We start from the raw sequence: 144,179 nt of genomic DNA on the forward strand, positions 1-144,179 counted from the left end.
GCATTTCTTTGAATCCTGTGCTATGAATCGCTGTGAAAGGATCCAGAGCAAGGAAAGAAGGGAAGCATCTAGACTTCCTCCAGAGATGCGCTTCCTTCAGAGCTGTGCCTTAGCCCAGGGAGAGGTGAGCTCTCAGCTTCTGGTCCTTGGACTTGTCTTCTGCTTCTCTGCCCTCTCTTTGCATTCTTGTTCCTAGGGTCTGCTTCCTCTGGCCATCCCTCAAAGGCTGGTTCCTTAGGATTCTGTCATCGCCCTCTTCCTTCATTACGGTGTTACTCTTCCAAGACTCACTCATTTTCTGGACTTAAAATGCCCGTGTTGCTGATGAGACCTGTACATCCTCCTGGTCCCCAAGCATCCCCAAAGGGAACACAAGTGGAAAAACACAAGTGGAAAAGCATGAGTTCACCTGCCCACCACACAACTTGAAATCTAAGCTCTCTGAATGGCACCACCCAGCCTTCCTGTTTTCTGACCTAGAAACCTGAATCCACCTCAGCCTTCTTCTCTCTTAACCTCTAACCGGTGACCAGGTCCTTTCTGAGCCACTTGCCTTCTTCCCGCTGCTGTTTTCTCTCCATGTCAGCTGCTCCTGCCTTGCTTTGTGCTCTCATCATCCCTCAGCTGAGCTCTTTCCCCAGTACTGATTGACCTTGACCTTGCCCCCCCCCCCCCCCCCCCCCCCCACACACGCACACCCGTCCTCTCCACTGGTCAGAGTGAGCTTTGTCAAAAGAAAATCAGATCATGGTCTCCTCTCGCTGTGTCCTTCCTTGGCCCCACAGACAGGATCCTTCATTTCCAACCCCAGGAATGTCTTGCATCTTCCTGTGGCCGTTTCACACCTCTTCGCCTCATCTGCTGCTGCCTCTGCCTGGAGAGCCTGCTCCTTTGTCTGCCTGGTGGGCTGTTATTCATCCCTCAAGATGCAGCTCAAGTTGTACCTCTTCATCCAGCTTCACCGCAGCCCACCCTCTTCTCCACAAGCCACGCTGTGTCTCATTCTTGTCTCCAGCACGTACTGGGGGTCCTCATGTGATGGGACTCAGACAGTGGCTGCGACTGGAACCATCTGAAGACTTGCTCACCCCCATGTCTGGCACGTGGGCTGGAAGGTCTCTAACAGCTGGGGCTCCTCAGGAGGCCTCTCTCTCTTTTTCTGTGTTTCTCCATGGGAAAGTAGTGTGACTTCTTACACGACAGCTCAGAACTCAGAAGGTGTATGGAGAGAGACAGACAGAAAGAGAGAGAGAACCAGGCACAAGCCAGTGAGCCTTTGATGACCCACCCTCAGAAGCCTCACAGCATCACTTCTGCAACATTCCCTTGGTCCAAGCCATCACGAAGACCTGCCCAGGGAAAGGGGAGACGACAGAGGCTCCATCTCTTGATGGGAGGATGGCAAGATTCTGGAAGAGCACATGGCTCTGGAAATACTGTTGTCAGCATTTTTGGAAAGTACCATCTACCACACTCTGTTAACAAGACTTCATCCTACTGCGAGCTCTTCGTGGCCTGAATTCCTTTGAACACCCTAGTCACTAACCCTTCTGCGTATCTATGACTGATGGACTTTGATGCTGGAAAATGCCATCCAGAGTCCCTGTGAGATACCTGAATAACTGCTGAACCACCAGAGCCTGAGATTTTCAGAGTCACCCGTGGATGCTATTCAGTTGCTCACCACTTGGAACTAAAAGAATTAGGGAGGCATTTGGGTTCCCAGTGGATTTTGCCACAAAGCAACTCTATGGCCTTGGGCAGCCCGTGGGTTGTGGATTCCTCATGTAAAAACCGGAGCCTACATCCCGCCCGGAGCCTACATCCCGCCTGGAACCAATCTGTGGTTTGATCGGTATAAACGTGATTCTACCAAGTCCCAGCAGTTACCACAGAGACATTTTCCACTCTTGACCTGGATTGTATATGCCCTTCTTTCCTTGTGGGAACCGAAGGAACCAGAGGCCTGCTAACCATGGATGCCTGGCCTAGGCAGAGACAGGGAGAAACCAACCCAAGGAGAGGAGCCACTGGAGGGAGAGGAAAGATATAGGGAACAGGCAGACTGATGACAAGGTTGTTGAAATTGGCCTTGGCTTCGCATCACCAGGGCAGGTGACCTCAGCTGGTCTCGGTAGCAAGATAAGGAAACTTTAGTAAACATGGCTTCAGCTTGTCTCTCTTTCTTTTTTCCCCCCAAGACAGGTGTTTCCCCCTCTTCTAGGGTATAGTATTTCACATAAATACACAAGGTTTGCCAAGCCAACTTCTCCCATGGAGGGGAACCTCGGGTGGTTGGAATTAAATCAGAATTTTTGTTGCTGACTTGGCTTGAGTTGATATTTGCCACATCTGGTTGAAATGGGAGGCAAATGTTTTCTGTTGTGCAAATGAATAATCATAACAAAAAAGCTGAAGAATCAAAAATCAACTTTGCCTACAAACTTAGGTGGTTCAAAATTCCTGAAGGATTTTAGGAAAACATTAATTTCTATGTTGTCACTTTAAGTAGCATCATGGTGTGTTCGTCAGGTTTTACCTTTTTACTGGACAAATGGCCAGGAAAAGAATTATACAGAGAAAGAATCTAATGAAAATAGTTTTAGAAAAGGAGGAGCAGTCTTCTACCAAGTTGGGTTGATTCATCAAAGTGCTGTTGACAAGCCTGGTGTCCTTATCTCTTCCTGTGGATTATTCATTTCAATCAGCATATTTTAAAAAAAATTCTGTTGGAGTATAGTTGATTTACAATGTTCTGTTAGTTTTAGGTGTACAGCAAAGTGATTCAGTTATACATATACATATATTCATTCTTTTTCAGATTCTTTTCTCATATAGGTCATTATAGAGTATTGAGTAGAGTTCCCTGTGCTATACAGTAGGTCCTTGTTGGTTGTCTATCTTATATGTAGTAGTGTGTGTATGTTGATCCCAAGCTCCTGATTTATCCTCAAACAGCATATTTGAATGCTTTCCAGCAGGCCAAGTACTGGGGATGGAACCACTAATAAAATGTTCTCCCCTCCCAAGTTTATTATGTCCCTTTTATATTATAAAATAACACATGTATATTAAAGAAAATTTGGGAAAAAATCCCCATTCTAATATAATTGCTGTTAGAACGTTGATGTATTTTCTTCCTGGGTACATAAAATATGTATGTGGTTGTAATAATACTGAATATAAAAAATGTCATCCTCCTTTTTCTGAAAAAGACCATTTTATTAACGCTAGCAACTAGGATGCTAAAAGGCAGAGGGAGGAGTTTCTAGGAACATTCCAGAGTCAGGAGCAGGTGGATAAACGAATGCAAATGAGGGCCTTGGGTGTTCTGCGAAATCCCCTTCAGGGTTTTGTTTGTTTGTTATTCTAAGATGTTCGCCACCCCTCTCCCTCATTCTCTGCAACATACACCCAAAGCAATATTGTCCAGGGTGTCCGAACTGAGGAGATGCTAATAATTTAGAGGCTTACACCACCCCTTAGAGACGGTTTCTAAGGACTCAGCCGCCCGGCTAAGCACCCGCACCCTCCTCAGGGGACAGGGGCCCTTGCTGGGTTACAGGCAAAGAGCACCCATCTGTTGGAAGCACTGCCTTCCTCTTCTTTTTCCTTCTTAAGGCTTCTTTAGTGCTGCTCAGGGAGAGCTTGTCCTCGGAGGCACCAGCCCTGCTCCATCATATCTTTCAGGATGACCAGGAGGCAAGCTGCCTCTGCTAAAGAAGCCGTTACCACCTTGTTCAGAATCAATCGTCAATAAGTAAAACAACAAAAGGCTGAAAATAACTTCTTGCTGTTGGGGTGGACGGGACCAAGTCCAGCCCTTAAAACAACACCAGACCCTTTGCGGGAGCGTCCAGAGCCTTCCAGGAGACGGACCCCGATGCCTCCGCCCAGAGTTTGTCTTCCCGTGTATCCTCACCTGAGTTACCCGGTCACCCGCAGTGGACCCAGGTTTGGGCGGCCTGGAGCTTGTGCAGTCTGGGAGCACAAATATGGAAAAGCAAATAGTGAATACTGTAGAATTTGGTGCACGGTTTTGGAAAGATCCCAGGCAAGTGAGAGCCTCGCACTTAATTTCATTAGTTTCACAGTGAACGCATCCCTGGCTGTCACCTCCGCAGCTCTGCCCTGGGGGAGGTGACCTCCTCTTCCCTAATTTGCCCCAAGTGACAGGGAGTCAGGGTGGGGTGGGAGAACATGCCTGGTCCTGGCCCTTAGCCCTGAACACTTCCCCACAGATAGGCTGGTATTTTCAAAATGAACATAAGCAAAAATGCCAGGAAGAGTTAGAGAAAACTAAGATGACGTGAAAATGGTTAGGATTCTAAGTGAAAAGTCTAAATGTACATATGGGAGTTGAAGCATGGAAGGAGTTTAAATATTAGCCCTGAAACCTCTTAAACTACAAAAGCTACATTATGGCCCCAAAGAGCTTATCTAATTTTTAATGTCTTGTCCCCTGGGCTGCCTGAACCCACGTGATGAGTAGCCCCTAACTCCGTGGTCTGAGGGACGAGTTGGCCTGCTGTCTTGTCCTTTCCTGGCATCACTGCAAATTCCTTTTCCTGTTAGAACTCAGAACATCTATGGATTTAAACTTTACAGAGGTTCTGTCCCTTCAGATGAGTTTCTGCTGAGATCCGCAGGTATTAAATGGTCTGGTATAAGTGAGGTGCTTGTAACAGTGCCCAGCACCTAGGAAGTACATGTGTTTGTCATTATTCTTACTAATAGTCCAAGGGTGGCGGGGCTTAGTGATTCATAAAAAGGGCTTTCAATGGATTCCACATTCATCCATCGGTTCTGAGTTTTCTTTCCTACGAAGTGAGAACTATGCTTTTAAATGTCCATCCACGAAGGGTGCAGAGCCCCAGAGGCTGACACCATATATTAACACACAGAACAAACAGTCCAAACAAATGGTCAGGAGTGGAGGTGGTGGTCTTTCAGAGAATCTCTGTTCTTGGCAACACAGCCTAAGGTCTGTTCTATCAAGGCAATTCCTATAGGTCTCACCCAGCCATATAACATTTGAGATTTCCTCTCCGAGACGATCAGGCTTCTTTTAAACCTAGTGCAACACTTTGATTGTAGCATTTACTGAGCTCCTACTACGTGCAGGGCTGTGGGGTAGGGGACAGGTGAGGTATATGAGATCATTGTAACAAGACCTAAATAACATGTATCTATTAAGTACCAGCTCACTATACCATCAGCTAATTTTATGCTCAGAGCAGTCTTCAAGGTAGAAATGATTAACCCCATCATATAAAAGGAGAAACAAAATCAAAGAGGTTAAATAATTTTTCCAAGGTCATATAGTAATGGCTACTGAAGGTAGGATTCAAACCTTTATCCCCTGGTTTAAACTGCACTTTTCTTCTTTTTTAAACCACTATAGATTTCTTCTCTATCCTTAAGGGGGATCATAGCCTTGGAGAAACAATCAATTGCTGTCTTGTTACTTCAACATCCCTATGTGTCCTTAATTTGAAAGGTTTTGAATCAAAATAAGTAACTAGATGGTATTATTTCCTGGATTGAAAAGCAGATGGGATTATAGATATTTCTTTGTTATTTCCAATTGGTTTCTACTGAAGAAGCCATTCATGCTCATTGAAGAAAATCTTTCAAATGCAGAAATTTATTAATACAAAAATAATTAGGTAGCCATAATAGGAGGTAATAATTATTAACATTTTGGTGTATACCTCATCTTATTTACATCCGATAATTTGTGCATTAAGTTGATATCCTATTGCATTTTTTTCTAACTTAACATTGTATCATAAATATTACCCTGATATATCAATAAAGAATAGTTTGAATATTTAAATATTAAAACACCATTTTGATGACTTCCTAATATTCCATCATATGGATAGACCATAATTGATTGATCTGTTCCTTAATTTCTTTACTTCTAGGGCCAAGGCCTTGATAGAGGAGTATACATTTTGGTTTTGCACCAGGGTTTCTGTCTGAGGTTGCGGGAGGCCGGAATCCAGCTAGCCTTCAGCTCCCGAGGGCGTGTACCTGCACAGACTGCAGGGTTGGGTGGAGGAGGGGGAATGAGGCCAGAGAACATCTTTTTTCTTTTTTTAATTAATTAATTAATATTTAAAAAATATCTTTATTGGAGTATAATTGCTTTACAATGGTGTGTTAGTTTCTGCATTTTAACAAAGTGAATCAGTTGCACATATACATATATCCCCATATCTCCTCCCTCTTGCGTCTCCCTCCCTCCCACCCTCCCTATCCCACCCCTCTAGGTGGTCACAAAGCACCGAGCTGATCTCCCTGTGCTATGCAGCTGCTTCCCACTAGCTAGCTATTTTACGTTTGGTAGTGTATATATGTCCGTGCCACTCTCTCACTTTGTCACAGCTTACCCTTCCCCCTCCCCATATCCTCAAGTCCATTCTCTAGTAGGTCTGTGTCTTTATTCCTGTCTTACCCCTGGGTTCTTCATGACCTTTTTTTTTTCTTAGATTCCATATATATGTGTTAGCATATGGTATTTGTCTTTCTCTTTCTGACTTACTTCACTCTGTATGACAGACTCTAGGTCTATCCACCTCACTACAAATAACTCAATTTCGTTTCTTTTTATGGCTGAGTAATATTCCATTGTATATATGTGCCACGTCTTCTTTATCCATTCATCCGATGATGGACACTTAGGTTGCTTCCATCTCCTGGCTATTGTAAATAGAGCTGCAATGAACATTTTGGTACATAGAAAATATGAACAGACCAATCACAAGCACTGAAATTGAAATTGTGATTTAAAATCTTCCAACAAACAGAGAACATCTTTTTCTAATTAGCACAAAGGCTGCAAAAGGCCAGCGGCAGCCTTGATGGTAGATAATACTCTGCTGAATTGAATACAGAAAGTTCTCAAGTATTATCTGCTATTGGCAATTGCTCCCAGCAGAACTTTCTATCACCTGCATGAACATCTGTACCTCTTTTTTCAAATGAAAAAAATTAAAAGTTCATATTACTGCAATTGATTCTTTTACTACTAATTCGATTGCACCATTTTTTTCCCTAGAGCTAGTTACTCAGAATCATGGTTCTGCAGGGAATGAGAGATTTTTTCATTCCCTTTTATTTCCAAAATGCAATGTCATGGGTACTTTAAACGTGATAAAAAATATACCCCCATTAAATATCGTTTTTAGCAATGGCAATTATTATTGACTGAAAGTGTACTAATACAGTATACACAATAATGCCAAATATTCAGGTGTCTGTAATTCCAGGGAATTGATGGGACTTTTGTACCTTTGAGAGATGTGACTGTAATGCTGAACAGTGCAGAACTTTCCCTAAAACTGGTATTGGCAAGGGCAGAGGTCGTTCCAGTTTTAGAGTGTCCTGCTCCATTAGAGATGCTAATGCAGAATTGTAAAGGGGAAAACTAGTGGTGGTTATGATGATTCTTTTTAGATTAAGAATTGAAATGACATTTATTTTGGAAATGTTTCTCTAGCTGCCTTCGCCACGAGAAACTTGTTGGACGATAAATCACCTAATACGTTTTACGTGTCCCTGAGTTTTGGCTAATGTACCAATCTCTTTATTGAAACATCCATTTACATGATATAAATCAGCTCTGAGCACAGCTTGGAGACCAGAGGCCCTGGTGGGGGTTACTGCCGCTGTCCCAGCTGGCATCTGGGAGCGGACCTTGAATCCTCTGCTTGGAGCAGAAAGGCTACAAGCTTGCAGACAAGGGCTTGGTGCTTACCTGGGGTCAGACGCATTTTCAACCAAGAAATGCCGGGGAAATAGAGATGAGTCATGACTTAATGGGAACGTTAAATTATGGACACTTGCCAGTAGACTGTAATGATAGCTACTTCATCTTCCTTTTCCACTAAGGAGTGTGAGTTTCAGACTTTCCTAAAAGTTAAAGAAACCCACGGCAGTAACAATAGTCTGTGAATCAGAATGGCGTCATGTAGTTCGTTGAAGAACTTCAATTTTAATTCAATTTGCACTGCAAGAATAAATGTTGGCCTTCACATAGAAAATTGATGTAAGAGAAGCATGCTGAGTACTGTTCAATTGTTTTAATAGTGAAGTGTGGTGTGTGTGTGTGCGTGCGTGTGTGTGTGTGTGTGTGGTGGGTCAGCCTCACTACAGCTTGTCAAGGGTTATAAGGAGCTTTCTGTATGTTTCTATCTTTGTAAGGTTTACGTGTCTGTGTAGTGAGCAGACCTGTGCCTTGGGTCTATTTTTCAAGCATTTGACAAGGCAGAATGAGGAAGCAGCGGAGTAAAATTTAGTGTCACTTATGAGTCAGGTGACTGTGATGAGTCACGTCAGCTCTTGAATGCAGTTTCTGCATCTCTAAAATAAGGATGCAGGTTATCAAAAGTATTAAAAGGTCAGGGGGCTTCCCTGGTGGCGCAGTGGTTGAGAGTCCGCCTGCTGATGCAGGGGACACGGGTTCGTGCCCCGGTCCGGGAGGACCCCACATGCCGCGGAGCGGCTGGGCCCGTGAGCCATGGCCGCTGAGCCTGCGCGTCCGGAGCCTGTGCTCCACAACAGGAGAGGCCACAGCAGTGAGAGGCCCGCGTCCCGCAAAAAAAAAAAAAAAGGTCAAAGTCCTACAGCAGTGTTGTTCACCACTAAATAGAGACAGGACATATCTCCATAACTTCCACAGGACAAGACTGGGAGTGGGTTCTTGCCCTCACACCCCAGCTCTCGCTGTTGTCACATATCACAGACGTAGAGCCAGGAACCTGGGGCTCTGTCGCTTCGGTACCACCTTAAGACTGAGAAATTCCTAAAACTCCAAGACCTACTGGGGCTCAGCTTTCTCAATAATAAATGAGAGGGAGGGACTTGGCACTGTTCAGGGTCCTTCTGGAGACAAACTTCTATGGGTCTGGAAATCAATGCAATAGCGCTAACAAATGGGATTCTGCTCCCTCACCTCTGGGGATCAGAAGAGATGATGACTTAGCACTTGGCATTTTGGCCAATTCTGCTGGCTTTTCCCCAGCCAGTGTTCTCCTCTCTGGTTTTCCCCTTTTGACTTTGAGCTGTCAGACAGTTGATCAATGATATATACTTTGTATGTTTTATTTTGTCAATAGAAGGTGATTTTAAAAAGCCACTTTTTCTTTTCCTGTAAACAAGCGCTTGCTTATGAGTCCAGAGGGGATTGATAGGAAGTATTGTGTTCTCTCAACATACACCACCCCCGCTCCCCATACCCACACACCAACAGTGATGATGTGAAAGAAGATGAGTTTTATTTATTTCAAAACTGCCACGCAGGCCCTTGGGCAGGGTCACTGGGGCTAACTCCTCAGCCCATGGGGTGCTGTATTCCCCTCTCCTGTATAAGGTTCTGATTCCATTTCAAACTTTCTGCCTTTAATGACATCCAAGGGACCTATGCAAGGTTTCAATAGTGTGACTTTCCCAGTGCTTTGTCCTGGGTGCCTGTGATGGCCTTGTTGTCCTTGCCTGGACTTTCTAGGGGTGGAAGGCAAGTGTTCGAAGTACTGTTTTATTCTTTTAACAGTTAAGGGTGTGTGTGTGTGTGTGTGTGTGTGTGTGTGTGTGTGTGTACCTGTGTGCTTTTCCAATCACAGAAAGTGGAGACTAAGTAACTCACCTTGACTTCCTCCTAAAGTAAAGGTCATTTACTCATGATCAGGAGCAGAAAATTCTTTGTCTATTTCCCTCCTCTGTCCATGGACCATGTTGCCATCTGATAGGACATTTCAGTTGCAATGGTATGTAAATAACTTTTGCTCTGCCCCTGTCCCATCCACGTGGGGATGCAGGAGAGCCAACTCCTATCCCAGAAGAGCCTCCTGGCCCAATGCCCTGCTTTCAGCTTGCCTTTGACCTTGGGAGCCAAGGGCAGTCTGCCTTCTTCCACGCCTCCAGGATCCAAGATGCTACAGTGTTTTCCCATCACCTGCTGCAATGTCGAATGGGAACGTGTTTTTGAAGTGACGGTTTGGAAGAAAATGTTATTTTCTCCAACCCTGAAAAGACCATCTGAGCCTTCCTAAGCAGTTAGAGATAATTGTGTGGATGAATATCAATGTAAATACCACGTCTCCGATCAAGTAAAAAATAAGGGCAGGGGAGTTAAAAGATGAGAACATCTTTCCACATAATAAACATTTAAAAAAACCAAAAACTGTTTGAAAAAAAATGTAAGAAAGCGAGACTCACCTGCCTAGCTTCAAATCCAGGATTTGAGCTGGAAAATCAATGGTAAGTTTTCCTAGCAACCGTAAGTCAGCCTCCTTCATAAAACTCCTTAATTCAAAATGCCCCTTCTGCTCCTGCCTGTACCGTTTACAGTAAGACCTTTTATTACAATTATGAGCATAGGACACGGGAATGTGTCTTATGTTTGGCAAGCAAAACTGTAATACTGTACACAAGAATTCTCTTATTAAAATGCACATGCACTCAGACCTGAGATTTATTGGTCTTTTTTCTGGTTGCATTAAGTCCTTACGCTGATTTTTGATATTACTCCTGTGGCATTTTAAAGCTTTTGTGCTTAAACTGCACATTCTGCTCCAAGCACAGATATTTCAAGATGAAGTAGGCAGTGTTTCATGGAATTTCAAAGAGATAGGGTGGCTAGATGATGAATGAACGTATTTACCATGTAACAGAGGAATGAAATGGACCAAGATTTTTCTCCTGAAACCAGGCTTTTTTACCCTCCAATAATATATTTTAATATTTCCTCTTCTTTGGGACAATGTATATATGGCAGACTGTGCTTTACGCTTTTATTTTTCTTGACTTAGGGTCAGAGGGACAACTCATGAACAGGGTCACCAACCTCGGCTACTTGGCTTTCTGTGCCCTTTCCTGTCTGCTGGCATCTGTGTTACATTACTCCTGGGGACGTTTCAATGGCTTCGTTGAAGTTCTTCCTCTCCTTTTTGTTCAGTTTCCTTCCTTTAGCAGATCACTTGGTAATGGCTTTGAAATCTCTATGTTATTTGTTCTCATCCCTTGACCAGCCTGCAGTGTTTCCGGAGGTTATCTGATGAATTGGCTTGAATAGCTCAATTTGGAGAATAGCTAACAGGCAAGGGAAGTGATGGGTATGAATAACAGAGATGGCGGAGGCCCCTCCTTAAATCAATATATACAGTGAGGGAGGGGCCAGGTGTCAGGAAACACGGGGCCGCTAGGACTAATGTTGCTGGGCATTAAGTGTTGCCATTCTTAGAACTGAGGCAAGAAGAGGGAATGAGAATCCATGTCGCCGTCCCAGGCCGTCTTGTGGGTGGAGAGCTCTCCATTTATTGTTTCACTGTTATTACCCTTGGAAGGAGGAAGTGTTGTCTGTGTTTTGCCTGGTGCTGCAAAATCAAATTAACATTGACCTGAGCCCTGTTACAGGCTACAAGTGAAGTGGAGGTGCATCTAGCGGGGCAAACGAGAACTAGCTCTGGGTAGAAGAGGTTTAGAAGCAATTGGTAACCACAGTGGAATTTCTAACGCAAAGTAGCCTGTGATCAATTATCTGAAAAATGTGACCTTGAACAGGCCTTCTGAGGTCAGTGTCAGCAAGGAGGGGACAGAGCTGGGGCCCCAAGGATGGGAGGACTGAGATGGTGAAGGGGGAACTGAGACATTCTGGGTAAGAGGGTGGCAGCAGCAAAGTAGAAGGAGCCCCAGCCAGGGGTTAGGAGACCTGGCTTTTCACCTGTACTCCACGTCTGTGCTCCAGCGTCCTGTGTGGCATGGGGCAAGCTACAGACCCTTCTGAATTTTTGTCTCCTCAACAGTAAATGGAGTAGTTAGGCGATTCATTCATCCAAGGGATATTTTTTGAGCACCTGCTGTGTATCAGACACCGTGCTAAGCACCAGGGGTACAAGAGTGAGCACCATTGATTCATGCCTGGGGTATGAATGACAAGTCATACCTTCTGGGGTAAAATGACACGTCATCAGGCGCTCAGATTACTGGGAGTTAAGTCCCGTGACTGAGAACATGGGAATACTAGGGAGAGAAGCCTCCCAGAGGAGGAGGCATTAGAGCTGAGATTGAAACGTAGGTAGAGGTTGGGTAGCAAAGGTGAAATGGGGAAGGGTCTTCTGAACCCGGGAGCAACACTCCTGTTTGACAGGGAACATGAAGTTCAAAATGGTAGAAGCACAGAGCTCTGGCGCTCTGGAGTGTGTACAGGATATTGAGTATAGCTCCCTGTGCTATATAGTACGTCCTTGTGGGTAATCTAGTGTGTACAAGATAGTGGACGCTGTGTAATGTTAAGAAGACCCAGCAAGTTCTACCATGAATGGAAGTGCTACTAACTAGCTGTGTGAACTTGAACAACTCTCTCTACCTCGTAAAACCTGGTTTCTTAGTCTGGGATACTAATGGCATGTACCTCATTGGAATATTGTGGATTAAATTAGATGATGTAGGTTAAACTTTTAGCGTAGTGCCTGGAATGTAGCAAAGTTTTATAAATATTCATTGCTGAATTCTCATTGTCTTTATCCCTTCGGAGCTCCAGGGACCCTGTGAGTCACCAGGTTCCTTGCCCCTAGGGCCAGCTCACAACTTTCCCAATCACTGCAGCCCTCTCTGGGGAGTCGAAGTTCCCATAATATCAGCTTAGGAAATTTCCGTGGGATTAATTCGGGAGCAGATGCTTGCACTGGCTTAGCTTTTCCCCCTGTTTCTAGGAGTTACTGATTTAGGTTCATTTTTCCCCAGTATTTTCTCTCGTATTATTGTACCTAGGCATTTCCTATGTGGAATCCAGATAAAATATTGGTATATGTAGTTCTATCCTTATGAATAATATGGGTTTCTATCTCTATTGTTTTGACACAATGACCAATGAATAATTAGAACAACTGGGAAGGCTTGGAAAAATAACGTACTTTCTGCTGTTTAAAATTATTTTTGTCATCACTTTTCTCCTTGGCACTAAGGATAGAGTTATACCTGTATCTGCCTTCCCTCCCCCAAGTACAAATGTTACTTTTAGGTTGTTTGAAAGGTTAATTTGGCCTTTAAAGGTGTTCCTTTAATTTTTTACTTCTACCACAAGTGATTTCTAAGATCGTCCTATCAGAGAAATGCAGCACTCTTAAAACTCTGCTTTATTCTGGATAGACCACTTCCTATGTATTTGTGGAAAATGTGGCACAATTTTTAATCGAGTATGTACATTTTAAGGAACTGCAAACAGGCTGTAAGTGTGAGCAGTTTTGAGAATCGAATTGTATTCAGAACTTAAGGACCCTCAAAGACATATTCAACGCTTTCTGGATTTCCCGGCCCTCCATACTCTGATCTTGAATAGTTCTTCCTTTACAGTTGACCCACGATCCAGCAGCAGCAGATGTATGAAATGTTGCAATAGCAAAAGGGATTTACAATGGTTTGTGCTTTTTTTTTTTTTTAATCAAATACGTGCAGCAACACAGTGAGCTTTACTCTTTAAGGATGGCAGTGTCTTTTTTTTTTTTTTTAAAGGAATTCCTTTGTTTATTTATTTATTTATGGCTGTGTTGGGTCCTTGTTTCTGTGCGAGGGCTTTCTCTAGTTGCGGCAAGCAGGGGCCACTCTTCATCGCAGTGCGCGGGCCTCTCACGACTGCGGCCTCTCTTGTTGCGGAGCACAGGCTCCAGACGCGCAGGCTCAGTAGTTGTGGCTCACGGGCCTAGCTGCTCTGCGGCATGTGGGATCTTCCCAGACCAGGGCTCGAACCCGTGTCCCCTGCATTGGCAGGCAGATTCTCAACCACTGCACCACCAGGGAAACCCTGGTTTGTGCTCTTAATCAGTGACTTGAACAGCATTCATTCATAAGGATACACCAAAATTCAGTAATGCAGATCTGGAGGAAGCAGGAACTGAAACAGGCAGTTTTATCTGAGGCCAGGTGGCTCTGTCTAGAATTTAGACACACACGGGATTTCTTTAAATGTGGCGCACGTGGTTTGATACAATCCTCACTTTCTCCTCCATCCACACCATGGCCTTCTAAATGACTTCGGTTAAGCACAGTCTACTGTTCCTTCAACAAGAAGAAAGGAAAGCAATGGAAAATCTGGCAAGATGAATTGAATATGAGTCAATGCTTGGACTACTGGAAGTGAAAGACATGTCCAGAAATAAAAAAAAAACCCTTTCAGCAAATTGAGAGCATTGATTGAACTTTGCAAGGAAGTGTTTCTTTTGTATTCTTCTTTTTTGATAAATGTCAGAGGTATTGAAATCAAGAGAATAAATTAAAAACATTGAGCAAGGATGATGGTTATGGATGGTGGCATTAAAAGTCTTACTTGGGGCTTCCCTGGTGGCGCGGTGGTTGAGAGTCCGCCTGCTGATGCAGGGGACACGGGTTCGTGCCCCGGTCCGGGAAGATCCCACATGCCGTGGAGTGGCTGGGCCCGTGAGCCATGGCCGCTGAGCCTGCGCGTCCGGAGCCTGTGCTCTGCAACGGGAGAGGCCACAACAGTGAGAGTCCCGCGTACTGCAAAAAAAAAAAAGTCTTACTTGTAACTGAGTGTGGAATAATCAGGGTAGAAGCCTATGGGGGGTGGTTCTCTTAGAATCCATCCTAATGGGAGCTAGGCTGGGGGCACGGGGCTGGGGGCTCTATAGGCACAAAACCACAGAGCTACGCCCCAGCTCGGAATCAGAGTTAACTTCTTCGCGTGGTTTGGTTTTCCATTTCAGTGCCCATGCCCTGTTCCCGCTGGTACCCACAGGATCGTCCCTTCTTATTGGCTTGGTTGCTTGCAGCGGGTCCGGCGCCCGGGACCAGCTGCCCCAGGTGGGAGTGGCAGGTCTTTCTAGGAGGTGGTGCTTAGCTTTTCTTTGTTTTCAGTCGCCATCTTGATGAAAAGCTAGTAATGTTTTCACTATCAAAGAACACCTAGAGCCATGTGTTATAGACTGGTCCCATGTTCTAACATGTTTTGAAAAGTTACACTTTTTCCTTCTGGAAGTTTGAAGGGTCACTGGGACATGGATGTGCATGGGGGGTGCTTCCCTCCCCCATGTTATATTTAGAACCTGTGCTGTTAGTTCATTTCTACCCGAATCCTACAGGCACTGTGTCCCTGATCCTGTTCCAAGCGCCCCTAACAGTGTTCCCTAACAATTAGTTGCATTTGTGGCTAATTGCAGCTCAGTGCTTGGAATAAACATTTCAGTTCACTTCTCAGGGGCTGGCAGATTGGAGCTGCTGTACTCAGTTTCTTGTTTTATATTGTCATCAGCATTACCAGGCAGCTTGTTTGGAAGATGGACATGTGCTTAGATACAGATCGCTTACCCTCTAGAAGATCATTGTTTTAGAGCTTCATACTTGGAATCCAACCTGGAGATTCTGATTCAGTGAATCTGGGATGGGGCCCAGGAATTGGTAGTTTTAACAAGTATCTTGGGTGATTCTTATCATCAGAGAAGCCCGGAAAACACTGCTTTATTGTATACTCGACCTTCCTGTTCTCTCTCCCACCCCAATCACACAGACCTGCGAAATATTTGCATGTTGTCTTTGTAAAGAAGCTGCACACTTCTGTTCGGCAGCGTGAACATAACATGGCGACTTTGAGCCCTTGTGATTTTTTTAAAATGGAGTTTTACCAGATCAGTCTTCTTGACACGTTTAATTCACTGCTCGCTCCTTTATGAACTTCGAGTTGTTAAACAACTCTGATGTCTTCGCTTCTGTTTTTGTTTTTTTAATCGGAAATTTAGTTCATCAGAGAAACCTGCTAAGGCAGCTGTTCAAAGTAGTGATTGATGTTCTTTTCAGTTAAAAATTGGGGGGAAGGGAGAAAATGGGACGTTGTTTCATTGCTATAGGGGTTCGGTTTTCCAAGATGAAAATAGTTCTGGAGATTGATTGTACAACAATGCGAATATACTTAACACTACTGAAATGTACGCTTAAAAATGGTTAAGATGGTACATTTTATGTTATGTGGGTTTTTCTACCACAATTAAAAAAAGTTTTGGGGAAGTTAACACAGGTTTATTGTCCAGATAAAGGACAGAAAATGAACATGCGTACCTCTGATTTGGCCAGGCACTGTGTTAAGACCTTATCTACTTTTTCAGTTTATTATTTTAGTCTTTAAATGACCCTGTCCCAATTACACAGGTAAGGAAATAGAAGGTCACTGAACACAAAGGCCAGGGTCACTCAGATGTAAAGCCCAGGGTTCTGCCCAGCTCTGCCCACCTCCACACTCATGCTCTTTCTGGTTGTAAACTTCTGCCCTTCCCTAGGTTCCCTGACTCTTTCTGGAGCTTCAGAGAAGTATGAGTCCTGTGCAGCACACCTAGGCTGGAGGGGACCTTCTTCAGACACATCTCTGTGCAGTGAGTTTCTCCAGTGGATGTCCACTCTGGGTTCCCCAATCTTGTGAGCTGGTAAGATTTAATGTTGGCAAACTAGGAAAGTTTAAGGCTTACCTTTAACAATTCTTTAGCTATGAGGGACTCTCTAAAGGGATGAGTTGAGAATGACAGAAGCCCCAGTTTGGAATGATGTACGTACAGTTCACCAATCCCCTTGACCAGTCCTGGGTGGATAACCAATGCCCACCAAAGCTCCCTGGGATTCGCTGTAGTCCAGTGATAGCTTCAGGCTCTGGGTACCACTGGGAAACCCTTAGCCCACAGTGGCTGAAGGCAATGTCTCTGTCATGTCCCATCGGGACCTTCACTCCCTTGTCATGGTTTTCTGTCACTGCCACCCCTCCTCTCTGTCCCCTGCAGGTCAGAATCAGAATGCTCTCATTGACAGATCAGAGCTTTCCTACTATTTGCAAAAGCTTCCGTTCCTCTGAGCGCAGCGGCATCAAGTTTAGAATTTAATGTCCTGGTTTCATTAACTATATTTCAATGACTCTAGGGACTGCCTTCCCTAATTATGCCTACTCAGCCCTGTGCCATTGCTGGAACTTCTCCTGTGTATTTGCTGCAATATGAGTCTCTTTTTGTCTCCTTTCTCTTTGACAACCCCCCGCCCACTCCCGCCAATAAAAGAGAACAACTTTTAGGATGAGGGCTTCCTGGAGAATCTATTCCATTGGACAGAAGGATTTGACAAGTCTGTGCTCACCATCAAACTTGACCTTCTGTTTCTATCCACTTAGGACCTGTATCCTGCCTGCCATCTGTTTTTCTACCATGATTTCATCTTTTATAAGTCACTTTACCTCTCTGGGTCCCACTTACTCATTTATTAAATGAAGGTCCCTTCTAGCCTGAGCATTCCAGGATTGCACTAATTTTTCTCTCTATTCCCTAATTTATCACCCCTGGAATGCCTCTCTTTACTTGGAGCTCTGGTAACAGAGAACAGGCAGTGTTGACACAGCCCACCCTTGGCTTCTCCTACCAGGACTCCAAAGACACTCTGGCACCTCCCGGCCTCTGGGGCCAAGATGACTTGATTCTTCTTGATGCAGGTGGAGGCTGGAGCTTTGTTTTAGGAAATGGCTCAGAATGACTGAATCAGAGTTCAGCATAGTCCAGTACTGACCTCACAGTGACTGGTATCAGAGGAGCCCTAAAGATACACGCTGCCCCAATGTCCTTATTCACATTCCTTTGCAAGTCCCTACTTGTAAAATGAGGTTACGATAATACTATGAAAACTTAAACTTACCCTCAATAACTTCTATCTTTTGCTGACAATCAATACTTTCCTTAAACAACTTTTCTTCAGTGCCAGCTGGTTTTGAGGAGTAGGGCTTTTTCCCCCTCACAGAGTTTTAAGAAATGCTTCCTCAGCAAATTGAGAATAAGAAGGTATATAAAATGTTGTCACTCACTATCTCCATGACTCATTCCAAAGTGTTAGTTTAGAAACTTTTGTAATTCAGATGAAAGTTTCAGAAAAATGACAACATATAAAAAGTCTGCAGGATCATTCCATAGTAGTCAAAACTTAAAACAGTCAGAACCAACATCTTTAAAGATGCCAATAAAGTTGGTGATGGGTGTAGCTATGTCATGGGTACCATGATCCATGGGAGAGACTCAGGAGGGCGTTCCTTCTCAGTCATGGAATATTAGCGACCACTCAGCCTTTATATGATGGGCGTGCTTGCAATGACAGAGCATACATTTTTAAAGCAATCTTTTTTTCCATTAATGTATTGGGTTAGCCAAGAGTTTCGTTCAGTTTTTTCCCGTAAGATGGCTCTAGTAACACTTAGTTGTCTTTAACTTCATTCGAAACAATTTTGTTAGGTTGTGACAGCTGTCGTATCAGCGTGCATTTAAAGAGGCTTATCAAAATCGGTGAATTTTTGTGTAGCCATTTTAATATTGAAGATGGAAGAAAAAAAGCAACATTTTTGGCCTGTTATGCTTTATTATTTCAAGAAAGGTAAAAATGCAAAAAAAGATTTGTGCAGTGTATGGAGAAGGTGCTGTGACTGATCAAATGTCTCAAAAGTGGTTTGTGAAGTTTTGTGCTGGAGATTTCTCGCTGGAGGATGCTCCACGGTCGGGTAGACCAGTTGAAGTTGATAGCGATCGAATCAAGACATTAACTGAGAACAACCAATGTTATACCAGGCGGGAGATGGCCGACATACTCAAAATATCCAAATCAAGCACTGAAAATCATTTGCACCAGCTTGGTTATGTTCATCGCTTTGATGTTTGGGTTCCACATAAGTTAAGTGAAAAAACCTTCTTGACCGTATTTCCACATGCGATTCTCTACTTAAACGTAATGAAAGCGTTCCATTTTAAAAACATTGTGACAGGCAATGAAAAGTGGATACTGTGCAACAATGTGGAATGGAAGAGGTCATTGGGCAAGTGAAATGAACCACCACCAACCACACCAAAGGCCGGTCTTCATCCAAAGAAGGTGATGTTGTGTATATGGTGGGATTGCAAGGGAGTCCTCTGTTATGAACTCCTTCCAGAAAACCAAACGATTAATTCCAACAAGTACTGCTCCCAGTTAGACCAACTGAAAGCAGCACTCGACGAAAAGCGTCCAGAATCCATCAACAAAAAACACATAATCTTCCATCAGGATAACTCAAGACCCCATGTTTCTTTGATGACCGGACAAAAACTGTTACAGCTTGGCTGGGAAGTTCTGATTCATCCCCTGTATTCACCAGACATTGCACCTTCGCATTTCCATTTATTTCTGTCTTTACAAAATTCTCTTAACAGAAAAAATTTCAATTCCCTGGAAGACTGTAAAAGGCACCTGGAACAGTTCTTTGCTCAAAAAGATGGAAAGTTTTGGGAAGATGGAATTATGAAGTTGCCTGAAAAATGGCAGAAGTTAGTGGAACAAAAGGGTGAATACGTTGTTCAATAAAGTTCCTGGTGAAAATGAAAAATGTATTTTTAATTTTTACTTAAAAACCGAAGGCTATAACTGATTCACTTTGTTATAAAGCAGAAACTAACACACCACCGTAAAGCAATTAGACTCCAATAAAAATGTTTAAAAAACCCACCAAAAAACCGAAGGCAGTTTTTGGCCAACCCACTATTTGTTAATGATTCCTTGTTGATTCTGTATTGATTTATTGATTATGAATTTCATTCATTCCTGTACTTATTCATTCAAAAATCCTCCCTGAATTCTACCTGCCATGTGTCAGACTGTGGATGAAGCTCTGGCATTAATTAGAGCACTGAACAAGGCAAGGAAGCTCTCTGACTTCACAGGGCTTGCATTTGAGAGGAGGGTTATAAACCGACTAGTAAATGAATTGAATAATAACAGATTTTGATAAATGCCACAAAGCAATTAACATGGTATAAGATTAATAGTCAAGCTAGAAATCACTGAAATCCTAATTTGCTTACCCCTTTGGTTTTCTGATTCTCTACTTACTTTCCCATTGTTCCTCCAGACCAAGAGTTCCCTAACTCAAGTTCAAGTAACTAATGATCAGAAAACAAGCAAGTAGATGCCTAAGGGAGCGGTTTTTGTGGTTTTGCAGATAAACAGTCCTCCTCCCTAACCACTCCTACTTAGTACCTTTCTTGCATTTTGGGAATCTTCAAAGTAGGCCATTTTTTAAAAGTCACAGGATCGTCATTTAAAAAAATTTTTTTGATATATGTATAAAATTACGGTTCAAGACAGTTTAAAAAAAAGGTTTATATTTGACATAGCTCCATTCAAATTCATGATGTTAATTTTCTGAAATAACATTGGCAAGAAGAGATGAGAAATAAAATCAACCAACATCTAAACTGTGGACTTACAAAGAGTTTTGTGATTTCACCATGGAAAGAACAACTTGTTCCACTGTTCCCCACCCTGTGTCCTTTGTTCTGGCCTGGTTTTCTGGAACTCCCACTTCTGATCTGGGTTTTCCTACTGATCGGTGAACACGAGCAAGGCATTTACCTTCCGTGTCTGCTTATCTCGAATTTGTCTCATTTGTATACATGTTGCCTGATTTAGATGAGTCCAACCTGTAAAAATACTCTCTCTATGGGTTTCTGTTATTGTTCTATATGCTAGAATATAAGTTAGAATTGCCTGTGTATTTTAGCGCTATCTTCAGTTTTTGTTTTCGCTGCAAAATAATTAAAAAGTAATGAGATTTGTATGAATGAAATTTAACAACCACACTCCTCACCATAAAGCCCGTGCCAAGGCAATAAATTATAACGAGTGTTTAAAACAACCCGTCTGGTATTGAGGAAACCAAGTGGCTCTTTTCAAGTGGAAGAAAGACAGGAGATGTTTTCTATATTGATTAGAACTGTACTTTAATTCTGTTGGGAGGGCTGCCGATGGCATACAAGGCTGTGTTTTATTGGGTTGAACATCTGTCACTGGCTTACAGAGCTGTTAATCATTCATTTCATATTCATATTCATATCAGTATTCATTAAAAACTCTCCATTTGAGCAAGTTTTTCCCAGAAGGAAAAAGTACCCTATTTTGGGGTCTTAGGTTTTTCTCTTTTCTTAAAAAAAAAAGTTCAATTTTAAACACATTTTTCAGCCGGCAGCAAGCAACAACTGGCAACAGGAGGCGGGAACTTGTCATACATGCAGATGACCAAGCAGCTTGTCCCTAGGGAAGGTTTAGTGTTGGTAGGGGCAGGATTCAGAATTAAAATTTACAGTCACCAATTTCCATCTTGACTCCTCACCTCCAAGATAATTTCAAAGTCGGTGCAAATGGCATTCCATTAGCATCTCTCAAGAGTCTTGCATATTTTTCTTGGGAGGTTGTAGAAAGCCTGAGCCGAAGTGCCTGGATGGTTAGGGCAGCCCTCTCGTGGCCTCACTTACTTGGGAATCCAGGCACACACACAGTGTCTGAAGGTCTAAACAGAAAATAGGATGTCTTGCTCCAGCAAAAATCAAATGATTTTCCATATCTGCAGCAGAAAGTGAATCCAGCAGCGATTTCTTCCGCCAGACCCGCTTTGCAGCTCTGGCGTGTATTAAAAATGCAAGAAATAGGCACTGTGATCCATGGTTGCTTGTTTCCCATTTATGAGACACGACTATTCCTAATGTTACCTGTATGGTAATTACCATACATCATCATACCCACAGTCTCTCAGTGATTCAGAGAGCAATTAATGTACACTGCATTTTTTTCACGTAGGCAAGGATATTAGAATAAATCTATTAGGTTTAGTACAAAAGGAGCCCACAACCATATCAAGAAAAAGCAACTATTGGGTTTAAGGGAAACTATTTTCATTTAAATGGAATGAAAGACCAGGCCTTCTGTCTCTGAGGAATGAGAATATAAAGTATAAACTTCTGAAACCTCTAAATCCCAGCAGAAATGCAGTCTTGCAGGAGAATGTGGACGGTAACCAGACGCCCTCGGAGGGAGAAAGCACCCTTTCCTGTCTTTGAAGCCTCCATAGAGGTGAGCACCTGCCCAGGAACGAGAATTCGTTTTATCCTGTACTGAAAGCAGATGCTCGGTCTCCTGTCACAGAACACCTGAGCGTTTATCTGTCCGAATACAGATTTAGGCCAGCAGAACCTTTTCCAAGTGGGGGATGAGTGGCTGGGAGCCACATCCTGTCCCCCAGCCCAGCCCAGCCTCCACAGGAGTCTCAGCTCGTGGCCTGAACTTACTACCATAAGTGTCTTGTCAGGCTGTAGTTTAAAAAAAATTTTTTTTTAAAATTTTGGCCACACCGTGTGGCATGTGGGATCTTAGTTCCCCGACCAGGGATCGAACCCAGGCCCCCTGATTTGAGGTGCAGAGTCTTAACCAGCTGGACCACCAGAGAAGTCCCCCAAGCTGTATTTTGAAGCAATTGGACCTCATCTAGTTTTAGTTGCAGCCTAAAGCTGATGTGGCCAGAAAGCAAGAAGAAAATACAGTGAGGAAAAAAAGACAAGAATTTTGCTTGTCCCAGACTGCGTCTGTGCTGTGTGTTACTTCGTCTGGACTCAGTCTCTGGGAGCCTAAACACATGGTTATAACTGCTGTAAGGTGTGGGGATCTCACAGCCCAGCAAATTCCCAAGTTCAAAACCACATGGAAAGGGCAAGAGGCAAGGATGTATGGCCTATCCACAGAGAAGTATTGCTGGGAGCATTTTTTCCCCGTTTTTAAACTCTTAGTTTGAAATAATTTCAGGGTTTAAAAAATGCAAAAAAGTACTGTATATCCTTCACCCAGAGTCCCCAAATTTAACATCTGACATAGTCACAGCTATGGGAGTATTTTAGTACAACCATCAAAATCAGGAGATTAAGCTTGATACAGTACTAAGATCTAATATTTAGACATTCAAACTTTGCCACGTGGCCCATTAATGTTCTTTTTCTGGTCCAAGATCCAATCAAGGATCTCACCTGGAACTTAATTTTCCTGTCCCCTTAGTTTCCTTTCATCTGCAATGTTTCCTCCGTCTTTCTTTGTCTTTCATGGCCTTGACGCCTCTGGAGAGTACAGGCCAATTATTTTGTGGAATATCCCTCAGTTTGGGTTTGCCTGATGGCTCCTTGTGATGGGATACAGGTTGTATATCTTTGGCACATGTATCAGAAATGTCCCATTATTTGTGAGGTGCACTTTGGTTAAGGTGGGCTCCTCCTTTATACAGTTTTCTTTTTTTATTGAGGCATAGCTGATGTACAATATTATATCAGTTTCAGGTATACAACGTAGTGCTTCACAATTTTAAGGGTTATATTCCATTTATAGTTATTATAAAATATTGGCTATATTCCCTGTTGTACAAGGTATCCTTGTAGCTTATTTACTTTATACTTAGTAGTTTGTAACTCTTGATCTCCTACCCCTATCGTGCCCCTCCCTGCTTCCCTCTCCCCACTGGGTAGCGACTAGTTTGTTCTCTATATCTGTGAGTCTGTTTCTTTCTTGTTATACTCACCAGTTTGCTTTATTTGTTAGATTCCACATATAAGTGATATCATACAGTATTTGCCTTTGTCTGACTTATTTCACTTAGACCCTCTAGGTCCATCCATGTGGTTGCAAATGGCAAAATTTCATTCTTTTTATCTAGTTATTTTTTTCCCTTTGTAAACACTAAGTCTCTTATGAAGAGATACTTTGAGACTAAATATCCTGTTTCTCATCATACATTCACTTATTCCTTTTAGCATCCTTTGATGCTTCTTACCTGAAGCAATTATTACTGTGGTGTTTTTCCAAATGGTGGCTTTCTATCATTCCTTCTATATTTTTTAGTTGAAATTGTACAGTAAGGAAGAGCTTCCTTTTCTCTCATTTATTTATTTTAAAATTGTTCATATCAGTAAGGGCTCATGGATTCTTATTTATTGTCTATGAGTTATCAATCCATTACTACCATCATTTATTTTCTTGTTCAAATTATCCCTGGGTTAGGCCATTAGGAGCCCCTTCAAAGAGGTTCCTATGTCCTTTCTGACATGCCCCTATTATCCCTCAGGCACTTTCTTTCTTACTCTCTGATGTATCAAGATGTTCCAAGCTCATCTGATTCTTTCCCTGCTCCAGCCCTGGAATCAGCTCTTTCTTCCAGGAAGACTGTTCCTTTTCTTGGAGAATGGTGTTTAGAGTCTAAGATCTTGGAGATGGTTGTTCTCATTGCTGTTGAAGTGTCATTACCTCTAGGCCTCTCAGTGGGCAGAGCTAAGAAATATATATTATAGACACATTTATTCCTATCAATATCTGGACACCTATTAAAAACCATAAGTGCCTACTATCTCCAGCTGCAATCCGAACCCATAGGGCTCCTTCTTACCTTCCTCCTTTCTCATTTGTAACTCCTTTCTCTGACAATGAGAACTCTAGTCCTCATATATTTACCTAGCTGTTCAATCCTAGAATATACATAAACTAGTTTAACATCTTACCTTAAGTGCCTGGACTTAGGTACACAAGTGAGAAATTACATGTGAATTTTAAAATGTCATTTAAAAAATCCTCACTTTTCCTTCTCATAACATCACCCTTAGTAACTTTCTATAGTAATGCAAATTTTACCTTTTATTCTTCCAGAGACATCACAAGGCTGTCTTATTTCTTATTTAGGATTCCACATTTACTAGAGGCTTTTTTTTCAAGTAACTTTTACAGGAGGAGCGTTGGGAATGGAATAAAAGTATATTATCTTTTCTTTCTCTGATTTTACTTAGAGTATTTCAAACAGAACAAAAGAGGATTGTTAGCCAATCCATCTATTTTCTTTCAATACAGTCACCTTGTCTTTTCATCTAGTTTAATTTTCATATTAATAGAATAGGGAACCGTCAGAGCTCTCAACATGCAAAGAACTGACCTCTGCCCAATTTCTGAAGAAGTTAGGATGATGAAGAACGCGAAGGGTTTCTGGAGACCTGGAGATTTATTGAGATTAGCCTGAGCAAGGATGCCATCCCCTTGTTAAAGAAAGACAGAATTGACAAATGCAACATTCTCAGTATTTCTCTGTACTCTAATACCCTAAAATCGTTGGCCTGGCCCTTTAAGACAAGCTATAGAACAACATTGCTGCCACATCAGTCATCACTGCAGAGGAGCTGAGATGCATGGAAATATTGTAAACATAGTTTTTGCCATGAGAACATGGCCCACAGACCTCTACTCTGTGCCTCTACTTCAGTTACGCATAGGATGCCAACAGTAGATCAAAGTCGAGGCAGTTAACCCTTCATTTGCTTGCCACCCAAATTCACCAAAATCCTACATTTGTTCAGTGCAAAGTTGATCATTTTCTTCAAGACCAGCTCTGGCTAAAATAGGAGAGAGCAAGAAAAATTTTTATAGAATATATGAGCCCAAGCCCTCATCTGTCCAAGATATTTGTACTATATTTCTAACAGTTAGCTCAAGTAGGTGAAAGTAATCAACCTTAATGGGTTAAAATCCCTACCAAAACAAAGATTGTTTCAAAAACAATTTAGCTGCATAACTGTTACAAGGTTGTACCTTAAAAAATTCACAATAAGTTTTAAAATAAAAGGGTAGGAAAGGATATACTAGTAAAGCATAATAAAAATACAGCAGGGTGGGGACTTCCCTGGTGGTGCAGTGGATAAGACTCTGTGCTCCCGGTGCAGGGGGCCCGGGTTCAATCCCTGGTCAGGGAATTAGATCCCACATGCATGCCGAAACTAAGAGTGCATATGCCACAACTAAGGAGCTGGCCTGCCACAGCTAACACCCAGCACAACCAAATAAATAAATAAATACTGAAAAAAACAACAAAAAACAGCAGGGTGGCAAGAATATCACACAAAGTAAAATTAAGAACAAAAGGATCTAAATGGGGCAAGATGATATTAAAAATAATAAAAAATACAATAACAAAACCTATAGTTATAAAACCTCATGCACTGATTAGCATAGCAAAAATGTACATAAGGCAATAAAACTATTGGGAGGCTGATGATAATTTAATAGATCACAATATTAGTGGTAGATTTTAATATTACTTTTAATATTTTAAATTACTTTTTAAAAAGTAATATCTAAATTACTTTTAATACTAATAATACTTTTAGTATTAAAACAGATTGAATAGTTTAAAGATAAATAAGACCATAAATGTTTTGAATATACAGTAACCTTAATTGTAGACATAAAATATTTTGTTCTTTACGGTTGTTTCAAATCCCCAGTGAACATTTGCAAAAGTTGATCATGTACTAAGCCACAAAGAGAATCTCAATAAAATGCAAAAATTAGTATTATTATAAGACATATTATTTGATTGTGCTATAATAAACTGGAAATTAACTATTAGAAGATGACAAAATGGTCTAACAACTTAAAAATTATAGCAAAACTACTTTTTAAAATCATACCTCTTGAATAAATGAGGAAATCAAATCTAAAATCCAGACTACTTAGGGGTAATAAAAATGGAAATAGCACACATCAGACCCTATAGGTATTGATACAGCCAAAACCATACTCAGAGAAAAATTCTGAGCCTTAAATTATCTTGTGATCAAATAAGAAACATGGAAAACTAACTAAAATTTAACTCAAGAAGTTATTTAAAAAATGAACAAGGGGAAGTTGGAAAAATAAATTAATAAAGAATTAGAAAAGAGTAAGTTTAAAACTGTACAGCTGTTTTTTTTTAAAAACATCAAGAGAGACTATTGCTGGTAAATTTAGGCAAGAAAACACTTCAGAAGATACATGCATACGATATTAAGAATGAGAAAGGGAAATATAATTGCAGATATAGAGGAGTTTAAAATTATGTGAAAATGATTAGTTATGCCAAAATTATTGACAATCTACATAAAATACATTCTTTTAAGGAAAATTTAAAGGACCAAAGTTGACAAGGTAATGTACAACACTTAAATATACCAACAATCAGAGACTTTCAATTTTATTAAAAACTTACATCCAAATGGTATTACAGGAGGGTCCTCTCCAAACTTCAAAGGATCTGGTAATTCCTATGTTATTAAATTTTGTCAGAGTATGAAAAAAGATGGACACTTACCAATTCAACTTTTTCGGCTATCATAATCCAGATTCCAAACCCACTAAAAATTGTATACCAAATATATTATAAATATATTCATATATCAATATCCTAAATAAAATATTAGTAATTTAATCTAACAGTTAATTAAAAGAATAACATGTCATGATTCAAGCAACTTTTCTTTGAGGAATTTAGGAATAGCTCGCAATTTTTAAATGTATTAGTTGTGTCTTATTTCTAGATGCCTGTGCTCAGCAACCTCTAAGATGGCCCCCACTGGTTTCCTGCCTTCTGGTGTTCACACCTATGCAGTCTCCTCTTGAGTACAACTTGCTTCTAACCAACAGAATTCAACAACATTGAGGGAACGTCATGTCCTTGATTAAATTACAAAAGTTTCTAACTTTCCTCTTGTTAACAGACTCTCCCTCTTGCTGGCTTTGAGGAAGTAAGTTGCCATGTTGGGGAGGCCCACATGGCAAGGAACTGAGGGTGGCCTCTGGCCAAGAGCCAGCTGGATTCTTCCAACCACCATGTAACTGAGATTGGAAGCCGATCCTTCCCCAGTTGAGCCTTCACATGAGACACCAGTTCTGGCCAACAGCTCGATTGCACCCTCATAAGAGACCCCAAGCAGAGGACCCAGCTAAGACATGCCCAGATTCCTGACTCACAGAAACCGTGAGACCATAAATGCATGTCGTTTTAAGTGGCTAAGTTGGTGGCAACTTGTTATGTAGCAATAGGTAACTAATACTGATGCCTAACAATCTTTGGACAAAATTGGGCAGCCATTTTTGTGAGGGGAAGCTCCATGCAGTGGGCCTCATCTTTCCATAGAGGAATTTCTTTTTTTTAATACATTTATTTATTTATTTTTGGCTGCATTGGATATTCATTGCTGCGCACAGGCTTTCTCTAGTTGCAGTGAGCGGGGGCTAGTCTTCGTTGCAGCGCACGGGCTTCTTATTGTGGTGGCTTCTCTTGTTGCGGAGCATGGGCTCTAGTAGCGTGGGCTTCAGTAGTTGTGGCTCACGTGCTCTAGAGTGCAGGCTCAGTAGTTGTGACGCATGGGCTTAGTCGCTCCACGGCACGTGGGATCTTCCCGGACCAGGGCTCGAACCCGTGTCCCCTGCATTGGCAGGTGATTCTTAACCACTGCACTACCAGGGAAGTCCCCATAGAGGAATTTCTAAGAATAACATGTCTGTCCTCTCTCTGTGTCTTTCTCCCCACGGAATGTCTGGTGAGTTTTTGAGAAAAGTCTGAGATTTCTTGGCTCTGCCCCTTCTGTGCTTACTTGCGAGAGAGGCTCCTTTCTGGAATGCTTTCCTTCCATGTGATTTTGTATTTATCAGGGCAGCTGTGCCTCTGTGGAGGAGGTTTGCTGTTACCTGCCTTGACCCGGATGAGTTTATTTCCCAGATGAAGAATTAGGAAGCCACCTGAATCCACAATGTCTACGCCACCTTGTCCAATTAGTCTTGCCAATTAAGCTGGTGTTTTGATCTGCTCCAGTCTGATTCTTGTGTTCAGAAAAGGTTCCAGACTCAAGGTGGGGAACAGATAGGGTGTTATTCACTGGTACCCTAAGACCCCCACTAATGCTAATAAAAGTTCTTGGTAACTAGGAACCAAAGGAAGCTTCCTTACATAGCAGAAACCAATAGCAACTATCGTATTAAATGGTGGATTAACAATGGAATTCCTATAAAAGTCAGGAACAAGACAAGAATGCCCCCCAATTATTGCCAGCATCCAACCTTGTTAGGAAGACTATAGTCAATGGGATGACACAAACATGATTATTTTCTAATGATATATTTTCATACATAGAAAATCCTAGAAAATCAGCTGAAAAAATGTTGAAACCAATAAGTATGATCAGTAAAATGTAGAGAAAGTTATGTACAAAAGCCAATTGCTTTTCTTCTTATAGCAATTATCTGTTAGAAAATGTAATGGAAAAAAGATCCGTTCACACTAGGGATAAAACTATAAAATACCCAGAATATGCTTAAAAAGAAACGTGAAAAATCTCTTTGAAGAAATCTACAAAACTTCTCTGGTAGAAATAAAAGGAAGAAATGCCCTAAATCAATGGGGAGAGAACTAGCAGAGGTCAATGTAGCCTTATTCTAGTAGGACAATGTTTACTGTATTTCTCATTAGTTAAACAGAAAGGCAAATAAAAGCCCTATAGGGTTCTTAAGGAAGTGACCAGAAAATATCATTAACATGGCATCAAAGTTCCATATGAAACAAGTTTCTGAGTTATCCAATACTATTCAATGTTTTTTATAGTTTTGGGGATTTGGATGAGGCATGTGTCACACGTAGCCACTTGACAACATTTTCAGCCTCCAATGATCCTTCCTCAGCCCTAAATGGCAGAACAGACTCATCATCACTGAGACCCTGGCACAGAGCAGGAATCATCTACTGTACGTATCTTCTTCTGCTGGAAAATGGCCATGTAGAATTACGTGTGCAGCAAAAAGGGAGTTAACTAGGTTCAGCAAGCAGCATTTTCTCCCAAAGCTGAAGATTGGTTCCTCGTGTGGAGTCAGAAAGCTGATTAAGCATCTGTCCTTTGAGATGCATCACCTTGTGTGAATCACCAGCAGCTTTGAACAGCCCTGAACTGCCCTATAGAGCCTGTGCCAGTTTGATTTGAGACTCCAGAAAGATTCCAATAATACATTTACTCCTCATTTTGTGGTTCTTTGAGCTCTCAGACCATAATCTCTATTTACTAGATTATCTATTTTTGGTGATGAATGTTTTGTTCCCATCAGCAGTGAATGTGGGACTTCCCTGGCGGTGCAGTGGTTAAGAATCCGCCTGCCAATGCAGGGGACACGGGTTAGAGTCCTGGTCCGGGAAGAGCCCACGTGCCATGGAGCGAGTAAGCCCGTGCGCCACAACTACTGACCCTGCGCTCTAGAGCCCACGAGCCACAACTACTGAAGCCCACATGCCACAACTACTGAAGCCCACGCGCCTAGAGCCCGTGCTCCTCAACAAGAGAAGCCACTGCAATAAGAAGCCCGCGCACCACAACGAAGCATAGCCCCTGTTCACGGCAACTAGAGAAAGCCCGCACACAGTAACGAAGACCCAACGCAGCCATAAATAAATTAATGAATTAAAAAAACACAAACAAACAGTGAATGTACCAAGACCTACACTTCAAACAAGCAGATTCCATGATATATGAAGGTTCTGTGGAAACCAAAGTATATGATTAATCAGGGGTTCCAAACACATTCCACTGGAGTCATTGTGACTCTGCTCTTCCTCTCACTCTCCAGTGCAATCTATAAGTCTATCCTGTAAGCCTTACCTTCAAGATCTATTCCGAGTTCCACTGCTTCTTCACTACTTCTGTCCCAGCCCAAACCACCATTATTTTTGCTTAGATGACCACAGAAGTCTTCAGCTGATCTCCCTGCTTCCACCAGTGCCCCCCTTTTTTTAAAAAAATGAAAGTCATAGCATGTTACTTCTTTGCTTTAAACCCTTCAGTGGCTTTTTCCTTTGCTCAGAGCAAAAGCCGAAACCCATATAATGGTCCATAAATAGAATGACCATATGATTTATCCTATAAACAGGGACATTTTTAGAATGAAAGGGGGAGGTATGACAAATTATCCCAGAACAATAGGCATAAACAGGGCTATCAAATGAGATGTATGGTCACCCTGTCTATAAAGCCTTGTATGATCTGTCCAGCCCCTGCTTCCTACCAGCCCTCATCACCCACCAGTATCACCCTCTTTCTCTGCTCTGCCCAAAGAGGCCTCCTGGCTGTTCTTTTTCTGTTTTGTTTTGTTTTTGCGGTACGCGGGCCTCTCACTGCTGTGGCCTCTCCCGTTGCGGAGCACAGGCTCCGGACGCGCAGGCTCAGAGGCCATGGCTCACGGGCGCAGCCGCTCCGCGGCATGTGGGACCTTCCCGGACCGGGGCACGAACCCACGTCCCCTGCATCGGCAGGCGGACTCTCAACCACTGCGCCACCAGGGAAGCCCTCCTGGCTGTTCTTTGAACATGCTAAGTGTGCTCCCACCTCAGGACCTTTTGCACTTGCTCTTCCCTCTAAATGGAATGTTCTTCTCTCAGATCAGTGCATGTCTTATCCTTTCCTCTCTTGTGGACTCTGCTCAAATATCCCCTTATTAGGGGGACCCTCTTTGACCATCCTGTAAGTTACAGCACTCTCACCCCCTCTCCCACTTCCCCCAGTGCTCCTTACCCCTCCCACCCTGCTGACTTTTTCTTCTACTTTCCTTATCACCATCTGTCACGTTAGATATTTATCTTTTATTGTTTATGGTCTGTTTTCTCCCACAAGGATGTAAGCTCTGTGAGAACGGGGACTTTAATTTGCTCATGATTGTATCTCCAGCCTCCAGAACTCTGCCCAGCATGTAGGGAGTACTGTGAATATCTATTGAAGGAATGAGTGAGTGGCTGAAGTGAAGAGACATGTGGAAATCATGGTGTTCCCTGGGGAGTAGCGCAAAGTATTTATGTTTAATCCCGTCGTGTGAAGTAGGAATAATTTGTCAGCAGAAAATATGGCCGTATGATCTTCGTAACATAAAATCATAAACACAAAAGTTCACAAGCAACATCAACAAAAATGAAACCCAGCAAACTATTGAACTACGAAAGATGGGCTATTTCCAGGTTTTTACGTTCATATTTGCTGGCATCTTGTTAATCGATTTTGTCCTTTTACTCCTGCAAGTGCTGAAGTTCTTATAAGAGATACGTTGGAGAAAAACACATGATTTTGCACATTTTCTCCTTTAGCTTGACTGTTTCTAAGGAAAGAAAGCCACTGGTCACAGATTGTGGTCTTGGAACACCCTGGAGTGTTCTGCTGACTTGGGGCTTAAGAACTGGTGTAATAAATCACAATGAGTCCAACACAGATCGTCCTTGGAGAGCTTCCACATCCTTGCTAACACTGAGATCTGTTTAAAATATCAGTCAATTTAATAAAGGAAAACTGGGATCTCATTTGTTATAATTTTGTTATAATTATCATTTTAATTAAATTACTTACTAGGGAGATTGAATACTTTTTCCATACATGTTTAATATTTATGTTTTTTCTTCTGTGGATTTCTATTAATCTCTTATGTCGATTTAGCTATTGTGTTAGCCTTTTTATTCTTGAATTGTTTGAGCTCTCTCTGTATATAAGACCTCTCATGTTGTCAGTGGTCATTTGCCTTGTACTTTTGTTTCTGGTTGCTTTTTGCTACATAGAAGATGGGTACACAAGTAATTTCCTGTATAATATTTTGCCTTTGATTTTATATTTATAAAGCTTTCTACACCTATGTGTATGTGGAGGGTTAGGGGGAAGGAGTCGTACGTGCGTTAGTGTGTGTATGTGTATCTTTGTTCCTCTTGTTGTCATCAAGTGAGGCAAAAGTCCTGTGGGTAACAGTTTATTACATACACACCACCCTGTGTCTGTTGGTCAGTCAGTCAGGGAGTAAATCACACTGGCTTTCTTTGTGTATGTCAGATTGGTGTGAAATGAATGCTGTGGACAAGCAGGTGTCCTGCTGTGGCAGCCCTAGTCTTCTGTGCTGGGAGACAGACAGTCTCAGAAGCAGGAATGATGGGGTTCATCATTGTATGCTTTTCTGCCTTTCTTGTCCTTTCCCCTTATCCTTGCATTTTTCCATTCCAATTTCCTCTCCTTTGTAAGTTGCTGAACAAGTTTATAAGAACGGGGATTGATTTGTCTTAAGAAAAGGCAACTACAAATTACTCTGTAAGTTTCCCAAAGGCAGGACTATATTTTATTCATGTTTGAATCCTCAAAACCCAGAATACAGCACATACACTCTACATTTGAATTAGGTGGCATAATTTCAAACTTGAAGCAAATGAGGAATTTCTTTGAGCATAGTAACAAGTATACACATGAAGCCATTGACCCAATTTTAATCAAAGTTGAGAGCGTTGAGTCAGACACAAAACAAAAGTAGAAAATAAAAGGTAGAACAGTAACAGAGGGAAGTTTTGGAGTCTCTTTCCCTACAATAAATAAAAGAAAATGGATCTTTTGCAGAGTTTCTGCTTTTCTTATTGGTCTTTAGATGGGGCCTAGACCAGCTCCTTCTATAGGATTCTCCTGGATTTCTGATGCTGTCAAATTTGGCAGGAAAAACTGAGTGAGGCAAGATGCATTACTAGTGGGCATTCAGTCTTTGCAGCGTCCTGTCCTTTTTCTATCAGAGCATGTGGACACCATCTGGAAGCCTGGCCCTGCTGCTGTCCTTCCCCTGGCAATGACCTTGACGTAGACAGCAGAGATAGAAGGTTCTAGTCTTTATATCAAATCCATTTTTGCTGATGATCCTGCCTTCCTTTGTCCCAAGTCTGGTGACTGACATTTGCCCTGTTTTCTTTTCCTCTGCATCACTATCATATAAATCCTGGGGTTCTGCAATCTCTTTAAAATCTGGACTCTGATTGGATTGAACTCCACAGGAGTCCTGAACTCCACCTTCTTCTCCATTCAAGGTTTGGGTCTATGCTTCCTGCTGCACTGCTTATCTAATGACTGTCTGTGGAGAGTCAGGACCGCCCCCCGCCACCGCCCCTGGCGTGTCTGGGGAAAGGATCCCATGCCTCATGTCAATAACAGGCAGCCTCAACACCAAGCACGCTGCTTGCTATGCTCTCTCTACCACACCAAGCTGTTTCCCCACACCTGCAGCAATTTCCCCTCCATCCCTCAGGGACCAGGTCCAGGCTGGTTGTGGCCCCTTCCAAACTGCTCCATGTGACCATGGCTAAGTGGATTGACTCAGCTATGTTCCAGGATGCTGCGGTGCTAAACAAACTAAAGGAGCATGACATCAGCAAACTCAAACTCCTGCCTGAGAGGTTTCACAGTCTATAATGAGCAAGATGTTTGCCTTTGGCTTTTACACTGAGCTCTTACCATTTGCCACCATCTTAAATACCACTCCTATCTTCTCCATTTCTGCATCAAAATCTGTTCCTCTTTCACTGCAGGTCTTCTAAAGAACAGCTCAGCAGAGTGAAAGGATAAGCAATTTAGAATGTGTAAAGGACACCAGTTTCTTGGAGAGGCAGAGGGAGATGGATCATACAGGCTGGCTTCTGCAGCTGTGGAATCTCAACGTAAGATTTATCTCCTAAGCTGGATGAAGCTGGCTCTGTTTACCTGTGTATCTGCCCCTTCAGCACTTGCAAACAACACACTTCAGTTATTGTAAGAAGAAAAGGAACTTATTGGTAGAATATGGGGTAGCTCACAGAGTTAACAGCGAGGATGGAGAATCCGGGAAGCACCAAGGGAAATTGGGTGGTTAGCACAGGCTAGAACACAGCACAACAGGTACAGACTGGTGAGGGTGCTGCTTCCAGCGCTACTGCTTACATGAGTGCCCCTGGACCCTGAATGGTGCCACCGGGATGAATTCTAAATTGGCGCTGCCCCTAGGAGTCATTGGCTCTAGACTCAAATTATTAGGCAAGAGTGAATCATGGCTGTATTTTGGTTGTAACCTCGTATCCTTGCTGCTTTCCATGAAGGCTCACACAAAGGCAGAACTTGAGAAGGGGGTTCAGATGCTGGATGGTCAAAAACATGGCAAATCCTTATTTCTGTTTTGACAACTTCCTTGAGAATACGCATCATATATCAGTAGAGGTTCCCAGGAGTGTTGTTGATATTCGCCTAATTGCAAGACTAGCTCCCAATGGCCAAGAGGCAGGAAGTTGAAACGGAACAACCTGGAATCTGCCTCACACTCACACTCTTGGGCTTAGTGCCTGTCCTCCCCTTGACCCCGTGAGGTCAGGGTCCCTGACTGTCTCAGTGGCATTACATCCCCAGTGCCTCTCAGAGGGTATTATAGGTTGAATTGTGTCCCTCTCAAATTCATATGTTGAAGTCCTAACCCATGTGAATGTCACCTTATTTGGAAATAAGGTCATTGCAGCTGTAATTAGTTAAGATGAGGTCATAGTGGAGTAGTGTGGGCCCCCTAATCTAATAGGACTTGTGTCCTTATAAAAAGGGGAAATTTGGACACAGATCCACATACAGGGAGAAATGCCTTGTGAAGAGTGGAGTTATGCCGCCACAGCTAAGGAGTTACCAGAAGCTCGGAGAGAGGCTGGAAACAGATCCTTCCCTGGTGCCTTCAGAGGGAGCGTGGCCCTGACGTGACCTCAGACTTGCAGCCTTCCGAACTATGAGACAATAAATTTCTATTGTCTAAACCACATAGTTTGTGGTACTTTGTTATGGCAACTCTAGGAAACTAACATGAAGGGCCTAGCATAGAAAATGACAAATATTTGTTTGAAAGAAAGTATAAAGAATTGTCCTGTTCCTTACTAGCTGTGAGATCTTGATGAATGAATTTTATTCCATAATAGGAGATGGAAGAAATGTCTCACTCATTTTATTTCATTAAATCAAATGTATTCTGCTCCCCATCCCACTGGGTTGGTAGTAAGTTTAATGTTACGATGGGTTCTCTTCTGCCCCACATCCCAGGCCATTGGGAAGGTCCTTGAGGTCTTATATCATCCAATACCTTTGGAGAGGACTTTTGTTCCTTGAGCACATGGAGAGCCCAGTTTGCACCCGCTGGGCTTCTCACTGAGGCTGGTACCCTGGCCTCCCCAGGAACACCTAAGAAGCAAGCTCCTATGAGTCTTGCCCTCCCTCCGTGGTGTAGCAAGTTTCAGCTGATTCTCACAGCTCTTGAGACCAGGTGTTCATCTCTCCTCGATGCCCCTCCCCAAAAATCCGCTTCCTTTTTCAAGCTGGAGGAATAAAATCTCTCTCCTTGACTCACAGCTTCTTCCCTTCTCTTTCCAAGGCACTCACCTCTCTCCTCACCCCCTGCCCTCCAGAGACATCTCAATAGCTTTGGCTTTCTGAAATCCAAACCAGCAAGTTATGCTTGACCTCGGCAACACAAGCCCTTCTTGAGGCCAGTGAATGCAGTGGTTGGGCTACCATCTTCATTGGGAACAGCAAAGTTCACTGTGAATGAAACACAAATTAATATATGTAGTAGATTGTGTTATTGTTCACAATGATTAACTCTCTCTTTCTACAAAAGAGTTAGACACCCCACCCACTGCTATGTGACTTGCCATGCTCCCTTGTGAAAAATATGTATTCCCTGCCCCCAGTGATGTCAGGCTTAGCTTTGGCCAATGGGAGGTGAGCAGACATGACATGATGATGTCTGAGCACTGTTTCCACTAGCCCCCTTACTTCTTCCCTTTGCCATGAAAATAGTATATTCCATACACAGGCATATCTCGGAGATATCACAGATTTAGTTCCAGACCACCGCAGTAAAGTGAATATTGCAATAAAGTGAGTCATATGAATTTTGCGGTTTCCCAGTGCATATAAAAGCTGTTTACATTATACTGTAATCTATTAGTGTGCAATAGCATGATGTCTAAAATATATATACCTTAATTAAAAATACCTTCTGATAAAAAATGCTAACCATCATCTGAAACTTGAGTGAATCTTTTTGCTGGTGGAGGGTTTGAAATATTGCAAGAATTACCAAAATGTGACACAGAGACACAAAGTAAGCAGATGCTGTTGGAAAATGGCACCAATAGACTTCCTTGACATAAGGTTGCCACAAATCTTCAATTTGTAAAAAATGCAGCATCTGTGAAGTACAATAAAGCAAGAATGATAAAACAAGGAATGCCCTAGAACTTTCAGCCTTGATTCTTGTGGAACAGACCCACAGCCAACTTGCAGTTTGTGCAGAGCCATAGTCTGGTGCTAACCCACAGGCAATGTGTAACACAAAAGAGAAATAAATCTTTGTTATTGTAATCTACCAAGATTTGGGGCCTAGGGTTGTTTGTAATCACAGGATTATCTAGCAAAATCTTACTAGTAAAATATCTAAATAATTATTCTTCCACATTGGGAAAGATTACTTCCCTTCTCTGAGCCTCTGTCTCATTAGGTAGAGTTGATTGGCTGGACCAGGTGATATCTTCGGTTCTTTCAGTTCTAATCTTCTAGGATTCTAAATCAGTATGAGGGCTTCCCTGGTGGTGCAGTGGTTAAGAATCCGCCTGTCAACGCATAGGACACGGGTTCAAGCCCTGGTCCGGGAAGATCCCATGTGCCTTGGAGCAACTAAGCCCGTGCGCCACAACTACTGAGCCTGCGCTCTAGAACCCGTGAGCCACAACTACTGAGCCTGTGCTCTAGAGCCCGTGAGCCACAACTACTGAGCCCACTTGCTGAAACTACTGAAGCCTGCGAGCCTAGAGTCCATGCTCCGCAACAAGAGAAGCCACCGCAATGAGAAGCCCGCGCACCGCAACGAAGAGTAGCCCCCGCTCGCCGCAACTAGAGAAAGCCCGCGTGCAGCAATGAAGACCCAATGCAGCCAAAAATAAATAAATTAAATAAATAAATAAGACCAGCTTCCTTCTGCATCCTGGGTCCACAGGACTCATCCATGAGGCATCTGCTAACCTCTTGCCCTCTCCTCCCCACTACAACCTTCATTCTAACCCAGAGGTATATGACCAAGCAGGTAGCCAGCATTGTAGCATAGAAAGAACTTAAGGCTTTGGAAACACGCAGACTAGGTTCTAATCCCAGTAACTAATTACTATATGTTTGACTGTAAGTAAGAGTTAAGTTTGCCTAACCTCTCTGAGCTTTCATTTTCCCATCTGTAAAATGGGAATAATGAGAGGATTGTGATGATGAAATAAGATAATATGTGTAAAGTTTCTAATACAGAACTTGTCACATATTAGGTATGCAATAAATGTTAATTCCCTTCATCCTTTAAGGGTTTTCTTCACCCGAGAGGATTTGCAACACGTCCTAAGATAAAAGGAAGAAATTCTGAAAATTCATTTCAGATATCAGCTGTAGCTAGAGGAGGTGATGTTAGGAATTCCTGAATCCCATACATTAAACACATGGAGGGATGTGGCCTCTATCTCTTCCACTTACTTTCCGTGGTCAAGCTTGTTGTGTCTAGGTTGAGGGTGTACAATCCCCTCACAGGGATAAGCAGTGAATAGTTGGAACAATGGTACACCTACCACAAGGGGCCACACCCCTTTCTTAAGGAAGCCTAGGGAACAAAGTAAGTCAAGAAATAGGGGGTGGTGAGCTAGATTAAATGCTGTTGAGAGGCTGAGTGAGATGAGGTCAGAGAAGTGACCATTGGGTTTAGAAATACAGAGACCTTTTGGAAATAAGTCGTTGTTCTAGGCTGACATATTAAGTACCTATTAATGTGTACTTTCTGTTCTAGAAGCACGTGGTGGCAATACTCTTGTCAGCTTGCCCCCTGAAGAACAATCGCGCTACATCTATACTCTGAAAATGGAACTGATTAAAGATCGGTGATGCCCTAGAGCAGCTTGCAGGTCCAATAATCCAAGGTATTTGACCACAGAAGTAGAAAATGTTAATAAAACAAGGGGGCCATTAGACTGAGATGGTTCTAATACCTTAGCAGTCTGCGGGAACAAACAAAAACCTGACCCTGTAGATGCCTCAGGTTATCCAATCACAAACAGCCAACTCGGCTTTTCCACGTAAGACAAACGCTTAAGCCACAGTCAGTCAGTTAATTTCCTGCCTCTGCTTCTGCCTTTTGCCTATAACAGCCTTGCCCCTGCCTGCTCTTGGTGGAGCGCTCCTAACCACTACGGTTTGGCCATGACCATTCCAACCGACGTTTGCTCAAAAAACTCTTAAAATTTCAAATATGCCTGTTTACTTTCTAACAAAGGTAACCTGAATTTTGATTTGCCCATAGTTATATGCATTCTTGGAGAGGAATCATTGGCTAAACAAATAGCAACTAGTAACCTTCTGACCGAATTAGTTTAAGGGTTTTTTTTCTGAAGACAAAAGAAAGCATTGACCGATAAGTTTGAGCTGCACGGAAGATTCTCTGCGCTCAGAGGATTAGTCAGATTTTCCTGGGCCACCCCTCACACTTCCCCCAGACCTAACTCTTTGCTTGTTTGCGGGGAGTCTGTGCAGGAGTTTACGGCGTTGGGGGCGGGTGTTGTGTTGGTGAAGAAATGGTAACGGGTGTGGAACTGAAGTGCCGAGTCCATGTATTTTTTTCCCCTCAACCTGCTTGCGGTTGAGGATAACCCTCAATGTCATTTTGATATTTGGCAAGGTACCTGAAAAACCTGAAATTTCTCCGTGTGATCTATATCTACTTTGACATTTTAAAAGAATGGCTCTTTTAAAATGTAAATTCTAACCTTTGAATTTTTTTTTTTTTTTGTAGTTTAGTATATTAAGGTTGGTAAGGAGAGCTCCAATGGCCAATGATTAACTAATCATGCCAAATAATGAAACCTCTATAAACACCCATAAATGACAGGGTTGGGGAGATACCAAGTTGGTGAGCACTTCCATGTGCTGGGAGGCTGGGGTACCCCAACTCCACGGAGACAGGCTTCTGCCCTCAGGACCATTTCAGACCTCATCCTGTGTACCTCTTCGTCTAGCTGGTCATTTGTGTCCTTTATAATAAGTTGTTATAGTAAGTGTAGCATTTTCCAGAGTCCTGTGAGTCATTCTAGCAAATTATGGAAACTAGGGTGGGGGGCACAGGTGTGGAAACTTCTGAATTTTTAGCCAAAGTCAAACAGAAATTTGGGTCTTATGTTGATGTCTGAAGCGAGGGCAGTCTTGTGGGAACTGAGATCCTTTAACTTGTGGGATTGGAAGCTAAGTCCTGGTAGCTAGCGTCAGAATGGGATTGGCTGTTGGACGCCCAGTTGGTACCCAGAAAATCAGAGAATAGGATAAATCTACTCCATCTTTTACGTGAGAATCCTTTGACTATTCTTTAGTCTTCTCTTATGTCAAATCTCTTTCGTTCTTCAAACTCTCACATGAGGTAATTGACAAACTGCTCATCACCCATATCAACATTCTCCATGACTCATCAGAAACTCTAGTTTGTAAAAGTCTATCTTAAAATGCTATACTTAAACTTCAGCACACTTCTCTAGCCATGGCCGGAAGAGGAGGCTATACGTACCCTAGGCAGGTTAATAATTTTATGCCTGTTCAAATGGACATGCCCTAAATATGTGTCTGTTACGTGGAGTGGGGCTGGAAAGGTTGGCCAGCAGCAATTTTTGGTCCTCCTTATTACCCTGATCAGTTCAGGTCTTGCCCATCCATGAACACCCTACCTAGCAAATACAAGTCCTATAGATAACAGCACCCACCTCCTTGAAAGCTAGTTAGTGGCCCTCAATTATAGCTCAAACATGTCTTCAGAGAACTCAGTTCTCATGCCAGTGAGCTTATCCGAAAGTATCAGATTCAACCAAGAAATCTGGTAAATGACATTTTCTCCATCTTCTTACGCATCCTATGATAGTGAGCATCTTACAGTTTGGAGCCCTGGACACCAAACCTGGTTGACACACTCCTTAATTCAGCACTAGATCTGACCAATTATTTCCAGTATTCTGGGTTACTATATTGACTGGTCATTAAAAAAAAAAATCCTATCACAGTACGGGTCTTAGGAGATTGTGGCTAAATTAAACACACATTTTTTTACATGAATTGCCAAGCCAGTCTCCTCCTTCTGTATTTATACGTTTGACTTTTACGAGCCTGAATATAGAATTTTACATTTAGCCTAGTTGACATTCACTTTGTAAGAGTCAATGAACCATTTTAATTTGTCAAAACATTTTTGAATTTTATTCAAATATGTCAGTATAGGAAATTTTAGGCAACTGGATTGCCTCGTTAACAAAAACTTGGAGGTAGAAATTTGATCACTACATTAGGGAAATTTCTTTCTTTATGTTCTAGAGCTGTGCTAACTAAACAGTAGTCACTAGCCTCATACGGCTTTTGAACACTTGAAATGTGGCTAGTACAAATTGCGATGCGCTCTAAGTGTAACGTACACACAAAATTTCAAAGGCTGAGTACAAAAAAAGTTAAAATATCTCATTAACAATTTAAAAAAATATCAGTTACATGTTGAAATGATATTTGGGATATATTGGATTAAATAAAATGTATTATTTAATTTTTTTTTGCCTGTTTCTTTTTACTTGGTAAAATGTGGCTAGGTGAAAATTTAAAATTATATTTGTGGCTCACATAATATTTGTATTAGACAGTGTAGCTCTAGAGGGGAGGTGACTTCTAGCTTCCCTCTTCTGGAATTAGAGAATTAGAGCAGACCTGGGTTGGGCAGGAGACAGTGGAAATTTTGATGCCAGGCTCAATGTGTTGGTATGTGAATGGAGGTGAGAGTAGGAAGCAGCAGTGGGCAGCATGTGTATGTTGTGTAGATGAGTAGAAGGCTTGCAAAGGGGCAGGAGATGAGAGCTAGCGTGCAGCCAGGCAGGGAGAGGACACCCAAACTGAACAGCCATTTTTTACAATTCCCATGCAACACGATATCCCCGCTGTTGTCTGGGTTGAATGAGAGTTTATCCGTATGGCTCCCTGCACAGCTTTTCCCCCAATCCACCCAATCGGGGAAGTCTAGACTGCTCAGTCCAGCCTGGTACCTCCTCAGCTAAGCCCACGCATGCTTTTTCCTCCCCAGCAGAGGGAGGAAAAAAGGAGTGGAGACTCGTGCCCTGTTGTGTTCCCTCCTCTCCACCCAGGCAGAGCAGACATTCTCCATCTGTGAGCCCCGTGTGTGGTGAGCATGCTGTCTCGTATACAAACACAAAATGCCAAGTCAGGCTAGAGTTAATGTAGCAAAACCAGCACCCACACCTCTGTGTTGAAGGTAACCAGGTAGGCGCTCACACTAAAGCTCTACATGCTTCCATTAACTGTCAGCTCCCATGCAGACAGGAGGTGTTAGTCCTATCCAAGATGGCAGACGTCTCACACTGGCAGCCTGAAGGCTGAACGTAGCCCTCAGATAAATTTTATCTGGCTTTCATAATGTTTTAAAAAGTTGAGCCAAAAAAAAAAAGTTGAGCCAACCTTGGAAAATCAGAACATCTCACATTAAACTCTAGAGTCTGAGCTTCCGTTGAAAACTCCTAAGATAACACTGGGTCAGTGTTCCCGCAGGGTAACAATGGGCTGGAGTAAAGTCACAGTAGCCCCATTACCCCAGGCCTGTGATCAACCCTGCCAGGATCCCTGGGCACATGCACAGACGCCACCAAATCCACACATTGGAGTTGTCTAGCTGGCCCCTGGAGTCATCTGCATTCACTCCCCCTAGGTGTTCCTGATTGGAAAGCCAGAAGGAGTATGCCCTCAAGGAAGTGACATGACACAGGCTTTACCGTGATGCTTTTATTGCCAGGGAGGTACAAGAGTTAGGTGAAGGTAGAGGTTCTAGAAGGGAGAGATTAGGATCCTGGACATTGCTCCTAACTGCATGTTTCCAGTAGAGCTGGGAACAAGGGAACCTAGTTAGCCACTAGCCAAAACCCATGCAACTGTTTCAGCTTCCTTACAATATTGGACTTACCATTTAGAAGGATCAATTTTCCCTGCTAATAAAAGGAAAAACAGTGTGGCAACAGCCTGGGGTCTGTGCGGGTGGAACAGATTGCACAATGGTTTGCTGGTCTTGCCAGCTGGAAGGAGGAACACCCCGACCTCGGAGGGGTAAAGGGCAGGCCGATCACGCCCGTGTGTACTCACACCTTCTGAGGTCCAAAGAGCAGGTCGGTCCCATGCCTGTGTGTGGAGGCCTGGGGAAGAGGATGGAGAAAAAGCCTTCCTTGTTTAAAACAGTCATCTCCTATGATATTCCATATACTAGGCTTTTATTTTAAAGTAACAGAATTTTTAAAAAAAATAATAATATCAGAACAGGGATGGTAACCCAAACACAACAGCAGCTTTTTTTTTTTTTTTTAAAGCAAATTTGATAAAAAGATATTGCTTAAGAAAGACCTGAGTTTCATTCACATTCCTGAGGTAGACTCTAGATAGCTTTTATAAACTCGAGTCTACTCTGGTTGCTGATTTTGGCCTCGTTTCCTTTTAGAGAAAGAAAAGACTTTTGAAAGGCCCTCAGCCCATGGTGTGTTTTCTCTCCTAAGCAATGTCTAATTCAGGAGGCCAATTTTAGCCACACTGGGCAGGTTCCTGAAGGAGGGTCAGGTCTCACATGTTCTGTAATGACCAGTTTATATTGAGGACCAAACTGGACCCTTTTAAATGACTGTGCCCTTAGCCAGGATCTAGTTTCCCACTGACAGGGATCGTAGTGTAAGCTGATCATTAAGTCATATGTTTGTTTGCCTATTTGTTTGGAGTAGGGATGGGGCTGAAAGAAAGACCTGTTAGAAGCTGAGAGATGACTGAAATTTGACTTACATTTTATTATAAACGTGTCCAGTGATTTTCCCCTGAGTCCCAGATCTGATCCATGCAATCTAACACAAACCAGTGAAAAACAAACAAAAATGGCCAGTCCATTTTATCCCTGTTTTCCATTTTTGAAGTTTCTCCTATCCATTTTCCTTGCCCTGAGTCCAGTCTACCAGGATAGCTCTGAATTCACATCTTATTGCAGCCTTTAGTTCTAGAAGGATTGAATTTTTTCCTTTAGGGCACTACATGGACATTTATAAACTATCACCCTACATCGCCTTTGCATTGCTTGTAAGTTTCATGGTGTGGTTTATCTTTTCTTTTTCTTGAGGTTAATTTATTTTATTTTTTTAACATTTTTATTGGAGTATAATTTTTTACAATTACTTTACAATGGTGTGTTAGTTTCTGCTTTATAACAAAGTGAATCAGTTATACATATACAGATATCCCCATATCTCTTCCCTCTTGTGTCTGCCTCCCTCCCACCCTCCCTATCCCACCCTTCTAGCTGGTCACAGAGCACTGAGCTGATCTCCCTGTGCTATGCGACTGCTTCCCACTAGCTATCTGTTTTACATTTGGTAGTGTATATATGTCCATGCCACGCTCGCACTTTGTCCCAGCTTACCCTTCTCCCTCCCTGTGTCCTCAAGTCCATTCTCTATGTCTCTGTCTTTATTCCTGTCCTGCCCTTAGGTTCTTCAGAACCATTTGTGTTTTTTAGATTCCATATATATGTGTTAGCATACAGTATTTGTTTTTCTCTTTCTGACTTACTTCACTCTGTATGACAGACTCTAGATCCATCCACCTCACTACAGATAACTCAATTTCATTTCTTTTTATGGCTGAGTAATATTCCATTGTATTTATGTGCCACATCTTCTTTATTCATTCATCTGTTGATGGACACTTAGGTTGCTTTCATGTCCTGGCTATTGTAAATAGTGCTGCAGTGAACATTGTGGTACATGACTCTTTTTGAATTATGGTTTTCTCAGGGTATATGCCCAGGAGTGGGATTGCTGGGTCGTATGGTAGTTCTATTTTTAGTTTTTTAAGGAACCTCCATAATGTTCTCCATAGTGGCTGTATCAATTTACATTCCCACCAACAGTGCAAGAGGGTTCCCTTTTCTCCACACCCTTTCCAGCATTTATTGTTTTTAGATTTTTTGATGATGGCCATTCTGACGGGTGTGAGATGATATACCTCATTGTGGTTTTCATTTGCATTTCTCTAATAATTAGTGACGTTGAGCATCCTTTCATGTGTTTGTTGGCAATCTGTATATCTTCTTTGGAGAAATGTCTCTTCAGGTCTTCTGCCCATTTTTGGATTGGGTTGTTTGTTTTTTTGATATTGAGCTGCATGAGCTGTTTGTAAATTTTGGAGATGAATCCTCTGTCAGTTGCTTCATTTGCAAACATTTTTCTCCCATTCTGAGGGTTGTCTTTTGGTCTCGTTTATGGTTTCCTTTGCTGTGCAAAAGCTTTTAAGTTTCATTAGGTCCCATTTGTTTATTTTCGTTTTTATTTCCATTTCTCTAGGAGGTGGGTCAAAAAGGATCTTGCTGTGATTTATGTCATAGAGTGTTCTGCCTATATTTTCCTCTAAGAGTTTGATAGTGTCTGGCCTTACATTTAGGTCTTTAATTCATTTTGAGTTTATTTTTGTGTATGGTGTTGGGGAGTGTGTGGTTTATCTTTGACTTGTATATGCATTGTCTGCACAAATAAACTCCCAGCTCACTGAGAGTAGTGGATATATCTTGTACCTCTTTGTGTTGGCCCTGGCTCTCTGGACAGTGCTATGCACATGAAAGGTTCTCAGAAACAATTTGCTGAAAGAACAGCACCGTGATTGAGTTGGAGCATAGAATTCATACAAAATGGTTATTATCTTTGCTCCTGTTGTAGGTAAATTCAAGGGACCGGGAGATTCATTCAAACAGAAACTCAGAATAAAATATCACCTGTCTTGAGCAGGTATTCTAAACCCACAGCCCTAATAGTCTCCTCCATGACAGCAGAATGGCTTACACTGGCTTTTCTTGATTCTATTTTCCCTTATCTGTACACCCCTTACCGCACACACGCACACACGCACACGCACACACACACACCATATACACGTACCTCTCTGTTTTGGTTCTATATTCTTCCTCAGCTTTGCTTCTCTAGAAACATTCAGTTTTACAAAAACTAAACTGAGGGCCTAAGGTAAAACCTATTGAGGTGGTATTTCCCAGGAACCACACATTTAGGGAGTGGATTCTTAAGATCTCCAAATTATTTTTTAGTATTTTTAACTAAACACATCTAGGATTTAAGAGCACCAAGCCTTCATGCATTGTATACATTGCTTTACCTTTTATGCAAATACACATTTTATAAGCATTGGAAGAGCCAAGAAAGGAGAGACCTCTTGGGAAGGGAAAGTTTATTGCACACGCTCCTACAGCACCGTGGGCTGTCTGGGGCATTCTGGACAATGCAGGCAGTTGAAGAATCCACATGAGCAGGCGATCTCTTACATCTTTACAAGGCATCTCTGGAACACCCCAGCACTGCGCTTTCAGCTGGTCCTGAGACTTCCTTCCTCTGGCAAGGTCTTCCCGTCACGACGGTTCAGGATCTTTATGCTGCACATGCCCGGGGAACTTTTGAATTTATTCTCAATGCCTTCTTTTTTTTTTTTAATTAACATGCTTTAAAAGAAATTTTTGTCTCCCACCCAACAATAGCAACAGAAAAATCCACTTTACTTCAAAGTACGTGTTATGGGCTGAATTGCGTCCCCTCTAAATTTATATGTTCAAGTCCTAACCCTGACTGCCTCCGAAGGTGACTGTTTGGGGAGAGGGTCTTTTATGAAGTAGTTAAAGTAAAATGAGGTCATGTGAGTGGACCCAAATCCAGTATGACTGGTGTCCTTATGAAAAGAAGAGATTAAGACACAGAGATGTATACAGGGAAGACCATATGAAGACACAAGGAGAAGACAGCCATCTATAAGCCAAGGAGAAAGGCCCCAGAAGAAACCAAACCTTATGACAGGGCTTGTAACAGTCAGGCTTTTTAAAGTCCTATATATATAACGCTTTTGTTTTCATTCTACAATTTAAAAAAATTGTTACTTGAAACAATAAACTTGATTCCTGTGGAGCAGCAGTTCTCACCCCCAGCTTCACATTACAATCAACTAGAGAGATTTGGAGGAAAATTACTGATATCTGGGCTCTACCTCCAGAGTTTCTGGGTTACTGGTTTGTGTTGGGTGCCAGTGTCCCACCCTGGGGTGATTCTAATGTTAGCTAGGGGTGAGGAAAACTGCTATAAAAATCAGTTGATTAGTAAACCTCGGAGAATTTACAAAGAGAATCACTCTATTTCAGTCTTTTTTTTAAAAAAATAAATTTATTTATTTATCTTTGGGTACGTTGAGTCTTTGTTGCTGCACACGGGCTTTCTCTAGTTGCAGTGAGCGGGGGCTACTCTTCGTTGCGGTGCGCGGGCTTCTCATCGCGGTGGCTTCTCTTGTTGCGGAGCACGGGCTGTAGGCATGCGGACTTCCGTAGTTGTGGCTCTTGGGCTCTAGAGCGCAGGCTCAGTAGTTGCGGCGCACGGGCTTAGTTGCTCCACAGCATGTGGGATCTTCGCAGACCAGGGCTCGAACCCGTGTCCCCTGCATTGGCAGGCAGATTCTTAAGCACTGTGCCACCAGGGAAGTCCCTATTTCAGTCTTTTAGAAGACTCAGATTTCATAAATCATTGTATGTTGTTCCACCAATATAAAAGAGATTTCTTCCTCCAAATATCTCTCCATCCCTTCAGTCCCCAAATCATTTTAGCATTGCTATTGCACCATTTAGTGAGAACAGGAGCTATTTAGTAATTTCTGCATCACTGATCAATGCAAGTAACAAAATGGCAGCTGGCATTTCAGGGAGCATTTTTAAATCCTCGAGTTTCGGGAAGCATCTACATCTAGAAGGAACGCTATTGGGATAGGGGCGCTCTGTATCACCCTCATTAGCAACACAGCAACACAAGCCCTATAGAGAACTGGCCTAATTTGATGGAGCTGGGTTGAGAGCCAGTTGCCTAGAACTTGGCAGTGAATAGAAGTGCTATGGGCGCCAGTTAGCTGGAGTTGCCTTCAACCCCTAGCTGCTTAGTGGCAGCCTGTTAATGTTTGTTGGGTTTTCAATAAAGATTGATCTGACTCTGCAGACTTCTACTGTCCTTTTATTTGGTAAATCAATCCCAGTCTGGCAGTAGCACATACAGAAGATATTTTTAAAAGTCTTGGCAGAAAGTGACTTTCAAAATTCAATTCTATAATTCCAGAAGAGAAGGGGTGAAAAAAAAAAAAGTGGTGGAGTGAGATGCAAGCCCCGCCCTCAAGGCTGTGGGACATCTGAGGGGGTGAGAGGCAGGGCTGCTCCTGGGCCCGGGGATGCGCAGGCGTGGAGAGGAGTGACAGGTCATCTTACGCAGTTTTCCCCAAAGGATACAAATCTTAACGCTGTTTTCTACAATAGCTTTGAGGTTATTACGTCGGGTCTTTAATGAAAGGAAAGTAAGTAAGCAAGTGGCTAATTTGGCCGGTCAGAGAAGGAAAGAGAAGTTACAATAGTACATTCAAGCTTCACTCTGACCTTCATTGCCAGAAGCTACTGCAGCCGCCCGGGTAGACAAAAGGGCTTCAACTGGTCTCTTGAATATTCTGATTGGCTGGGCGATGTAACCGCTTAACCAATCAGATCAAGCCTCTCTGGGGCAACTCCAGACTAGTTGGAAACCGAACCTCACAATGGGCAAGATTCCCACCGCCGATTGATCTTGCGTCTAAGGAAGTATCCCGACTATAATTTCTGGCAGAAGCTGATAATGAGAGGACTTGCTAACAGCCTCATTGATAACTTGCCCCAAGTGGGACTATTCTTCCATCGGTTAGGACCACTGTTCCTGCTGTGGCGAACTGGACTGCCTGGGGCTGATAATCTGAGTTGTATCACCTGAGCTATGGCCAAAGACACAAAAAAGTTTAAGACTGTCAGTCTAATCTTCTAAGGGCTGGTAGAGCTTTGTTTAATATGGCTTACGTTCTTACAGCTTGAAAAGCCCTGCTGCCAGGGGTTCAAGAGTAGTGTTTGTTGATGCCAGCCTTTAATATCATGTCATATAGCATATCATATCAATATCATATATATTGATATATACGTATACACACACACACACACACATATATATATATATACTAGAAAAGTTAACAATAGTGTCTGTTAATGCCAGCCTTACTATATATATTATATATAATAAGCAGGACTTTTCAAGTTGAAATAAAGTCCTGCTCCCAAGGGGTTAGTAACGACGTCTGTTAATGTCATAATTTACAGGGTATCTGCCTGCCATTCCCTCTGCCTGAAACGCGTTTCTCCAGATGTCTGTATGGCTCTCTCACCGACGTCTTCAGGTCTTTACTCACAGTCACCTTCTCCTTGATCATAAGATCTAAAATTTCAAAGCTCCCCCACCGCCCACATTTCATACAGTTTTTTCTCCTTAGCACTTACACCATCTAAGGTACCATACATTTTATTTATCTGTCTTTGTCTGTCTTCCCCCACTAGACGGTGAACTCCGTGAGGACAGGGATTTCGTGTAGCTGACACATAGTAGGTAGTCAATAAATATTTGCTCAATGCATAAAAGAGTCATAGTTATTGGGGGTGTGCTGTGTTCAGGGCCCCATGCTCTTTGCCAAGCAAATGAGAGCTGACAATCTAAAACCCTCTGGCAAGTGCCAAATGAATGATCTGGATAATAAGATGAGCAGCCTTCAGAGGAGGGAAAGACCTGACCAGGTGGTCAGGGTGGGCCCTGTGGGTAAGGTGAGCCTTGAACTTGACCTTAGAAGAGGAAGGTGTTGGAAAAGTGTGGAACAAGTGGAAGGGTGTTGTTAGTGGCGGTTTTGCCTCCTTCAGTGACTTTGCTGACAAGACACTCAGCCCTGCTAGTGCAAAAGCCACGAGGGGTCTCTGATTCATGTCCCAGCCTCCACATTGGGCCTGGTGCCATCTGGGCATCCTCAGAGAAAAATGTGCAGGTGCCTTCTGAGTGTCTTGCTCACCTCCAGGCTGGGCAAGCTGTATGATTCTTCCTTTGTCATCTAATGACGAAGGGGGAACACTCATGCTTCCCTAGTGCTGGCCTTCTGGGGTGAGGGTATTTTAGGAGATGGGCAGCCTCATTTAGACAAACAGTGCACACAACACAGGCCAACTAATCCTGGGATTTTATCTCTATACATGAGGTAATGGTATCTCATTTAAAGGCATTTCTGGTATGAGTAATTAAGTATCGTGGAAGTTTACAGATAACTAAAGACTATTGTTTTTAAAACCAAGCTTTAGACCTATTGGGTGTATCTCTTGTGGAACTGAAATATAAAAATACAGAGGAAATGACTCTGAGGTTATTAGGCAGTGAGTCACTCACGAAATGCCCTCTGAGCTCTATGGGTTTTTTAGTTGTACCTGTTTCACAGCCATTTTTTTGTCTCCATCATCACTTTCAGCCTGTGGGTATCATTTTTATTTATTTTTTGTTTTTTTGTTTTTGCCTCGCAGCACCGCATGTGGGATCTTAGTTCGCTGACCAGGGGTCGAACCCACACACCCTGCAGTTGAAGTGCAGAATCTTAGCCACTGGACCACCAGGGAAGTCCCAAGGTATCATTTTTCATTCTCAGCCTTGGTTTCTGATTATCTGTGGACTGGAAATCCAAATTAAGCAGATAATTTTAGTTATTATTGAAAAAGAACATAGGCTTTGATCAAGGTCTTGGGACCTCTATGTGTGTCTCTCAGTGCCCAGATATGGGTCATCTCTGTTTGCCACTCAGCCCTCATCTTCCCCTCTAGGTTAGCCACTCAGAAGGCCCTCTTCCATACATCCTGATATTGACCTGTGGTCAAGATGAGTGACCTATGGAGAGGGAAGAAATTCTAGAGGCTGAAGAGAAGGAAGACTGAGAAGTGAGGGGTGTGGACAGTGAAAGTGCACAAACACCCCACAAAGTGGGATCTCTGTATGAATATGAGGTTTTAGTCTAAAAAAAATTTATTGAGATATAATTGACATGTAACATTATATTCGTTTTAGGTGTATAATATAATGGTTTGATATGTGTATATATTGAGTGCTTGTGATGAGAATTTTCAAGATGTACAATCCTAGCAACTTTCAAACATGCAATATGGTATTGTTAACTATAGTCACCATGCTATACGTTTTATCTCCAGAACCTATTTCTCTTCTAACTGGAAGTTTGTACCTTTTGGTCACGTTCAGCCATTTTTGCCCACCCTCCACTCCCCGCCTCTGTCAACCACCAGACTGTTCTCTGTATCTATCAGTTCATTTACAAAAATCATACAGTATTTGTCTTTCTCAGTCTGACTTACTTCACTTAGCATAATGCCCTCAAGATCCATCCACGTTGTTGCAAAAGGCAGGATTTCCTTCTTTTTTGTGGCTGAATAATACCCCATTGTGTATATACACCACATCGTCTTTATCCATTGATCTGCCAATGGACACTTAGAGGGTTTCCATGCCTTGGCTAATTGTAAATAATGCTGCAATGAACATGAGGGTGCAGGTGTCTTTTCAAGATAGTGTTTTTGTTTCCTTTAAATAAATACCCAGAAGTGGAGTTGCTGGATCATACGGTAGTTCTATTTTTAATTTTTCAAAGAAACTCCATACTGTTTTCCATAGGGGCTACACCGATTTACATTGCCACCAGCAGTGCACAAGTGTCGCCTTTTTTCCACACCCTCATCAACACTTGTTACGTCTTATCTTGTTGATAATAGCCATTCTGATCAGATATATGATGCAGACATTTCTTCCATTATGTAGGTTGCCTTTTCATTTTGTCGATGGTTCCTTTGCTGTACAGAAGCTTTTTAGTTTGATGCAGGCCCATTTGTTTATTTTTACTTTTGTTGCTTAGTTCTTATTTTTTGTTGTCTACTTTTGCCACGTTGTGACTGACTCTTCTTTTGTCCAAAAGACAGGACACTGGCTGGTTAATTATGAAAGTAACATTCACCACACAAACCCAGCAGAAAGATTGTGGGGAGAACCATTTCAGTTTAGGGTTAGACCCACCAGTTAGCGTTTCTCTTCCCTTGCAGTTGAAAACACCTTAATATTGTGACAGATATTTAACAAGGATAAGATGATAGTGGGAGACTCCTTCCATACAAACCCAATCTCCCCTAGATTTGGAGTCTCAATTAGAAAAAATTAACTTCAAGAAAACAGTTTACCAAAAATGTTTAAATTCCTAGGTGAAAGAGGCTTTCTTACTCTTTTCTTTTTTTCTAGGCTCTGACCCCATGGAATAACAGAGACCCTATTTAGGGACAGTTAGTTTTGCTGCCCAGAAGATTCTCTCTCTTCTTTGGTGGGCTTTTAGAAACCTTTGGGTTACTTGAATCCCAAATTAACCCATGTTGTGCAACATGTAATCAATTAGGGAGATTTTTCAATGGAAATCATCCGATTTTGTAAGAATTGGTTGACACTTTTCCCCTTTCTAATATGATACACTTCCATAGCTTCATTCATTCCTCTCCTAATACTCTCTCAAATAGAAGTTTCAAATCATTTGCCCTTTAGCAAGTGTTTTCTCCTATCTTGTGATTTACTCCTGTAACATTTAAAGTAGACTCTACAGTTTACTGGAAGGTGTGACTATGATGCAAATTCAGCCCTCCTGGCCTGTTCACAATGGAAGTTTTGCCGTAAAAGATGAATTACGATGTAATAGCTGAGTAGAACTAAAAAAGTCAATGCAGTTGCCCTTTGGTGCATTTGGGGCCTAATGATATTTAAGTCAATATGGCTGAAAAAGAAAAATAAATGTCAAACCAAATACCAAAGAATGAATAACCTACTGCAAGATTGCTAGAATCATAAGCAGTTACCGATGCTCTAAGATTGCTCTGAGAGCCCCGTCGATACACTAGTCTCACGGTAATTAAAAAATTCTAAAAAGCCAATACTTATTTTGTCAAAGACACAAATGGAAATCCAACCTGGAATGTGAACAAATTAAGAGTTCTGATTGTGCTCAAGCTGGGGCAGTTAGCAATTATTCTTGAAAGAATATTTCTGTCGAGAACTTTCTTCTAAAACTCAAAACACTAGAGAATCACACAAGCTGGAAAGGACTTAAGAAACTATTTAGTTGCTTCGTTTTATATATTTGGAAGCTGTGGCTCAGAAAAGTTACATGACTTGTCCATGGTCACGTTGCCGTGTGACTGTGACTCTTGGCTGGCCCGGTGATCTTTAAATTTGCTTATCTTGAGGTCCTTGTCTTATGTATCATCCCAATTCTCTCTTCTATTGTAAAAGAGCTCCTCCTTTAAAAAATCTTGTCTCTTTGGCATATTAATTATTTTAAGCTGGTTATTTTCTAGGAAACAGCAGACATGGGAAAAATTCTGAAAACTAATTAGGAGTTACCCTTTTGTAAGAAACGTTTATATTTGTAAGGGAAATCTCTATATGCAAGGGTGTCTCCTTCCATGTACCAGGAAGAGAAAGATGACCAAATCTCTAGAAATTCTTAACCATGAAGAAGGCAATGACTTAAATCTGCATAACGCCCTTACCATTGTTTACTGTGCTTTTCCTGATAAGCTCCCATCAGAGAGTTACTGACTCTCCCATCCTCAACATCCTCTTTTGTCTTTAGCTGAAGCTGGTATTTAAGATGAGGGCTCAGTTCTCCTTTGTCTCTCCCGTGTATTCACGTGACTCAACTTTTTGTTTGATTTTCTCCTGTTAATATGTCTCATGTCAATTTACTTCTTAGACCAGCCCGAAGAACTTAGAAGGGTAGAGGAAAATACCTTCCTCCTTGATACAGTGTTATAATGTAAGTGTTGAATGGATGTCCCCTTGGCTCTAACACATAAATAAGTAAGGTGAATTCTACAGAGAGATAATAGGCCATAGGGCTTTCAGTGAGGCCAGACTGGCAGCTCCTCCGTAGGAGCTGGATAAGGGCTCACAGGTGTTCAGTGAAAAAGATAGCAATCCAACATCCACAGCCTACACAGGAATAAAAGAAACCAAGGAAACTGAGTATTCACAGCCCTTTAAATAAGAAGGCCAGGCCCATATCAAAAGCCAGAGAACAGAGATGGAAGAACTTGAACACCAAAGATAGGAAAATGGACAAAGATATCAGAAGGATGAAGAAAGAGGGTGACATCAAAGATGACCAGATGTTGTCAAAAGGCTGGGAGTAAAAAGCAAGCACTTGATCCCAAGCTGGTGAGTAAACAGAATGGGCCAACTGGTAAACCTTTTGGCCCTAGGATTATGTTGGGTCTAGTGGAGAAATCTTGGTCTCAAAGTCGAGTCCCAAATCTAGCCATGCCTTCTTCATCCATTGATTCGTTCATGTAATATTTATGAACACACACTGTGCACCAGGAGCTCTATTACGTGCTAGGGGATAAATCCATGAATAAGACAGACATAGTTCCTGTCTTTACAGTCTATCAGGGAGACAGACATCGCCTAAATCACTACACAAACAATCATTTATTTACCTTGTGGCAAAAGTTATGAAAGGCAAGCACAGCATACAGTGAGAATTCATAAAAGGGGCATCTCACTTTGCTTGAAGACACGGGGAAATTGTGGTATCAGTTTTTAAAATGGAAACAAATATCTAATGGAAGGCAGGTAATTTGCATTTTAGGTTTATAAACACACCAACCGTTACTAAACAGTAATATCAAACAGAATCGTATACCTGAACGGACCATGTGTACTAGAAACCCAGTGAGGAGGGGGAGAAAGGGACTCCACTGGGGAAGCCAGAGGACACAGGAGAAGTTGGGTCCCCAGCGCTGCTGGATGAAAGCAGAGGTGAAGCTCCTTCTCACTTTCACTTAGAACCAGAAATAGGTCGCTGAGCATGAATAAGGCTGCAGTGCAGCCAATCAGTCTCTGTCTGAACTCAATGCCCCGGTTCTGGTTCCCAGCCCGCGTTTTGGTTTCCCTGGTACTGAGGACTGCCGTGCACCCTACTTCCTTCTCAGCCCGGTTAACCCAGCTTCTCTGAACTGTCCCCAGGCTTCTGGATATTGCTCACCTATGTGCTGGATCTCTGCAGGTAAGAATCAGGACTGGACAAAGTCTGGGTCTTACGCGGTGATGCCTTGCTGCTTAGAGACTGATCCTTCTGTTTTTGATGTATCTTTGAATTCATTCTCCCATGGCCAGACCCCACAGCACTACAGAATTCCCAGGATGTCCACCCCTGTAAGATCAGGTACTAGAACTCCAGGTTCTGCTACTTCAACTGGATTCCTTGCAAGCTCATGACTGTGTATGACTCGATCCACAGTCATGAGTCTTTTCCTAGGTAAAGTGAGTAAATCAATCAATCTGTATTTTAACAGATACCTTCTGAAAACATGCTTCAGCCAAAAGTGGAATTCTAATGGTAGACGCGTGGGCATGGTGGGTTGTTAGAGCAGAGGTTTGTGGGTGGGGGACTTTGGGTACCTAAGTAGCGCACCACACGCTGGATCAACAACCCCCATCCATCCCTTACGGATACAGCAGACACGCCCTCCAAGAGCCAAAGTGGGTGTGCAGAACGCATGTCCTAGAAAGGAAGAGAACTTGGTAATGGTTTCTTAGGAGAAATAAACCCCAAGTGGAAGTGGACATTTGAGCAGAGTTTTAAAAGAAAAGTCAGGCTGGCACACCGGAAGCCTCCTGGGGTGAGGTTGAACCTCTGCAGAGCTCTAGTTTCTCATTGCCCATCTTGTTTTCCTCAGTTACAAATCAGTCTGGCCCTTCCCTGTTTTCTTTCATCATCCTCCATCCTTAGAGAGATCATCTCAGCCCAGAGACAGACAGCTATTATTCTGGTTTCTGGTTTGTATTGTGTTAACTGCCTGAGAAGATGTGCTGTCCGTCTCCTCGGGTATAAAATGGGGATAACACCCCTATCCTGGTATGGTTGTTATAAGGCGGGAACGTGAGGGGAATTAAACAAAGTTGAGTTCCTGCCCCCTTGCCAAAAATACTTTGACTAATTTCGAATACTTTGTTCAGTGATTATTTATTGAGCACCTACTATGGGCCAGGCACTGTTCCGAGTACCGTAGAGGTAGCAGTGGATAAGATAAAGTTCCTGTCGTTGTAAGGCTGACTTTCTATTGGGAAGAAATAGGCAAGGACCTGGTAAGCAAATACATAATATAAACTCAGATCATCAGTGAAGATAACAAATAGGACAATGAAGTAGAGAATGACTGTGGGGTTGGAAGGATCACATACACATCTTTCCATGCTAAGCTAAGATTTTAAACCAGTGTGCTCAATTTTCCCATAAGTGACCAAACTGATAAATACAGTGATTAATACTCCAGGACTGACTACTACCAGATCATCTTCCAGACCATGGGTCCTGAATGGGGGTGGCAGACCTTAGTCTCTGCCTTCAAGTTGCATTTGCATAGCAGGCTGATCAGAGGGCCCGGATGTAACTTGCCATCTCAGTAGACCCTGATGTCCACAGAGGGGCCACATGAGGTTAAACCCAGGACCAGGTATTTCAGGGGTGGCTGGCAGGGCTCTGCCTGGTTGTACACAGAACACCAAAAGTTAAACTGAGGTGTCTGACCCCTAGGTCCTTGGAGCCCCGGAGAGGCTACTGCTTTGTGTAGATGAAGCTAAAGCCAGAATCGTGACTGAATTACAACCAGGAAACCACGTGTGGCAGCTGAACTGCTGGAGGTGTTGAGCCAGGACAGAGCAGCTCGTAAGTTTCTGGGAAGCCTGGATTTTCTCAGTGTCTAGGACTGATGTAGCCCAGCCCATCAGCTCTGCATCCTCAGGCGAAGGAGCTGGAAAAAGAAGCCATGTGCCACACTGGCATGTTTTCTGTGTGTGTATGTAAATGACCTTGTTTTAGGGATGAAAAGAATACTTCAATGGTCACTTTTAGATAAGAAGAGTCCTGTGGTTTGTTATTCAGGCCAAAGTCTCTCCTCTCCTTTTCTTATATAATCAAATCAAATAGAGTTTCATCCTGAAACTAGGGAAGAGGCAATAAGCTGGAAAACTCTTTGGCCAGTTGTCAACTTTGGGATGAATTTTTTTTTTTTTTTTTTTTTGCGGTACGCGGGCCTCTCACTGTTGTGGCCTCTCCCGTCACAGAGCACAGGCTCCGGACGCGCAGGCTCAGTGGCCATGGCTCACGGGCCCAGCCGCTCTGCGGCATGTGGGATCTTTCCAGACCGGGGCACGAACCCGCGTCCCCTGCATCGGCAGGCGGACTCTCAACCACTGTGCCACCAGGGAAGCCCTGGGATGAAATTTTTTAAAAAACACAAAAATTCCAGTCTTTCCTTTCTTATGGAAATCTCAAGTTCCCTTTCTGAACTGTAGCTTTTCCAAGGTTATAGCGTATCAGTTCTTTGAGAAGATCTACTTCTTATCTCCCACCCCCAGTGTATTTATTCACAGATTTATTTATTTTTTAATCTACTGACTGACTCATATATGTTTATAACGGCTGTTGGTTGTACAGCAGAGTTCTCGGCCTTATTAGGTTTATGATCCAGAAGGGGACACCAAAGCCACTTCACTTACAGAACCATGGGCTATTGAAGTTGGAGTCTTTGATGTTTCTGCTGCAAAGGAAAACCTAGAGAGAGAGAGAGAGAGAGAGAGAGAGAGAGAGAGAGAGAGAGAGAGAGAGAGAGGGAGAGAGGACAGTATCTGGGAGAGTAGCCACTCAAACCTTTATCAGCTGAAAGAATCAGAGCACTGTTTGAGCCTCAGCAGAGCCCACTGAGAAGGCATGAGCCCAGGTGGCTGTGCCAGGGCTGGCGGGCAGCAGTGAGGTACAGAAGAAAGGACGGCTCCTGGGAGTGAGAGAGCTGGATTCTAGGTCTGCCCCTGTATTCCATAACAACTCCTAGAGCCCAGCTTTCCACCTGAAGTGAGAGGCTCAGATGCTGAGGAGGCCTCTCATTACTACGCTCTTCAGCCATGCTCATCGATGGAGTCACAGACTAACTCAGAACTCGCTTCAATCAACATCCCACCCTCTAGCACTGGGGAGAAATGAATCTGTTTTAATATAGAAAGTTCTGTGGTTGGTTGAGTGGTACTATCTATGCCTTACACAGAGAACAGTTGACAAAGGATTAGAAAACAATGCACAGGACTTTTAAAACTATAGGAATGTAAGCTAAGTTCCCCTCGATTCATGAAGCGTTTCAGGGCCTAATAACTATTCCCATCGATTTAGGAAAGGCCCAGCAGCAAGTTACTGTACCTAGTTAGGCCTTTTCCTCCTACTTGTTATGGAACTTAGGCCTTAAAAGAATCTTCAGGGCTTCCCTGGTGGCGCAGTGGTTGAGAGTCCGCCTGCCGATGCAGGGAACACGGGTTCGTGCCCCGGTCCGGGAAGATCCCACATGCCGCGGAGCAGCTAGGCCCGTGAGCCATGGCCGCTGAGCCTGTGCGTCCGGAGCCTGTGCTCCGCAACGGGAGAGGCCACAGCAGTGAGAGGCCCGCATACCGCAAAAAAAGAAAAAAAAGAATTTCCATTATCATCCAAGCTCAGGTGAAGAAAAAGTTGAAGCAGCATTTCCAAGTTGACACGGCTGGTTAACGGAAAGCCAAGAAGGAAACGAAGTGCTCTCTGTTCTCAGGCCCTGTGTGTGCCTTGCTACTGTTTACAAACTTCACACAACACATGTACTTTATGCTTTGCCATGGCCTGGCCCTGAGGCAAGAACCAGAGGGCCCTCATCCTCGTGGGGAAGATAGAAAATAAGTGGACAAGGTCATTCCAGGTGGCCACAGGTGCTATGAAGAAAGCCCATCACAAGAATGTGATAAAACACTGGATAGTTAGTTAGTTTGTTTTGTTTTTTAGTTTTTATTGAAATGCAGTTGATTTACAGTACTGTGTTAGCTTCAAGTGTACAGCAAAGCGGTTCAGTTATATATATATATATTCTTTTTTCAGATTCTTTTCCATTATAGGTTATTACAAGATATTGAATATAGTTCCCTGTGCTATACAGTAGGTCCTTCCTTGTTGGTTATCTATCTTATATATAGTGGTGTGTATCTGTTAATCCCAAACTCCTAATTTATCCATCCCCCCACTTTCCCCTTTGGGTAACCGTAAGTTTGTTTTCTATGTCTGTGAGTCTATTTCTATTTTGTAAATAGGTTCACTTGTATCATTTTCTTAGATTCCACATATAAGTGATGTCATATGATATTTGTCTTTGTCTGACTTCACTTAGTATGATAATCTCTAGGTCCATCCGTGTTGCTGCACATGGCATCATTGCATTCTTTTTAATGGCCGAGTAATATTGCATTGTGTATATGTACCACATCTTCTTCATAAACACTGGATAGTTGAGACTGGAGGTCAGGGAAGGCCTGTCTGCATAGATGCCCTTCAGCTGCGTTCATCGGTGAATCCTTAGACTCCCTCGGAGCTCACTTAGGACACACACTGCCATCCAACGCGGTTCAAGTCTGTAGCACGTTGTGAGTTTCTAGATACCATCTGAGTTGAGGCCTGCATGATGTGGAGCCAACCACGTGGATTCCTGCAGAAGAGTCTTCCAGGCCAAGGGAACAGCCAGTGCGGGGCCCACAGTTGAGGGCAACGAGGAGACAAAGTCTGGTGTGGCTGTGGTTTGGGGACCAAGTCAGAGAGTGGCGTGTAATGAGGTCAGAAAAGTCAGCGGCGTCCAGAACTGCAGAGCCCTGAAAGGAGTTTGAGTTTTATTTTACGTGCAGTCGGGAGACTTTGAAGGGCATTAAACAGGGTAGTCACGGGATCCGATATATATTTTCGAAAGATTGTTCTGGCTGTTGTGTGGAGAATGGACGTGGAGGGGCAAAGAGAAATAGGGAGACCAGTTAGGAGGCGGGTGGGCGAGTACAAGTGAGGGCGATGGTGGCACGGACGAGGGAAGTGGAAACGGAGATGGGGGTGAATGGAAAGATTTAGGGTACGTGTTAGAAGTGGCACTGGTAGGACCTGCTGACAGGGTGTAAAGGAAAAGGAGAAATCAAGGAAGCCAGCGGATGCAAAGACTGGGGGGCAGACAGGTGTTTTAGCTGGAAATGACAAGTTCAGTTTTAAATACAGTAAGTTGACATTGCTTGTGAGACATACATTCCTTTAAACATTCTCTGATATAGTCTAGGTTTGCCTCTATTTGTCTGAATTAAATGAGCTTCCTGTGTCATGCTCTAGAAACTCCACTCAAGTTCCTGCCTGAGATTCTGGACAAGAGTTGGTTGTTCTTTAATGGCAACAGTGATGTCATAGACTTGAGAAGATGTCCTAATTTTCCATTTCGAGAGGCCCCTCCTGGTCTCTGGTTGTGTTCAGCTTTTCTTTCCCTTTATAGACCTCCCCGGGGCATCTGCATTGCAGATGGGAGAGGCAGTGGGGCAGGTAGACCAAGGACACCCAGAAGGCAGAGAGACAACTGGGTCATAGACCCCAACATGCGACCCTCAGTTACCCTGGATTGGGTGGTTAGCATTTGGGCTTCTTTCTATTTAGGTTGGGGATAAACAGTGGATAATCAAAGAAAAAGAGAGCATATGAGATGAGATGTTTAGTTTGCAGAAAGTTGAGGTGGGAGAGAAAGCCAGCAGCCCGTCAGGAAAGAGGGGAGGGAGTCAGGATTGCCTGTGCATCTGATGGAAAGAACCCAGTGGAGGGTCTTGAAGAACCAAATAGATGAGCTCATTTCCTCGAGGACCAGGAATCTGGAGAAAGGATGCATTCTAACTTGAGTGTGGAAGATACAGGTTACAACTATGAAGAGATATGAGCTTCCCAGATAAGCAGGTAGCAGAAGATCTGGGCTGAGGGTAGAGGGTAGATTTCAAGGACTAAGCAATGCAGTCTAGCTTTGTTTTCAGTTTTTTGTTTTGTTTTGTCTTTTTCTGTTCTTGTTTTTTAGTGCAAACTAAAGCAATCTCTAGAGGCAAATGACCTGAATGCTTAAGACCAATATATATGGTTTTTCCCCAAGGATCTTTATATCACTGATATTCCTACTGTCATCACATGGCTGGAATTTAGTGTCTGCTCACTAATTTCAGTTCGTGAAATGGTAAAGACCATGGGCACTGGAGTCAGAGAGCTTGGGTTTGAATCCTGACCCTGCCATCTACTATGAAATTGGACATGTTACTTAGACCCTCTGTATCTCAACTACTTCATCTTTAAAATGGGGTCAAGGGACTTCCCTGGCAGGCCAGTGGTTAAGACTCCATGCTTCCAATGCAGGGGAGACGGGTTCAATCCCTGATCCCACATGCCTCGTGCCCTACTCCCCCCCATCAAAATGGGAACCATGATAGTCCCTACCCAGTAGGGCTGTGGTGAAGATAAAAGGAGTGAATGCATGTTAAGCCCTTGAAGTAGTTCCTGGCACATATTAAGCCCACTAAAATACCATTTCTTATAGGAAAAGAACATAGGAGAAAACGGGCCAACAAGTTGTAGCTCCTTAGTCCCCCAAGTTTTCTGTGAGATCCAAGAAGAGGCCAGAGTAAACATGGGTGATTTATCACGTCATCTTGGCATGTGGCATGAGTACCTGGGGACCCACTGGATCCTACATTAGAAGAAGAGGAGGGTGACTACCCTAGTCAATTACATAGCACGTGGAAAATATAAAAGCAGCAGCACAATGTCCGAATCTGCCTCCTAAAAGCATTGCTAAGTAATTCACTGAGCCTGAGACATAGGCAGATGGTGGGATCCCTTGAAACGCCACTGTGAAATGTCTGGAGGCTTTCTAGATTAATAGCATTAGAAAAATGCTGTTAGAAAAATCCTGCATTAGAAACATCCAATGCCTGACTTTTCCCACTATCCCCTTCAGTTTATGCCCTCTCTCCCGAGGAAAGGAACTTTTAAAATTATTTTTAAATGTAAGAGGAAGAATTATCAATCCGTCAAGGAAAACAAAACCATTCTAATTAACAGCTGTTCATGGGAGAAGAGCTTGCTGCTGCAGGACTAGATAAATGCCAACCCAAAGCTACAGACATCGAGCAAGCCATACAGTCAAGTTCAATTATATCATCCTCACTCAGCCAAGTAACTGATATCCGACTATTTTGCCTGATGCGTGTTGATGGAGAGAGAGTGATTTCTCCCTGCACAGGACCAGCGTCACGAGCAGCTCTGGACTGCTGCTCAAGGAACAAAAGAACAGGCAGGGCAGGCTCACTGGGGAATCTGTCCCCAGATCAACCCACCTGAGGCAACGGAGACAGGGCAGCCAGCTCCTGGAATTCAAAGCACAGATCACCCCCAGTCACCTGTCACTTTTACTAAGTCTCTTTGACTTAGTAAAACCTTTGCATCTGAATAGAGAACTTGCTGAAGCAACTTACTGCTTGGCAGGAAGAAACTAGGTGGTGATGTTTCCCCCTCCTGTTAGCAGAAGTAGTTATGATAATGACAATGAATGTTGCTTAAAAAAAAAAAAAAAAGCCTATGTTTAAAAGATTGATTGAGTCCTTTGTTTCATGACCTTGATAGCTAAATGGTTATTTAATGAATGATTTGTAAGTGCTGTTACTTCATATTCAAGAATCGAGGGAAAGTATCCTTCAGATGCCCGTCTCCACAGTGAAGTGGAGATAATCTCCGAACAGCCATTTGAATCATTAGGGAATCTAATCCCAGTCCAGGGACATAGGATTTCAGTACTGACCCGAAAAAAGAAGTGAATTATACAGCTAATTATCATCGCACAGGCAAATAAATTCTAGCCATTCAAATCTGCTTCCACTCAAAAGTGCTATTTGTTGAACTTAAATAATGCCTTAGGACTTACTGAGATAAACATTCTTATTTGCTAGAAAAGCCTTCATAGAAACAAAGCTCCAAGAGTCAAGCAAAGACTGGGACCAAGAAACATCAAAGAAACACCCCATTGTATTAGATATTTCCGTGGAGCCTCATTGGGCAGCCGACAACCGTGGGACTCTCTTGCTTTGATGACAATTCAGCAGGCAGAACTCTCAGACACCTGCTATATCAGCAAACTGTTTTCTCCCAAGAGACAATACCATATATTGGTCAATAGAACCCATACTGTTAGGATGAAAAACACACTCATGGGTTTTTTGGGGTTAAAGGTGATGACCTTCTGGTCCAACCCAGAGAGGTTAAGACCCTGTGTGCTCTAGACACACAGAGGCAGACCCAGGACATGAAACCACCACGTTTTCTGGACTGCTGATTCAGTGCTCTTTCTACCTCACTGAGCTGCCTCTTAGGGAACACATTTGAATCCCTGGAGTTAAAAAAATTCAACAGAAATATTCAACTTGCTTTACACTTGAGATAGACAGCTCTCAAGTGCAAGGGAAAAAGAGGCTCCATCTCTCGGAGCCCACCTTGGCCCAGGTTTGGATGGAACTGCAGTTTCAGGGGGGGTAAGGGGGGCAGGCAGCGATTTTGGCAAGTCTGAAGACAGCCTGGAAGTGGCTTCAAAATGTCCTAGCGATCGTGAGAGTTTCAGGAAGTACTACTGGCTTGTGGCCCACAGACTGCAGGAACTGAGCGATAAGGAGGACACATTCCAGGTGGGGGGACAAGATAGAGGGGACACGTTCTCTCCAGGAGGGGAAATCCACAGAAAAGCGAACTCTGTGGGTGTGATTGTTTCACTGTATAGCACACATTTACTGAGTCTTTTCTATGTGAAATGCATTGCATCTTTTCATGAAATGATGATAAAAGGAGATGTTGGTAGATGGAAGTGAGGATTGAAGACCTGGAGTTATGCTTAGTATAAAAGTCACTTGCCCTGGGGCTTCCCTGGTGGCGCAGTGGTTGAGAGTCCGCCTGCCGATGCAGGGGACACGGGTTCGTGCCCTGGTCCGGGAGGATCCCACATGCCGCGGAGCGGCTGGACCCGTGAGCCATGGCCGCTGAGCCTGCGCGTCCGGAGCCTGTGCTCCACAATGGGAGAGGCCACAGCAGTTAGAGGCCCGTGTACCGAAAAAAAAGTTCTATGTCAGGTACAACAAAGGACCCACAATGGGAACAGAGAGAACTATGGCACCTGGGCTCAGGTGGAAACAGGAGGCAAGGCCACTTTTCTTGAATGTTTTCGATTATAAGTCACTGTAGAGGAAGAGAAAGAGGAGGGTGTTATCTGCTACTTAAAATTCCCAGCAACTTCCAGAAAAATATTCTGTATCTTCTAGATACACAGTAAATATTTGTTGAGAAATGAACTGCTGAATTGGTGAAAGAATGACTAGTCATGTCTCATTTATTTTGACTCTTTGTGGAATTATGTTGAATGATTTTTCCAGTTAACTAAGATTTCCTCCTATAGATGTGAAGTCACCTGCTTTTAAACATGTTATATGGTCATGTTTTTAGTGCTTCAGTCATGTTCCTTTCTTCTTAAATGTATTTTATGGAACATAATTTTGCCTTTTCGTTGGTTATTTTACTGTGTACAACTGTGACTTTGAGGTTTGGAAGTGTGAGCTATTTGCCTCCACCCTACAGTGATTTATTTTTTATTCGGGGCTTCTTCATTTTCCTTCCTTACCTTACCAATCATCACGAGTGTGCATTACCGTGAGCCAGACATGCCCTAGGTACCTGGAAACAACAGTGAACAAGACGGATGTGGTTCCTTTACAAAGTTTCCAGTCTAATCTGGAATTCAAACAAACCAGGCGAATAATTACAACCTGAGGTGAATTCTTTTTTTTTTTTTTTCTGGCCGCGCAACTTGTGGGACCTTAGTTCCCTGACCAGGGATCGAACCTGTGCCCCCTGCATTGGAAGGGTGGAGTCTTAACCACTGGACCACCAGGGAAGTACCTGAGGTAAATTCTATGAAGATAACTGCTAAGATAGAGAATAATATTAGAAAACAGGTGAGTATTCCTGTAACATGGTGAGCCCTGAAGACCTTGCTCTGAAGGTGACAGCTAGCCACATCCAGAAGGAGCAGGCCAGCCAACTGTGGGGAGAATGGCTGGCAACTGTTTCCACCCCGCTTTCCCCTCAATCTCATTGCTGAAGTCGGCCAGCAAATATCAGAAACACACATCTGTTAAATCATTAATCTCATGTTCACAGAAAATAGAGATGTTGCTCTTAAGGGGATTTCAGTCTTTCCTTAGGTGAAAATATATGTTTATGACAACTATTTTATTTACTCTTCATCCCACTTTGGAAAGATGTGCAAAGCACTGATCCCCAGGGGAATAAACACTGAGTGATGCATGGCCCCCCTCTACCTCAGGAATGGTGTTAGTCAAGGGAAGTGAGGCTGCTTCGCAATAACAAGTAATCCCCGAATCTCGGTGGCTTGATGTACTAGTAGTTTAGTTCTCACTCACACAATTTCCAAAGTGGGTCAGCAGCTCTCCTGGGTAGCTCTCCTACAAGTTGGTACTCAGAAATCCAGGCTCCTTTCATCTTGTGATTCTGACCTCTATCCACAGAAGGTGAAGAGTGCGCTGGAGGCTCATCAAATATTTATTTTAATTAATTAATTTATTTATTTATTATTATTATTTTTTTTTTTTTTTTGCGGTACGTGAGCCTCTCACTGTTGTGGCCTCTCCCACTGCGGAGCACAGGCTCCGGACGCGCAGGCTCAGCAGCCATGGCTCACGGGCCCACCCGCTCCACGGCATGTGGGATCTTCCCGGACCAGGGCACGAACCCGTGTCCCCTGCATCAGCAGGCGGACTCCCAACCACTGCGCCACCAGGGGAGCCCCCGCATTAATTTTTTTCATAACTACTTGTTAGCCTCCAGTTTGAGGGAAATACAATTAAAAAAAACAAAAACCCTGGAATGTTCTTGCTTGGAATTGTAATTGCTCATTAGAACCCCGTTTCATTATAATTGTGCAATTCATTATGCTGAGCGCTTCATTAGAAGTATTGTAAAACTGACAACTTGAATATTGAAATGAATCTGATTTAGAGCTTTACTGTTTCTTGAGGGCATTTTCTAATTAATGCAAGTCTGAGAAACCAGAAAAAGTTAGAGTCTTCATATTTTCTTCTGGGGGTCATTACTGGAGATGTGTTTTTAAAAAAATCATTTTGAATTAGGAAGCTTTCTTTAGCACAGAAAGAAAAAAATAGTCCATAAACCCGAAATAGTCACAGTGAGGCCGCATCTATCTTTGCAGATACAGAGAGCTCAGAATGATCCGCACTTAATGCTAACCCAAATGTTTTTAGAGCGCTGTTAGGGACTTCGGGGTAAAGAGAGCGGATTGAACATTTTCGTTTATCGCTCTTTCCTCTTGAAAGCCCGCTGAAATGACAGCAACGGAGGTTTCAAAAGGGTAGAAACCCACAAGGACAAAGAAAATGAAGGGGAAGAACAGAGCAACAAAGTCCTGGCAGCTGCAGGCAGAAGGACAAGGACTATTGACATTTCAGACCCAAGAACCAGAATTCGAAGCCGACAGAGTAGGAGGTGAGGTGCAAACTCATTGCGCTCAGCGCCCCCCGGACGTGCAGGAATTAGTGGTTCCAGTAAGTGGAGCTAAAGGCGGGGCTCGAGGAGGATCAGCTGAGAGTCTGCTTGGGAAGCATTTGGGTCCCCGGCAGAGGGACGGTCACTCGTCTCCACTGGTACAAGTCGAGAGGTTTTTTCCCTCTGGAGAGGGTGGAACAGAGGGTCTCTGGACTGGAAGATTCTAGCAATGGTTGATGGCAAGTCTACCATAATACAACAGGGGGATCAGATGAAAACTTACACATCTAATGATTAGACCTTCCCTCTAAGCCCTCTTAGGTCAGCAAAGTGCTAGCAGCAGGGCCTAGACCCTGAGCATGAGATTGGAAGATGCTTCTTTGAGGAATCTGACCATCCCAAGGAGAAATAGCTAAAAATGGCTGTCTCAGGGAGTTCCCAAGAAAACAGACATTCAGAGCGGTGGCTCCCAAAGTGTGGTCTCCAAACCTGCAGTATCGGCAACACCTGGGAACCCGCTAAAAATGCAAATTCTCATACCCTGCTCCAGACCTACAGAATAAGAACCACTGGGGTAGGACCCTGAGGTCTACTTTAAGAAGTCCCCCACCTATTCAGTAAAGTTGAGAACTACTGCTCTTCAGCAAAGCTCACCATGGACACAAAATGTCCCTTCCTTATAAACGTGAGCAGATGATCAAGGGTGAGCAGATATCTAAAGAAAGATGGAGAACAAAATGAATTGAAATAAATAACAATCTTGGAGGAAAAAGAGACTTTTCAGGAAAAATTAAACTTGGAAAACAGCTAACATTAGTACCCTTGGAGGCGTAAGAAAAGATATTTCATCCATGAAAACAAGAAGAGGTGACTATTTTTTTTAAGAAGGGGTCCTTTGAAAAACAATGAAAATGGGCTTTTGAAAATTTTTAAATATGGTAGTAGAAAGGAAGAATTCAACCAAACACTAAAAAGTGAAGCAAAAAGACAGAAAAAAAAAAAAACAGGGGGAGAAAAAAAGAAACATCTGAAGGTTAGTCTAGGAAAGTGAGCCGGACAAAGGAAGCAGAGGGGAGACATAATGAAAGAACTGAGAATTGTTTCCCAGCATTGAAGACCATACAGCCCTAGATGGGATCCACACCGTGTCCAGACATTGGATGAAAATAGATTTGTATCCAGACATGTCATTGTCAGATTTCAGAATGTGGGAATAAAGAGAAGATCCTGCAAGTTTCCAAAAAGTAAACCTAGGTGCATACTAAGGATTAAGAACCAGCTTCAAATGTCTCTGGAGCAACATTGGATCCTGGAGGACAATGCAACAAAGAAGAGAGCCTGAAGGAAGATGGTGTCCAAAGTTGAATTCTATACCCTGGTAGACGATTAATCCTATGGGGAGACAGAATAAGTATCATCCAACGTGAGGGTAGAATAAAGACATTTAAAAACAGGCTCAGGGACTTCCCTGGTGGTGCGGTGGTTAAGAATCCGCCTGCCAATGCAGGAGACAAGGGATCGAGTCCTGGTCCGGGAAGATCCCACATGCCGCGGAGCAACTAAGCCCGTGCGCCACAACTACTGAGCCTGTGCTCTAGAGCCCGTGCTCCACAACAAGAGAAGCCACTGCAACGAGAAGCCCACGCACCGCAACGAGGAGTAGCCCCTGCTCGCCACAACTCGAGAAAGCCCGCACTCAGCAACGAAGACCCAATGCAACCAATAAATAAATAAATAAATAAAATAAAAACAGTCTCAGTTTTCGAAGTTCTTGGGTCGAGAGGTTAAATTTTATAATAAGAACTGGATAGTGATCACTGTCAAAGTATCAACTTCTGATTCGCAGAGACACTTATCAGAGAAGTACTTAAACCAAGGACTTTGTGACGACTACTGTTTGTCCTCTGCATCTATTCTCATCCCTCTTCCATCCAGGCTCCACCTGTGACCAGACAGTTCTCTCTCCTGAAGACTTGTCTCTCCAGCCTTCCTGTACATCCTTGGGATACTAAGCAAACCCTTTTGTTCTCAATGAGGCTTCATCTTGCCTCAGTTCTAGAATTTCTATCAAGAGGGGTTTGGGTAGAAATCTAGATGAGGGGGTAGGAGGACAGCCCTGGGGTCTTGTCTACAAGCTACATTCTTAAAAACTTAGATTTCATAGCACTTGAAATAAAACTTTTCAACGAGATTTTACTTACTCTAAATATAAGGTTAAGAAAATATTGCTTGCCCCATCCAATGTTATTTTTATTTGGGGTGGATTGGAGGAGACTGATAGAGATTGGGGCTGTGAGCTCAAGGCCCCCACCTCAGCCATCCTTGGCCCTTCATCCTGGGACGATGGCAGGAACAGAGTCATTCTTCCCAGTAGGTAACTTGGAGGCTGTTTGGATGCGCCTTCTCGTTCCTGGGAATGAATTACCTCAGGTCTGACCCACTCGGAGTCTCTCGCAGTGAACCTCCCTCTTAGAAGCTGCTCTCATAAGCTGCCCAGCTGGCCTCCTCAGAGCTGCAACACCGCTTTCTTAGACAGCTACCCTTACAGAGACTTATTCAAAGATCCCTAGATTGGCCAGGGCAGGAATTCTGGGTAAGGGCACAAGGACACTCTCCTGCTTTCTCAGCTTCACTGGGCCGAGCCTTAAGGCAGGACCCAGATCCACTGGGTTTTGGGTGAACGATTTGTTTAGCGTGGTGGTTAAGAGTCTGTCTTGCAGTGAGACAAAAATGGGTTCGAGTCCTGCCTCTGCAAACTATCTGGAGAATGGGACAAATGAACCTGTCTCAACTAGTGGTGGTGGATTCAACGAGCTAACGTATGCAAGGATTAAGCACATTAAATCCTCAATCAGTGACAGTTCATTAACAAAATTAACCACAACTCTCTAAGAGTTTCCTCTGAGGAAAAAGCACTGCAGAAATAGTCCCTCTGGGCTAAGGTATCTAGGAAACGAGACCAAAATCTCTAGGTTCTTTCATTTATATTCTCCCCTTCCCTTTTCCTTCCCTCCCCCCATATTGGCCTGGGGACACAGCTACAAATTAAGTCCAATCTCAGTACTAGTTCTAGAAGCTCTATAACCTGAAAAATATAGAAAAACAGACATATTAGACGTTCAAAGAAAATTTAAAAGACAAAATGAAACACAATGTAAAGCTTTTCCTCCCCCCTTTTATTCTAGGAGTGTGTCCCTATTTGTCTCTAACTTTCACCAGTGAGTAGAGTGATAATAATGCTAATTGGCGTTATTAATCAAGAGCTTTCTATGTGCCAGAGTCTTTTCCAAGCATTTTACTAAGATTATCTCATTGAACCCTTATGGGACTCCTAGGAGGTAGGTACCTTTCTTATTCTTTTTCGGAGATAAGAAAACTGGGGCTTAGAGATGATAACTAACTTACGGGGAGGCATACAGCAGCTCACTGCGTGGAAGAACACCCCAACGGTTTGGGTTCCTGAAAGCATGGTGTCAGCCTCGTACAGGAGGGACATCCATGGACTCCACCCTTCTTGTCCCTATGGCTTCTAGGAAAAGTGTGGAAAAGGTCAGTTTTCTTCTTAGTCCCATGTAGCTAGCAGGGAGCTTTCTGCATGTCCAGGGATATCTCTCTGTCCTCTGCCTCAACATACAGAGCTGTGCAGAAGGAGCTGGTCCATGAGAACTTAGAGGCAGAGACTGTCAGGGCTCAGTTCGACCCTCTAACTTGATTCCTATTCATCTCCAAACCCTTCAGGGGCCAGGACTGGGTCTCAGATACTCTTGCCTTCCCCAAAGGGGTGCATAGCAGAAGCAACTATTCTAACTTTGCTACCCACATTTATTTGCTTTTTTTCATCTCTTCAGTTCCCTCTTGGCAAGATTATTCCCAACAGGTATATCAGGAGGAAACCTTGACTAGATGATCTGCAAATTTCCAACAACTCTGAAATTCTCTCATTCTGTTGTTATATAACTTAATGTTCTATAAAAGATAAAGATATGCATCACAGGTGTTAAGGGCATCCAGAAACGTCACTGGATATTAGTGCTTTCTGGGAATCTCTTTTAGGCATTGACAGTTGGGGTCATATTTCCACTAGGCTGAGGAGAAATCAGAAGGGAAATGACCTTGAGCTGACCTTGTGTGGGCCACTCTGTGGTCGGCTGAGAGCTCCTCTTTGACTGCTGCCATCCAGCGCAGCCCTGCAGGGTCCATGAAGAGTAGCTAAGGACCACCCTCAGAGGGTACATCGTGGGTAGAGCATGAGCTTGGATATTAAACCCTCCAGGGTTCAACTCCCAGCTCTGCTACTGACTGGCAGCATCAACCTAACCTCTCTGTTTTCTCATCTGAAAAATGCAGGTAATGCCACCCTCTTCCCTGGGCTGTGGTAATGCCCATCTCATGGTAAGCAGTGCATCATCCGTAGCTGTTAATAATAGCATCACTAACTAGTCTAATTGCCCTTCCTGTTTTAAAGGCTCACAGCCTGTAATGCTGGGCTGGGGAGCACTCTCACCGACATTGGGACTTTGAGTTTTGACTACCACCGATTCGCAAGAGCTAAACTAGGAGTAGTTATGGCTATCCCCACTGTCATGAAAAACAATCAGATTTAATTTTGGAAATTTGAATGTATTTTTAATTTGAGCTGCCTGTTATTATCAGTGACAAAGAATTTTCTGACAGGTAAAGTTAACCACAGATGGACTGGTTGCTTCAGTGGTGGGAGGGCTCATCACCATAGCAGGGGTGGCTGAAGGGTGGGGCAGAGGACCGCCTGGATGGAACGTATTAGAGAACATTGAAGGGCTGGTAATGGTTTTTGTTGATGACTTAAAGTTTTCTAAAATTCCAGATGTGCCTCACAGCTCTCTGAGCAGCCCTGGTAATCTGTCGTTTTTGCCTCAAGTTTCTTTGGTCTTCCAGACTACCCATCAAGTAATTGAGAAACTATAAATAAACGTTAGAAGCAAGCCCCTAATTGATCAACTTTCGGGTTTTCCGTGGTGAGTTTTCTTGAAACTTGGTTCCTGTGTATAATTTGACTCATGCATCTCTGGGGGAAAGACCTCTCCCCTGATCTTTGAGGATGGTAGCAAATGGCTGCAAAGTCCAGGCAAGGAGGTGGTAGTGCTACATTTGCAGAGCTAACAGTCAAACCTACAAAACGAATACAGTTTCCACGCAAGGAGGAAGGAGGAGGACAAATGGCGGCCAGACCTGTACATTCACCGAATCAACACCAGTCCCAGGCCACAGAGCCCCGTACGTAGATGCTTTGGCCGGATTGCTTGAGTACTGACATAGCCTTGTAAACTGAGACCCTTCAAAGGAGTGAAAAGAAAAAATAAGTTTAGAGGAACGTTTACATAGAGGTTTCCCTTGGGTTGCAGCTGCCCAACTGAATTAGCATCAAACTGTTGCCCTGGAAAAGGGTCATGAGAAGTGGTTTTCCCGGCCTCACACAATGAGCACAGTCAGTATGGAAGCTGCCTGGTTCTCATTTGGAAGAAATTTTCATCTGATCCCACCCTTACCCCCAGACTCCTGCCTTCCTATATGCTTCACTCTATCATTCTGAGGCCCATATATTTGCAAAAAGTGCCTTCACCACTGTGCTTTCTCCTGGTGACGTGGCTGTAAAATTCCTCTCCCTCAATCTTTCTTCCATCCCAAGCAAAACTCCCATTCTTGAGTTCAGACTAGTATCAATAAGGAGTTTGGAGTGAAAACACTGAGGGAACTAATTCACACTAAATAGCAAACAGCTGATAAATTCTTGGAGAGGTCCTAACACTTTTTATGAATTCAAGTATCTCAGTTATACAATTTCAGGGTTTAAAAGTTAACCTCTTAAATGGTGGCATCTCACTCACTAAGGTCAAGGGCAAAAAAAAGTTTTAGCATCGTAAGAGTTACCTCCTTTCCTCTGTGTTGCTTAATCTGATAATAAGGAAATGCTGCATCTGGGAGTAGCAGATGGTTAACTCCCCAATATTCAGAGATCCACCATGAGGATAGATAAGAATCATGGAAGCCTCTTTGGACATACAAGAAAGGAAAAGCAAACCCACACAGAGTCCTAGAATTACTGGTCCTTATCCTGGGGACCCCTGAGATAGGGGTTCTCAGGGATGGGCCTCCCACTCCTATTTATTCTCCTTTCCTCCCTACTCGCAGTGCCAAGTGAGGAGCGTCTTTGTCCTTTGGGAGTGCAGGCAGAAGGAGCACCCCTTGATGTTGGAGTTTTGACATTTAAATAATAAACACTAAAACTTACCAAAGGGGCTTCCCTCGTGGCGCAGTGGTTAAGAATCCGCCTGCCAATGCAGGGGACACAGGTTCAAGCCCTGGTCCGGGAAGATCCCACATGCCATGGAGCAACTAAGTCCGTGCATCACAACTACTGAGCCTGCGCTCTGGAGCCCGCGAGCCACAACTACTGAAGCCCACGTGCCTAGAGCCCATGCTCCGCAGCAAGAGAAGCCACTGTAGTGAGAAGCCCGCATACCGCAACCAAGGGTAGCTCCCAATTGCCGTGACTAGAGAAAGTCCGTGCACGGCAATGAAGACCCAACACAGCCAGAAATAAATAAATTAAATAAATTAAAAAGAAGAAAAAAAGAAAAAAAAAAGAAAACTTACCAAAGGCTTACTACGTGTTGCTACTGCTCTAAATGCTCTAATTCATTCATTTATTCAACAAGTACTTACTGAGTGCATCCTATGTGCCAGTCACTTCTCAATGCTGTTTATTCATTTATTCATCCAGTGCTTGACCTCTTATGTGTCAAGTATTGTTATAAAGGCTTTTCATTCATTTATTCATTCATTCATCCATTCATTCAACAAGGATTTACCGAGAGCCTCCTGTGTGTCAGGCACTGATCTAGGTTCTATAGTGGTGAGCTAAACGAAGCTTCTGCCTTTACAGAGATGATACTTTATGGAGGGTTGCCAGGCGATGCACAAATAAACAAGAAAACATACAGTGTATCAGGTGATTTTAAGTCCTACAGAGAAAAATCAGCTGAGGCAAACGGGCAGAGTGCCAGGTAGATGTTGCTATATTTAGATCTCATTGATGAGGTGACATTTGAGCAGAGAGCGAGTAAACATGACAAAATCAAGTCACAGGAAACACCAGTACATACACCCTGAGGTGGGAGTGTGCTTGGCCTACCTGAGAAAAGTCAAGGGAGGAAGGGGTGACGGGAACAAGGGGGAGAGGGGTGAACAAGGTCAGATGGAGCTGGGAGGGAAACTAAGCAGGACCTCACAGGCTCAGTTGGACGGGGAACACAGTAGAGTGCTTTGACCACGGGAATGACTTGTTTTAAAAGCATCCTCCAGCTGCTGTGCTGAAAATAGACTAGGGCATCAGGGTGAAAATCAGGGGGACAATTATATGGCTAGTGCCGAATCCAGGCTGGAGGGGCCGGTGGCTTGGGCTGTGGCAGTTACACTGGAGGTGGTGAGAAGTGGTCAGTCGCCAGTTATCTCTGAAGGTAGAGCCCCTGGGATTTGCTGGTGGACTGGATGTGGTACGTGAGAGAAGAGGAGAGTCGGAGATGATCCCGAGGATTTTGTCCTGAGCAACTTCAAGGGTAGAGTTGACATTTCCTGAGACAGTGAAAGTGCTGGAGGAGCTGTTTAGAGGGAGAGCTGGAATGGGGAGAGTTCAGTTCGGGATATTATTAAGTTTGAGATTCTCATGACGATCTCAGTAAAGAACTCGAGGCGGGCATTTCGGTGCTGGTCTACCATTCCAGGGAGGCGTCCAGACTAAGAATATAAAAGTGGGCGGAGATGGTGTTGAAAATCCCAGACCAGACACATGAACTGAGCGTGTATGAGGTTAGAAGAAAAGTCCCAGCACAGAGCTGTAGGGCACGCCAAGGTCTAGAAAAGGAGGCAGGATCCAGGCGGGAGATGAAGATGTAACCAGTGAGATGGAAGGAAAACCAGAATCAACGGTTATTCTGGAAACCAAGCCAGGAGGCGCTCGAGAAAGAGGGAACCATCAACCACGTCAAGTGCTGTGGGTAAGTCAGACCAGATGAGGCGTGACTGTTGTCCACTGGGAAGGTGCCCGAGGCCCTAACTGGAGCTGTTCAGAGGAGTGATGCCCCATCAGGGCATGTCAGGAACAACGGTGTTTATATTTAATTCCATGAGGGATATCGTGTTATATTTCTGTTTTACAAATCAGAGAACTGAGGCGCAAGAGAGGGTTGAACACAGCTGGATTGGAAGTCAGACGGTCTACTAGCTCCAGAGGGCATGCCCTTCAAGGCCTGGTGTGCTTGGAACTTGAAGGCTCTCAAATCACCAGGGGCAGTGGAGAGCCGGGAGAAGCCTGCTGGCATCTTAGGACAGCAATCACTAGGTAAAGGGGACAAGAGAACAGAGAATGTGACCTCACACCCCACACCATCCGCCGCTGCCTCAAATTCATCTTAGCTTTTGGAGAGAAACGCTGGCTAAGATGGGCTGGGCAGGAAAGTTACCCTTTGCTTTTTTGATGGTATTTTATGTTTGAAGAAATTAATTCAGAACCCTTAGAGCATGCTAAATCTTCTAATAGTTAGAAGGTGTGGCATTAAATTGTCATTGGTAGAGAAGATGACAGTGGCTAAGGGTTGGTGCTGACATAGGGGTGTCTTGCTGTGAACTCCGTGCTCACCAAAATTTATCTACGAACTGATGGCAGTCTCTGTGTGATGAGTGGCAGCAAACTCGTGTTTTTGCTGGATAAACGTTCTGGTTACAGGTGTGTTTCCATGTCCGGAACAGAATCCGGGGGCCTCTGAGCTAGAACGGGCTTGGAGGAGGGTGAAGGGCAGGTTACTGCACGGGAGCCAGGCTGGAAGGTCAGTGCTCCAGAGCGACCTCGCGGTCATTCCTGGAGTGGGACCGAGGGAGGGGGCAGCTGGGAATATTCTTCTTCCTGTTGCTCCAGCATCAGGGCTCCTTTCCTGCGGACCTGGCAGGCTGTCCTCCAGCAGTTACGCTGTAAACCCTGGTCAGCCAAGTCTCCGTTACGTTTTCTTGGGATTGGGGTGTGATCGGGGTGAAGATGGCAATCTGGATTCCTGTCCTTGACGTTAGGAAGACGACCAGGTGTCTGATGGGGCCCCTGGAGGGGACACAGAGAGGGGGATGGGAGAGCCCCAAAGACCTGCGTCCCTGTTTCGCGTTTTGAGGCTGGTCTTTCCAGCCGGACAGATGGCAGGGATGGGCTCTAGCTGAAGTCTGCAACGACCTCAGTAAGGCTCTTGTTCTCTTGTTCCTTCCAGAGGATTCTCCATCTTGCTTCTTTGGAGCCAGGGGAAAGCAGGAGCAGCCAGCATGCAGGCGACCATTTACCCTTTCCAGGCCTGGGAGAGAGAAAAAGCAGCTGACCCAAGGCCCTGGGCCCTCAGCTCTCATGAGCTGACATCCGAGAATCAGTGAGTTCTCTTTGGTGTTAAACTTTCTGCATTTTGAACAACTTCAACAGGACCTCCCAGTGCTTACATGGCTTTCTCTTTACAACTGTTTGTTCAACTGTACTTATTTTTCTCTGTGTGTATCACACACACACACACACACACACACACACACACACACGTAAAGTATCTCTCTTTCCCCCTCATCTCATCTCCTTCAAGAAAAAACCTCTCTGAAAGGGGCCACAGTTTTGCAAATGAATTTTCAAAGCTGAGTACACAAGCCATCCTTGTGGTCAAGGTCCTTGTAAACTTGGGAGCTTCATTTTAGCCAGTAGAGCCCTTCTGGCTAAAGCCAAACTTTCTCTTTTGTCCTTATCTGCAAACTCAAAGTATTACCATTGTCCTAAGGAGGGTCTCAAGCCCCCTTCCCCAGCATCCCAAACCAGAGCACTTTAACATCCCTGATGCACAAGAAAGAGTCACGGTTACACTCCTAATCCTGTGGTCGTAACACTGAGCTGTAAGTCTAGCCCCTGCATTGGCAAAGAAAGAAGCCAAGGCTCAGAGAGGCAGTGAGATTTGCTTTCTATCACAAAGCTACTTTGAGGAAAAACCATTTCTCCTCACTCAAAGTGATTTGCTCTTGCAATCATGCCCTCCAAGTAATGCCCGATGGTCCCCATGTACGAATTCAAGTCATGAATTAATGGGAGGGCCAGAAGTTCAAGCCACCAGCATCAAAGGGATGAGAGCTGACAGGTACATCCAGGAAATCTGATATGATTGGAGCCATGTGTAGATCTACTTTCTGGGGATAGAGAGAACTGAAAAGCTTGTTTAAACTATTAAGAAAATATGAAGAGAGGGGGAAGATGGCGGAAGAGTAAGACACGGAGATCACCTTCCTCCCCACAGATAAATTATTAAGAAAATATGAATCTAATCTTTATCTGCAGTAAGCAAGGCGGGGAGCTGGGGAACGGAGTACCAGCGGAAGCTAGGTGATCTGTTTCCAGACAATGTTCCCCTGACAAAATGATGCTTGGAGAGAAATCTCCTGGAAGCATGGAATGTCTTCCTGCTATCTAGAATTCCTTGATTATTTCTTCTAAAAGATATTGGTTCTATGGTAGGTCATAACATATTTGGAACTCAGAACTTAAATATTTGTTGCTTATTCCATGCCCAGGGTCTCAGAGGTACTCGAGTGTTTGTTGAATGAATGCAAGATGATTTGTGCTAAATGAATACACCGATGACACATTTAAATGTTTGAATACTGCTAACTGATGGATTACTCTGAAATTAATAAGTTACAATATAACAGGAGCGAAGGTACAGCCATGTATTCAGTCTCCAAAACATCAACAGGGACAAGAGGGAGGATACTTGTTTCAACAGCAGGTCAAATGAAACAGACGTGAGAGCTTTAGTTTACAGCTTAGTAAGAGCCAAAGGTGTGAAGCACGTACTAAAGAGCTGACGTGATGTTAGACTGTTTCTGTAAAAGAATGGTTTCTAGATCAAGGCTGGACATCACTACACTGTGCTCTTAGGTGATTCAACCTTACCTGGAGTTGGTAATTAGTTGTCACATCTTAAGAGGGACATGGATAAACAGACCATGTTCAGAGAATAGAGGGCATGGGGGCTAAAAGTCTAAATGCCATGATTTATTATGCCCTGAGAGAACTCAGAATGTTTGGCTAGAAGAAACAACCAAAAGTGACACCAAGATTGATTAGATGGTACTCTAAAATTCGTAAAGATTTTATGACTGTGAAGCAGTATCCATCATTTATCACCAAAGGACCTGGGGTAGTTTAAGGTGGCAGCCCCAACACGGAAGTCTCTGCTCCCATCGCCTGCAAAGTATTTCAGGTATAAATTAAAATGCTCTACGAGACATTGTTTTCCATAAACAAGGGGTTTAAATTATCCTGACCCACAAATAAAGATCAGCCATATGTTATTTACCCAAATAACCACAGTCTTGTCTGAAATGTTAGATCATGCCACCAATAGATTTTTTTCTATTGCTCCATATCATTAATAAGAATTTTGGCGGCATTAAAAGCAACAAAATAAATCAATCCTTAATAAATAATATATAAATGCTCCTCTTCATTCAGCAATGATTTATTAATATCCACTCACAGAGCTGCTTATTCTCTATCGATTCAGGTTTTTAATCACGTATGAATTTGCCAAACCATATTTCATCCAATTAATATACTTCCATCTGTTTTTAAGGAACTTTAGCAAATGCTTTACTCTATCTATGATTCCCCTTCCGTGCTAGGATATGAATGCCGTGAAAGATAATGAGGTTAGTATTGCACGACTTCTTTTGTGAACGCTTAGCTCATTTTCTAAGAAGCTTCACTTCTTTCACTTAATATTCAATTGTCAGACTGTGCCAAGAAATAACAGGCCTCTTGCTCCCATGTTTGAAATTCATCTTTTTGAAATTTGGAAGATCCTGTTCCCCAAAGAACGTCTCAAAGATTATGACCAGGGTTCTGGGATCTTTCCAGACTCTGTGAGACCTCGTCTGGACTAGGGAGGGGGAAACTGACGTAGAAGAGGCAGCTTCACAGGGCCAGACAGGTTCACTTGGGGGTGATTGCCCAAGGGAGGCACCGTGCTGGCAGGATCCTTAAACCTTGTCCAGTCTCAGCAGGAAGTCATGACATCACACCACGGCCATGTCTCTCACTGACCCCCATGAGAAGAGTGTTTGTGTGGGAACTCAGTATTTCCGATCTAGAGCTAAGTGTTTTCTTACTATTTCTTTACCATTCTAAGCTTTATTTTCCTTCAATGTATCTTTGTTTTACTTTTTTCATTTTGAAGACTTTTCGTATTAAGGGATAAAATTGAAGAAAAATTGGAGGTAATTAGTTCTGTTGTTTATTAGTTGCTGTCACTTTGGACAAGTTGCTCAACCCTACTTTATGGTGTTCAGTTTCATTCTTCCTTAGGCTAATCTTATGTAGCAGTGACTGTCTATACCATCTGTCTTCTTAAGTTCTCTTTCTGTCCATGGAGTCAATCAAAGGCACTTATTACCCTTTTAAAAAATTTTATTGCCACAGCTTATTTTTTCCCAGTTTTACTGAGATACAGTTGATATATAACATTGTGTTAGTCCAAAGTGTAAAGTGTAATGATTTGATGTATGTATATATTGCAACATGACTACCACAATACGTTTAGTTAACATCAGTCACCTCACACGGATAACAAGTGCTGGAGAGGCTGTGGAGGAAAGGGAACCCTCCTGCACTGCTGGTGGGAATGTAAACTGATACAGCCGCTATGCAGAACAGTATGGTGGTTCCTCAAAAAACTAAAAATAGAGCTACCATACGATCCAGCAATTCCATTCCTGGGTATTTATCCAAAGGAAACAAAATCACTACCCTGAAGAGATATCTGCACCCCCATGTTCATAGCAGCACTATTTACAATAGCCAAGACATGGAAATAACCTAAGTGCCCATCCACAGATGAACAGATACCCATTTAAAAAATTTTAAAGGTTCCTTTCTTTAAAAATTTCTCCAGACTCACTCACTCTCACAATCTCATGCAGCCAAATCTTTGCTTCTGATTTTGATCCCTACCTCACCCCTTGGACTGGAAACCTTGGGTTGTCCTGCGGTTCCCTGGACACCTTTTGCCAGGGACATGGCTGGGAGTTCCCTGTGCTTTCTGCCTACACTTTCAGGCCAACCACTGTTCACTCCTGTCCTGTCCTTTTCCTGACACCCTCACCCAGGCTGGACAGCACAGCTGCCTAGGGCCAGAAGGTCAGAGAGTAGCATTGGACTTGAAAGCAATCACGCAATGAGAGCACTGAAAAACCCATAAGACCTCTAGACAGCTCTATCATTACAAAATGTTCTCAATCCTAAAAAGCAATGTATTTGAAAGCAGCATCAGTTCAAAAAGCTTTTTTAGGGAACAAAAATAGATGTGCGCTGGGATTTCCAAGGGATTGGATTTCAGAAGTATTTTAATGTTAAAAAAAAAAGCGTGTCTTAGGATCGGGGAAACGCGGTGTTGTTCTTAGCATTCGGCGCCTGCCCACACTTCCTAGTGTAACGGGTTATTGAACAGGTTGGAGTGAAATCAGGAAAGAGCTTTGTGTTTCCCCACTGCAGTCGCCCTCAGCTCTCCGCCCCCCCCCCCACCCCCCCCCCCCCCCCCGCCGAGGCCTTAGTGTCATCTTGGGCAGATTTTAGAATGCCCTGGTCCCCTTCAAGCCCCAGAAAATCCAGTATAATCCAAATCAAAACTTCACTCCCTCATCCAACAGAAGCTTCTGCATTCTCTCCCAGCCCCACCGCGGCTCGGGTCAGACCTGCTCCTTCTTCCTGTCCCTCCCCTGCTCTCTCTGCTGCTTCCAGGTCCCCGAGGGCCAGAGCCGGGGCAGGGAAAGGGCTCCGCACTGTGTCATGTTCCCTCTCACTGCGGATGCACATATATTGGAGAATTGCTCTGGCGCCTTCTGTGGGTTGGTTAGGCGAACCTCCCCGCCGCTCTCACCCCGCCATCACTGCCCACACTCCCTCAGACGCAGGTCAAGGCCGCACAAGGACCCCAGTCCCCGTCAGGGAAGAGGCACTTGGAGATGCGCTCTTAGGCGGCCCCTCGGCTCTTCCTCTCGGCACTTTGCTACTGGGCTCCCTTCCCCCAAGCCGCCAGCCCTCTTGGCTGTGGTCCTTTCCAAACTGGGGCCTCACAGGTACGCCTCCCTCTGCCCTCTCTCCTCTCCCAATCCTCAGTGGGGGCTTCAGCCAGCACCCTCCTGCAGGCTGCTTCAGTGGTGAGTCAGGCCTCACGTCTCACGACCAGCAAATCCAGGGGCCACATTTCAAGGCCCTCCCAGGAACCCTCCCATGCCCCTCCAGCCACCGCAAGGGGAAGGCTGGAGAGTTTGAGGGGACCAGCCAGCACCTGGCCAGCGAGTGGGCTGTCCATCCCCCTATCCTGAAAATCACTCGAATCTCCGCTGGTGGTGCTTTAAGGTCCCTCTTCATTTATCCTGGAGGCAGTGGGAGGTGGAGGAGGCTTGGGGGAACCACAAGGCTCTCCCTGGTCCTACCATCCTCTCCAAAGAATCCTTCTTCTCGCCTAAAAGCCATGAGCCCCCTCAGATGCCTAGGAGGTTGCTGGGTCGCTTGGCCTCCTCTGTCTAACTTCAATATGGACGTGGTCGGCCCCTCCCTTTAGAAGGTGGGTGGTACTTAACCTTGTCTTTGGTTTGGAGGCTTTGGCAAAAATAAGACCCAGGAGGAGTCTTGACCTACCTGTTACTCTTGTTCAACTCAATTTAACAAACTTGGGGGCTTCCCTGGTGGTGCAGTGGTTGAGAGTCCGCCTGCCGATGCAGGGGACACGGGTTCGTGCCCTGGTCCGGGAGGATCCCACATGCCGCGGAGCGGCTGGTCCCGTGAGCCATGGCTGCTGAGCCTGCGCGTCCGGAGCCTGTGCTCCGCAACGGGAGAGGCCACAGCAGTGAGAGCCCCGCGTACCGAAAAAAAAAAAAAAAAAAAAGAACTGCAGGTTGGAGACTCCCATGACGTTGGGCGAGGTGCCAACGGAAGACCCTCAAAGAACCCATGGAAGTGCTAAGTAGGAGAAAGAAGCATCCTGACACCAGACTGCAGTGGTCTCAACCAGGTGAGCCCTTTCTTGCTCCCACCCTTTCCTTCACTCTGCTCCTGTTCTGGGGAAGCCTGAATCGAGAAGGAGTTCAAACAGTGATGGAGCCAACAAGCTCCTACACCACCGCCAGCTCCTAATCTTGCATCTGGCCCAAACTGGCAGGAAGAGAGGACTCTAGATTGTATGACAAACTTGAATTCTGGATTGAACTGGACATTTTTATTATCTGAAAAATGGGGCTATTTGTTAATTCCACAGGACCTGCCTGAGATTTCATCCAGGAGCAAAGAAGCAGCATTCAACTTAGCACAGAAAAAATAGTATAATTGCTTTCTGCTTGCACTCTTTTGAGTCCAGCTCATTTAAGGAAACGGTGGCTCAGTAACAAGAAAGCAGAAGCCATATCCTCTAGGGTCTAGATGGTCTGTGGTCACAGAGGATGATTTGGTTGGAGTCTTGGAAGCATGATCCCCACATTAAGAAGTTCTTATGCATTAGGAACCCACACCGTGAGTGATGGCCCTTTAATCCTTTCTCCTTTTAGTTTCATCCCTATAATTTGGTCGTCCATCATGAATAAAAGATGCTATAGGACCAGAGGAAATTCCTGTTGCCATCCTCAGGAAGGAGCTGAGCTCAAGGACACGACAGACATAGGAAACATTTGGCAAAAGACTGAACCCAAGGAGTGAGAGGGAAGCTTAGCCTCCAAGGCTGGACACAGGGTCTCTCTGGTGGGAGCACCCTGTCCACAAGTTCAGCACTTCACGGTGGCCGAGTGTGGGTGCGGGCTGTGGAAGCAAGCAGGTGAGTAAGAGCTCAGGGTGCGGGCCCCCCCAAAAGATGGGGGAAAGTTGAGGGTGAAGAGAGGGAAGGAGGACTGGGTGGAAGAGGAGGTCTGAGGAAGTTAGAAGGGCTCTGGCAGTGGGTTGCCAGACTTAGCAAATAAAAATACCAGACGTCCAGTCCTTTGTTTTATCTGGTCATTCTACTATAGAGACTGTTGGACCAGGGAAGTGAGAATCAATATCTTTAGCATTTGCTCTTGTGGCCAGTGCAGTCATCCAGAATTAAAGAGAGTGAAACAGTGTGGAAATAAGAGTGTTCTCCATGTGAATCAGAGCCAGGGCAAACGTTAGAAATACTAAGCTGCATCAACTATCATCACCAGGAAACAGAGTCATATGGAAGACACATTGCTTGCTTTGGTGACGTAAAAGACACTAGAAAGAGCAAATTTACATTACTTGCTTTAAAGAAATACGACTTAAATATAAATGACTCTAAGAGAAGTCACATAACAACGTAAAACATATTAAAAAGTAAGTACCTTCAGCCTTTCATTTAATTTTGAGTCAAATAATTTGGTTAAATGTATTCTTTGTGTGACGCATAATTTCAATCTTTTATTTTGCATTTCTGACAATTCAAATTGTGAGAGTATGTTTGGCACAATTAATGATATTTACTGTCTGCTGGATATTCCTAAAAGCAGAACATCTTGAAAAATGTCTTCAAGTTATTTCAAACCACTTTCAGATCCTTGTTAGCAAGCAAGAGCCGAGCTCCCATCAGCAGAGGCTTTTGAAAAACTGACAGACACAGGTCCTGATCTGCTAGCAGTATCAGAAACGTGATTTTCATATCAACAGATTCCTGTGCAAGAGGAGGTCATTGGTGCCACCTAAAGGGTCCCCATCACAGGACCTCCCAGCTTCAGTCATGTGATGACAGCCAGCATCAGACATGTTCTTAGAGCAAAATAAAGCTGCACCCACCTCCCCAATATCTGAAAGTCTAAAGCTCTGGGAGACTGAGCAAAAAGTGCCTCACTTACTCATGCCCTCCCCACACCCACCTCTCAGATGAGCCGTGAGCATCTTGAAAAGTGACGCTGAATATACTTTAGGATAACAGGTAACAGGGCATCGATGAATAAATCAAGAAACCCTTCATGGTGCAAATAGTTGCTGCTAGAATTAAGGGGAGAGCTGAAATGCATCTTGCAGATCTAGACGGAAACTTGAAGCTTAGACAGGTGAAGTGATTCACTCAAGATCAACGAGACAGGGCCAGAGAGGCATTCCTGAGACCTGGACTCTATTCAGTATACTCTTTAAAAATATTTTCTTAAATTTTTAATACAATTTTTACAGGTTACTTTCCATTTATAGTTGTTACAAAATATTGGCCATATTTGCTGTGTTGTACGATACATATGCTAAGTGAAATAAGTCAGACGGGGAAAGACAAATACTGTCTGATATCACCTATATGTGGAATCTAAAAAGTACAACAAACTAAGTGAATATAACAAAAAAGAAGCAGACTCACAGATACAGAGAACAAACTAGTGGTTACCAGTGTGGGGTGGAGGGACAATATACGGTTGACGGAATGGAAGGTACAAACTATTGGGTGTAAGATAGGCTCAGGGATGTACTGTACAACCCAGGGAATAGAGCCAATGTTTTGTAATCCCTGTAAATGGAAAGTAACCTTCAAAAATTGTATTCGGTTTACTCTTAACATCCAGTTCCAAAGTCCAGATTTTTTTTTTAATTGGGTTTTCTTAAACCGAAGTGCACCTAGGTTTGTGCTGCCGTCAGCACCTGAAATCACAAGTTCCTCTGTGAAACATGTTGTGATGTCTCTAGAAATTTCTCTCACTGGGAGTCCCAAACTGTTAGCTCCTCACAGCCCCAAAGCCGTCATTTTGGGGGCCAAGGTAGGTCTCCCCGATGATTCGCTATGCCCGAATTTGAACTTCAAACATGACCTGGCATTCTTTCCTTCTTTTCGGATTCCACGTGTCCTGAAAACAGAACAGCAGCTCTCGGGAGGTCTGGAGAGCAGGCCTCTCTCAAGTCACCCTCCTGAGGAAGGAAGAGCCCTTCTCCCCCCTCCTGCCTGCAACCCCTGGGGTCCCACGAGGGGCTGGCCTCAGCGCAAAGCACCAATGAGCTGGTGAGCGGCAGCAGGGCCTCTGCTCAGAGAGGTCTGAGCCGCGGGGAAGCTGATGGGTGTGAGGCAGGGTGCATGGAGGTTCACGGAGGAGCAGCAGGCATCTCTCTGATTATAACTGGGGCTGCGTTTGCCTTGTCGAACATTTGAGGCTGGGATCAGAGTATGACATAAGAGGATTTACAATAGGCCGCTTGCATCTTCGAGGGGAGAGGAGTGTGCAAACTCGAGGCTGCACCGTGGCCTTGGTTTTCTGGGCAGGAGAGCCCCAGGTGGGTGATAACCATCGCTCTCCTGCCCATCCCCATGGTCTCCTGGCCGGTCTTCCCGGCCAGACTCTGGGGGGTAATTTGCTCTTTCACGTGTGGTGTGAGACGCCTTTCCTTCTGTCTTCCTTTCTTTTATTCCTCATTTTCACAGTTTTACTACCTATTTAAAACTTGTACTCTTTTAGAAAATATAATACAAATGCCTGGAAAAATAGAACCAGTGCAAAAGGAATGCAGCAAAAATTGTCTTCCTTCCACCGCTGTTCCTCCACTAAAGGGCCACCCTCTGGTACCAGTTTCTAGAGTTTATCTTTCCAGAGGTATTACGTGCATTACCAGCAAAGTCTCTATGTATCCACGCGTATGACGCACTTCCTGCCCCTTGCTGTTCCAGGCATACAGTTTCCAAAACACCATCCTGCTTAAAATATGTTCATAGACCCCAGTTTTCTGCAGGATAAAGCCCAACCTCTTACTGGTGCAGAACATCCTTCACATCCGTCTCCCCAAATGAGCACCGCCTTCCAGCCCGGCACCCACCTCCCTCTAGCTCCCTCCACCTCCCACCCCACTCCAGGTTTTAGCCTCAACAGATCTCAAGGCCTGTGAGTCTCACTACTGTTAGTTCCTTGGTCTGGAGACACTTGCCTCTTCCCTCTTCTGCTTGTCAAAAATCATTCTCATCTTTAAAGACTCAGTTCCACGTGTCACTTCTGCTGTGAAACCTTCTCCAAGTTTTCCAGTCATGTTGACTGTTTCACCTGTCTTAGGACGCTCCCTGGAAAGTTCTGCATCCCTCAATGGGTGGTTCATTTATTTCCTGAACATCCTTGAAATGCCAAATGTGCTGAGGACCAGAGAGACCATAAGCCATAACACAGTCTCCACCCTCAAGGAACTTAGGGTCTAGTGGGGAAAAGTAACACACTACAACAGAAGTGTGTGATGAATACAAGGTGTGGGGCTACACCAGAAAGGAGCCCTTTCTGCAGACTGGGCCAGGACAGATGAAGAGGCAGAACGGAAGCCGATGCCTGAAGGTCTAGAAGGATGAGCCATACGAGAAGTTATGGAGAATGAGTAAGAGTTGAAATATCCCCAGGAGCCGTGGCACACAAAGAGAAAGGCACGTGCAAACATTGAGGAGCACCAGAGCTCACGTGACGTCGAAGAGCTCATACGATATGGCCAGAGGCGAGAGCTGTGAGGACAGAGTCAAGTGACTAACGGGAGACAAAGTCTTCTGCTCCGACACAAACAGTTGGCGTAGGAGCAAGTGACTCAACAGGTCTGGCAATTGGAGATTCATAATCTCTGACTTCCAAGTTGCAGCGGCTTCTGAAAGTTTACAGAGGATTTAGGGAAGGCCAAGGGTTGCCACTTACATGATTGCCCTTGAGTACTCCAGTTGTGGGTGTTGATAAGGTGCTGCTAGGAAATTTTTGAAGGTTAGGATTTTGGTGAATTGCTCTGTAAATCCAGGTACATAGTAATAATGCTAAGAGCTGTAGGGATGAGCCTATATTGGGGCCTTACTCTGCTTCCAATGCTATTTTAAGTAATTTACATGTTAGAGGATATTTAATCTCAACTATTTAAAGGGGTGGGTATACCATTACTATCCCCATTTTATACATGAGGAAACTGAGGTCCTGAAATGAGGTACTGAGGTTCAGAGGCTTTCCCAGTGGTGCAGAACTTGTCCTTGGTGGAGCCAGGATTGAAACCCCAGCAGGCTTGTTGGAGCCCATATTCCTAACCATTAGGCCCCACTGCCTCTCCCCAGCTGCAGTGGGCGGGTGTTTGGGTGAGCACACTGCCAGACCTAGGAACCCAAGGCTCACTGTTCCAGAGACAGAGTGCGGGAAATCAGGGACAGATGGACAGTAGGTAGGGTGTGCACGGTTTGCCCTTGGCACCCTGAGGCAGCCACTGTCTGTAAATAACAACTTGGGGAGTTTAATTAACAGCCCACTGGCAGGAACGCCAAGAACAACAGGAGCTCCATGGGGGAATGACTTGGGGGTGAAAATCAGAATTGAGGGGCCGTCTTTGCCATCTTTCAAGCTGCTACGGATAGCAACAGGCAGACTGAACTGGCCAGGTTTTGGCAGGAGAGTGGCTCCATTAATTACACAGATGGATCATGATGCTCAGAAAAAGCCAGTGGATGCTTTGATGGAGTAACTTCTGCAACCATAAAATCAGGAGAAACGTATGGCTATCTCTGTGCTAAATGGGGCCCTGAAGAGATTAACCTCACAAACAAAGTGCAAAGGATATGCATGAATTTCACCAGATGGGGGAAACTCCTCGTGATACTTGATTTCATGCCTGGGACGCTGGATTCAAATGTCAAACGATAGAAAAGTTTTCTTGAAAGATGGCGTAGGGGGCTGTAAGGAGAAGTGCTGGATTCTGATATGCAGAAGATTGGAATTTGATGTCAATGCCTTGAAGAGATCCCTGAATACATAAGCTTTAAGGAGGGGATGGAGTTGGGGGTTATAGTTATTTTATAGTCACTGTATATATTCAAAGCAAATGCATTTCAATGCCATCAACCCAGCTGTAAGCACTGTGACCTTCTTCCTCTCTCAGGGAAGGGTGATAGTGAGGCCAGTTGGAGATGGCAGACCAGGCCATTGGCCTCTGGGGCAGCACACCTTACCATCTCGTTGGCCTTACTCGCTGGTCCCGCGTGTGGGCTGCATTTCTGCAAGCTGCATGGTCAATGCTTTGACAGGCTGCTGCGGGGAAGCAGGATGAACACAGCATTTCAGGTATGAAGACAGGTGTTCAAATCATAACTTTGCTACTGGCTAATGATATGCTGTTGGGTGAGTCAACTGAGCCTCAGTTTATCCGTCGGTGCAATGGGATAATAATCCCCCCACAGAGACGTTGCAAGGATTGAGGTAGTGACATATGAGAGCACCTGTAAGCTGCAAGCACCATGAAACGCTAGCTTCTGTAGTTAGCAGGATTTTGAGGCATAATTTACCTGATAGCCTTCTTCTACCTCTGGTCTTTCACATTCCCCTTTTGTTTTGTTTATTTTTGCTATTTTTTGTTGCACTAAAATATACAAACATAAAATTTAGCATTGTAACCATCTTTAACTGTACAATTCAGGGGTATTAAATACATTCACAATGTTGTACAACCACCACTATCCATTTCCAGAACTATTTCATCATCCCCCACTGAGACCCTGTACCCATTAAATAATAACTCCCCATTCTCCCCTCTCCTCAGCGCCTTGTAACCTCTATTCCACTTTCTGTCTCTGTGAACTTGCCTATAATACATATTTCATATAAATGGAATCATACAATACTTATCCTTCTATGTCTGGCTTATTTCACTTAGCGTAATGTCCCCAAGGTTTATCCATGTTGTAGCATGCATCAGAATTTCCAGGCTAAATAATATTCCATTGTATGGCTAGACCACAGTTTGTTTATGTATTCATCTGTCAGTTGTTTCCACCTTTCGACAATTGTGAATAATGTCGCTATGAACATTCAAGTCCAAGTATCTGTTTGAAGTCCTGCTCTCAGTTCTTTTGAGTATATATCTAGGAGTGGAATTGCTGGATCACATGGTCATTCTACGTTTAACTTTTTGAGGAACTACCAAATTGTTTTCCGCAGCAGCTGCACCAGTTTACATTTCCACCAGCCACGGATGAGGGTGACAATTTCTCCACAGCCTCACCAACACTAGTTATTTTCCTTTTTAAAAAAATAATAGCCACCTACTGGGTGGACGTGGTAACACCATTTGCTTTGAAGAGTATCCGTTATATCTCCATGTGGTGAGAAACTCCAGAGTAGATAAAGTTGCCCGTCTACCCCTGGAACTCTGGCATATCAGGGAGTATATCTGGCACCAGGATTTCTTTTTGCAAAAGTTTTTATCCAAAGCAAAAAGGTTTACCAGGGAGGAACTGGGAGAAGGGCTTGGAACCATAGTCACTTGACAGTTCTGTCCATCTGTTTATTTATTTATCCATTCATTTTTTCCACAAATATTTATTGAATGCCTGTTTTGTAGGGAGCAAGGAAAAATTGTGTTGAATTCTGTGGCAACTGGATTTTAGAATCCACAACACCAAAAATTGGAAGGGACCTTAAGAATCCTCTTGTCCAAACACCTACCCCACTCAGCAGTGTTTCCTAAAACTAGAGAGATAGGAACAGAGCTCAGGTTTCCAACTCAGTGATCAGCCAGGAATGATGTAGCCAAAGCCAGGGAGCAAAACTCCTCAAACTTGCAGGAGAATGGGTTTAAAACAAGGGCAAGCATTTGTAGGGAAGCTCTCTTTTCTTACATCTCACTAGAAAGTCCAGTCACTCGATAAGGCAGTGGGATTTGAACACAATAAAACAAGTGTGAAGAAAACCTGATTAGATAAGGCTTGAGTACTCACATAGTCCTTACATTGTGATAACCTCCCTCCCAAATGTCACCTACAGGCTGTGTGCAGTGGAGAACACCGCTGACTTGGAATCTGAAAGCCAGGCAGGAGTGTGAATATTTGATTTCAATCCGGGAAAATTCCAGAGGACTAAATTCAGAGGATTTATGAACACCATCATATCCAAACAACTGGATTTCATTGACAAACACAGACTTATTTTGTAGCTCAAACTGGGACATTTCAACTATATTAAAAGGCAGAGATAAAGAAATGGAAACAGTAGATAGAATGCAACTCACAGAGTTTCCACATATATGTTTATTTTACTCTGGTTAACGTTTAAGCCTCAGGAGTCCAAAAATAAATTAGAATCATAGACAGCATCATTTCCTAAAGCCGTGTTCTCTTCCTATACACCCTCCAAAGCCACACAAAAGTACAAGATGGACCCCATCTACTCGTAACAGGGAGAGAGCAGCATTTTCTCAGATCCAGGTGGAGCTTTGCAGAAAGGGCTTCCCAATCTTCATGACCATAACCACGGTGTCCAAGATGATAGCTGGAAAATAAGGTTAAATACCATTATACGAAACTTTCCATAACTTGGATGCCAGCAGCCCTAGCTTCCATTCCATCTGTAATCTGGTTTCTCTACCTCATTTAATATTTTACTACCATTTTTATGTACATGGAAGTACTTCACAGAAGTAATGAATGTCTTAACTATATATAAGGCCTTTCCACGTAAGACTATTAGGTTCAGCATTATTCTGCTGGGTGCTGCAAGGCCCTTTGTTGTGTCCAGGTTTCTGTGCTTATACAGCAGGATGCCGGAATCTTAAAAGGAAGCAGAAGGCTGAAGACTAAAGGTCACCGTGCAACCCGGTAAGTGACAAGGATTCAGCTGGTGACTGAGTCATCCTTGACCCCCAACCTCCCTGACTGCCTTCTCGTCCGCTCTTCTCGTCTGTGGCTGAGCACCTTGAGGTGCTGGTCCACGCTCCTGACCTGCTTCCTGCTGCAAGCCCACCACCATCTAAAGAGTCACCCCATCCCATCAGCCTAGTCCTGTCTCACATGAATCCCATCGCAGTGGCTCTGCAAGAAAAGCCTAAACTCCTTCAATATGTTTTAGAAAGATTTACATTATCACAAGCATTTCAAAAGAAGGAGCGAGGCATCAGTTAAATTGACCATGAAATTAACCATAATCCTGCCACAAAGTATTCAACTAATTGAGATTACAGTCCCAAAACTAACACAGCATTCAGTGCAGTTACTAAAGGAGGTTATGCAAAATACATGCTATGCAAACACCTATCTAAAAGGAATGGATAAGGAAATTTTTTAAAGTTTTTCTTCCCAGTTTTACTGAGATATAATTGATGTATAACACTGTATTAATTTTAGGTGTACAACATACTGATTTGATATATGTATGTATTAAAAATGATGATCACAATAGGTCTAGTTAACATCCATCACCTCACATAGTTACACTTTTTTCTTGTGATGAGAACTTTTAAGGTCTACTCTCTCAGGAACTGTCAAATATACAGTACAGTGTGGTTAAGTAGTCACCATGCTGTACTTTTTTTTTTTTTTATAAATTTAGTTATTTATTTTTGCCTGCATTGGGTCTTCATTGCTGCGCTTGGGCTTTCTCTACTTGCAACGAGCAGGGGCTACTCTTAGTTGCGGTGCGCAGGCTTCTCATTGCGGTGGCTTCTCTTGTTGCGGAGCACAGGCTCTAGGCACGTGGGCTCCAGTAGTTGTGGCACGTGGGCTCAGTAGATGTGGTCACAGGCTCTAGAGCGCAGGCTCAGTAGTTGTGGCGCACGGGCTTAGTTGCTCTGCGGCACGTGGGATCTTCCCGGACCAGGGCTCGAACCCGTGTCAAGTTCAGGACTGGTAAGATCAATCCTAGTTAATATCTAGATTTGCCGGTTTTCTGTCCCATGGGGCGGATGGGGACCAAATCACCAAACCTTCAGTGAGTGCAAAGTGCAGAGAAACAGTCAATTCTGGGAGGGACTGAGCATGCGCCCTGCGCTCCCGGAGCGGATGTTTCTGCTGGAGGGAGGAACACTTCGGTACCGCGAGAAACCCCGAGGTTTCCGGGTGTCCTTTTTAATCTGCGTAGAGACTCTTCTTCTTCTGGTCCCGTTACTCACGCTGCACTATTACAACGTACTGGCCTCTCTGGGCCTGGAAAACCGAGCCTGCTGACCGCCGAAGCACCAAGGCACGTCTTGGAAGTCCACGGGACACTCAGAGAGATGCCTGTTTCCTGTCAGGTAAGGGAGACCTTACAATGTAGTGATTCTAGATTCTAGCTGTTGCTTTATGTTTGCGGAGAACTTGCTAAGGGGTGGGGACTTCTTCTGCTCGGTTTGTACTTCCATGAGGAGGACTTCTTTTAAGGGACCCCCGAGCCTCCATCCACCCATTCCATCTGGTAAGGAAGTCATTCGTCTGGTCGGGGTATTGGGAGGAGAATCTGAGCCCGCGTGGTTCAGCTTTTCCTGGTTCCTCCTTGTTCCATACGTGCCTGCGGGCAGCTCCCATCCCTCCTGTGCAGCCTGCAGGCAGAGGGGCCCAGCCCTGTGGGAAGACCTGCTGAGCTCTGGTCCCTGTGGGTATTTCAGAGGCCAAGAGTTAGCACAACCCGCAGGCTGCAGGTCTACAACCACGCTCGCTGGCCGGCTTATTTGTAATAACGCTGACATGTGGCTCCCCAACTGTTGACCGCCTGTATCTTTCTCTCTATGGATTTTGAATTCAGGTGAAGATGGGTATTATGTGTGAGCCCCTAATTCGCAAACAACATCAGTGTTCAGAGCTTTACTTGCTTTATTCTAAATGTCCCCCAGTCCAACACATGTGGGTGCCACACAATGTGCACGCCTGTACATTTCCTCCTCCTGTTTCAGAGTCCCCAACCCCTGCTTTCTTCCTCTCGAGGTCCCAGGGCGTCTAACACATCAGGCTGGGTGTCTGGCCTGAAAGGGCTCCAGGCTTCCTTACACTGTCGGGGACGTATCACTGACGAGGTGCCACGGGTCACGCCCTGGCTCCATCAGTGTGCGTGTGCCTCTTCCACTGGGTGGACAGATAGCCATCACTAAGCCCATTTTCCGTGGGCGCTCTGGACCACCTCCTCTTTGTCTGGCCTGACCCCCTTTCCCTTCAGGATTCCTGGGGCCGTTTCCCTTAACTTTGACGCCAGGAGCCCTGCTCTGCCCAGCGGGTTTGGCGGGTCAGTTATAAAACACAAGCATTTTCTGGCAGGAAACTAACCACCAAGGAAACAAGACTGTCTCCAAAATCAGGTCAGCATCGGGTCAGATAAGCACAGCCTGGAATTTTTAAGTATCTGCAGGAGCTGATCCCACAATCTTGTCTCTCTCGTGTGCGAGGGAGGGACACTGGTGATTTTCTGACAGTTGCCAGAACACGGGGCTCTGTGAGAGATAGGACGTGAATGCCGAGCACTTCCCTCCAACCGTGGTGGTGATGGAGCATTCATTAATACACGGTTCCTGACGCCACTCGCTCAGCTGCCAGAGCCCAAGGGGGCCCAGGAAGGGGCTCCAGCTGAGGCCGCCTAGCTCTCCAGCTCTGAGAATTGCTGGGGACCTTCCGGATATATTTATTAAAGTTTAAATGGGGTCATGCGGGGTGGCCAGGGGTGTGGGTGATGACACCTCTGGAGTCGTTCATTGCGCAACCAGAGAGACATGCAACAGCCCTGGGGTCCTGCGGAGACAAGCAGGTCCCCACCGAATGGCCTTATGGGACAATTTGGCCACAGTCTGGGCTGGATTATCAGTTTCAGAGACTTGGCCACTTCACTTATTAGGGGAACAGAGGCCTCTCTTAGGGAAGGAAGCACCTTAGCCATGCTCACAGAGCCTGCTGTGATTAAAAATAAGAAATACACATAACACAGGGAATATAGCCAATATTTTATAATAACTCTAAATGGAGTATAACCTTTAAAAATTGTGAATCACTATATTGTATAGCTGTAACATATATAATATAGTGCAGCAACTATACTTCAAGTAAAAGAAGAGGGAGAAATACACCAGCCACTCAGAGTGGACCACCTGGGTTGGGACAGGTTCTCTGTGATGGGCAGAGTGGACACTCACCCATGATGTTCTCGGCTCTGTGATCAACTGTCCCTTTTTCTGATGGCCGCAGTCTCTTTAGAGTTGGAGAAATGTCCCTCAGTCCCCATTGTTACTGAGTCCTGCCAGGCTGGAGGCAGTCTCTCTTAGATGACTTTGTTCTCTTGCTTTGATCCGCTGTGTACAAGTTTAGTAGTTTAACACATAACGTAACAACCTCAATTCCGAATTATCTGGGTTGGTTTGAGACGCCTGGTTTATCCCAGCCCCCAGATACGGAGGTGCTCCTGAGGCCGGCCAGCAGCCCTAAGTGCTTCGCTGCGCACCAGCCATGAACACACCACGTTCTTTCCCCGTTCCGTGCACTTACTGATGTAATACCCCCCGTCCGACCTCTGCTTCCTCCAAGGCGCAGCTCAAGTCCCACCTCCTGCAGGAAGCCTTTCTTAACCTTCCCGCCCTTGATCATCTCTCATCCTTGGAAGCTCTGTAGTACTTGGAGATAATGGAACATAATTTAGCCCTTAAATGGGTACCGGCTAGTATCAATCACTCATTTCCTCTGTGCTCTCTTGCACCAACCAGACTCCAGGCCCTTTAAGACTAGAAAATGTATTCCACATTTCTTCAGCCTCCCCACCATTTCTTGCCCTTCCTGACCACCTGTTATTGTCTGAGCGGTGCATTGTGTCACTCAATTCCGTTCCATCTGAATGCGTACTCTAGTGTAAGGTATAAGAGTTCTGTCTGCACGACTGTAGCCAAGGTGGAGTGATGTTAGCTCCAGGCCGAGGTGGCACTAGGCACGGCCCTCTGTCAGGGTCCGATCCTCACGGGTCTTAGCCAGTGTTTGTGGTTGCCCTGAAGGTGGCCCCCACCAGTCTCGAGGGGCAGACTTTCGCATCAGGTCGATCTGCGCGTGAGTCCTGGAGCCGTCACTTACCAGGCGTCCCTCCAGGCAGGACCTCACCTAAGCTTTCTAGATCTCCATTTACTCATCTGTAAAATAGGAGAGGGTATATATAATACCTCCCACCACACGGATCTATTTTGGGTCTTAAGTACCATCATCCCCTGAAAATATGAGGCATATGGAGAATAGGAGTTAAGAGCAGGGCCCTTTGGGATCAAATCACATGACCTTGATTGACCAAGAGACTTCACTCCCTAAACTTCACCTGTATAATAGAGATTATCATGTGAACCTCCTGGGCTTCTTGGGGATCATGCCGGACGATATTAGGTACTTGTGTGTTATTATTATTATTGGTAGTAGTCATCGTAGAAAACTGTTAGCACAGTAACTGGCACAGGAAAAGTGCTCAAAAACTGTATCTCCACTATGCTTGTTCTGTTTCCCTGAGCTATCAGGCTAGGTCCGCGGGTCCCTTTTTCCACATCTGCCATCCCCACAGCTCAAAGCAGGGCTTGCAGCCTCGTCAAATCTTTACACCATGGCAGTCCTAGGAAAGCAGAGGTGCAGCATCTACTGCTGCACAGTGTGCTCTCAGCCCCACCACACCACCCGTGTTATCCTGCACCTCTAACTCCTCCATCCTACAGAAGACTTGCCATAAATTCTTACTGGAGCGTGGGACATAACAATTTGTAGCGAAATAAAATCTGCAAGATTCTTCCTGTAGCAGAAATTTTGACAACAGCTCTTTTCCCAAAGGACAGCACGGAGGATGCCTGCTCTAAGGGAAAATAAGCTCTCCAGGAGAGGGGGAGAAAATCCCCTCTCCGCCCTACGTGCAGGGGACCAGCGGCCTTTTCAGGAGCTTGGCGTAGCGCGTTGATTCCTGTGGCTGCAGACTGATGTGCAGGCTGTCAGCCCACCTCGCTTGTGCGGGATGATCCAGGCAATTCCTCAGAGGACAGCAACCTTCCACCCTTTGGCCCTGGACTGATGCTAGAAGCCTCTCTGACCTCTCCGTCCTTTACCGTGTACAATCCAATCTTGGAATCTACAAATGAAGGCTCAGAGCCCTGGCCAGGTTGAGACGGTTAGTACAGATGACTTCTGAAGTTCTTCCTTCAAGTTTCTGTAGCTTATGGTTTATTACTTAATTTTTATCTCTACCTTTTAGGTAGTGATTTTAATGCAACTAAACAGGTGCCGTAAGTTACTCCTCCAAGGGCCCTGCTTTTCTGTAATGATGGAGAGGTCCACTGTATTCCTGCTTAATCAGATTAGCTTAGATTTGTGGACTGCCTCCAGGAAAAGGAGAAAGGTGTAAAGATGCAGCGTGGCTGTTCTTCATTTTTACTGTAGCTCATTCTCGCCCATTTAATTATTGGATTTCAGGAAATCAGGACCATCTAATTGTGTCAAGGCCACAGCAGGAAAACTGCAAAGAGGCTGTAATGACTCAGGGGGAAGAAGCAAGTCCAGATGTAACAAAGGATGATTCTAGAAGCTTCACCATAGCTAAGCATAATGTGCTACAAACCCAGAAGGAAGGGCTAATGAAAAACAAAGCAACACAGGCATACTTAAAGCCATGATTAGCTGATAGAGGAAGGGAGAGATGAAAAGAATATTAAAACCACTGATAAGTCTAAAATGCATTTACATTTGCCTGTGAAATACAGTCATGCCTAGAAACACATGCCTAGGTCCCCAGAGTCACAGAATAACATCTGTGCCTCCAAGAGACTTCCTGACATCCAGTAATACATCACTGACCCAGAATCAGTCTTGGTAGAGGTGTGGAGGGGACTGATTCAAGAGGTCTGGCATGGGGACCCCGTTTAACAGACATCCCAGCACGTTCTGATGCAGCTGGTTAATAGACCACACTTTGAGAAACTCTGGAGGAGATGACTCCAGGATTTTTCAGCTGTATGTAATATACACAGACTCTCTAAACATTCGATGCTTTGTATATCTTACACATTCATAGCCTCTGTGTACATATGCAGGGAGAGACTATACACCATCTGTCTCTCCTGTGTATATGGATTCCACATGTGCCGCATTTATAATAGAGCAACTGAACTTCATGAGTTTTTGGTAAAATCAAATAAATACGGTGTGTAGATTTGAGTATTTTCTTTCCTCACTTGGCCCAGGAGGAGAATTTAGTTTATAAAGGATGACCAGAATCACAAACAAAGCTCCACATCTCTGAGGAGTAAATACAGAAGCGTCTGTGTGCCTGACTTCACGGACCCTTCCAGACAAACTTGGGCGTCTCGTCCTTGCTGTTTTGATGGCTTCTCTTTCCTTTCAGCCTCAAACCCGACGTTTGACCTCCAAAGTCGGATGGCTTATGGAGGCCCCAGCACTGGGAAGTTAGTAATGCTGTGCTCTGCTCTGCTCTGCTCTGCCCTGTCCTGCCCAAGGGGAAATGAATTTGTTTCTCCTCTGTTAATCAGTCACCTTCAGGGATGGCAAATAGGCTTCAGCTCATGGGCTGATGATGAACATTTTGTAGAGGCGGAGCAAAGGAGTGGGTAGAGAAGGATTCTGGGGTTCTATATGGGCTCCAAATGAAAGCGTGTGACATGCGCCCCTGTTGGGTAGGATGGGGTCACTTTTGTATCACCTATGTGCCAGTCCAGCCCTGGGTTTTATCTTTCAAAGACCTGCTCTTTGTATAGATAATTTTAGAACTGTAAGAGAACTTGGAGGTTTGATAGCTAAGGGGTAGATCTTCCATCTCCTGACTCCACATTTCATGTTCCTCCCAATAACCCAGTTCACAAACATTATCCACACTAGTGGGGCTGGGACTGTGGGAGGCTGCGAAATGTCATCGCCCTCCCATTCTTCCAGGCCGCCTGTTCCTATTCATAGCAGAGGCCTCTTCTGTGTAATCCAGACAGGCTTTGCTAACAGTAGTGATTTGGGGTTGAAGATGAGACAATAGTAATCCCAAACCAGGTTGCTGGGGGTTCTTGGGGAGGACATGCCTTCACTACGCCAGTGTCCTTATTTCCAAGTGGCATTTTCAAGCCTTCCATAGCTTATCAATGATGCCCTGCACTTGTTGAATTCCCCCACTTCCTTTTATTTTTTTCCCCAGCTTTATTGAAATATATTTGACATATAGAATTGCATATATTTGAACTATACAATGTGATGTGATATATTTATACATTGTGGAATATCGTCATAGTCGTTACCATATCCATCACTTCATAGTTACCTTTCTTGTATGTGGTAAGATCACTTAAGATTTATTGTTTTAGCAAATTTCTAGTATACTATACAGTATTATTAACTGTAATCACTACGCTGGACATTAGATCTTCAGGAGCTGTTCATCTTATACCTGGAAGTTTGTACCTTTGAACAACATCCCCACTTCCTCCACCCCTCAGCCCCCCTGGTAACCACCACTCTACTCTTTGGTTCTATGCATTGACCTTTTCTCTCTCTATTTTTTTTTTTTTTGAATTCCACATACAAGTGATACCATACAGTATTTGTCTTTCTCTGTTTTGCTTATTTCGCTTAGCATACTGCCTTCTAGCTTCATTCATGTGTCACAAATGGCAGGATTTCCTTTTTAAGGCTGAATAATATTCTGTTGTGTATATATCACACCACATTTTCTATATCCGTTCATCCAGAGATACATACTTAAGTCGTTTTTATACCTTGGCCATTGTAAGTAAGGCTGCAGTGAACATTAGAGCGCAGATATCTCAAGATAGTGATTTTGTTTTCTTTGGATATATACCCAGCAGTGAGGTTGCTGAATCATACGACGGTTTTATTTTTAATTTTTTGAGGAACCTCCAAACTGTTTTCCATGATGGCTGTACCGATTTATGTTCCCACCAGCTGTGTACTAGGGTTCCCTTTTCTCTGCATCCTCACTACAGGTTCATTATCTCTTGTCTTTTTGATAATAGCCATCCAGACAGGTGTGAGGTCATATCTCATTGTGGTTTTGATTTGCATTTCCCTGAGGATTAGTGTGGTTGAGCACCTTTTCATGTGCCTGTTGGCCATTTGTATATCTTCTTTGGAAAAATGTCTACTCAGGACCTTTGCCCATTTAAAAATCAGATTATTTATTTATTTATTTTGCTGTTGAGTTGTATGTGTTCCCTATATATTTTAGATATTGACCACTTATCAGATATATGGCTTGCAAATATTTTCGCCCATTCCTTAGGTAGCCTTTTCATTTTATGGATTGTTTTCTTAGCTGTGCAGAAGCTTTTTAGTTTGATGTAGTCACAGTTGTTTAGTTTTTGCTTTGTTGCCTATACTTTTGGTATCACATTCAAAAAATCATTGCCAACACCACTGTCAGGGAGCTCTTTCTGTATGTTTTCCTCTAGGCATTTTATAAGGTCTTTTTTTCAGATCTTATATTTAAGTCTTGAGTGCACTTCAAGTTCATTTTTGTGAATAATGTAAATGACATTCTCAAGCCTTTGGTAGCTTATCAGAGATTCCTGCTCTAGTTGGAGTCTTCCATGTCCTAACCCAATATATAGACTTGTCAAGTTTGCTGATTCTAAAGCTATATATGTTCATGAACTGACACAGGACAGTTTTTACCCCCTGTGAAGTGTATGACTCTTCCTCCAACTGGCAAGCATTCCAATGGACACAGTTTTCTCTAGAGATCTTGCTGTACACTCTTATGATTCATTGGCTTTATTTATTATTATTTTTTGACAGGGGGTGGGGGAGGAGTGGAAAGAGAGATTGAATTAACTGGAAATAAATATTATGCGTCCCCAGCATGTAACTTCTTTGATTTCAGACAGGATGATTTAGGGACCAGAATCTAGGTGATAGGAGAGGAGGATAGCACCAGAGACAGAAAGGGAGGGAAGCTAGTTAGAAGTGGATGAAGCTGAAAGAGGAAGTGAGTTATTGAGTTATACTGTTCTCATAGCATTTTTGTTTTATTGTTTTATTGTAAAGAAGAATCGATAAAAAGATGATGCTCAGAGCTTTTAATTCAGTAAAACTCATCTAGGGCCAAATACAGCTGGCAGTAGCCTGACATTTTAAAATGCAAACACTGAGCTCAGATTTATTACTTTTTATGTTATGAATATTTAAATCATCCTGTCCCAATGGAATCATTTTACACAGAGCTAATGCACTTACATTTTTAATTAAATGAGTAGTCAACCATTAAAAATAAAATATTGATATGAATTATTAGACTAGTTGATTGGGGAAGAAAGTTATTGTGCAAGCAATCAGAGATTTAAGAAAAATGAATAGAAATCAAACAACCCAATTATCGTGGCCCTTGGCCTTAAGGAAGACTGTGTCCAATATATCTCATTTCTTTATGAACAATCACTTTTCAAAATGTCTAAAGAAAATTATCACTGCAAATCCAGCCTCAGGTAGGAAGTCTGAGAGGACAGTACTTAACTGCTTAGTTCCTGCTACAAAATATGGGGGTAGTAATTTTCTTTGTATATCAGGCCCCAAACTTGCTTCTTCCTGGATTCTACATAAAATACAACAACTGAAACTGAAGGTGTCTCCCCTGAATTTCAAGACACCTGTGCTCTTATCAAAGTGTGAACAGATGTAATTTTTAAAGTCACTTGATTAAAGACCTTTTGAAGTCTTTTATTTTAAGTGGAAGAATCATGGTTTAAAGCAAACCCTGGCATTCCTTCTTCTAAGTATGGTTTTCTGTGTTTGATCACCTTTAAGTGAGGCATACCTTTCTTTGAGTTGCACGTTGAGGCTTAACTAATGAAGACTGCTTATTTCTCAAATTCCTTTTAGCAGCTGAGCCTACAAATGGACGAGCACAGATTTCCCTGCCTTCTCACATTTTCTGTGGGCCAATGAATTCTCAGTTTCTGTTCGGTTAGGAGTAAGTTGATAAACAGAAACAGCAAAAAGACCTTTTACCCATTCAAGAGAAGAGCTCAGATTTCTTGCTGAATCCCTCTCACTTGGCTGTTTGATGAGCAAGATGTGTATTGAATCAACAAAACAGGAGACGGTAGCATGGTAGGTGCCGGGTGATCAAAGAGCAAGAAAGGAACGGAGGAGGTGAATTGTTGGCGTTTTGGGGACGGGAAAGAGAAACTTGAGGAGTGCGTGAATTGAGGATATTGGAAAGCAAACGGTTCAAGTGATGCACTGGGGAGGGAAGGGGAGGGGCTCGGGACGCTGTGGGGAAGAGGCAGGGATGGGGGAAGCAGAAACAGTGCACCAAGTGAGGAAGGCAAGCTCAGGAGCTTGGCACTTAGTGTCATTTAGATCAGTGCTTCTCACACACACAGATTCCCTGGGCACCTTCTTAAAACGCAGATTCAGAGTCAGTCGGTCTGGGGCAGGCCTGCAATTCTGCATTTCAACCAAGTTCCCAGAAGATGCCGAGGCTGCTTGTCCAGACCGAGCTTTGAGTACCAAGATTAGAGGACCCCAGTTTCACCTCTTGGAACGTGAAGAATGTCGGTACCAATGAACGAATTATTTATTAAGTGCCTGTTATGTACCTAGCAATCTGCTAAGTGCTCTGAAGAGTCGAAAAGAAGATAAGAACCCCCTTGGGCAGGAGTTTAGAGTCTTAAAGAGGAGATAAGAGATGCAAACACAAAACCACAGGAGTGAAACAGAGGAAGCTGTGTAGGCTGGACTGGGCCGGAAGTCTTCAGGAAGAGAGGGGTCTCTCTAAGCACAGTGGGGCTAAGACTGGCGGACGAGGGGGAGTGACCTGAAACTGAAATGCACGCAGAGGGGAGAGTGTGGAAGGCAGATGCAAAGAACTGCAGAGATCTCTGCGCCGCGGGGCCTTAGTACCCACTCCACTGCGGCCATGGCGACCATCTCCAGGCTTGAAAAGGCTAAGTGCTGGGGGCTGGGGCTGAGTTCAGCTGAAAAGGCAGGTGTGCCTCCCGAGCCCCCGGCACATTACTGGACACAGTAATGGTCATTCAGTGACCGACTTGTGGTCAGAGCCCTCAGCAGACCACAGAGCACCTACCCTGCGTGTACTAATATGCCCTGCCATAGGCATTGGGATCCAAAGATGGGAAAAAAATGGATTCCCACTGTAATAGTGGGAGAAAAACATAAATGATGGTGGTGGCATGGCAATCTGTTGAAGATACTCAGTTCTTTTTTCTTTTCTTTAACATTTATTTGTTTATTTTTATTTTTTTAGATTAGGAAAGTATGTGGTTTTTAAAAAAATTCTATTGGAGTAGAGTTGATTTACAATGTTGTGCTAGTTTCAGGTGTCCAGCTGAAGATAGTCAGTTCTTAATTTGCTTTTGCTGCTGATGGGACTCCAATATTAAATTACGTTTTCCTGTCACTATCTTCTTAGAAGAACAACCACGAGTTTATATTAGGTTTCAGATGCTCTGAGTTTTGAAGTCTTGCAGAAGCAGACATCAGCTGACTTTGGGAGGATCTGACCCTCTCTAGGTTAGGCTGGAGTTGACCAAGGAGGAAGACCTCCCATGCCCACGAGTTACGTGGGTCACATATTGTAATGCGATGACACACATAGGCATCTCGATAACTCAGCTGGGGCCAGGAGCAATGAATGTGCCTGGGAAAGAGGGAAGGCTTCACCCAGGAAGGACGTTTGGCCTCGAAGGATGAGGGGGAAGCTGCCAGCAGCTCCAGCAGAACCGTGGTGAAATCCCTATGTTAAGAGAATGATGTGCCGTGGATTTTAGTTGACACGGGAGCCCATGGGGGGCTGTGACAGGAGGTGAGCATGGGAAGGCAGGCTGAGAGAGATCTTCAGCACCCAGCAGGAGAGTGTAGATCTCATCCTTGTTGCGTAGTGGTGGTAGCCATGACTTTTCCATCTTGCTTGGATAAGATGTGATTGTTTACACATAACACTGCAACTGGCTTTGGACCATGGTCAAGAAAACAATGATATATTTGCCTAAACTACCTTTAGAATTATTTATTTTCACTCAGCTATTTCCTGAATTATGTGGGGATCAAAGCGTAAACTGGGACAAGTGAACCACAGGTCCCTTGCTGTGCAGTTTTTGTCAAGGAGCAACTTCCCTGAGCCTCAGTTTTCCCTGCTGCACTAGGAGGAATGCTCATTTTGGGACAAGAACCATAGCAGTTCTCCAGGTGATAGTTCCTGAGTGCTTCCTGTGTGCCAGTCGCATGCTTTGTCCACCTAATCCCCAACCGCCCCACAAGATGGGCTCTGTTCTCAGTGCTTATACAGTTAAAGAAACTAAGGCTCAAAGCATTTAAGTCATTGACCTAAGGACACAGGTGCCTGGGGTCAGACAGGTATTCTTGAAGCTAATTGACAGTTCCTGACAAATATCTGGATTCTGATGTTTCCTGGGAGGAGGTTTGGGTTGGTAGGTGTTGCTTCAGGAAAGTTTGAAAAACTTCAAGTATTCTCATGATTAAAATAAATAGGATATTCTTTAAGAGAAAAAAATGGTGATGTTGTCATAAAATGTGCTTGAAAAATTAAGACCAAAACAGTATCAAGAGTCTTAAACTGTTCATACTCTTCAATTTAGTTAACTTATTTCTAGGAATGCATTTTAAAGAAATAATCTGAAATTCACAGAGATAAGTGACAGAGATGTTCATCTCTGTATTACTAATAAAAAATTTTTTTTCAAGAATGTAACTAGAAACAACCTAACTGGTCAACCACAGGGCAATGCCCACAACATAGAATATTTGGAAATCATTAAAATATTATTTATAAAGGACTTCAATAACATGAGGAAATGTTTATTATACCTTCGTTAAGTGGAAAAAAGGATGAAATAGCATGATCTCAACAATGGAGAATATAGCAAAATGCTACCAATTTATCTATGCGGGAGGGGTAGGATTGTAGGATTAAGAATAATTTTACCAGCTTCCCTGGTGGCGCAGTGGTTAAGAATCCACCTGCCAATGCAGGGGACACAGGTTTGAGCCTTGGTCCGGGAAGATCCCACATGCCGCGGAGCAACTAAGCCCATGCGCCATAACTTCTGAGCCTGTGTGCTACAACTACTGAAGCCTGCGCACCTAGAGCCCGTGCTCCACAACAAGAGAAGCCACCTCAATGAGAAGCCCGTGCGCCACAAGAAAGAGTAGCCCCCGCTCGCCGCAACTAGAGAAAGCCTGTGCGCAGCAACGAAGACCCAACGCAGCCAAAAATAAAATAAGTAAATAAATTTTTAAAAAAAGAAAAAGATTTTTTTAAGAAAAGAATAATTTTACCTTTTCTCTAAACTTATCATAGTTTTCCAAATTTTATGCAAGAAAATGAGTTCCTTGTATAATTAAGAAAAAACTTTTTTTAAAAAGCATAGAAAATCTTGTCTAAATAGCAAAGATGATCTCTAATGATATACCTGTTTTATTTCCCACTTGGAGCTGTCATCCCACCTTGACATAAAGTTGTGTATTATGACTCAGAATGGACAAGATAGGTTCAGTAACACTGAACTGGCTGTGAAGGTCCTTTCCAGAGTTGTGGCTAAGAAAAGGAACCCACTCAGTCTCCTGAGGTGCAAGATTTGGGGTCTGGGCTCATGAGACAGCAGAAGTAGCTTTACAATGCCGATGGGTGGGATGGGAGAGAGGGCCAGGCGACAGACTTGCCTTTAGAATGAAGTGAGTCTGACTGGAGAAATAAAAGACCTCAAAGAACCACAGCGTTTGATCTGAGAGGAACCTCAGAGATGAACCAATCAACCCCTCATTTTTTCCCAGCTTTATTGAAATGTAATTGACATATAACATTATGTAAGCGTAAGGTGTACAAAGTGTGGATTCGGTACGTTTGTGTATTGCAGAATGATTAACAGCATAGCGTTAGCTAACACCCTGTGATATTGTGATTTATAAGAGAAATATTTCATATATTTGGTCATCCACATTCTCATATGTATTTGGTCTTTATCCACAGTTCCTGGCTCACAGCTCCCAAAACCCTTGGAATTTTCTGCCAGGACAATTGGGCTTATGTTAATGAAGATGACCTTTGGATCTCACCCCAGAACGGAGGCTGCCTGCCAGGAGAACCGATTCCGTAATTAGAGGGTTGGAACTTACAGTTGCACCCCCTAATTTCTGGGGCTGGAGGTTGAAGGTTGAATCGGTTGTCATTGGCCAGTGCTTTAGTCAATTATGACTATGCAAGGAAGCCTCTGTAAAAACCCCAAAGGACAGCTTTCTGGCTCTTTTTCCCAGAGCTTCCACATTGGGGAATCAGATGCTTGCCTCTATGCTGGGCCCCATGCTTCATGAGAACAGAAGGACCTTGCTCTATGTATCTCTTCATCTGACTGTTGATTCGTACCCTTGATATCCTTTTTAAATAAATCAGTAATATAGTGAGCTCAGGGGTTTTCCTGAGCCCTGTGAGCCATTCTAGAAAATTAATGGAAAGCAAGGAGTGGGTTGTGAGAACCTCCAGCTTATATCCAGTGGATCAGAAAGAAGCACAGGTTAAAATCTGGGTGTTGCACTAGCATCTGAAGTGGAGGACAGTCTTGTGGGGCTGAGCCTCTTACCTGTGGAATCTGATTCTGTCTCTCGGCAGATAATGTCAGAATTCGGTTGCATTCTCAGACACCCTGCTGGCATCTGAGAATTGCTTGTTGGTGTGGGGAAGCCTCCACACAAGTTGAAATTGGGTTTGGGACCCCTTTTTCATCTCCATCCCATCAATCCTCTCATTTTATAGAGGAGGCAGCTGAGTCCAAGAAGACCGGGTGACTCTGTTAAGAACACAGAGTGAGTGACCCAGACTCCCAGCCCTTAGTCTGTTTCGTTTTTATCATCCAGGGCTGCCTCCCAAGCTTTGAAATAAATGTCTGAGTGCTTTAAATAGGCATCTGCAATTTATTATTATAGTGGAAACTCTGAGTCTCCGCTGTCCCTCTACGTGATCCTAGCAGCAAGCCCAGTGCCAGATGAAATCACACTCCTGACTCTTGGCCATTGTAGCTCTGAACTGGTTAGATCCCGGATGTCCCCGACCAGAATGGCAACAACTCCAGAAGCTGGACTCCTGGCAGAGTGTCTGTCCAGGATCTGGGGTTGGAATCTGCATTTCTGGAATTCATGAAGCTGAAAGGGAGAAGAGTGTCCAACAAATGTGCCATTTTCAAACCGGATACAGCGCCCTGGTATAGTGGGAATATTCTTAGCCCACTTTGTGGAAATTGCTCACCTCTTTCTTGGCCTTGGACATCAACCCGAGGAGATGGCTGCCCTTAGAGCAGTGAGGAGAGGTTGGGGTCCATGATGGTAGCAAGGGGCCCCAAGAAGCAGAACAAACCTCTAGACACAGTGCAGAAAATCCTATTAGGATGAAGATGTTGGATGTGGCAGTCATGGAGGAAATGGGCTGGGGTGGAATATAGCTGGGGGCAAAGGGAAACCCCCCCCTGACTGGGAGAAATGGGGCTACTCCTTACTCCTTTCAGAGAAGGTTTCTAAGCTGGGGATGTACCTGGGACTGGTGGTCTCAACGTCAGACTCTTGCACTTTCTGCACTGAACCTTGCTCAGCCCTGTCTGGTTCCTGGATGTGTCCGCTTCATTCGAGTTCTCTTGGTACCTGGGATCCCAAAGAACCAGTAGTAATGCCTGGGAGCAGTGTCACATTGGTGGAGACAGCAACACAGGTGTGTCGATGACAAGCAAAAGGAAAAATTATCAGGGAGTGGGGAGGAGCCTCTTCCAAGGTTTGAGGTACAGAGTGACCTACTGGTGACAATAGAGGTCATCAATGTTTCCAGCGACCACAGGGAAAATTTGCCAGTTTCCCTACATTCTGTCTGAGGAAGGGGAAGGAGCAGAGACACTCAGCATTGCCATAGCTTTACTAGAAAATACTTATAATATCATCTAACAGGGATCTGTAAGACTTCGTTAAAGTAAAAAAAAAAAATTAATTCAGTATGTATTACCTGGCACACATTATAAGGGCTCTATGCTGGAGGACTCAGGTATAGGAAAAGATGACGTGTCTGCCCTTGTGGGGCTTTCAATCCAAGGAGAGACAAAGAGTGAACCATTATTTGTAAGTGCAGCAGGTAGCACAATGCACTCCATATACCGTATGTGAACTTAGGGGAGGGTCCAGATTAAATGTTATGTTATGCATAAAGTTCTTAGCATGGTCTCTAGCACATAGTAGGTGCTCAGTAAATTGTAGCTGTTATTTTTGTTATTACTGATGGCCTGAAAAACATGCTTCAGGGGGGCAGCACCCTTTTGGGGATTTGTGACTTGGGAAGGAAAGTCTGTGATCCATTCATTCATTCATTTGTCCATTTTTTTTTAAGCTTTTTTTAAAAATTAATTTATTTTTTGGCTGTGTTGGGTCTTCGTTTCTGTGCGAGGGCTTTCTCTAGTTGCGGCAAGCGGGGAACACTCTTCATCGCAGTATGCGGGCCTCTCACTATCACGGCCTCTCTTGTTTCGGAGCACAGGCTCCAGACGCGCAGGCTCAGTAGTTGTGGCTCATGGGCCTAGTTGCTCCGTGGCATGTGGGATCCTCCTAGACCAGGGCTCGAACCCGTGTCCCCTGCATTGGCAGGCAGATTCTCAACCACTGTGCCACCAGGGAAGCCCCCCATTTGTTCATTTTATATACTTTTTTTTTTTGGTTATATGTTTAAGGGGCTGTACTCAGTGAGAGAGATACAAAAACACAAAGAGTCCCTACCCTGAAGGGGCTCCGATTCTAATTCGTTTAATTATAAACAGATACTTTCAAAATGATGCAGTAAGAAACATATTATTTAACACAAAGACCAGTGATTTCAACTCTGCCTCTCAGGGTCCAAAAAGTCTTCACTGAATGGATGGGAGTTTAGTCTAGAAGATTGTTCTCCGGGGTCCTTTGTTTTATTACCAGTTCTTTCCTGGGTGTGGGGAGGTAGGTAAGGTGATTTTTATTTTTGTGTTCTTCTTTCTGTATTTGATCTGTCAGTTCAATCACATGATGAATTGCCACAAAAAAAAAAATGTTGGCAAGGGTTCATTGCCAGGCTACCTAATTTTTGGCCGTCAGAAAAGATTCTGAATGGGCATGTTTCTTATAGAGCAATTCACTTCCAAATTAACCATAAAATGGTCCATCTCCACAAGGACTAGGGCTCAAAACGAATTGTGATTTGATTAAAGTCTCAAAGAATACTAGCTGTGTGTCAAAGAAGGTGAGCCATTTCTGCCTCTGGATCCCCGTGACAGTCATGAAATGTTTGCAAGAAAACAAAGCCTGGCCTCACAGAGGCCATTTCCCAAGCTGTCACCCTCAGGCAGGTCCTGCCCTCTGCATCTCACTGCCCGGGCACCTCGGCATCCTGGTGGCAGAGATTGTCTAAAATGTCTCACAAAGGGGTGAAGGAAAAAAGAATGAACACTTATAGCAGATTCCAAAGTCCTCCTCAGACAAGGAATGTGATGATTTTTTTGTCCCTTTAAGCCTGTGTGTGGCTGAGAGATGAAGACGCGTCCCACTCTGCAGCCTCCTCTCTGCCAGGAGTTGGGACCAAGTCAAGAGTAAAGGCCAGACTCAGCATGTTGACTGATGATGGCCCAGAGAAGCACGGGGCCATCTGATGCTTCCTGCGGCGCCTGCGTCTACCCCTCAGGAGAGGAACGGCGGAGCTGAGTCTGCCAGGCCCACGCCCTTGGAGAGCTCTCTCGTCTCTGACCCTGCGGGCTACCCCACACAGCAGAAGGCAAAGTTAGTTCCTGCTAACTCTGACTGGTGCCGCAATCCACTGGAGAAGAGCCCAGCTTGCCTCTTTCTAATTCCTGTTCAGCACGAGCAAGCAAACTAACACAGCTCTGGCAAGATAGCAAAAGGGGAAGGAAGAAAGCTGAGGACGACCGCTCTTCCCAAGCCCTCTCCCTTCCACCCCAGGACCTGTGCCTTCAGAGAGGAGGCCTGTTCTCCAGCAAGAGGAGATGAGATGGGCAATGGTCTTTTGGTTTTTTTTGTCGTCATTGTTTGTTTCAGATCACAAGAAAACTCAGGACGGCTGATCCAACTGTGAATTTCATAAACCAATAAATCTGATTTTTCATAACGCCCACACTCCAAGCCAGAGAAAGAAGAATCTGCTCTAGAAAGCCTGTCTCTGCAAAGAAATGCAAAGAATGCTTAAAGAATGCAAGGTTTCCACCATAAGATGCTCTGAAAGTCAGAAGCAGGAAAAGTAGAGACAGAGAAAACAACCCTTGGTAAACACTTGCCTACCCGGACTGCTTCCTTTTTCAGTAAAGCTCTGGATTGTGGTTGCAACCTGAAAAGTAGTGAGCATTCCCCTCTATTTGTTCCCACCTTTGGCTTAACTGGTCCCGGAGGGGTAAAGGCTCAGAGATAAAAGTGCAGGCAAGTTCCCTCTGGAAATTCCACACAGAGCAGGAAAAGCTGGTAGATTCCGGAAGGATTTACATCAAGATACTAACTGGGGTTACTTCCAAGTTGTAGGATTTTATGGAGTTTTCCTTTGCTTTTTATATATATTTTTTCTGGATTGTTGGAAATTTTTCTTTATAATAAAGCTGAGCTATGTTATAATCAGGAGTGAAATAAAATATACATATGACTGTGGCTTTCTCCTCTTTCCAGAGAACTCAGTAAAACAAAAACGTGGGAATAAACTCAAACTCAAGATAATTGAAGGAGACAGTGGGGAAGAGACCCCAACACATTTTCAGAAGAAGTAAAGAGAATAAAAGCCCGTTGATGGATAATCAGATCCCAGAAGCCATATTCCAGAATGGTGGTGGGGAGAGCGGGGTGAAGATGCAGAGGTAATTCCAGTTGTCTGCAGATGCGCTGGCCGTGGGTGGCACCCCACGCTCTCCTCACCCACCCCTGAGTTTGGAGCCTTTGCAGCCAAATTCCAGTAAAAATCAGAGCTCCGTTTTCTACAGTTGTTGACATCTTTCTGAGAATTAGGGCTTCCAGACCCCTGGGTAACCACCCCCCAGCTTTTGACACTTGAGAGCCTCCCAGCCAGACTCCTCTTTCATCTCAACCAGAGTGAAGCCTACCTGTCAATAAGCCCCATAAAATGGTGGCCGGTGGACACGACCACGGGAGGGCAATGAATGGAGTCCATTTAACCCGAGGGCACAGCACACGCTTCCTGACATGGGGCCCGCAGTATAATCCTAGCTCAGCGCCGGCCTCGGTGTTTATGGAAAGAACTGATTTGATGTATTAACGATTTCAGGTTATATTAAAATAAAGTTTATTGGTTTCCCACCTTGACAATCAGACTAATAGAACACAGAAGACTTAAATATGGTTATAGGAAAGAATGTAATATGATCAACCTTGACAGTGTAAAAACAAATTCCAGCTGTCAGAAAATGAGAAGGGTATGAGAAGAAAGCTGGAGCGCTCATATCTTAATCTAATTTCGTTGGGAATCAAGAGGTACTTTCTATGTAAATCAGTGTAGCCAATATGGAAAATAGTATGGAGCTTCCTCAAAAAATCAGAAATTGAACTACCATACGTACGATCCAGCAATCCCACTTCTGGGTACATATCCCAAGAAAATGTAAGCAGGAGCTCACAGAGATATCTGCTCTCCCATGTTCATTGCAGCATTGTTTACAATAGACAAGGAAACAAGCTACGTATCCATCAGTGGATGAATGGATAAAGAAGATTTGGTGTATATATACCAGAAACAATTCTTGCGAGTGACGAGAACATTTCAGTACAATGTTTTCAGGTGGTTGGGTAGTTTGATATGCTATGATTTCCAATTTTCACCGCTGAACTTTCAAATCTCATTAAAACAGCTCTTTGTTGCTATTTGCTGAGTTAAATCAGCAGTGGTTTCAGCAAATAAGCAGACATAACAGGTTTCCTCTTGGCAGGTAGAATCAGGGACCTCCAAAATATACGATTGAGAAAGTGATTTCGGAGCTAAAGCATTGGGGGTGCCTTTACAAGGATTGTCTTCCGTCAATCCTAACTGCTCTTTACAAGTGAATGACTTTGAAACAAAAAGAAGGCCCTTCCTTCTCCCCCATGGTTGCAGTGTTTACGCTGGCAGGAGTCTGGGACAGGTGGATTGCTCAGGAGTTTGGAAATGTCTGTTAGTGTCTGATGCAACCTGGTGTCCTGAAGAACATTAATTAAAAAAAAAAAAAAAGTTCTGGACTAGAACATCTCTCTCTTAGTTTTAGAGTGACCTTCAATCCCTTAGCTGGCCCTTACCTAGGGCTTTAAAAGTTTTTCTTAGCATCTGGCCGGAAGAATCGTGAGGAAATTCTGCAGTGGCTCCACATTTATTGCGTGTCCCCTAGGGGCAAGGGACCGTGTTGGCGCTGCTGAGTCAGACAGAGTCCCTCCCTCAAGTGGCTCTCAGTCTAATGACAGAAGTAGGACAGGGCTCTGAAAACTATAATTCAAGGTCCAAAGAAAGAAGGGCCGTGAGAAACACAGGCAGGGACAAGTCCTGCAGAAGGAGCTAAAGATCAACGTGCTCTTTCTGATGAGACGTGCGGATTTGCAACGCGCATGTGTCCAAGGACCCAGTGATGGAGGGAGGACGGGCAGCGCTGGGGTGAGCTGGGAAGACGGTGACTTGTATGAGGGCGCAGGGAGAGACTTACCTTAGGTTTGAGTCACTGTGGAAACAGGAACTGTAAGGACAAATCAGAGGCAGAGGTAAGGAGAGCCAGACCTTCCCCCTGCCGACCCCCTCAGTGCTGTGGCCCTCCTCCCTGACCTTGACCCCCTGCCTTTGGTCTTCGTGTGCATCCCGAGAGTTCTCAGGCTCTACTTCGTCATCGGGGTCCCACTCCTGCCGATCTTCATCCTTGTCACCTCTCTGTCCCCCTCCCGAGAAGCCAGGTCTCTGCCTAGTAAGGACTCAATTACTAAATGACCCAAATGACTGAGTTGGCAATGATTGCACAGATTTGCCTCTTAGCAGCCTGTCTCTAAGAGTGCACCCTGTCACTCCACAGCAGGCCGGCAGAAAGATGTTTGTGGACTTGTAAGGGCAGAAGAGCCCTGAAAAGTCACCCACTCCAGCCTCCGACCATTTGTATCCAGACTTCTGAAATCGTCCCCCACAGACAGCCAGGCAGCCCCCAGCCCCTCCTGCCTGTGGGTGACTCAGAGACCCATCCCATGTGTGTCTTTATTTTGGGTCTCTACCTTGGTAGCGTTCAAGGGGATTAAGGTCTGAATTAAGGGCACAAAGCCCCTCTTCAGCCCTGGGGCAGCAGAGCAGGGGAGGGAGAGGAGGAGGGTCCCAGCATCGGGGAGATCTGGCCCAGGAACAGCGAAGAGAACAAGCCAGTACTCAGGCGGGCCAGCTGTTTACACCGAGGACACGGGCCTCACAGCAGCTGCACGGGTCTGTGGCTGCTGACGGGCTGGGGGGACAATGTGGGCATTCATCCCTCCAGCTGCTCCGCTCAGCATGCGCTTGGGATGCAGAGGGGAGCGAATGAATGAGAGGGGAAAGCAGAAGGGGAAGGCAGGCGTCCGACGGCAGGGCCTCTGTCAGCTCTGAGCTGAGCCATCGGCTGCAGGGGAGTGTGCACTTCTGCTGCCTAACCTGCCAAAATCTATAACGAGGCTAGTTAAACATTCCCAGCATTTCCAAAGAGTCTTCATGATATTTTCCCCCAATGAGCTGCCTGCTAAGAAAGGGTGGACAGACCCGGTACCCTCAAACCAATTTGGATGCAATTCAACCCTCCCCCGCCCCCCACCGTGAAGATGAGCTGGGTCAGTGATTCTCTCTGTGATCTCCTGATAAGAGTCCTGGATGGAAAATGAGGAGAACTGGCCTCACCACCGTGACCGTGACCTTGGAGTAGTTGTGTAACTGTTCCAGGCTTCTGTTCAGGCTGCCATTAAAATGGACATGATAACAGCTGCCCTACCTACTTCACAGGGTCGCCATAAGGATGAAATGAAAGAACAGCCATAAATCACGTTATACACGACAGACCAATAAGGCCTCGAGACCGGGGGTGGGCAAGCTTTTCTGCAAAGGACCAGGTAGTAAATTATTTCTGGCTTTGTGTATCACATAAGGTTGCATATTCTTCTTTGTGTGTGTGCGCGCGCGCGTGTGTTTAACAACCCTTTAAAAGTGTAAAAATTATTCTCAGCTCCTGGCCTGCACAAAAAAAGCCCTAGCCAACCTCTGCTGGAGAAAAACCGCAGGAGAGGGCTGGAAGTAGGGTCAGCCCTCCAGCGGTTGTGATAATCTAAATCTAAATAAGTGTTAATAAATAAATAGTATATGGATAGTCTGTGAATATAAATAAATATACATGCCCATGGTATTTTCTAACTTGGGTCCCTATTAGTGAAACAACTTGAACCCCAGCCCATGGGCCGTCTCGTTCAAGAGCTCCTAGGCTGTCTTGCCATTTACTGAGCTCTTTACTGTCTAGACTACAGTGTCCATGCTGACTTTCTTTTTTTTAATTAATTAATTTAATTTATTTATTTTTGGCTGCGTTGGGTCTTTGTTGCTGCGTGCGGACTTTCTCTAGTTGCGGCGAGCGGGGGCTACTCTTCGTTGCAGTGTGTGGGCTTCTCATTGCAGTGGCTTCTCGTTGCAGAGTATGGGCTCTAGGTACGCGGGCTTCAGCTGTGGCAGTTGTGGCTCGTGGGCTCTAGAGCACAGACTCAGTAGTTGTGGTGCATGGGCTTAGTTGCTCCCCAGCATGTGGGATCTTCCTGGACCAGGGCTCGAACCCATGTCCCCTGCATTGGCAGGGGGATTCTTAACCACTGTGCCACCAGGGAAGCCCCATGCTGACTTTCTTAATCATCTTAAATTGGAGGCCAGCCTTCAGCCTCAACTTGGCTTCAGAGCTTCACTGGGTCCCCATATTGATGAGACTTGGGGCAGACCACCCTGCCTTCTTAGCCAGTGCCGCCCGGGCATAGCTCCTGTAGGAAGAGTGGGTTAAGACCTTTATTTGGGGACCACTACTGCCCATGTAAGAAGCAACTCGTGTTACCTGTGACTGCACACAAACAGAACTTTGTTGCAGTGATTTTTTTAAGCTGTGTCATCATTTCTCCCATAATGCCCTAATGAGGTAAGCTGGCTTTGTCACTGTCACTACAAAGAGGGGAATATTGAAACGCAGTACTCAAGACATTAGCATCAACCTTCATGATTGTGTGGGGCAGTGGTTTCTGGTTCTTTCTGTCTCTGATGAAGAGTCATGTCCCTGCTTCCCCTGGTATGTCTCTTTTTTCTTTCCTTGTCCGTCACTCCTTGTTTGAAGATATTAGAAGAGCCTCAGAATGAAGCCCGGATGAAAATAGCAGAGAGCAAAGGGTGTTTGTTTCATTCTCTTCCCTTCCAAAGGATTTCCAAAGAGAAGTGGCAGATCATTAGCATGATCTAGACTAGAATAATGAAAGCAGCCAGATTCCGATATAAGCACACAGGAGGCAGTGCTGACCTAATAAATCTTGCTTTTGTTGGTACCGTGTGGAAATATGATGAAATAAACACAACACTTTAGAACCAGGTTCTTAGATAGCAACTACCTCGTACCTTCTTTTGACAGGAAGGACTGTGTCAGCCAGAAAGGGTGGGAGCTTTCCAGGAAGATGGCTGGTGTTCAGAGCTGAGACCAGCACAGTAGTCTCTTGACTCTGGGCCAGCCCATTGTCCGCTACATCCTGCTGTTTCCCAGGGTGTCAGCTGCCCCAGTGGCCGCATCCCTGCAGGGCTACGCTTCATGTTTGTCATCGCATTGTTGTGATCTTGAGAAGTCTTTTCCTAGTTTAGATAAAGAGCCCTATCATTTCTAATTGGATGCAATGTTTTCCCTCTGAATGATTATTTCATTCTGTTAGTGCATAGGGCTAAAAGCTTAACACTACTGTTGCAGCACTGCATAGAGTAAAGCTCTATTCTGCAGAGGAAAGTTCTAGTCTTTGAACACAGACCACCTCAAACATGGACCAAGGATCTTATAACTGCCTGGCCCTGGTCACAAGAGGGAAATTGTGGAGGGTTCAGGGTAAGTCTAACATCCTCCTGGGAAAAACAACCCAAAGGACCCATTGTAGAGAAGGTGGCCATGTGTGTCATTTTCACAAATGAAGGAAAATACTTTAGACATAAAAGCCTAGCCAAGGACAGTGCCTGGCAACCATTCGGCACACAATGCGGGTTGATTAAATGAATGAAAACTCTATTCTAAGGAGATTTTTATGGTAAAGCTTCTTAGGAGAGGAATTGGACATACTAATGACCCTAACAGATGAAAGGCTTATTTGGGAACACTGTATAAATATCAGTTTCTTAGTAAGAGTGTAATAAAGAGAGAAGGTAGATGGTAGTGTCTGCCACCCAGAAAACTGGGGAGACAAAGAAATAAAAAATTCTTACTCTCCAATTTCAGTTTCGTTTACGCTATGTGCATCTGTTATTGTGTTATATTCCAAGACTTTGGTTTTTACTAAAGTTTGGGTTGATCAACTCCTGAGAGTGTACGAGAGACATGTCCGAATCTCGTAACGAAGCCTTCCTAATAACCATTAATCCCGGACAAGGAGTGTGAGTCCTTGTTAGCTTCCATCCTAACACTGGACATTCTTGAACTTGCCTTTAGACTTTGGGGAGGGGCGCATCCTGCTGTCTGGCGGCTGTGGCCCTTGCTGTAGGACCTCCCAAGTAGCCCAGGCCACCAGCTTCATAGGCACCCTGAGAAGGGACAGACATCTTTGGTGGCACATTCAGGGGAGGGAAGGTGTGCCAGCCCTGCCCTGAGGAACTGCTGATTTTATTTCTACTTCATATTCTGCCATTCCTCTGGGGAAGACAGGTAAAAACACATTTAGAGGAGAATGTAGTTTGTCAAAACATCCCATGACTCCCACTAACTTCAGGATAAAATCCAAACTTAATTGGTATGGCAGACAAGGTCCTCCATGATTTGACCTCAGCCTTCCTTTCTAATCCTCATCCTCTGTCACTCCCCATGTAATCCACCAACTTCTGTGAACTACTTGTCCCTTCTCAAATGTACCATATTCTTTTATTACCTTTGTGCCTTTTGCCTATGCTCTGCTCTGTGCCTAGAAGGCCCTTTTTCTTTTTTGTGATTTGGTGAACTCCTATTCATCCTTCCAGACCCAGCTCACATAGTCCTCAAGAAGCCTTTCCTGACTCTCACAGGCAAAGTTATTTCTTTTCTCTATTCTCCCTTAAGGTTTTGTGCAAACATCTCTGACGATACATAAGTCTCTCCAAGAGTTAGTTATTTATGGGTTTATCTCCTCCACTCACCTGTAAGCTCCTGATCTATTGGGGCTCTAACTACTTATTATCCCCTGAGCCTAGCCCCATGCCTGGCCATATTAGTCACTAAGAAATGTTGAGTGAATGAATGAATGACCTGGAACTAGGTCTTAGAAGGCTTTGGTGACCCAACAAAATGATTCAATCTCAGCCATTGTCAGTGGTGTCCAAAATGGTCCATTGGAGTACAGGGAGAAAATAGTAGAACTGCTGTTTATATTTACGTTTGTCAAAGATTAACAATGAAAGTAAGCTTTCCTAATATTTTATATGAATCCATAGTAGCACATTGATATATACGTTGAGAATCAGGGTATGCATTTAAAACACTGTAGGCCACTGTTACGTATAATGGGAAGAGTGAAAAATTCTGAACAGGGAAAAACCATGAAAAAAGCAAGTGTGTAGGAGAATTGATCTTGTAGACTGGAGCGAGGGAGGACGTGAATCGGTGTGGAAAACACTACAGTGGTCCACTCACAAGAGATCATAGGAATGGAGTGGGGGGAGGAAGATCTACTAAAAAATTACTTTCATTACCATTATCTTCATTATTATGAGCAGGACAAAGTTTCCTGTTGGACAACGATAAGCAGAATGTGTCAGAGACCCTAAAATGCAGTCGGAACCTGGGGGAGCCGACAGAACTCCAAGGTAAAGGCAGAATACTTGGCCCAGGCTTGGATTCTTCTAAGTGACACTTAAAAAATTTTTTTCTCCACTTGTTGGAAGGGGCAGCAAATAGGGATCACCCATCCGGCCTGCTCAGTCCCCAGGTGGGGCTTCTTAGTAAAGACTATTTATAGCCCCAGGTTTCAGCAACATTGTGAAATTGCTGTGTGGGAGGGGAGGATGGTGGTTCTGGGCCCTGGCTGGGTGAGTGACCATCTCCTGGCTGCTTCCTGTTGGCTTAGGAAAGAACAGAAGAAGGTGGATTTGTTTGTCAGTTGAGCAAGCAGCCGTTGCCCGGCCTATGCCTGACTCTGTCCCTTTAAATATTAACCATCTCTTAAAACATTTGTGTTTTGTGCCCAAGGCCAAGGGGGCCCGCAAGAGAAAGGAGAGGAGGAAAGGATAGGAGAAAAGAGAGCAGGGTTTGCTACATCAACAATTTATTCGTTCCACGAACAGTAGTGGAGCGTCCACGGTGACCCAGGCACCACCCAGGGTTGGAGAGCCGAGTAGAACCTGATGTCCATCCTAGAGACTCACAGTCTAGCAGAGGAGACAGATGAGTTAACACAAGACAACCGGGAAAGGCTAAGCCCTGGACTGCTCTGTACCTTCTCAGCATCTCCATTTACCGAAGAAGGTTCCATGGGAGAGATGGAGGAAAAGATTGGAGATCTGAAAGTTTCCAGGGTCTGGGTCCCCAGGGCAGTGATTTTCAAACTTTAGGGAGCAAAAAGTGAGCTGGAAGCACTGTTGAAAATGCAGCTCCCAGCTCGGCAGGACTGTGTCAGTGGGTCTGGAGCGGGGCCCAGGGCTCTGCATTGGTCCAGCTCTCCAAGTGGATTCAGATTGAGTGGCCCGTGACCACAGCGGCACGCTGCCCTTCCAAGCAAAAGTCTGGGCCTGGAGCTGCAGGCCCTGGGGCGAGTCCACCAGAGGCTGATGGAAGAAACTGAGAGAAAGGAAAGGGAGCATTAGAGACGGTTAAGGGCAGAAAATGGAAAAAGAAAAACTCTAGTTTTCGAGAAAGAAAAGGGGTGTCTCTCTAAGGAGAAGTGAGCGAATGTTACCAGGGGCCCTGGGACTGCTCAGTTGACTAGTGTCCATGTGTTAGCCATGATTCTAAGAAAGCACAAAGCAATGCCTTGGGCATCAGTAGCACCTGTGGGACCCTGCTTTTCCTTTGTCACATCTCTCGTCTTTCTTCCGGATCTGTCCACGGCCACACTGGGCTCACCTGCAGGCACTGGGGCTGAATAAAGCCGTGGGCTGTGGAAAGGGGGACCGTTCTGGAGGAGGTGCACTGACCTGACGCGGTCTTCAGTGACTTGCCTGGTTCGTGGCAGCTCTGTGTCGCCGCACCCTCACCCTCCACAGCCCCCAGGCTAGTCTACCCTGGAGCGGTGTCCAGCTCGCTACCTGGGGAGGCCACAGTGGGCCAAGCTGCAAGGAGACGGCGCTGACGGCCACCAGCAGTTGCCACCAGTGGGCTGCAGGTCTTAGAACTCGTGCTGATTGCAACAAGAGTGTTCTCTTTCTGAAACTGGCTTTAGGCCCAAAGCTGAGTCCCTGGGGTACGGTTGGTGTGACCCCAGCACCATGTGGTTCTTCCTCGGCTCCAGGTATGATGCTTCTGTTTTTCGTGGCACAGTCCCTAAAGCAAACTTTCCCCACTTCTCTCCACGTGGACGTCTCTTCCTTCATTCCTTAAACTCCTGCTCTAGTGTTACCTTCCTTGTGACTCTTCCTTAACTATCCCCTTTCCCAGTGGGAGGCCCTATCATTATGGACTCCTTGTTCCCGTGCGCCCTACCCGTCCGACTACAAGCTCCGGGGATCTTTCCCCTGGGAGTCACTAGAGCCTAATGGTTAGGAACTCTGGCTGACCTGAGTCAGAAACTCAGCACTGCCACCTGCCAGCTCTGGGACCTCAGGCAAGTTACTCCCCTGTCCTAAGTTTCAGTTTCCTTACCTGTAAAATGGGCAAACAATCATACTTACGATTAAGGTTAAATGAGCTAGTTCTTAGCCCAGTGCCTGCAACGTGGTAGCCCTCCATAAATGTTTGCTCTTGTCATTATTCGTATGTACATCCTTACTTTTACCCTAATCCCCATGGACTTAGTACAGATCAGATGCCAGTGATGTTTACTGAATTCACAGTTAAGACATGTAAACTTCTCACTGCATCTGTTCATTAATACATTTTAAGAAGGAGTGGGTAACTCAGATATTTTATGGTGTTTCCTCTATTCGAGGATTTCTTTAGAGTGGAATTAATCCGAATGAGTTCAGGCAGCCTCTTCTTAATCACTCTTCTTTTCGTGTCCATTGATTCAGCGTGTTTTCCTCACTTCAGTCCCCATCCTCAAATTTGCTGTCCTGCTTCTGGAGGAATAAATCAGGACATGATGGTCATTTAAAAGCACTTTAAACTGCATCTAAGTTCTCTAGGGGAAATGAGCTATAGAATTCTACTAAGTCTGTTAGAAAGTTTGAATTCCACTTCTCCCACTGTCCCTTTCCATCTTGTGAAATGAAATGGGAAGAACTAAGTAAACTCCAAAGTCCCTTTTAGTTGCAATGGTCTGTGACTTTTAGGCTCAGAAAGGTAAAGCGACTTCTATAAACAAACATAATTTAACGACAGTTCTGACTCCCTCATATGGGTAATCTCAGAAAGAAAATAGGTGCAACCTCTACTACTCGCCCTGTTTGCTGGGCACCTTTCCTACTTACCTGGGGTCACTAGAGGCTGTTGGCACTGCTGAGCTAAATGTCCGGATGTTTGGTTTAAGTCCCTCTGAGTTCAGGGATTCTGAGGAAAGATAACAAGGGTGGACTGAGCTTAGACTGAACTAAGCTCTTCTTAGAGATCTTAATCAAGTAATCGAAGGTTAACTATGAAAAGGAAACATCATAAAAGTAAGGGAAAAACTGGTAAATAATTTATGAGTTTCCCTCCCCCTCCAGGAGAAGCTGAGCACAAGCGTAATCTATGCCAGGGAGGCTGAAGATGGGGAGTTTGCCCAGCCTGACCCCCAGCCGGGAGGTCTCTGAGTCCAGGAGCCCCTCACAGTGCAGGAGAATCCCCCTTCACCCTAGCAGGGGGCCAGGGGACAGTCCTTTGCCCTGTCTCTTCCTCCCTTTCTTATCCAGTGTGGCTCACCTTGAATGCAGTCCTGGGCCACTGTTTCTCATCCTCGTATAATCCATTCTCTTTTTGAAAAGCATCTTCTAAAAATCTCATATATACCTCTTTCCCCAGAGATTGCGATCAGCGCCCACTGGGCCCAGGCCCGTCCCTTCCCTCACTTAGTGAGGCCAGTGCCAGCTCTGGCGCCTCCCTCTTGCCTCTCTCCATTGACTGCTGCTGATTGGTGATTGGTACGCTTTTTTGTCTCAACACAAACCCAGAGATTCTTCTGTCAAAGACAGTGCCTAACTGAGTCATCCGTTCAATGAAAGTCTCTTCAGCACCATCTGTGTGCCATTAGGCACTGCACGAGGCCCAGGGCATGCCATGATGGATGAAACGTAGGCGCTGTTTTCCAGAAGCTCCAGAGGGCACACAGACAATTCCAGAAGGATCGGTGTTATCTAGAACTAAGTACAGAGGACTGGGGGACCCAGGGGAAGGAGTGACTGGCTCTGCCTTGGGGCTGGCAAGGTTTTGCAGGCAGAGAAAGGAAAGGACAGCCAGGAACAGGACACAGCGTGTGTGTGTTGAGATGCAGGGTTTGGATGAAGCAAGGCCTATTCAGGAAGTGGCTGGTGGTTGCGGGGGAGCGGGAACACCGTGAATGGGGTGGGAAAGTGATTGGAGGTGAAGTTGGAAAGCTGGGTTGCTGTCAAATGTGAAGAGAAGCTAAGGTACTTGGACTTGATCCTGTTGGCAACAGCATCATCATCAGATAACTCAGCAAGGAACTGAAAAATAATATGAGTCTTAGGTTTTCCAATATAAAGTTACCTGTTCAGCCAGCATCCTTGTCAAGTAATTAGAGGTTAAACTTGAGAAGGGATCAGTGGGGGAGGAACCTCTGAGGCAGCCGTGAGTGTAGTCTTGACCGGTGGAAGCTTCTGTAGAAAGTGGGGATATAATTACTCTAAATCTTCAGCTTTCTGATTTAACTCCTCCATAAACCAAACTTGTTTTGCTGCACTCCTATAAGGGAATCAGCTCAGCTTCCCACATGCTGTCACTGTATTACAGTGAAAGATGATAAGTAATCAGATTTCTGTCAAAGTGCTTTGTAACACAGGATGTTCTACAAATACATTGATAATTAGTACCGCGGTTTCCCCGGGGGATGCTCAGAAGTTCCAACCAGGATACATCCCTACTCAGATAACCTCCTTGGAGAAAGTTGTGCCCTTCACATTTAACAGGCAACTTTAAAGCGGAAACACATGACAGTGAGAGGGGACGGGCACAGATGGGCCAGATCAAATTTGGTGGCCGTGAATATTATTGTTCTTGTTATTCAGAATCATAAGCATAAGGCGGCGAAGATAAAGCGTGTTTTGTAGATCTCTAGCTTTTCGGCATGTTTTGGGGGTTGATTAAACTGGGTTTTTTAATAGCAGAACTTCTCAGAGCCTTGAATATGCTCACGAGCATGTGAATTCAAAGGGGGTTTTAGACACAGGGTGTCTCAAGTTCATTTGACCACCAAACCCTCTCCTATTTCCTGGTCCACACTGCCTGGAGGCCCTCCAAGACCCTCAAGAAATATTAGAGTCCACTCTCTGGCCACACTATATTTTAAGAGGAAGATGCCCATTTGCAGGGGAAGCTGGAGGTGACCTGTGGGGCAGGATTCGTGGCAGAAGCCGCAGCAGAGGCCCAGCCACCTAAGGCCGTGAGTGTTCCTCTCTGCTGTAGCCTTGGGGGCTGACTTGAGGGGCTTCTCCTCCTGTTCTTGGCCGAGAACTGCCCTGTTTTCCATCGGCCTCACCCCACGTTACCTTCTCCTTGTTACCAGCGCTGGCTGGTAGCCTCATCCCTAACTCCTGACTATTCCTGTTCCTTGATATTTTTAGCCCTGGCCCAGAGCTTGTTACAAGAACTCAGCAAGCAGGGCCCAAGGCTATGTCATGAATATTCTCTCATTGCTGTAACATTGGCTTATGAAATGTGACTATCTTTCCTCACATTTTTAAGTTACTATTTGGTTCTTTTTGGGGGGGCAGGGGGTCTTTTAGGACTCCTTTTGTTCTGTATTCCACCTCGCATAGTTAGTAATTGTTTTGGTTTTGCACGTGTTCTCTAGGGTTTGCTCTGTTTTCCGATCTTTGTGTATTGTCTCGTTTTCATCTCTGATGCTTTGGTTTTCTTTACTTGGGGGCAAGAAGAGACCACAATTTGGTTTTGCTTTCATGGTTAGTATTAATAACGTGATTTTTTTAAGCATGATGTTGTCAGAATTGCATACACAAAGTGACCTTCTCTGGGGGTCATGGTGAGGACAGCTGCATTGAGCAGGAGAAGTCGTCGTCCCCGTTTTATTAGGAACAACTATACTCTCCGGATTTGGCCCTTCGGGGTTGTCCTCCGTGGGTCTCTGCCCCTCTAAAGATGCTCCTGGGTTCTCTTTTTTTAATTATTATTATTATTTTTTGTGGTACGCGGGCCTCTCACTGCTGTGGCCTCTCCCGTTGCGGAGCACAGGCTCCGGACGCGCAGGCTCAGCGGCCATAGCTCACAGGCCCAGGCGCTCCGCGGCATGTGGGATCTTCCTGGACCGGGGCACGAACCCGTGTCCCCTGCATCAGCAGGCGGACTCTCAACCACTGTGCCACCAGGGAAGCCCTGGGTTCTCTTTTCGAAGCAAAGCTGATTTCTGAAACCTCATGATCCATTTCAAAAATTAAACCAGCCCCTCCATTTGAATAAGAAACTGTCCACCAGCTTCAGGCTTTACCTTAATCAGTATTAGTTTTATTCAAGTTGAAAATGTCCTCCTGGGGAGTTTCCTGGTTGCCTAGTGGTTAGGATTCCACGCTTTCACTGTGGAGGCCAGGGTTCGATACCTGGTCGGGGAACCATCCTACATGCCTCATGGTGTGGCCAAAATACAAAATAATAATAATAATAAAATTTTAAAAATTGAAAAATAAAACAAAAAAATGTCCTCCCGGTGCCCTCTCCTTCCACTAAAATTCTTGATTCCTTTTAGAGCCTTATTTTACTCAAAATAATACAATTTCTTCCATTCTCTAATGCTCTAGGCCTATATTTCCATCTGTTTATGGAAGAAACCTCTCTCTGGAGGGCCTATGAGCTTGTCAAATTCAGCCTGTCCCGAGACAAAGAGCACTACCCTCCTCACCCTGCCCCGGCCTTGCTGTTCTTACGCATCTGACAGCCTCTGTGCAGACGAACAAGCTTAGATTTCCCAGGCCTCATGGCATCTTCCTTCTTCCCCATTCCGTCCATCTAATCTGATCTAATTCATATTTTTTTCAGTTCTGAATCAGTAATTCCTCTTGCGTGCATCTCCTTCTCTTCCTCTTTTCTGTCGTTGCCAGCTCTTTTCCGAACAGCTCAGTAACCTCCTTGGTGACCTTTTATAAGAACTGCCCCTCCTCTGAGTCCATCCTCTACTCTGCAGCAAGAAAGGCTTAATCAGCAATGAATACTCCCTGCCCTGCCCCACCTAGACCCCCACACCAGGACCCGGCATCAGGTCCTCAGCAGTAGATTGAGGGGCAGCCGAGGCAGCTCACGCCGTCAGGAGAAGGTTGTCGTCACTGTGTGACTGAACCAAGCTACTCTAACTGCTCCTTCACCTGCTCAGCCCAAACTACAGGGGCCTTCAACAAAGGACACGTGTTCTTGTGGATCTGGGAATCCCTCCAGGCTCTCTCTCTGGGCCGCTTTCCCCACTTTATGTTCTATGCTTCATACCAGGATCTTCCTGCTAGCCTATCCTCCAACTAGTTGTGGCCCAGTAGGACTCTCTGATGAGTTTTGGAGGCTGATTTTTGCCTCACCCCAAATATCATGGTCTACTAGCCACAGGCAAGCCCTGGGCTTCCCAGTGGCTGGGATGCTGCAAACCAGCTGAGGTCCAGCACCGTGGCCTTCCAGGGGACTCCCAGTGACAATGCCTGACACTGTTAGGTTTGAGCGATGAAGTTCACTGGCAACTTTTTGGAATCCATAACAAAGATTTCTAGTTTGTTCATTCATTGACTAATTTAACAAATGTTTGTATAGAGAGCCTACCAAGTGCCAGATACATTACATAGTGTTGAGGATACAGCACTGAGGGTGCCAGACTAGGTCCCTGGTCATGGAGTCTCTATTCTGGTGCTGGAGGGACAGAGAAATAGATGTGTCAGCTCATACACGGCATCAGTAATTGTCAGTCGTTCCCAAAGTCTGAAGACAAGCTGTACAATATGTAAGTGACTGAGTGGGGAGGACTGTTCTAGACAAGATCCCCAAGGAATTAACCTCTGAGAGTTGACATTTAAGCAAAGATCTGAATGCTAAGAAGGAGCCGACATGCCAGTTTGGGTGGGCAGAGTGTCCTAGAGACAGGGACCAGCAGAAGTGCAAAGTGGGAATGAACTTGGATGAGTCTGAAGAACAGAAAGGAGAACAGTGTGGCCGGGCTTGAGGAGCAGAGAGGTGAGGGAGGAGAGTTGGAGTCAAACGGGAAGACACAGACCGTGGAGTGTGAGGCCTTGGTACGCCTGCCTAGATGTTTGCATTATTCTGTGAGAGCAAAGGGGAGTTATGCTCTGCACACCCAGAAAAGGGGTGATACTAGAGACCACGGTGCCTGAGCATCTACGAAGGTTTCTGCTGATGACACAGGGAGTGGAGACTCCCAAGGGAGTGCCACATTTCTTAGACATCCGCAGCCGGGGGTGGTATCTTGATGGGACACCTGGCCCCCGGGGCTGGTGATGAGTTCAAAGACAAAGAAGACCAAATGGACTGAGGAGGGAGCAAGCAGAGACCTACTATTCTTTCAGTAAAGTTCCTGGAGGAAAGGGGGGTGGGGAGGTAGAGAGAGGGTCCTGAGATTCAGGCAGGCTGCAGATGCGAGCTCTAAGGCTGACGCCCCGAGACAGATGCAGGGTTATGGGTTGCAACAGGGGAACCATGTTGGAGAAGCAAAACTACTCACACTTAAGCCTGGCTGGCCCTGCACGTACCCTACTATTCATTCTTAGCTCTGCTCTCCTGCACAGTGGACACCCTGAACCAACACACACAAGTCTGCAAAAATACATGCAAAAATGGCACTCTGATATTTATGCAGGAGTGTCCAATGTGCTAATAGTATAAATTCCAACTCCAGGCAAAATGATCTCCTTGACTTTTTAATGCCCTGATCAACAGATCTCCCTTGAGAAGGGCCTCCTTCTTTCATGATTGTCCTTTTTCTTGGATAGTTGTTTTACCTTTACTAATATGCAATGGTTAAAAAAAACAGAAAAAGAAAAAAGAAAAAGAAAAAAAGCAACCCTACTAAATAGAGGGCACTTTGAAAGTGCAAGGACCGCTCCGTTCTCTGACGAGCCCTGCAGCCCTGGCCAACAGTGAGGCTTTGGGATAAAGTTAGGCCTGTATGAAGGATGAATGGGCCCAGTCTGTCTCCTGCAGAGCTCTGCTGTGCGCATGGGGCCAGAGTCGTCACTTGGCTCATAAGCTTTAATAGAGCGTCTTTCATTCAAAGATCCCAGGACACTTCACAGCTGCTAAAATGATCCTAAGCAAATATTTGTAGCCACACAGTACAGGTGGGTCTACGGAGGCACTGAGAAGAAAAAAGGACTGACCAAAGACCCCAAGAGTCAACTGCAGAGGCAGGACCAGAATCCAGGACCTGAGCCAATTCAGAGCTCCATCTGCAGGACCAGGCCTGGAAAGGACCGTTGGGACTTTGTGACTGAGATGAGACATCAAACAAATTTGAGATCCACAATAACAGCCAGATGTGAGCCCGCTTCGTCCTAATCCTATGCTGTTCAGGCACATGTGCGTGGTGACTTGGTGACCTGCCGTTCTAAGTGGTTGGGAGCGTTAATAATTAAAGCCCTCTAATTAGATAGACAGCATCTGTCAGAGTGAGCACGTGCAGTAGAGTGTGTTCTGTGTTCCTGTCAAATTCACATTATAGCTTCAATTATACTCATTTCCTGTGTGCTGGGGCCAAAAAGGCCAATATACAAAAGCAACCACATGGCCATATTGCCAAGATAAGGGCAGACACGATACAATCCGCCTGCGTAGGTTGCAGGCTGGGGTCTGAGTCAGGGGGGCAGAGTGAAGGTGGAGTGCTATGGTCTGAATGTTTGAGTCCACCCCACATTCATATGTTGAAATTCTAACCCCTAAAGCTGATAGTATTAGTAGGTGGGGTTTAGTAGGAGGTGATTAGGTCCTGAGGGTGGAGCCCTCATGAATGGGATTAGTGCCCTTATAAGAGACCCCAGGGAGCTCCCTTGCTCCTTCTGCCATGTGAAGACACAACAGGAAGTCTGTGACCTGGAAGAGGGCCCTCACCCGGCATGCTGGCACCGTGACCTTGGACTTCCAGCCTCCAGAACTGTGAGCAAGAAATTTCTGCCATTTATAAGCCACCCAGTCTGTGGTATTTTGTTATAGCCACCCGAACGGACTAAGACAAAGAGTGCACTTTAATAGGGTCCTTCGGGATGGATGCTGCCCCATTCTTGCCACTGCTGACATGAAGACAAAGTTGAGCTAGGGTAGTCAGGTCTCCTTCTCTGAATTGGCTGAGCTGGAGTCGATTAGCTTAATGACAGACAAGGCAGGAAGGATTCGGGAGGAAGGATGGGAAAGAGAGAAAAGAACAAGGTCTCCAAGACTCATGGGGTGCCACCAACAGTACTTCTCACTCCATTTGCTCCACAGAGATTGGTTTGTCTTGGGGCTTCTCCCAAGGGTCAGATCTCGTTCAAGACTTCCCTGGATAACAGGAACTTGGTGGAGCTCCAGAACCCATAGGCAACCTCCAACATGGCCATGTGAAGTCAGGGGCCATTTTGGTACTGAATGGTGGTTACAAATTCAAACTCAAGACACCTCCATTACTAGCTGTGGGATCTCGGGCAAGTCACATCATCTTTTTGTGCCTCATTTTTCTGGGCACAAATAGTATGTGCTTGCCAGGATTCTGAAGGAAGAGGTTGGTAGAGTGAAGCACTGAGAACAGAGCTTGGTCTGCAGCAAGAACCCAACAAATGTCTGCCACTCTTGTTACTGTGATGTAGCAAAATCAGGGTACCCCAGAACTTATTAGATTTCTGGTTTCTCTTCAATGCAGATCCAATTCACTCTTGGGTCCAATTTAACTTACAGGTTACACGTAAGACTTGATTTCCAAATTAAAGGGTTTTAGCCAAAAGACCACATTTATTGGCAGGTGTTGAATGTAGATTAGCTGAAGCTCATACAGAAACACAACACACAAAATCTCATATATATGTATATACCCGTATCATATACATATTTCGTAGATATAAATAACACCTATGTAGATACACACACACGTCATCTCTGGGAGCGTGGGTCTAATCTGCTCACACTCCCTATGGGTATTTTTCTTGGGCTGTTCCTTGGGCTCTTTCTTGGGTTGTCTGAGCTGAACCGAGGCGTCCCTTCATCACTGATGTTTTCCTGAGCATCAGCCAGGGCTGGCCCTGGGTACAACTGAGAGGCCAGGTTTGCTTACACAGAGCTGCTCTGCTCTGGCGCCCACCTTCCCAGGCCCACCTAGGATCTATGACCCCAGAACCCCCAGGACACTGGCGGTGGCAGCCTCCCAGCATCAAGTAATCAGCAGGCTCGCAGTGAATCGGGGAGCAAGGGCCAGCCCAGCGGGGAGATCCGTGGCTTGAGGCCATGGTGGGGGGTGGCCAGGGAGAGAGCCAGAGCAGAAGGGGGTGGACCTCAGTGCTAGGATATGTCTCACCAGGTCTTGGGCGATGGAAAAGCATTTTGTATACAAAGAGGACCACCCAAATGTTAAGGGGCGTTATTATATAACTGTTACAACTTTTCATTCTAAGCCACTTGTTCAGTATCTATGCAGCAGGCAACACAGCAGAGAAAGCCCAAGAGCTCTGGGTGTGCACTGCCTCTGTGGCTGACACGTGTGTGGCCTCAGGCAAGTACCACTGTCCCCTCTTCAGACCTGACTTGCCCCTCTGTGAGGTCCCAGGAGAACAGGGTCTTTGAGAAACGGACAGTGACGACGTAAAATGCCTGGCCTATAGCAGACAGAGTGGGAAGGACTATTCTAGACAAGATCCCCAAGGAATTAACCTCTGAGAATTGACGTTTAAGCAAAGATCTTAAATGTCAGTTCGGTCCCCTCTGGTGAAGAGAGAAGGTACTTTTCTCCACATAGCAATGGAACTTCCTAAAACTGGAAAACAAAACTGGCCCCAGGAAGGGCTTCAGTAGTGAATTATTTTCACAGCATCTTTTCTCTCCTTAAAGACCATGCAGAGTGGGACTATCTATTGTGGCGTAGTTCAGACTTCAGCAGGAGTTGCTCACAAAAAGTGGGGTTTGGGGATGTTTTCCATACATGGGGCGCTTTTGTTGACGGTCCTGTCTCCGTGGACTGTGCTTGGCAGGGGGCTCCAGGTGTGTCTTGAAAGGGCAGGAGGAGCTTGCCAGCGAAGCCCAGGGCCCCAGGAGCCTCAGCGCCGGGCTTTGTGTGTCAGCTGGAACGCTTCCTGCGGCGATCAGTGACCACAGAAGACAACCCCACCGGCCAGGGAATGCGGAGGGGTGTCCAGGTACCGTGGGAGCACGGCGCTCAAGCCCACTGGGGACACAGCCAGCGCGCCCATGGCTTCTCACGTGTCCCCTTGCCTGGGCTGCTCCTAAGCCTCCAGCGGGGCTGGTCTTGGAGCTGAGAAGCTCTGTTTGCGAAATCACCTGCACCCTAGAGGCCCGGGCAGGCGTTTGTCGAACGTGGGGATGGGAGTTTGAGGAGATGGCATGGATTTGTTATTCCACGATCCATCTGATTGGCTTCCCTCTACGCCCTGACCTCATTCTGTCCTGCTTCAGTTGCACTAATGACGCCACCTCATGGACAGACCTACTCACTGCAGGTGACGTGGATTTTTTTTTTTTTTTTTTTTTTTTTTTTTCCCTGTCAGTACTGTTCTCTGGGAAAATAAACTCTTCACCTGACATCCACTGCAACCTTCTAGGCCTGTGGGGATGCGAGAGAAGCTGAGGGCTCCACGAGCTTCACCGCCAGAATTTCTGTGTTGGCTGGACACTTCCGGTGGCCATCAGTGACCACAGAAGACAACCCAAGAAAGAGCCCAAGGAACAGCCCAAGAAAATATCCATAGGGAGTGTGAGCAGATTAGACCCACGCTCCCAGAGATTATGTGTGTGTGTATCTACATAGATGTTATTTATATCTACGAAATATGTATGAGATATGAGATACAGGTATATACATTTATATGAGGCTTTTTGTGTTGTGTTTATGTGTGTATGAGCTTCAGCTAATCTATATTCAACGCATCTATTTTCACTTAAAATGTTTAAATAAAGATTTAAATAAAGATTTATTTCTTTGAGTATATAAGGTAAATATTATATATTGATTTCTGGACCATTGCTAGGTCAACCTGGAGATGCTCTTGTATGCCTTTTCCTGTCTTCTCAGATTTCTTCTCTGGCTCCAATGTATTTTTTTTTAAGGTTTTTTTTTAATGACCATTTTTGAAGTCTTTGTTGAATTTGTTACAATATTGCCTCTGTTTTATGTTTTGGTGTTTTGGCCGCGAGGCACGTGGGATCTGAGCTCCCTGACCAGGGATCGAGGCACGTGGGATCTGAGCTCCCTGACCAGGGATCGAGGCACGTGGGATCTTAGCTCCCCGACCAGGGATGGAACCCGCACCCCCTGCATTGGAAGGCGAAGTCTTAACCACTGGACCGCCAGGGAAGTCCCATGGTGTACATTTTAAATTGATAAAAATTTCTCAGCTTCTGGGCCTCAGAACACATATCAGTAAAGAAGGCTAGTGGTGGGCATCAATAAGAGGTCTAGGACACCTTGCCCAAGCTGGGCGCCTATAGGTGTTTAATAAACGGCGTGAGTGGAGGTGTGGCTGGTGGGTGGTGAGGCTGTGACTGTTCCTGTGGCGCTGTGGACTCAGAGATGTCGATGTGCCCAAGGTCAAGGACATTCGGGAAGACTCCACATTCCTGTCGGCAGGAGCAGCCTGGTTAGTATCTCTGCTCTTCTGTGCCGCAGTTAGTTGAATGAGTTAACTAATCAGAGCCTGGGAGCTTGATTTCTGAGCATCTCTACTGCTGATGATTCTTTGGCATCGTGAAAACACACAGAAGATGGAGAGGAGGGCTTCCCTGGTGGCGCAGTGGTTGGGAGTCCGCCTGCCGATGCAGGGGACACGGGTTCGTGCCCCGGTCCGGGAGGATCCCACAGGCCGTGGAGCGGCTGGGCCCGTGAGCCATGGCCGCTGAGCCTGTGTGTCCGGAGCCTGTGCTCCGCAACGGGAGAGGCCGCAACAGTGAGAGGCCCGCGTACCGCAAAAAAAAAAAAAAGATGGAGAGGAAAGCCACCTCTGATGTCTGGTTATTTCTCAAAGAACTGAGTGAAACTGGAGGTGGTGAGCCTCTCAGCGTTTCTGGATGTCTCCAGAATTCTCCCCCTTGCACGGGTCCCTTGTACTTGGGATAGTTTGCAGATACCTTAGTAGCGTTTTTATTCTGAGAGTGAAGACAGTGATAAGGACTCTCATTTCCTTCTCTCTCCTCTCCCAGTCTGCACCAGTGAGCTCTGGGAAGAGCTTCGAGAGTAGGATAGAGCAAAAGAAATTTCGTTCAGTTTGCAGTCCTCTCGATCTGGTTAGATGGTGAGAAGTTACCAGGCCAAACACCTTGTACAACATCCCAGCCAGCCCAGGGTAGCACGATTCGGTGTCCTGTGTCTAGAACGCGCAGGACCAAAGGTGTAGGTGAACTTGCCTAACTAAGGCCATGAGTTGACCGTGACTTGGTGTCCTCATCTGTCAAGTGAAGAGGTTGACCTCAGTGATCCTGACATTCCTTTTCAGGGTCAGCGTTCTCTAATCCTCAACTTAAAAACTATAAAAAGTTTGAATTAACTTTGACAATCCTTGTAGGGTTGTTAAAACAATGACACAGAGAATGCAAAACAGCAGAAAATCAAGCAAATATTTATGTTTCGTTCAGAAATTTGGATGGACCACGTGTTATATCAAAATACTGATTGTTTGGCAGAGAACTAAGTGAGTCTGGGGAGATGAATAATTAATGTTAATAGTAGTTTGCGTTCTATGACCCCTAATGGTGGTCAGCTGAGAGAGGACGGAGTATGTGTCCCAGAGATACGCAACCGTTCACTGGTTTGACAATTATCTATTGAGGCTATGCACGCAGCCCTCACCCTGGGAGAGCAGATGCATTCTGCTCGTGGGGACATCTTAAAATGCAGATTTTGATTCAGTAGGTCTGGAGTGGAGCCCAAGAGTCTGCATTTCTAAAAGGCTCCCAGGTATGTGTGTGCAGTAAAACAGGTGTTCTGTAAGGTTTTCTGCTGGTTGTTGAATGAGGGGTCCAGATTCTACATGCAGTAGAGTTCAAAGGATGGGGACAGTCCAAATGTTAGAAAGGAAGGCATAGCTTTCTTAGAAGAGGAGGGTCCAACAGTGTGAGACTAGAATGCTGCTGTGGTTAAAATGCTTGTGGATAACTGAGAATTAACTGTTTAGGGAAAGGGAGGGAGAGTGAAGTATTTCTACAGGCGGCAGGACCCGAGCATTATGAGGTCTGCGGTGCTATTAAAATGCAGTGGTGCTTCTGAAACACAGAGGCCCTCATCTCGAGGCTCTGGCCTTTCTGTCCTTCGAATTGAGGTTTGCCTTTGACTTAATGGAACAATTTTCTGCTGGAGCCACAACAGCCATTTCATTCCAAGATGGATTGCAATGCGAACCCATCTTTTTCCATTTCATGTCCCAAACCGCAGCACAATTAGTTTCTAAATAAATGTCAACGGCTGCTGGAGGAGGCTCTGACTGGAAGGCTGGAATAACTGTGGGCAACCACAGAGTGTGCTGGCATTGGCTATTCCCCTGTAAGGGCTGGGAGGTTCCGATGCACCCATCACGCTTAAACACCCTGGGTTTCCTGAGAGGCATCCACCCTGATGAGACCCTATTGAACATTTCTGAGGCAAAGTAGTTTTGGAGACGGTAAGATGGAGTTTGGAAAGTCAACATATGTTTTAAGGTAAACACAGATCACGTCAGCCAAAAACAGTTGTGCCTGCTTCCGGGAGCTCATGATCCTTTGTCTTGACAGACTCCAATCGCATGTAGAGACGAATCCCCACCAAGCCGCACGCTTTGATGGGAGTGAGGACAGATGTTATGGGTTGAATCGTGTCCCTACCCTTCCAGATTCATACACTGAAGTCCTAACCCCCAGTATCTCAGAATACGACCTTGTTTAGAAATAGGGTCATTGCAGAAGTAATAAGATGGGATCCTAGTGGAGGAGGGTGGACCCCTAATCTAATATGACTGGTATCCTTAAAAAGGGGGAAATTTGGAGACAGACATGCACACAGGGTGAATGTCACGTGAAGATGAAGGTGGAGACTGGGATGATGCTTCTACAAGCCAAGGAACGCCAAGGATGCCAGGCAAACACCAGAAGCTGGGGTGGAGGCACGAGCAGATGCTCCCTCGCAGCCCTCAGCAGGACACAAGCCTGCCCTCACCTTGGCCTCAGGCTTCTAGTCTCTAGAACTGTAAGACAATATGTTTCTGTTGTTTAAGCTGCTCGGTTTGTGGCACCCTGTCACAGCAGCCTTAGGATACTAATACAACAGACTGCTAATGGCATCCATAAAATTAAATAGTCATGTGTATGGTTTTGGGAAAAAATTGTTTCATCTCTGTAAAATGAGGAAGTTGGAGCAAGTGGCTAATGAAATCCCTTGCATTCTGTGAAGGTGAAGCATTCTGTGATTCTCTGAGATTCTGCTCTATGGATCAACCTAGGACCATCTTGTGGGTAGCACGTGGAAGTGAGGGTTGAGAAACAATGTTCGCATCCACAGGAGGCTGAGGACAGATGAAGGAGATGGAGCTCAAACAACCAGATAACCAGGCAGAACCTTAATCCTGCGGCACCTCAGATGCTAAACAGAGACGGGACCCTGCCTGGGAAAGCGGGGCCCTGGGAGCAGAGGGCAATCCCCACAGAAAGCTAGGACGACCCCGGCGGGGCTGGCAGTGGCCCCGGGCCCCGGGTGGTCTGGAAGCAACAGTTAGGAGTCAGGCTGAGACCGCTGGCCTGAGTTTCTGTCCCCCTGAGTGAACAGTTAGCAAAGGACAGGAAGGACCAATTCACAAACCAAGGTAGGCAACCTCATGACTGTTTGGGAATACTTGTTGAAGGAGACCCTTGGTAAATTGGCAGGTAGGAACCCAGAGTCATCGTAACTTGGGTATGAAAGGGAATGTGACTTCACGTTGTGGTCACCGGCAGGTGGCGTGTAGGCATTTGGGTGATGTGTCCTGTGAACAGCACAGAGCAGGGGCCGTTCCGTGCTCCTCATTACTGATTTCCCTGCCAGTGCCCTGCACATTGTAAACCATCAATTTGTTGCATGAAAGAAGGACAATGAAGTAGGAATTTGTTCCAGGAACATGGGAAACAATTAGCCAGCTTAGTAATTAGGACCATGTTACCCTTGTAGACTTGACTTTAATTAGCTGTTTATTTGAATTAAGTAATTAATTGTTACATTGATTGTATTATTTAGTGCCTGTTGGTGAAGGATAATGTGTATGACCACAAAGGTTAGCTTAGCAATTTGAGAATGAGTGGGAGAAGCAGAGTTAAACTTTCCCATGTTATCAGTCCCCAGATATCAACCAGCTCTCTGAAATGTGCAAAGCGCTGTACTGGGTGCTTGTAATCAAGGTGCAGGGTCACGTATAAAGTGGCCAATGATTATTCTCCAAAATAGAACAGTAAGCAGAATCCCACGTTCACTGCACAGCCTCTCCTTCTCTTGTCTGTTTTTGTACGCGGGCTTTTCCTCTTCCAGAAATGCCCCAGCTTACAAAATCATCCTTCGAGACTTATCTTTCCAATGACTTTATCCACTGTTTCCTCCAGATCTGCTGAATGGGAATATCCCCTCCTTTGCGTAGCCATCACTCATCACCCGTGCCCTCCAGAGCTCGTACTCTACCTTGTGTTCTAGTTGACAGCTGTTTGTCTCATCCCTGTCACTAACTTATATGTTCCCTGATGTGAGTTGAATAGTGTCCCCTCCCAAATTCATGTCCATCTGGAACCTCAGAATGTGACCTGATGTGCAAATAAGGTCTTTGCAGATGTAATTAGTTAAGGATCTTGAGATGAGATCATCCTCGATTTAAGGGAAGGCCCTACATCCAATGACTGGTGTCTTCATAAGAGAAAGGAGAGGGAGGTTTGGACACGATGCAGAGCAAGTACAGCCATGGGAAGGCGGAGGCAGAGATCAGCCACAAGCCAAGGAAAGCCAGGAGCCACCAGAAGCCGAAGTGCTCAGAGGCAAGGAAGGCGCCTCCCCTTGGGCTTTTGGAGGAAAAATGGCCCTGCTGACACCTTAATTCCAGATCGCTGGCCTCCAGCACTGTGCGAGAATAAATTTCTATTATTTAAGCCGCCGAGTTTGTGGTAATTTGTTATGGCAGCCCTAGGGAGTTAATACACCTGAGTATAATGTATGATTTTCCTTTGTATCTTCTCAAACTTGCTCATAAGCATTTGTGAAAATACTACATTTGCAAGTCATTCATCTCAGCTTTTATTGTTTTAAGCCATTGTGACTAAAGAAGCTCTTGTTAAAAAAAAAAGAAGAAAAGGACCAAGCAATGTCCAATGACATTAACTAGTTACGTTTCCCTTGATACGTGTCCTGGGAGGTGCCGTGCCTCTGGCGTGCAAGGTTGCTTGGATCTGGGTGAGAGCAGAAGGCCTGCTTAGTGCAGATACCTATCTGAATGAGGCCCTGACTGCTAGAGGGAGCCCCATCCTCGTAGTGAGAGAGGCCTCCAGGAGAATCTAGATCCACTCTCTGTGGTCAGAGTGAGGCAGAGAGACTCCAGTTTCTGGATGCTTCGCTGGCTCCTCGAAGGGCATGTGAACAAGGCGGGCTTTCCCCAGTAGCCACAGGAGGTACACTCAGGAATTTGGAGCCAAGGATGACCTTATGTCCAGGCAGAATGGACTTTGTCATCATTTGAGTGTATGCACTTAAGAGGTTTCCCCAGAGGGCACAGAATCGACTCCCCCACCCAGCTGTTTCTAGCGCATCAGCACTTTTGGTAGATCTGCTCAGAAACACACTAGTTTTCCAACGGCTGTTGATTTATCAAATAGAACTTACAATAGCTAACATATACTGAATGCCCCTCATGCCAAGAATTGTACTCAGCACCTTACACATATTTGATCATTAGATTCTCATGGCAACACTACAAAGTAGGAATTTAAAGCCCCCTTTTACAGAGGAGGAAACTTGAGCCTAGAGGTAAAATAACTCAAGCAAGGTCACACAAGGAGTCAGCTGTGCCTGCCTTCAAGCCCGGTCGGTCATTCTGCCTCCAAAGCCCAGGCTGTTAGTCCAAGCTACGACTGCTGTTCGAAGGACCTTTCTGCCTCGGGAAGGTAGGGGCACTCATGCGGGCCTGGGTCACGGGAGAGGAAGGGAAGACAAAGCAGAGAGCAGCTGCTGAAACCAGCTTCAAGATTTCTTCCACATCTGGTGCCCCCAGGGACACGCAAGGGCTGCTTAAGCAGGGTCATTTAGAAGTTCCAGAGTAGCTGACTGCCTTAGCTGAGCAAGCCCCCAGGCACATGTAACCTTTCTTCCTGCCCTGAGAACGCTTTACACACCCTCTGAGACTTCTGCCCTGGAGCCAGGATGTGACTCCACCTACTTCACTTTGCTGAGCCTTTCCTAGGTGTCCTGGTCAACCAAGAGGATGAGGTTTTGCACTCCGCGGGCTAAATTCTCACTGGAGGGGTACGTGAGAATCCACGTTGGTGAGAACATAGGGAGGCCAGATGCACCCTTCCAGAGCCTCCTGCTTCTGTGTGGTTCCTTCTGATTTAAATGTCCTGTCCTTGTCAGGCTCTTTCCCTCTCGTAACTATTAGTGTGACGGGCATCACATTATTATCCTATTATTAGTCACACACCATGGGCAAATCACTATTTCAATCGGTATTGATTATAAATTATTACGTCAACTGCTCTACAATTCTATAGTAATGTTCATCCTCAGGTCCCTCAAAAATAGGAAAAACAAAAGCCCAGCAAGATTTCAGCCCAGAACCTGCCAGCACAGGGCTATTCCTTTGACATCTTGCTTCAGTGTCATTTCCTGGCGTCGCAAGTTATTTAATGCTTACACGGTGATATCTGATCTTTCTTTCTATTGTCCCCCAGTGGCCACCGGAGCGCTCTCATTCAAACACAAGCTCATGTGAAACCAAAGAGAAGGCAGTTACACTGCAGGGCACCACACAGCTGTGCTTTTAATATTTGCCCAAATGGCTTCCTAGGGTAACAGCAATCACCAAAGCTCTCTGTTTTGAGTAAGCAAACTCCATTTTAATCACAGATGGCACTGAGCATTGTGGCCCTGTAAGCTATTCTAGAGTGGCATTGAAGCATCCCTTCTCAGCCTGGGCATCCCAGTATGGGAATGTGCACTCACCCACTTGGATTACTGGTGTTTCATTGGCAAGGCCTAGGCAGTTGTTCCCAGGGTGGGCTGGGAATGCAGCCATGATGCCATTTATAAAGCAGACCTCAGCTCTCAAGGCAGATAGTAAATGTACTGCTTCCTGCAAAACTGGATTCCATAGCTGGATCTGTGTCTATTGCCTACTGCCACTCTGTCCTCAGTCTGGAGGGTAGCAGTTTGCTCCATCATGGGCATTACCAGGTATTTGGTGGTCCTTATTTAAAAAAGACTGTGCTTTGGGGTTTGAGAGGAGAGCAGGAATAGTCTATCCCTTTAAAAAAAAAAAAAAAAAAACCTCAGACACCTGGCTCTGTAGCATGTATCCATATCGATGTGTGGAGTGTGGCTGGTTGCATCTCCACCCATACATCTCCTCTTGACTTCTTACAGTGGAGCAATTCACGAGAAAGGAAGAGACTGACGAACCAGCTCTCCTATACCAAGTTCCTGTGACATCTTGAGTGTCTACTGCCCGAAAGTGAAGACTTGTTAAGGGCGAAAAGGACAAGCATGGGTGAAGGAAGCGGACCCCAGGTGAGTAGGGCAATGATTCTAAAGCCCAGCCCTGTCCGTGCTATCTGGGGGGTGGGGGTGGGGATTGGCCCTTGGTTGCAGTAGCGGATGGAAGTCCAAGGGGACTGCCCTATGTGTGGTGCACACTCAAGGGAGCACGTGGCTTGGTGAGTCAGCCAGTGCCTCCAGCTCCTCCAGCGGCCGTATCATAAGTGGCACGCCTCACTGGGTGGTAAGATGCATGCTAACTGATGGAATCACCACCCAGAGTTGTTAAAAGACCAAGATGTCAAGCTGTTAGTGGCCACATTCCCACTGTCCAATCCAATTAAAATTAGCCTTTATTCTCATACATGGAAACTCAAGAGTGTCCACAGGCGTAGTTCTCATCGTATGACTCAGACACGCAGCGGTCTCTGGGTTCTCCAGCTGACCACAGACTGATTCTCGGAGGGCAGTGAGACTGGCTCATCATTCTGCATCTTCAAAAGCTTTCGTACTCTACGATTATCCTCGTGGACATGTACATCTGACTTGACATAGGTCATCTTAAAAACAAAAACAAACAAACGTTCCCTTGACCCACATTCCGGCCCAACCACGGCCCATCTCTCTGCTTCTCCTTAGAGTAAAGCTCCTCAAACGTCATGGGTTATCACTGTCTCTAATTTTCTCACCCTCCATTCTCTCCCAACCAGCTTCTTCATTCCCAACTCTCTCAGAGGGGAACCGCTGACCTCCACTTACTTAATCCAGAGGCCAGTTCTCTGCTCCTTCTTACAAAACTTCCCACCAGCTATTGTCACAATTGACCCCCTCCCTCCTTCTTAAAACTTTTTCTTCTCCAGGGTCCCAGGATACCATGTTTTCTAGGTTTTCATCCTACCTACCATACTGTTGCTTTTTTCCATTCTCTTCTGCCTGACATCTTAATGTTAGATTCCCCTGGCGTTGAACCTTCAGAGTTTTCTCTTCTCTTCCCTTTGTTCCTCTCCTCTCCACTCTTTCTCCAGGTAATCTCTTTCAGTCTCATACCATCTATATATTCATGACGTTCAACTCTATCTTTCCAGAGTCCTCATCTTTCCCCTAAGGAAGCTGCCTCTATGACATCTCTGCTTGGATGTCTAATAGACACCTCAAATCAAATGTCTTCGCATCCCTCTTTGGAGGGATCTCCCCCAAGATTCTGTTGTGAGGCAAAGGACTCCTTCATCTCCCCAGTTCTCAGATCCAAAAGCTAAGAATCGGTTTATCTTTGACTCCATTTTTTCAGTTATATCCCACGTTGAATGCCATAGTCTTATTTGCTCTAACTTCAGAATATGTCCCACAATCTAATTACATCTCACCACATCCAAATCATTATCTCCTCCTAGACCGCCGCAAGAACTCCTCTCTCTGGGTGTCCACACTTCCCCTACTGTACTGCATTCTCTACCTAATGGGCAAAATAACTTCTTAAGCGTGTAAATCTGCATATTGCTCTCTTGCTTAAATCCTGCTAATGGTGTCTAATCATATTACAGAATAAAATTTAAGCCACTTGCCATATATGTAATCTGACCCCTGTCTACATGATCTGACCCCATCCTCCTTGCCTCCATTCTCGGCTTTCTCTCTAAGCTCATTACAGTGGCCTTCATTCTAGACCTCAGGCAGCCCTGACTTGCGCCTGTCTCAGGGTCTTTGCACTTGCTGTTCCTTCTGCCTGGAATGCTTTCCCCCCAGACCGTGGCATAATTAACTCTGCGTGGTTCAAGTCTCAGCTTTATTGTCACCTCGTAAGAGAGGATGTCCCCCACCTCGGCTTAAAGCAGCTCCCAAACCTCATCATTCTCTATCTCATTACACTCTTTTCCTGCACGTTGATGAACACTCTCTTCTTGAAATTGTCTTTTTATTTGTTTACACTTATCTTTGTCTCCCCACGCTAGAGCATGTAACAGCCCTCTTGTCTGTCTCGTTCACCACTATTTCCCTAACTTACACTAAAGCCTAGCCCATATCCTATGCTCAGTAAATACTTGTGTGAGGAAATGCTCCCATCATGATAAATTCTCTACTGTGTTTCTGTTGCTGGTATGAAGCACAAGGCTTCTAAACCTGGCAGCACAGAAGAATTACCTAGACATGCTTTTCATAATTCACACTCTTGGGCCCCATCCCAGGATCTATTGACGTGCCGTTGAAAGTGTCCTGATCTTTCCATTCACTCTGATGAAACGTCTTGAATTGGCAGAGACAAAGAGCAGGGGGTTAAGATTCAGGCTAATGGAATTTGGGTTAAGCGGTCCCGTGAGTCCTTTAGATTGCAGTTGGTTCTGGGGCTGGAGAGAGATGAGAAGTTGGACTCCGTGGCGTGGGCCCGTCTGGCTGTTGAGAGCCACGGTCCGGTTTGGGAGCTGAGTGATTCTGTGAATTCCCAGGGCACCTATTCGCTCAAGGAAAACTCCTTACCTCACTATGTCCTTCAGCACCATGATCTAGAACTCTGCTATTCAATACAGTAGCCATGATTTAAATTTGAATGAATTAAAATTAAGGTATTTGAATCAAATTTACTAAAATTAAAATAGAATAAAATGAAAAATTCCATTCTTCAGTCTCACTGACCACATTTTAAGAACTCACTCACCATATGGGCGAGAGGCTACAGTATCTGACAGTGCATTTCTGTCAGTGTAGAAAGTTCCGTTGGACAGTGCTGGTCTGGAAAATGGGCTCCTGGGACATTGAGGGCATCCACCTGCTGTTGTGATTGCTTTAAATGCCAGCCCTGTCAGTCCTACATGGAACTAAGCTCTACCCTGGTTAAGCAACGGGTCTCGTGAGGCCTGGGAATTTCAGTTGAGCAGGTGAGAAGCTGATGAAAGCAACTTGTAAAAACATGTGCCAGGGCTTCCCTGGTGGCGCAGTGGTTGGGGGTCCGCCTGCCGATGCAGGGGACACGGGTTTGTGCCCCGGTCTGGGAAGATCCCACATGCCGCGGAGCCGCTGGGCCCGTGAGCCATGGCCGCTGAGCCTGCACGTCTGGAGCCTGTGCTCCGCAACGGGAGAGGCCACAACAGTGAGAGGCCCACGTACCGCAAAAAATAAAAAAAAAAACAAACATGTGCCAGCAGACTTGCCCACTCACAGAGGAGATGCACATTTTCACAGAAATACACTTTTGTTGCTTCCGAGGACATGGCGACAGCACATCTCTGGGACAGGCAGGGCACTTTCTTTAGCTTGTTCTCCTTGAACTCTGAGTCCAAGGTCACTCATGGGAATATCACTGGGATTTGTTAGATAACTGTTTCTTAGGCTTACATGTTTTATCCCCAGTGAGAGGATCAGTCAGTCTAAGGCAGGGGAAATGAGTTGCGCTCTTATCTTCTCCCTGGCATTTCACATAGAAATGGCAAACACTCGCACTATAATGAGCTTGGCACATGCCTCTTTTTGTTTGCTCATGAGGTTCTCAAGGGCAAGGATTATATCTTATTCCCTTCACTGCAGCAGCTGGTACTATGCATGATGCATAATTGTTCCTATACAAATTGGATGGATAGGTGGATGGATGGACAGGTGAATAGGTGGATGGATGGATGGATGGATAGATGGAGGGACTCAGAGCCACACTGATGGAAGATTCCACATTTCCATGATATTACCATTTCTAGCAACACATCATTTCTCATCTCAGGACTTCGGAGGAATTCAGCATTATTCTCTCTTCTGAAGATGAGGAGACATAATCTTACAAGTCAACAGTGAGTAGATGAGTGAGGAAAAGCTTTTCCAGTGTCATCAGAGCATCCTCATGGGACTTTATGGAAAAAGCCATTTCCTCTCTCTCTCTCTCTCTCTCTCTCTCTCTCTGGTAGAAAGCCCAGCTAGAGAAAGAACAAATTTAGCTCAAAAAGAAACATGGTAATAGGGAACTTTCATAAGAAATTGCATATGTGCCTTGTGAAACATTCAGGTTCCCAGAGCATTTTGGGTTACTCTTTTAAGAACCCAATACTGAGTGCTTATTATAGACTTTTGAATCCTCTATCCCCACATCGTGTCATCGTGTCTCAGAGAAAAAGGAGGACGAGCTTGCGCGTTGCGCAGCAGGGAGCTACATAAGATCACAAAACCAGGCATAGGCCAGCTCTGAGCCACCTGGCAAAGGAGGCAAGTTTGTCAGGGGCACATTCCTTATCTCCTTTTTGTTGTTCATGACCGTGAACCTGTGACACTAGTGGGAAACCCAATAATGCTTATGTAAGACAACATGAGCAGACTGGTCCCCACTTCTAACATACTTTTTCGTGTTAAATGATCAGTTCTATAAGTATCGCTTGCTTTTCTTTTTGTCATTCTTTTCTGACTATAAAAATAATCCACATTCATTATAGGAATATAGAAAGGTATAAAGAAGACTAAAAATGCTTGCAACCCTGCTATCCTGAGTTTCTGTTGCATATATTTTAGTGTATTTCCTCCTTATCCTTTACCTGTGCATATATGATATAAATATGTTATCTCTTTTTTAAAGTAATTAGAATCATGTTCACACTTCATTACTTGATCTTTATATTTGACGATGCATTACTATTATTATTATTTTTTTGTGTGTGTGGTTCGCTGGTCTCTCACTGCTGTGGCCTCTCCCGTTGCGGAGCACAGGCTCCAGACGCACAGGCTCAGCGGCCATGGCTCACGGGCCCAGCTGCTCCGCGGCATGTAGGATCTCCCCGGCCCGGGGCACGAACCCGTGTCCCCTGCATCGCAGGCGGACCCCGAACCACTGCGCCACCAGGGAAGCCCTCTGAAGCTTTTGGAAAGCTGCGTCCTTGTCTGTTTTTTCAGCTGAATCATGCTTATGGACCTGCTGTCTTTGTGAAGTTTGTGATCTGTGCTGATGAGCTCATATTTTTCGAAAGTTTTATCTATGGCAATTCTTTGAGGCAAATCTGAGAGGACTTGCTTTTCCATGAGCCTAGGACTACTTCCAACCCAGCAGCACTCTATATGAATTCTGTACTTCAGTTTTTTGGGACTACCCAGATAGTGTGGATTGAAGTTGGAAAATTATACAATAGCCTTGTGTTTATGAATAACCAAGGTAGAGAGTTTGTTCCTTTACCCAAGTACTAAGGTTGGAGGAAGGCAGTTTGCCTTGATGTCTGGGTGGTAGTGGGGAGGGACAGCATATATCCAATTCATGTCAACACCGAAAACATAACCTATTGGGGTCTCTTCACTGTGTGAAGATCTTCTGCCAGGTCCTGTGCTTTGTGAGGTCCCAAGCCTTTTTCTTTGTTTTTTTGGCTGCGCCGCCAAGCGGCTTGTAGGATCTTAGTTTCCAGACCAGGGATCAAATCCATGCCCCCTGAAGTGGAGGTTCTGAGTTCTAACCGCTGGACCACCAGGGGATTCCTGGAGGCTTTTTCCTCATGTGGCCCGACCACTGGAGTTTGACAGACACCCTCAGGATGAAAGTCAGCTTTAGGGTTCCAAAGATAGTTCTAGAACGAGAGGTCATTTTTAGCCCAGAGCCTCTGTCGGTTCTCCAGAAGGGTTAGGCTGGCCTGTGGTGCGAAACATTCAATGCTGCCGTCACCTCTATTCTGCTACTTTCCTGACCAGCTCAGTGAGTCTTGCCTCTTATGAGAGCTGGGTCCAGAGGAAAGCATCTTCTAGAAGCCAGCTCTAGATGGCCCAACCTTTTGTGTCAAGTCCTTATCCATGCACGACTGTCCTGTGCTTCAGCTCTGCCCCCCACGCAATCACAGAGTGCCTCAGAGACCGTGGATTCCCACCACCATCTCTCTGGTCACTTCTTCTCCATTTCCCACCCACTCCTTTGAAAAAATAAGTAGAAGAGTCATCTGTCTTGGAAGATAACTTGGTGACACTCTCCTCTTTCAGAAAGGGCTAGGAAGAGAGGCTAAATTCAAAGATCCTACATCCCCCAAAACTGTATGGAGACAGGGCATCTGCCACGTCCCCTCAGGGAGAGCCTGCCAACTCTTATTGCAGGAGGATTTTTTTTTTTAATTTTAAAAGCCTGAGCCAGTGTATGGAGTGGGTATCTGGCTTGAAGCCATTTTGAAGCATCGTAACACAAGGCAGGTGGCTGAAAAGTGCCTACACACTCACCTGGCACTGGCTTTGGTTTCTCCAAGAGCGGAGCTGGACTTGGTCTCCAAGCTCTCTCTGGAAGCTCAGGGCATCCAGCACAGGATGAGGGAGGCCAGGAACACAGAGCAAAAGTCTGCCTGGGAGACACTCTACTGCATCTGACAATTTTCCGGTTGTATGTAAAACCTCCAGTGTGATTTATGATTAGCTTCTTTCTTATGAAAAACATATTTTATTCCTTAAGAAGAAAGCATTTTATTAAATAGGTAGTGGGGTAATATCTATAAACTTCTTCTACATCTTAATGCATTTGTTTTTCATCCTTACTGTTGGTCAGACTTCCATAACCACCTTTCACTCAGGGATCAAGAAAGGGCATTGCTATTACACTAGAGGAAATAATTCATGAATTTTTAAGTGTGTATGACTTATTAATTTGTTCCCTAAATACTAAAATACCATTTTTTTAATGATTAGGTTTTGAATCTCTTTCTTTGGGGTTGGTCTTGTCCAGGGGAGCCATAGGAACTGTGTGACCCGAGGACTGAGGGTCCCTCTTACTGGGTATCACTGTGGACCAATTTGTGCAGGTTGAAGAAAAAAAAAGTTCTGACAATGGGCTTATTGACACGCCTTCTGACCTTCCTCATTAGCTGTTGTTGCCAGGCTCTCCCCTACCCCAGCAGACAGCCTCGGGCAGTAACAAGAGAAGCTAAGCACATTTTCAAATTCAAAGTCAGGTCTGCAAAGAGCGGGGAGTTTGGGCTTTCTCCTTGGACAAGGGCAGGACTCAGCCCTCTCACGTTGTTACCAGCCCTGCCTCGTGTTTTCAGCAGGATAAATCAGGCCAATAAACTCTGCTGCTTGATGGAAGGTAAAAGGCATAAAGGTGAATATTATTTAGGAGACGAAAGATCAGTTAGTGCTTGGGAAATGCTTAAGTCAAGAGAATTCTTTTTCTATTCCTGAAGGTGGGTCACTTGGAAATTAAGCTTGACTATGAGTCCCATAGGTCTAAAAAACGTTACAAGTATTGGTCAACAAATTAACTGCTGACATATTTGACAAAAGATGGTGGAATAAAATGCTATCTGTCTCTTTCTCTTCCTGGAACATACAGAAAATAATATCTACAATCCCCAAACCATTCTGAAGAATATTTGGCACTAATTGAACTAGAGTAGCAGGAGGAAGGGGTGCCGGCAACAGCCCAGCGCCTGACACACGACAAACGTTGACTGAATGGATACTGAAGCATCCCCTCTTTAGATCCAAAGCAGGATGCTAACATCTCTGAAAGTAAGTGAAAGAATTCTATAAAACCCAACCTGGGGTGCTATACTTGGAACAATTAAGTTTAAATTCCTGGAGAGGACACAGGAGAAAGAAGGGCCGTTTCTGTAGTGGGATTCTGAAGTTTGTCATTTCAGAATGGCAGGGGGTGTGTGGATGGCATAAGATGGAACCCTAGAACCAGCCCTCTGTGTATTCTAAGACCCCCGCTCCCCCAGCCTTTCTCACTGCAAAGGAGAGGAAAGCCCCAAACTTAAAGTAGGTAGATATTCAGAGCAGAGAGCCCAGCCCACTTAAGCAGAAAACCTAGATAATAATAATTATGAATAAATTTAAAAGCTGTGCTTCATAACCTAAGAATATGATTAAAGCAATGCTCAGAGGAAAATTGTTAGGTTTAAGCACTTAACATTAATAAATAAAAAATAATCAAAATAATGCATTGATTATTCAACTCAAGAAGTCTGAAAAAGAACCCAAGCTAATTACAGAAAGCAAAAGGAAGACATTATGTTGAGAGTTGAAATGAATAAATTTTAAAAAATAGATATTTGGCAGAAAAAAAAATGAATCCAAAGTCTAATGGTTTTAAATGAAAGAGATAAACCATTAATATCCCACCCGCCAAAAACTGAGGACAAAATAC

At 44.6% G+C, this 144,179-nt stretch overlaps 2 long non-coding RNA genes across 4 annotated transcripts; one reads left to right on the forward strand and one right to left on the reverse strand.

The window, feature by feature from the left end:
- Positions 1-21,814: 21,814 nt before the first annotated feature.
- LOC109547664 (uncharacterized) lies at positions 21,815-90,284 on the forward strand. 3 transcript variants are annotated; one of them, XR_012329018.1, is made up of 11 exons: positions 21,815-21,903; positions 38,305-38,434; positions 49,996-50,097; positions 53,262-56,237; positions 64,269-64,351; positions 65,801-74,346; positions 75,257-81,082; positions 81,612-81,874; positions 82,239-82,389; positions 86,902-87,083; positions 88,782-90,284. It is a non-coding gene; the product is annotated as an uncharacterized lncRNA (long non-coding RNA). The 3 variants fall into 3 exon arrangements; XR_012329019.1 differs by lacking the exons at positions 21,815-21,903; positions 38,305-38,434; positions 49,996-50,097 and having other exon boundaries at positions 50,104-56,237; positions 74,170-74,346; XR_012329020.1 differs by lacking the exons at positions 21,815-21,903; positions 38,305-38,434; positions 49,996-50,097; positions 64,269-64,351 and having other exon boundaries at positions 50,104-56,237; positions 74,170-74,346.
- Positions 90,285-117,230: 26,946 nt separating this feature from the next.
- Positions 117,231-119,097, reverse strand: LOC141277489 (uncharacterized). The gene is made up of 3 exons (XR_012328965.1): positions 118,945-119,097; positions 118,515-118,593; positions 117,231-118,163 (listed from the first exon to the last, which is right to left on the reverse strand). It is a non-coding gene; the product is annotated as an uncharacterized lncRNA (long non-coding RNA).
- Positions 119,098-144,179: the final 25,082 nt, after the last annotated feature.

This window comes from Tursiops truncatus, chromosome 21 (genome assembly GCF_011762595.2).
Source record: "Tursiops truncatus isolate mTurTru1 chromosome 21, mTurTru1.mat.Y, whole genome shotgun sequence".
In the NCBI taxonomy this organism is placed as follows: Eukaryota; Metazoa; Chordata; class Mammalia; order Artiodactyla; family Delphinidae; genus Tursiops; species Tursiops truncatus.